Source organism: Arachis hypogaea, chromosome 4 (genome assembly GCF_003086295.3).
Source record: "Arachis hypogaea cultivar Tifrunner chromosome 4, arahy.Tifrunner.gnm2.J5K5, whole genome shotgun sequence".
NCBI lineage: Eukaryota > Viridiplantae > Streptophyta > Magnoliopsida > Fabales > Fabaceae > Arachis > Arachis hypogaea.
Window position 1 is genome coordinate 121,446,982 of NC_092039.1, and position 101,907 is coordinate 121,548,888.

Sequence of the window (101,907 nt, forward strand, 5' to 3'; positions counted from 1 at the left end):
ATCACAAAGACTAATCATTGTTTAAGCGAATTAATCCGCTAAATAATTATAATTAATTAATATATAATAAGCTGATAACATAACTTTAGTGGTAGTACTTGGTTTTGATTCCAAATATAAATTGGCAATATATTATTTAAAAGTTAATATTTTACTCTAAAGGATCTTATTTGAAAGTCTAAAAAAAGCTATTATGAATTAATGGATTTGAAAATACCATTAGTGATAAAAAAAAATGCATTTCAGCAGAATTACATAAATTTTACATTTATGGATCTTACGGATGATGAAATAGATTTATAAATTCAAATAATTTATCTAAGAACAAAGGTATAAGGTTGTGTTTGTTTATATGAATGAAATATTAAGATAATCATACAGAAATATAAAATTATGTTTGACAGATACGATATAAATAGAGATATTATATATTAGAGACATTAAATTAGTATTAGTGTATTTTATATCCATTCTGACAGAAAAAATACAAAAATATTAATAAAGAACACAATTTATTTTTTATTATTATTTTTGTTCATTTTTTAGAATTATATTTTTTATTATTATATTTTTCGTTTTAAATTTTTTGAATGAAAAAAATAAAAACAAATTAAATTTTCATAATTTGTTCTAATTTATTATAAAGTAAAATACAAAAACATAAAATTTTATATTTTATTTTTAGTATTTTATTTTATTCTGTTCTAAAAAACAAATGCAGTATAATATATAAGTTTTGTGAGAAAATGAACTTACACACTAAATATAATTTATAGCACAAGAATTTTCACACCACTTAATGCATTTATTTTGTGTATACAATTACATTTGATATTTAATTAGCTTATAAGTTAAATATGTATCTACTAAATATAATAATTAATTTAAATTGGATGATTGTTGAGATTTTAATTTTGCTTTATATATATAAATAAAATTTATTTTTTATAATGATATTGATTTGTATTTTTTTTAGTTTTTATTTTGATAATTAGAGAGAGATATAACAGACAAATTAATTAGAGAATATAACATTAATTTTAAAAAGCAAACTTTTGTATAAATAGAATAACCAATTATAAACATAGTTGATCTTCTAGCTGTTATGTATTTTTTAATTTATCTTTTTATATCTCTTTTTATTTTTATGCTAATTCTATCAACATCTCATTTTTAAAAATTTAATTTATTTTTTTTAACTTTTAAACTTAGTTATTAATAAAAGAATATAATAATTTTTTAAGTAAAGACAAATTTTTAAATAAAATTTAAATCGTTACAAATTAATTTTTGACATACTTGATTAACTAATACCGTAAAAAAATAACAAAAAAATCTATTAAATATAATTACAACTTACAACATATTTATATGTATCATTAATTATAATATTTGCATAAAATACTCTAAAGGATTAAAGATATATGGATTGTTTATTATTGTATATTTTTTGAAGACATATTCAATCAAATACAAAATATTTTATATGGTTTAGTGAAACCCATATTCCCGACCAACATCCAAGTGTTAGGTTATAAATATTTAAACGGAAAATTTCTGTATCTATGTATTTTTTATATGGTTGTTAACCAAATAATTTCCTTCGTACACGCATTTTTCACCCTTCACTCGTTTGTCATACACGTGCTACATATAACGTGCTGCAACCTAAAGTTTTGCTTAACGTAAATCTTCTGCTGCAACGTAAACCTCCTTCTACTCGCGTTCTTTCTTATTAATCTGCATTGCCTTCGTCGTTCTCCTCTGGTCGCGTTCATCTTCCCATTTCTTATTTCGATATAGTTACGTTGCATTTATCTTCTTCCTATTCTTCTTCGTTTTCTTCTTCGGTCTACACTTCTGAATCGAAACAATAAATGACTCAACTTCAAATTAGGAGAGAGATTTGGATTACTCTTCTGAAACGAATCAAATTGACAAAGTTTGAATTATTCAATTTTGAATCGAATTTGAATGGAATGCAATTGCTAATTTGAATTGAATTAAATGGACGGAGGTGTACTGAATTGAATTGAATTGATAATATGTAAATTGTAGGCAGAGTTATTTGAATTTGATTTTATATAATGGATTATGTTTCGTTCACTCAGTACTATACAATTGTTTCAGTGTGAGTACTGTATTCGGTTCACCATGAGTACTGTGTTCGGTTCACCATGAGTACTATGTTCGGTTCATTCTACAAAAAGATGTTTGAATTTGATTTTATATAATGGATTATGTTTCGTTCACTCGGTACTATACAATTGTATTGTGTTCAGTTCACCATGAGTACTGTGTTCGGTTCATTCTACACTATTCAAAACTCTTCTTCCTCACCTTCTACTTCTTCTTCACCAGAGAGAATGAGAAAAAGACAAAAAAATACAGCAGCAACAATAACAAAAGAATGACGATAAGGAGAAAACACGTGAAGAAGAAGGAACGCGAAAGCGGTTTGATTGTGATTTTAATAATGGATTATGTTTCGTTCACTCAATACTATACAATTGTATTGTGTTCGGTTCACCATGAGTACTATGTTCGGTTCATCATAAGTACTGTGTTCGGTTCACCATGAGTACTGTGTTCGGTTCATTCTGTACTATTCAAAATTCTTCTTCCTTACCTTCTACTGCTTCTTCACTAGAGAGAGAAGGAGGAAAAGACAAAAAATACAGCAGCAACAAGAACAAAAGAATGACGATAAGGAGAAAACACGTGAAGAAGAAGGAACGCGAAAAAGGAAGATAAGGAGGAACGCAAAGAAGAAGGTGAAGAAGAAGACGCTCCGTGCGTAAATAAGCGTGAGAAGCGTAGGAGAAGAAGAAAAAGCATGGAGAGAAGAAGCGTTGGGCAATAGCGATTTCGTGTGTGTTGGGCGCGTGTATTTCACGTTTCATTTAATGGTATTGAATTTTTTAAGTGTTAAGCCAACTTAATTACATGGTTACATAAATGTGTAGTATCCTTCATATTTAAATATGGATTAAATTACAAATTAATTAGAATTTGACTAAATAAAATCATTTATAAACTAATTACAAACATGTTATTTGAGTTGATTCATATCTTGTAATTAGTTATAAATAGGCCTTTGGATAATTTATGTAACATACTAATAATAGTTATACTACACATTCAATTAAGTTTTTTTTTTTTTTCCTTCCATTCTTCCTCCTTTATATTTCTAAAGTTGTTTTTTTTTTTATCATCGTAATCGGGTTACCATTATACCATCACATTTATTTTCTCCTCCTTTTTTTATTTGAATTTTTTCGATCTCCTCCTTTCTTTTCCTCCTCCTCCTCCATCATCGTTATTATTATCATCGTCGACTTCTTCTTATATGTATAACCGTTCAAATCCAGAATGCACCGAAATTATTTAATAATAACGACACACAAACTCAATTAAAAAACAAATACATAAGCAAAATTGAATCATGAAAAAACATATCCAAATTCATTAAGTGATTTTACATATTATGTATTTCTTCTTATTCATTGTTTGATTTTTTTTTCTTGTTTTTATTCATATTAAGAGGATAAAATAAGAAGAATTATGAAAACGTAAAACAAGAAGGAGAATATAAACAAGAAAAAGAAGAAGAAGAAGAAGAAGAAGAGGAGTTTTTTTATTCATGTTTCTACTTTTTCTTTTTGTTTGATTTTTTCTTCTATTTTTCATGGTTTTATTCCTCTTAAGAGAGTGAAACAAGAAGAATTATAAGATAATGAAATAAGAATGAGAAGATGAAGAAGAAAAGTATGAAAACGAAGAAGAAAAAGAAGCAACAGAAGATGAGGAATAAGAGTTTTGAATTGTGCAGAGTTTATCAGAAAAATAATATTGAAATACATCGAAATTACTTAACGATTGCGACACACAAACTCAGTTTGAAAACAAGCATACAAACAATATTGAATCATGAAAAAAAAATCCAAATTAATTTTGGATCAGACAACATCATCAATATGACTTAAATGACACCAAAACCACTATAATTACATTCAATGACATAATTACACAAAATCCAAGTGAACGAGACTAAATGCACCTCAATTAACTAAAAAATGCACCGAAATTATTTAATGATTGCGACACACAAACTCAATTTGAAAACAACATACAAAAATTACTGAATTATCAACAAAAATACATCCAAATCAAATTTGGATCATGTAACATCATCAATATGACAAAAATTCTACGATAATGATAACAATAACGACGATAAGTATAAGAAGACAATGATGACCGTAACAATGATGATCATGATGATGAAGATGATAGATGAGAATTAGGAAAAAGAAAGAGAAGAAGAAATTCCAATGAAAAAAGAAAGAGGAAGAGGAGAACGAGGAGGAGGTGGTGTTGGTGACAACAATAACGAAAGAGAAAAATAACTAAAAAGAAGGACGTGCAGCAGGGCGTACGAAGAAGAACGTGCAGCAGGGCGCACAAAGAAGAACGTGTGCGCGTGAGTGTAAATGACTTGATTGGACTTGATTGATTAAATGACTTGGATGTAGAGCTTTATTGTACTAATAATATACCATGAGATTTAAATAATAATGACTAGTGGTGTTTGTGATGCGGTTTGGATTAGTTTTGAGTAAAAAACTCATCTGATTCGAATACTAATTTTACTTGTGGTGCAATTTGGATCGGATGTTTTTTTAAAAAAATTCCGATCCAATTTCAAGCGATTTGGATTGGATTGGATTTGCGATCTTGGAAATTAAAATATATATATATATATACACATAACAAGTCTCAATATTAAATTCTAAATAACCAATAATGACATAACAAGATTCAACAATATTTTGGAAGATCGATAATAACATAACAATATAAATAAAATTCCAGATTAGTTAAAAAAATAATAATCTTATTTTGAATATAAAATATTTATTAAATAATAATACATGAATAATATAAAAAGATATAATAAATTGAATATATTATAAGTAATATTATAAATATGATAATAAAATAATAATATTATAGCACATTGTGCGGTTTGGATTAGATTTGATCGATTTTGAGTAGTAGATCAAAAATCCGATCCGATCTATACGGTTTGCAAAAAATAAAATCCAATCAAATATAAATTAATACGATTTTAATCCGTTTTCGATTTAAATTGAATTAGATGAATGATTTAATTTAGATTAGGTTAAATTTAAACACCCCTAATTAATAATGATCTCATTTTATATTGTCTCTTCTGTTTTATGCTATTATTTTTAGGTATTATACTCGCAATATATTTTAACATATGAAATTGAAATGATTAATAATATAGAATATTATACAATGCTGAAATAAAACACTTTCCTCCATTATTCTCTCCATTCACTCTCACAAACTCACTCACAAAGCTCAGAAGCTAAAACCATTCAATTTTCAAATCCTTTCTCAGCCCAAAATCTTCAAACCCTAAACCTAAAATCCTCCTTATTCCCCCCCCCCCCCCATCTATCTATTTTCCGATCACAACTCCCTTCCTCAATCCCCAAAACCCTAGAGTGGTTCGTTCGCAATGGACATCGAGCAAAAGCAATCGGAGCTGATCGACCAGTTCGTGAAGCAAGCCTCTTCTAATTCCCCTAACTCTCCGGCGATTGTTTCCGTCATCGTCGATGCCACCTCTCATCCTTCGCTCTTCGCCTTCTCCGAGATTCTCGCGCTCCCGAATGTCCTTCAGGTCCTTCTCTCTTTCTTACACACTTCCATTCTACATGTATATTTTGATTTTTTCCGGCTTTATTGCTTTTTGTTTCATATTAGTTACGTTTTATGGATTATTTTTAATTGTTCCCAAGGATGGTGGTTGATTGCAAAGGGAAGCTGAGAAGCGAAAGTTTATATTTTGGGTTGTTAGGTTTGCTGTTACATTTATTTGACTCTATTGTGTTTAGGGTGTTGTGAAAGAGTTCTAGAGTCATATGTTTTGCTTGAATTTAGTTGTCTTGAATGATTGTAGCATTGTCATGAACCCTTGAAGGAATAAGTAGGTTATGCAACTTATTTCATTCGGAAACCACCCCAATTTATCTTTGTTTTGCTATTTTCCCGTTAAATGTTAATTCCCATTCTTTTGAGTTATGTTAATCTCTTAATCGGATATGTAAGTGCAGATGACCGCACTGATCATGCCCCCTTCCCTTTAAATACAATAGCTCATTCTTCTATCATTTTTTTAACTCGTCGTTCTATTCTATGTTTTTTTTTTCTGGCAGCTTGAGGCCAGCGAGAATTCAGCATACCTTGACATGCTTCGCTTGTTTGCCCATGGAACGTGGAGTGACTACAAGAGTAAGCCCAAGGATTCACCTGTGTGATTGGCTGATTGCTTATAGATTCATAATCATATCCTGGTGATTTTGAAGTGCACTAGGTTCTGCATATTGTATCTTTCACATGATTTTCTATTTTGTGAACAATATCATGAGAAAAATATGAAAATCCACCTCTTTTCTCCTTTTGTGTGTGTGTGTGTGTGTGTATATATATATATATATATATATATATATATATATATATATGGTATTTTTATTCCCTAAAAGAACAAAGAATGCCGTAGAGTTGCTTATTAAGAAGGTTAAATGGTTTACAGGTAATGCTGATCGTCTTCCAAAGTTGACACCTGACCAGATCCTGAAGCTCAAGCAACTTACAGTTCTTACTCTGGCCGAGACATTCAAGGTTTTTCTCATTTAATCCAGTTATTGGTTACTCTTTTTTTTAATCATTTTTGCTTGAATTAGTGGTTCAGATAGATGATTGATCCATTATAGATTTTGACTTGGATATTGCCTATTTTCACATGGCTCTATTATTGGATCAAGTCTTGTTAGAGGTATCTGTGGTTTAGTTTGCTTTAACCGTTACATTTAAAAGGCCAGCTGGTCCAAACAATATCATTTTCGTTGTTTCAGATTGGATTGATTTAATAATTTTTTCCTTTCAAGATATAATTGATAGTAGTAATAATAACTCATTTAGTGGTAGTAACAGATTTTTTAATTGACTTGACACATAATCCGATATCATTACTCAATGTTATTATAAGTAAAAATACAATTTAATAACAAAAGGTTATATGTGTAGTTTTGATCAGTTTGAATTGAGTTGTATTGGTTTTGGGTCAATTTATTTTATATTGATACAAACAAATTGCTGATTAACTTAGTTGAGTTTATCATTTTAAATCCTGTTTCCTTTTTGTGAAACATGACCTGGTTAATCAAGATTCAAGCTTTCTTTGTTTGATTATTCTGCGAGTCATTGCACTTGGATTTTCACATTAAGCAATTACTTTTCATGACTAAATCTTTTTATGTATTTTATTTTTTTAGGTGCTGCCCTATGACCAACTGATGCAGGAGTTAGATGTGACAAATGTTCGTGAACTTGAAGATTTTCTAATAAATGAATGCATGTATGCGGTAGGCATCCTTTCCTTCAAGAGAATGTATTACCCCTCAAACATTAAAAATTAATGAAATATCCATCTAGACGATATCACACGAAATCTTCAGAGATCCAAGTAGATACCCTTAATGATATATCCCACTTGCACATAAGATCACTATTTTCTAGATATATAATGTATATTTTTATTTCTATGAAAATCAAATTAATAATTTGTGAGTTGGTAATAATACTTTGAGAACAAGTTATGTTTCTAAATTTTCTGCTGTCATCAGGGAATAGTCAGAGGAAAGCTTGATCAGTTACGACGATGTTTTGAGGTCTTAGCTCACCATCATTTGTTATTTTCTTAAAATTTGTCTTTTAAAGCCTTTTATCTTATTCTTTACGCACTCCATCAGGAAATTAGTTGATCTTTTTGTATGCTTTCAGGTTCAATTTGCAGCAGGGAGGGATTTGAGGCCTGGCCAACTGGGTAGTATGATACATACGCTCTCTAACTGGTAATTTGTCCTTTTCACTTGGGTTTGGGAGTTGAATTACCTGTGGTTATTTGTCTCATTAGTAAATCAATTATGTTTACCTGGAAAAAGAACATTTTAATTTCCTTATCCCATGGGAGCTCACAATTTCCATGCTTAACTACAGAAATTGAATTTTTGTCACTATGGTCCCTTCTTTAATCAACTTATGTTTCAGTCTATTTAGCATTAAATATTCAGTTGAGGTCAGTAACCTGGAGTTGCCTTGTTGTGTCTGTGTGTGTATATATATATATATATAGATTGGATTCTTAGATCTTTTCTTCATAATTCTGCTAGTTATATTTCTTTGCCTCTTTTATTTTCAACAGTCTAGCACTCTATATCTTATGCTCATTTTTAGAATGTGTTGTATGGAATCCCTTTCAAAATATAACAAAATTTATTCATGACTTCAAAACATAGGCTGTCTACATCAGAAAATCTGCTTGTATCAATCCAAGAGAAGATAAGATGGGCTGATAGTATGAGTGAAGTTGACAAGAAGCACAGGAAAGAGGTGGAAGAGAAGGTGGAAGAAGTGAAGAAGTCTCTTTTCAAGGTCGGTTGAATTTATTTTCATATGCTTGCATGTAACTTTTATCTTTTATAGAATTTCCTCTTTTGTGGCTTTACATGCCAAAATTGATGTGTCTACCCTTGCTTTATGCTCATTTGACCAAAGTAGGGATGGTTTTGTATAAGGGTGTTGTGCTGGTTATGGACAAGTTTTATTTTTACCTTTGTATAGCCGTGTATAATTGTGGTTCAAGCTGGGATTCTGATCTAGCACTATTTTCAAGATCCAATAAGTATGATGGAAACTGACAACTACGGGGAAATTTTGTGGCCTTTGAATATCTTCTTATGCAGTCTTCCCATTCATCCTGCCGTCATATGTCCTATCATTTCCTATGTCTAATATATTTGGTTTGGAGGTGTATTGAAGCCAATGAATTTGGTTACTTTCTTCTGTAATTGTAGGAGTGGAAGCCAAATCATATATGTTGGATTGGATTTAATACAATCTAGATTTTTTAAAAAATGTGGATGAGGCTCTAAATTGATATATTTTTTGGAGCCAAAACAGGATGGCCAAATTTTCAGGAAAAGAACCATATAAATGTGATGATTAATATAGTTTGATTGGCTTGATCAGTTCCAAACTTCTCTTAACGACTGTGTATACAGAGTCTGTTATATGGAACTGGGTTTTGGCTACAAAAAAGGATATCAGAGAAAACAATGTACAATTATGAAAGTATGAAGCAAAAATTATATTAGAAATATTAGATTGTAAAGGTAAATACTAAAGCTAAATTTCAAGGACAGTCAAGTTGCAAAAACAGCCCTTGATCCATAGTAACCATAGTTGCATTTCTTTAGCCATATAGAGCTGCTTTATGCAGCCTTCAACTTCAAGGTTTTCCCATATGAGGATTTGGAGTTTTATTGCATAAGATTGAACTATCAACATTATCTATGCAGTATGCACATATATAACTGCCCCATGTTTCTTTACTGTTGGGATATATTGGTCGACGAGTCTTACTTACTTCGTGGCAGAAGTTACACCCTGTAAGCAGGCCGACATCGACTTCCGAGGCCATGAGGAGATCTGCTCTGAATCTGGTGGAGTGATGGATTATGAAGAAGATCGAATCCGGCCAAAGAGGTAATACAAGACAATATTGTGTTTATCGAAGTCATTTTGTATAATTGTTTTATATAATTTGGTTGTGTTGAAACTCATGAAATCAACAGAAGCAATATCTTCATTCTCATTTGATATAAATATTTGGTGCATTGGATGTTCAAGTACTGTATTTATTTTAAGTGAGCTCTCCATTTTTCATTCTTAAGTCCTTAATTGAACGGTACAAGCATAATCCATCAACGGGGACCAACAATTAGATATAGTTATCATTGGATTGTAAAGGAAGCTAGATATAATTGTGTTATGAAGCATCTACTTCAAACTAGTTATTTTGTGTGCTTTAATTTATAGATAATTTTTTTAACTTTGTATCATGACCGATGGCTTGGAAATTTTGCAGGAGACGGCATCCAATATCATGAAGAGTGTAGCTAGATAAAGGGAGGTCATTTGACAAGTGTTTAAGTAGCTTGGCATCAATTCAGAAATATCAGCTTTTGAGGAAAACAAGTATATCTATTCAACTTGTCGATGACATAAAAAAGCCAAATAGGGACAGAAAAAATAGGGGGAAGTCGGTTAATTTAGTCAGGGTTGTATTTTGGGAACTCATATTCTTGAAAACCTTTGTTGATCTTAATTGAGTTGGCAAGAACAAGCTGAGATATGTTGGTGCGGCTTTTCCTTTTCTTTTTTCCCCCTCAACTAAATATTATACTGTTTTCTGCTGTGGTGAATATACATTTCAGAAGTTATATATATTCACATTGTGGCCTGATTTTCCGATGGCCTCAATGATGGTAAAAGGAGCTCGTGGTTCCCAATCTGAGAATCCTCCATCCTAAAGTATTTTAAGAATTATGAAAGAGAAAGTTAATGATCCTGCTCACCCAAAAAAAAAAAAAAAGGAACGAGTAGGGTTTGTTTCTTTTCTTCTTGCTTTACCAGTTAGTACTGAAGGCCTTTGTAAAGGAAAATTCGTAACTTTATATGAAGATTTAATCTAGTCAATAAATTTGCTTAATATTGAAAGGTCCAATGGAGTGTTTCTTCGGAATTTTATTTAAAATTGGTTTTCGGAAAATTAATGTTAAGATGTGTCTCCAACAGGAGTTTCTAGGTTTCAAAAATTTTGGCATCTGCGGTTTGAAAACCAAATTAATTATTGAACGGATAAAATTAGGAATTTAGAAGTTAAAAGATTAATTAGGTTGAATTTAATATAATAGAATAATATATTTGAAAATATTTTTATTTTATTATTTTAAACTGATTAAATTCTGAAACGAAATTGATTTAGTTGATTTATTAATTTGTCTTATTTTTCTGACGTTTTACTAATTTTTTAGCAATTAATTTTTATTTGTGGTGGCGACTCTCAATTAGTTCGACTAAATTCCCAATTTGATTCATGAGATTCATGAGATTACTTATTTTAGTCTTCAAAATTTAAAATTATTTATACTAATCCTCCAAATTTAAGTTCGGCGATAACTAGACAAATGAAGTGCTGAGATAACATCTTATCTACCACACTGATAATGAGTAAACGACGTCATTTATCTTTAGCGTCCAAACAAGTCAAAAATGTCATCCAAGTAGACAACTTTTTTAAACAAGTCAGAGGCTCTACTACTACCAGTGCTGTTTACTTGAATAACATTTTTAACTTGTTTGGGGTCAAAGATAAATGGCGTTGTTTACTCATCATCCAGTGTGGTAGAGAAGATATCATTTTAGTACTCTATTTGTTTAGTCATCGTCAGAAAAAACTGAAGAAATTTCAAGAATAAAAATAGGTAATCAGATGAATATCAGACACTAAAATAAAAATTTAGCCCAATTAGTTATCAAATTTGCTGATTCAATTCGGTTCTCAGAAATGAGAACTATAATGGTAACTATTTCCAGTTTTCCACCAGTTTCACATGGAGTTTTGGTTAATCTATTCGAGACTAAGTAATTTTATTTTATTTTATTTTTGTTGAACAAATAAAGATTAAATAAATAGTGACATAGTGTCCCGACTTAAGTTAGTTAAGTATATTTTCTTACCCAAAAAAGGTCGTTCCCGGCTTCCCGCCCTATAATAATAATAATAATAATAATAATAATAATAATAATAATAATAATAATAATAATAATAATAAAATAATAAAAGAAAATGATCCAACTTAAAATAAAAATTGAAAAGAAAGAAAAAATAAAAAAGAGAAAAAGAAAACAGAAATGGGATGAGATGAGAGGAGAAGGGGAATTTGAGAGAGGAGCAAGATGAGGGGAAGCGGCAGCAGCAAGAGCAATAGGAAGAAGAAGACGAAAGACAAGAGTGAGGAGGAATTGCAAGTTGAAGAGCTTTTACAAGCAGCACAGGACCAGCTCCTCCTCAACCTCTCCCTGAACTCTCACTTAGCTCGTCCTTCTTCTTCTCACAATCAAAACAATTTCGATCTCGATCTCGATCTAGAGCGTCGATTCCAGGCTCTCAAATCCAATTCTCCTGCTGTATCTGCACCTTCTCAGCGCCAACAACTTGGAGTTGGAGACGGAGACGAAGACGATCTCTCCGCCAGATTCGATGCTCTCAAGGCGAAATCAGCCTCAACATCAACAACTAATTTCGGATTCGATAGCAACAGCGCCGCCCTATACGAACAGGAAAGCGACGACGAAGACAAAGAGGAACAAGTTCGCAAACTGATCGAGTGGGCTATGGACGCCGCGCGTCTCGACGGCGCCACCAATCCTACAAACCCTAAGTAATTATATTTATTTAATTGTTTTTTCTTTTTAATTGGGATGATTATATTATGAATTTATGATTATCACACGGATGCATTAGATATTTTCTCGTGGTCCTGTTGGAAAGCAAAACAATGTGTATTATGTTAGCATTTCTTAATCATGCAGAACTGATAATAATTATGTCTTACTTTAATTTTTGTTTTAAGGATTAGGAACCAAATTGCAGTTGTGGAGAATGTTGGCTTGTACTTAAACTCTTAAAGATCCTCATATTGCTAAATGCTAATTAATAATATTGCCTGTGTGTGAATTCTCCATCCTATTAATGTACAGCATGTTAGACTTGTCTTATCTATGCTTCCTTGTTGTATAGCCTCACTTCAAAATTTAACTTGTTGAATGTTGTGTGTTACTTCAGAGTTGAGAGTTTTATTATATAATGTCTGCAAAAGAAATCATAACAATTAGGTATTGAAGATTTTAACTTCAGATAAATTAGTCTTTAAAAAAAAAAGTACTACTTTGGTCTTTTAAGATAACAAATGGTGGGTATATGATGTTCTTATATCAATTTATCAACTAAAACGTAATAGTGATACTTATATATACTGTTAATTATTTTGACATATCTATTTACGAAAAATAGTAATGTAAATAACAATTTTTGAAGTGAAATTTTACTTATTTTGATAGAATTTGTGAACTCAAAGATAATAAATACTTCAATGTTTAAAATTATATTGTTTTTCTTTTCATGTAATAGTAATAAAACATATAGCACTAAAATAACGAAATATAAGGACAATTCAGTTTTATTGTTTTTCGTCTCATGTGATAGTAATGAAATATATAGCACTAAAATAACGAAATATAAGGACAATTCAGTTTCATTTCGCATTATTTACACTGTTTGTTATCTTGGAGGACCTAATTGGTACTTTTTTTATCTTTTAAGGACAAATTAGTCCAAGATCAACATCTTCAAAGATTTAATTGTCATTATACTCAATCATAATTGTATACGAATTATTAAATATACATTTATGTCTAAATATATATTATTTTATATATTTTTAAGAGTTTAATTTTGATATATTGATAAAGTCGTGCAATTACAATAATTTTTTTGAATGACCATTCATATGGTCAATGTCAAAAGTAGTTATTTTTGCTAATATAAAATGCACGTATAATATGATTTTACACTTATAGTATATTAAAATTAAATTATATTTTTAATTAAAAATATTTTTTATATTAAATTCAATTACTAAAATTAGTCATTATATATTTATATATTTATGTAAAAAATACATGTGTTATTTAATTTATTTTTAATATGTATTTTATATTTTAAATATACTTTATATTAATGATTGATTTTAATAATTGATTTAATATATATTTAATATGATTAATTTTTAATATATATTTTATATATATATATATATATATATATATATATATATAGTTAATTTAGTGATGAATGTTTTGTACATATAAAATGATACTAAAAGTGACAAAAAATAGTTTTATAAGATAAGAATAATAAATAAATTTTTAAAGAATTGAAAAAGTAATAAAAATAATTATTTTTTTAAGAATTAACTACCAATTAATGGCTAAAAGATTTAAATGCTGATAAAAAAGTTTTTTAAAAAATATTATCGATGAAAAAAATTTTGATTAATAAATTTAACAAATGTGCTCATGACTTTGTCGAAGCTCATTTCTGATATACATAATGCTATAGTAGCTAACGAAAATACGAAATTGAATGATCTGACTATCTTTAAAAATAAATTATTGATCTGGGTACCAAAAATGAATTTTGCGTAAATTAATTAAAAATGTTATATTAGGAAGCTACCTTTAGAAGTAGCCAGATCGCCTAATTTCAGTGGTCATCTTAACATTGTGCAATTTATACTTTAAGAATGTGTCTTGGCAAATGGCACATTTGCCAAAATTTAAAATTATTTAAAAAAAAATTATTGATAATATTTTTTTAAAGATATTTTTTATTAGTGTATAAAATTTTCGAATATCAAATTAAGAGTTATTTTTTTTTTTCAATACTACAACACAATATGTAAAGTAACATAACAACACGTCTACGAACAAAGCCACCTCAAACAGCCTCGAAAATCAACTAGGAAGAACATGATAAAACATGCAGTTTGGTAATTTAAAAATTGAGTAATTATCCAAATCAGCTTTCAAATAATTTAAAAATAAATATTTTAATTGTCGAAAATAAATATTTTTTTATCGAGATAAATGTTCATTTTGAAGAAGAGTGAAAGAAAAAATTGGGTGTTCAACGAGATTGTCAGAAAAGAGGCGGTAGTCAACGAAAAAGAAAAAAATGGCAGTGGTGATGAATAAGGCAGTAGAACCGCAATCGAAGAAGTAGTTATGGAGAGGAGAAAAAAATGTGAGAAATGATGAAGAAGGAAAAGAGGAGGAAGAAGAAGAGGGTAGTATAGTAAATAAAGAACATGGTTAAGAAGATGAAAAAGAAAATTAGGGACACTTTTGTCCCCTCACACACTTAAATATCGTATATGTGGACATTTAATATCCATGTGTGTAAGTTAACGTGTCAAATTTAGCATTTTCTGTTAATTAGTCATGTCAGAAATTGGTTGGAGACTAACTTCAAAAAACTATAAGGATTGATATGTATATTAATTTTGTCAAGGAATGATTTAGATAATTACTCTTAAAAATTATAATCATATTGTTAAAAATATATTTTATTTTATAATTTATATATAATTATTATATTATATTATATTAATTGAATCTAAACCATTTAATTAGGCTGCATTTAGAAAGGATATTAAAATTGAGAGACTGAAACGGAGAGATAGAGATGAAGAGATACATACTAAATTAAGTCTTTGTATTATATTTAGTGTAAAATATATTAGATTGCATTATGTCTTAATATTATGTTTAGTTTAAGATAAATATAGAGATTGAGGAGTAAATTTGAAATTTGAAAATTAAATGAAAATATTTTTTAAAACAAATGTTTATTAAAATTTTAGTCTCCGTTCTAAAAAATTTCAATTTCCTGTGTCTTCATTTTCTGGAAGTACTGAAGGGACTAATCTTGTGTCCTAAGACTGAAATTTTAGTTTCAATTTCTAACTACTAAACACAATATTAAATCTCAGTTCCAGTCTCAAAAAACAAACGCTACTTTAAGAAATAGAAACATAATAAAATAAAAATTTTAGTAACAAGAAACTAAATTTTAAATATACTTCTCAATCTCCATATTTATCTTAAATTAAATCTAATATTAAGATATAACCCAGTTCAATATATTTTATACTAAACGCAAAGACTTAATTTAATTTTTGTCCCTCAATTTGAATTTTTTTCAATAATATCTTTAAAATCTATTATAAAAATTAAAAATATTATTTATACATTAAAATTAATTACTAAAATAAATTATTAATATATTTATATGTAAATATATATATAATTTAATTTATTTTTAATATATATTTTATATTACGACTAATTTAATTGATTAATTTTAATATACATACGTTTTTTTTTAAATCAAATAGATTGGACAATTTTCAATCTTAAGTATTATACTTATGTATTAAACACCTACGCAACATATTCACATATACAATATGAATATATATTATAGGTTCTTAAACAACAATACAACATCCAACTTTAATTAAAATTTGAACTCGAATACAACTTACAAACAATATATAGATATGTCATCTGCTGCAATAAAAAATGTTTTTTTTGGTCGGTAGATTGGACAACTCCCAATTCTAGGTACCTCGGTAGACTGGACAACTTTCAATCTTAAGTACATAATACATCCACACACTTCTTACATATATTATCATATTTTTTCTCAATTACTTTCTCTAGGATTTGTTGACCTTTGATGTGGGAAGATGGAGAGAGAGAGAAATGCCATTAGAGCCGAAGCTCATTGGCAATAAAAAACGTTTAGACAAAGCTTCAGGAATCGCTTGGCCCAACTCATAAGAGAAACTGTTGCAAGTCCAAAGCATTTCGCAGCCTAATTGAGAAGGCACGTTTTAAATGTTAAAACTGAATTCTTCACAGATCATGTATAATTTTAAAAGAACATTGTATAATTTATTTTTAATATATATTTAATATTGGTAATTAATTTTTTTACGTACAATCATCATGATTGATAGTTTTATTGCTTTGTTTGCTAAAATGTAGCACGTCTCATTTGAATTAACATTAAAGTACTATACTGTCGAGGGTCCAGACATCTGTAACGGTTGACCAAAGTCAAAATCAGCAAGCTAATATAAACCCCAAATGTTAATGCATTTCTAAAGAATACAGTGTCTTCTAGAGAATGGCCAATTATTAGAGGTAATAAATAAAATAGTAAGTTGTTTTTTTCTTTTTTCTTTTCTAAAAATGTAATATTCTTTATTATTTAGTAAAAAAATGTTTAAAAATAAGTATAGACAAACAAACAAAAAATAATAAACTTAATCAATGTTATAATTCACATTAAAAACGTTCTAACTTTTTAATAATGTCGTTGAATTTTATATTTTCGTAAATGAAATGATCGATGAAATTAGACTAATATATAGAAATAGCTATTCAAAAAGGAAGAAAAGTAATCAAGTTCATTCAGTTTTTTTATGTATATTTATTATTTAACTCTCAACCACCCATCAAGCTCCCTTCATATCGTTTCTTCAAACATTATGAAACCCTATAAACATTTACAGAAGGTAGATATTATTATTATTATATGTTTTAGATTTCTCCACTATCCAATCTCAGTCAATTTTGTGTAGTTAAAGGTGAAAAAAAAAAATCGGGAAAGAGAATCTATATCATCCCAGCCAGCTTTGGAAGATAAAGTTTTGGTGGTAGCAGTTTATTTGATAAATCAAAATAAAAGTAATTTCCAATAACTATATGTTAACAAAAAAGTAATATCTATTTATCTCTAATAATTTGATAAAAGTAAAATTATTTTTTCCCATTTGAAAAGGCTATGTGCACCCAAACATACAAACTCAGGAGACCAAAATCAAGCCTTCAAATAACATTCTTAATTTCTTTTTTCTTTTTATTTACTTAACACAAAATAAAGTACCCGTACTTTTAAAACTGGTTAGCAATATCTACATTTACTTTATTAAGTATATTTAGGAGCTGAGTACGTTCAATATAAAAAATGTTTAATAATAAAAAATATTAATAAAAAATTATTAAAATTTGTTTTTTTTAGTTTTATTTAATATACTTCATAATAAATAAATATTAAATAAAATAAATTTAAACTATATATTTAAATTAATTATTTTTTATTTTCATAGCATTATCGGTTAAATATATACGAAAAATACTTTTATTCTTCATTAGTTTATATAGAAGCTGCTAACATTAGTTATATATTTAATTCATTTATCAAGTGGTAGGACCGTTGGAGTCAACATGGATTAATAGTCAAATACTCAAATTAATTCTTAAAAGATGATTTTTATTCTTTAAATTTATTCTTAAAAAAATTTATCAATTAAATTAATTTTTTAAAAATTATAAATTAATCATTTTCGTTTTTTTCTTCAGTAACTTAAATATATATTTATCACTGATGATATAAAACGTTTATCTGCATCATATATGACACCTCGCATATTTAATTAGATGCTAAATAAATATATTTATAAAAAATATTTATCAATTTAGTATCGTTAGGTTATATTAGGATTAGAATTTAATCCTAAAGCAGATGAAAAATGGCAGGGCAGTAGAACCTGATAATATCCCGATTGAGGTTTGGAAGGGTCTTGGAGGAAAAGGCATCAACTGGTTAACCAAGCTTTTTAATGAGATTTTAAGGTCAAAGAAGATGCCTGATGAGTGGAGAAAGAGCACCTTGGTACCTATCTACAAGAATAAGGGGGATATACAAAATTGCGGAAATTATAGAGGGATTAAACTTATGAGTCATACTATGAAGTTATGGGAAAGGGTGATAGAACGGAGGTTGAGAAAAGAGACACAAGTAACAGAGAACCAATTTGGATTTATGCCAGGCAGATCTACCACTGAAGCGATATACCTATTAAGAAGGATGATGGAGAGGTATCGTAGTAATAAAAGGGATCTACACATGGTGTTTATTGATTTGGAAAAAGCGTATGATAGGGTACCAAGGGAGGTCTTATGGAAGGTTTTAGAAAAGAGGAGAGTAAGGATCGCATATATTCGGGCAATTAAAGACATGTATGATGGGGCCACAACTAGTGTGAAGACTCAAGGTGGTGTGACAGAGGAATTTCTTATTGGTATAGGATTACACCAGGGATCATCCTTAAGTCCATACCTTTTCACATTAGTCTTGGAAGTACTCACAGAGCACATCCAAGAGCCTGTGCCATGGTGCATGCTTTTTGCCGATGATATCGTCCTTATGGGAGAGTCAAGGGAAGACCTAAATAAGAAGTTGGAGTTATGGAGAGAAGCTCTAGAAGTGTATGGTCTGTGCATAAGCCGTAGCAAGACGGAATATATGGAATGTAAGTTCAGTCTGAGAAGGGAAAACTCCAATATAGAGGTGAAAATTGGAGAGAACACCTTACGAAAAGTTAAAAGTTTTAAGTATCTTGGGTGCATCATACAGGATAATGGAGAGATTGAACATGATGTAAATCATAGGATCCAAGCAGGTTGGTCAAAATGGCGGAGTGCATCTGGTTTTATATGCGACAAAAAAGTGCCTTTAAAACTTAAAGGTAAATTCTATCGCACCGCTATAAGACCGGCTATGCTGTATGGTACGGAGTGTTGGGCGGCTAAAGGAGAGCACGAACATAAGCTGAGTGTGGCAGAGATGAAGATGTTGAGATGGATGAGTGGTCACACGCGATTGGATAAAATAAGGAATGAAGATATAAGGGAGAGAGTTGGAGTAGCACCCATTGTGGAAAAGATGGTTGAATCGCGTCTCAGGTGGTTTGGACATGTGAGAAGAAGACCGATAGAACATCCAGTCAGGAGGGTGGATGAGATGGAAGATGGACAAAGGGCGAAAGGCAGAGGAAGACCTAAGAAGACCATCCATGAGGTGGTCAAACGAGATCTACATGTAAACGGTCTCTCTGTAGACATGATACATGACAGAGCACAATGGCGTCGTTTGATTCATGTAGCCGACCCCACTTAGTGGGATAAGGCTTTGTTGTTGTTGTTGTTGTTGTATATTAGGATTAGAATTTATATAATTAAAAAATAGACTAAATTGATAAATTTTCAAATATATTTATTCAATATCTAATTAAACATGCTAAATATCATATATATCATCAGTTAATATTTGATATTATCAATTATTAACAAAAATTATTAATAATGTAATAAAAAAAATCAATTTATAATTTTTAAAAAACTAATTTAATTAATAAATTTTTTTATAAATAAATTTTAAAAACTAATTCCACCATTAATTCAGCTGCACATATTCGTTTTTTGTAATGATTGAGGGTTGAAACTTGAAACTTGAAACTCAAAAGCTTGAAAGCCATCGATAACAATGAAACATGAAAAATGAGTAGGCTTTTTCTCAAGCCATCGATAGAAAATCTCACGGTTATGATGTCGATGGGTCCTTTTGTTTTGTTTTTAAAAAGAATAATAAATAAAATAAAATGGAGCAAGAATTCTTAATACGGTCCAGGGGGGTTTTGACCACGTGTTCATGATTATTAATTTTATTAAAATATTATATATTTTGCACTTTATATTGACTTGTCTTGGTATTAATAAATATAAATATAAATTATTGTCTGAATAGGATAGCCCTGTATGTATTTTTTTTATGGACTTAATTATTCTCTATTGATACTATAAAATAATATACTGCTCGATAATATTTGTGTTTGTAAAATATTAAAATACATAGCAATATATAAATAAACAAGTTTAGTGTTTAGTAAGAGTTTGATTATGAAAAAGTATGACATCATTTAATGGTTTAATTAATAAAATTTATCACGTATATATAAACGGACCGATATATAAAATGCTTGAGAGAATAAATGTTTAGAGAACTATATAAGTCTATAGGTAAGGCCCAATTTTCTCCTCAAGTCAACTTTGTTGACTAGTGTGTACGTGCGCAAATACACCGTAGATTAAAAATTATTAAGTTAGGCCATTTCGTCGAAATACCATATTTTACGTCGTTTTGAATAAATTTTGAACATTATCTTCATTTGACATTCGTTTGATATATTTAATCGTCTTTTAATAAAAAATAATTTTTTAATATATTTAAATATTATTATGTATTTTAACTAAAAAAAATATTAAAAATATTTAATAACATTAGTTTGTATTTTAATATCCATAAAAAGTATATTTTTTATAAATTTTTTTATATTATATATATATATATATATATATATATATATATATTATATCCTGATGTTTTATAAAAAATTAAAATTAATGTGTTTACATATTTTGTATTATGTCATATCTCATATAAATATAAAATATGTATATCCGTGTAACAACAATTAAAAAGGACATATTCGTGTATGTTATGATAAAGAGAAAAATAACCAATAAATTATAGTTAAAATGACATAGTCTCTTTATGTTTATTTTATTTTTGATAAAAAATAATAATAATAATTATAAAATAAAGATTTTTTATTGATAATTAAATATTTATCTAAAAAAATATATCATTTATTTTTATTAATTTTTTAAAATGAATTATACTCTTTTTTTTATCTCCTCTCTCTACAAAAATCTCTTTGTATTTAGGATAAACCACAAAAAATACATTCGAATAATTTTGTTGTTGAAAAAATACTCGAATTTTGTTATCAACAAAAATACCTTCAAATAATTTAAAAACCCGACAAAAATCTCCAACATTAAATATATATTCTAAAAAAATATTTAAAAATTAAATTTTGATGTAATTTTTTGCAAATATAATTTAAAAAATAAGATATTTCTATCTTTAAAATTTAATTTTTTTGACAAAAGATATAATTTTGTGTTTTTTTTTTTCAATAACCAATAATTTTACGGCGAGAAGAGAGTTTTTTTTATATATTTTAAAATTCTATCTCATATTGCGTGAGATAATTTTTTTTGTTTTTTTAATAAATTTAATTTTGATGTGAATAATGTCATTGTAAAGTATTTTTATATATATATTTGATTAAATAATGTCAATAGTCATCCAAAAATATAAAATTTATTTGATTTATATTTATATTTTTTATTTTTTTAAGATTTCATAAAAGAATAAAAATAATAACTAACTATAATAAATAATTAAATAGTATGTCTATTGTCTTTTATTTTTAATTGATCAATTAAATAGTATAGTCACTGTCTATCATTTTTAATTGATCATTGCAATTAGTATGTTCATTATTTATCTTTCACTCCTTTAAAATTATATGTAAAGAAAATTAATGATCAATTAAATTCGTATTTTTGAATAATGCCATTTTTCACATTATTTTTTCATTACATTTTGCATAAATTTAAAAAAAATAGACGGCATTATTAAAATATAAATGACGTTATTATCTTCTATAAATATTTTTTTTCCTTCTCAAACCAAACTGTACGCAATCCAATGCAACTCAAAGGGTTTAATCTTTTAATATTTTTTACTCGTAATCTAGTGATTTTTTTTTTCTTATTGTAAACCGCTATAGATTGGACCGATTTCTGCTGGATTGAGATTGTGTGCAGCTTATAACAGTTTACATAATTAAAGGAATGTCAATTTTTTTTTTTTTTTTTTTTTTTTGCTCTCACAGCACCAAATTACATTATTTCACCACTCACATTATTCTACTTGTGCCATGTACATAATGAAAAAATTCGAAATCTATAAAAAATACAAGAAGGAAGAAAATTATTTATACGAAATTTAAGAATGAGGGACAGTTTGACTATAGATATGGTGCAGTTTCCTACTTGTCGCAATTCACAAAAAGTCCTTTTACAAGAACAGCATAATTCGTGCAATAATAATGTTGAATCAAATAATATAAGGAATTATTATTAAACAACAATTATAGAAACATATATATCCCTCAAACTACTAGAAGGCCCCCAAGATTCAAAGATAGGAGGTTCAATTCAGACTATGCATGTTTCTTCCATTGTTCCTTAATTATCAAAAAACACTCGTGAAGTTGTGATTGACTTCAACAATAATGAATACAGTGATGGGGACCCTAGAGGAACACATACATGCAGCATGTAAACTTATTCAGAAACATGTTATTTTGTCTGGTTGCTTTTTGAGTTTTTTTTTTTCTTAATAATAAAATGAGTTAATTACTAATTCGATATCAAAAGTTTTTAATAATGACAAAAAAAATTCAAAAACATATTATCAACAAAATAAATTTTAAATGATTTAAAAATATGACAAAATAATTAATTAATATAATATTATTTATAAGTGACAAATTTTTTAACAAAAAATTTATCAATTTGATTCAAATTTTTGTGATAATATTTGATAAATATTTAGAAGATGTACAAAAAAATTAGAAAAAAATTTAATCTTTACATTTTTTTATTTTTTAAAATAATATAGGCATTCACAATAAATTAGTTTTTTGTTTAACCCACTTGATATAAAATTATCAAAATTTTAGAATAAAAAGATTTTATTTTTCTAATAATGTTTGTAAAAAATTATATCAAAATCTAATTTTTAATTTTTTTTTAAAATATATATTTTATTCTAGTTTATTTTGTTGTGTTTTAAATCTTTTAAAAATTTATTTGTCATTAATATTTTTTGGGATTATTTTTATTAATGATGTTAATTTTCGAGTACCATTTTACGTACTAGTTTACTCTAATAAAATTCTAAAATAAAAAATTAAATAGATTCTAAATTTTTCGATTTTGCAGATTCTAGTTTTCTATAAATGTTTTAAAGTGAATATTGTAATACCGGTCAAATAGTCAAACTGATTTGCATTCCCATTAGTCAAACTACTAATAGATTTTTTGGTGACTAAACTACTAATAGATTGATATAATAATGTTACGCGTTTAATTAAAGAAAAATAAAACAAAAAAGGGTTCAATAATCAGGAACAATTATCGTAGCTTCGTGACACTTTCACACTGCAAACAGTATGTGAATTGAAATTAAATATTCCATATTTATTTACGTTAGGCTTTCTATTTTCTTTTCAATGTCTTTCCTTAAAAGTGGAAAACAAAAAATCGTATCAAATCATTATTCAAATGGAAACAAGATGAGATAAGGAAAATAATTCAAAATCAATGAGAATGCGAGAATAAGTATTAGTCAATTATATGATTATGATTTTAATTTTGGGATATATATGCAATACAGATAAAAGTACCATAAAACAAAATAAGCAAGGACCCACATAATATGTATGTCATTTTTTTTGTTTTTAATTTTTGCATAAATTCTATTTTTTATTTGTCTAATACTAACTTTTTAAAAAAATAACAACAAAAACGTTTTTGATTCATGTTATGAAAATTCAACTAAATTTTTATGTTAGTTGATTGTCAAAAGTCTAATATAATTTTTTTTATCGAAATTTGAGACCGGTTATATACCACAGAAATAGTATAGACAAAATTATTAAATTTTAAATTTGTTGTTATTATAAAAATTTTGATATTATATGATAGATTTATTTTTTTAAAAAATTTAATTAGTTGATAAAAAGAGATATATAGATATATAATTATATTTCTAGAAATTAAAAAAATTATTTTTTGAAATATTTTTATTCTTTTATTTAGTGGTTAAACATTAGTCTTCTTCTTTTTTGTCAAATGCATGTAGCACATTTTTTTGATGTAAAAATTTAGCAAGAAGCAATAAAGTCACCAACTACTACAAGGTACAAAGTCGTCTAACGTACAAGTTGGAAAGTCAAATTGAGAGACTTGTGATGACTTCAATGTTTATTTCCTGAATTAACTAAACCATTAGCCTAATGAAGATATTTAAAACTATAAGCCAAGAAACTAATTAAAAGGAGCTTAGTAGAATTCTATTCTATTGTGTAAAAATTAAGGAATAACAATCATGTCATTTGCTTAAATAATGACACGTTATTTGTTTTCTTGATTTCACATTGCTAAATAAACTTTACATGTGACGCATCAATTTATATTCCTTAATTGGTTAATTGTTCACAATTTGCCACATATTTGTGTTTTTTACTATATATTATTATAATAAGGTGGGGATGACATAAGATCAGAGATGTGTGGCATATAGGACAATAACTTGTTATATAATATATGAATTTTCCATATGTAGGATGATCATTAATAATTCATTAGTGATTTTTTTTATTATACCTTTAAGGAGTAATTTATGAGTAAATTGCCACTATATTTATAAAGAAATAATGCTTTATTATTTTTAATAAATATTAAATAAAAAAGATTTGAGATATTTTAACCAATTTTTTATTATTTTTCAAATATAATTGTAATTTTAATTTTGATAATCTCAATAGAGCTATGACCTAATTATGTGAGACTTATCAAATTAAGTTGGATGATCGACAACAATATTTGTTAAACCTGCTGCAAGCAAATGGAGTCCCACATTTAATTAATATATATCTAGAACACTAAATAAAGTAATGTCAACGCTACTGCATATATAATGTTGAATCTGTAATAGTTAAGAGTTATTAAGATAACCCTTTCTGATATTATTTTATTTAATTATTAGAAAAAATAAACTCCAGAAGATATATCCTCTCATAAATCTTAAACAATTCAAGTAAATTAAAGAAGATATATACAAAGTGTTTTGTCTCTCTATTTTTTGAATAAATGAATAATAATGTGTTAGCATTATCATATTTTAAAGTCATATATAAAAAGAGAAACCACTCTTCTGCTTTGGTGAAGAATGGTAGAATAATATTTCAAATAAATTCTTAAAAAAATTTTTGTCAGATTTTTTATAAATTTTAGTTTTAAATCAGTTTTCATATCATCAAATTATTTGTTTATATGAAAGGATTGGTCTGAGAATTTAAAAAAAAATAAAAGTTATTTTGTTTTTATTAAATAATAATAAAAATTGGTTTGTATAATTTTTTGTTAAAATTTGATGTAAAAATTAATTTGCCTAAAAAAATAAAAAATTAATTTATTAACGACTAAAATTTATCAAAAATAAAATTATCTAATTACAAATTTCTTAAAAACTAATTTAAGATATTACTCAAAATTGTGTGTATCCTGTTCTGAACACAAAGTAAATAAAAGCAAGGGTAGTGACAAGGAAACCCTAGAAACAAAGATTGTAAGCATGAGAATAATCAACACTATTTTAATTTGTTAGAAATGTGAACAAATATATTAGTAGTATTATTGATTTATAAGCAAATTAATTAGCAACTGTAAACGCTCAAACCTTAGGAAAACATTCAACATATAAATCTTAAGGGTTAATGAAATAATGCATGTAACAATAATTTTAAATATTACTATATATGGTCCCTGGTGGAATGCAAGCACAAGTTCCCTTGCATCTTGATTTAGGTGACTGATCACTTATCAAGTGGACCACATCATACAAATAATAGTGACAGGCATACTATGAATGTGGCCATTTGGGTAAACCACCAAAATCCTTGAATTGTGAAGTCTTGATGCATGACAGTATCTTCTAAATTATTAATGACAAAATATTATTAAAATATTTAAGAAGTGATATAAGTATTTAAGTATTGAATATATTTTAAAAAATAAAATTAAAAATTATATTTTAAATTTGGTGATTCTACACCAGAAAGACATTATTTTAATTTGCGATATTTTTTATCAATGACAAAAATATATTTTTAATAAAAATTAAAAAATCTAAAAATTGAACTTTGATTTTTTTTATTTAGTTTCTAAATAGTTATTTAAATATATATACAAGTGATTTGTCAAATATTAAAAAAAGTAATTTTAAATTATTTTTGTTATACTTTAAAATATTTTAAAAATATTTTTATAAAACAAAATAAAAAAACTTTTATCAATGATTTTATAATTTGAAGAATTTTGAATGGTTTATTGTATATACATTTATATATTAACTATATAGACGACGGACATAATAAACATACAGTTGTCTACATCAAAACAATTCATTCAAATATTTTCGCTAAGAATATATTGAAGTTTTAAAATTAAGGAAAGAAAGTTTACACAAAAAAGAGATCGATCAATAATATATAATTCAAATTTTTATTTTGAGATATTTAAAGTTAATAGGTTATAGTGAAAATGACATATTTCTGTTGTTCAAAATTCAAATTGAACAAATCATGCACTCGTGACGACAAATAGCGAGTCCTCCGTAATTATTATTATTATTCAATGGGCCACTTCAAAAATAAATTGTGAACTTTCATAGGAAACAACGGGAAAATAATATGTTTAGAAATACAATAATTTCATTATCAAAATTCGGTGCCTATAAATATAAATAATAGAATATAGTTGTAATAATACTTCGTCTATAGCAAAGTTTATTACCTAATTTAACTCCAAAACACTTCACCACCACCATGGATTCCGATTATGAATTTCTAGAATCTGTTCAACAATACCTTCTTGGACATGATTCCAACAACACGGTTGACCTTTTTGACCATAATACCCTCCAATTTCCCTCTCACAACCCCTTACCAAACCCTAAATCCGATATACTTCAAGAACAAGAAAGAGATACAAATGAAAATGAACATGCGCCTCCAACATGGAAGCGTTATAGAGGCGTGAGGCGGCGGCCGTGGGGGAAGTTCGCCGCGGAGATAAGGGATCCGAAGAAGAACGGAGCTAGGGTTTGGCTTGGAACTTATGAGAAGGAAGAAGAAGCTGCTTTGGCATATGATAGAGCTGCTTTTAAATTGCGTGGTCAAAAAGCTAAGCTCAATTTTCCTAATCTTTTTGGCTCTGATTCTGAAAATGTATCCTTAGAAGTAATGGAGCCAATCATAAAGATCACAACTTGTAAGGAGAATTTCTCAGACTCTTCTTCATCATCATCATCATCACTTGCAGGGTCAAAGAGAAAGAGGAACTTAACTCATTTACTAAATCAACTAGCCAAAAATAAGAGCCAAGCCAAAGTTTATGTAGGAGGAAATTAAAATATTCCTGATCAATGGCTTAATGAATTGATGAGGATGATTAATATATTTCTATTTATATGTTTTTATATAATAATTTAAATTTTTGGGATAAATAATTTTATGATATAGTATAAGAGTTTAGATCATTGAAGTTTAAGAGTTTGAGCCGTATTACTTTTGATTTTTCTTGAATAAATATATAATTTTAATATAAAAGAAAAAAAATTTATGCACAATTCACATTTTAAGTCTAAAAATATTATTTTTGTTTTTTAGATTTGGTGTAATTATTGTTGGGAGGCCACTCAGATAAAGACGCTTAAAATATCTTTTTTTAAAGATATTTCTATGTTGTGTTTTAATTGGTTTCTGTATAATTTATTCGGTGTTCCTCATCACATATTATTAAATTCCTTAAAAGATTTTTTTTTCAAAACAATAAAAAATATTTAATTTGGACTAAAACAAAAAAGGTAATAGATTAACTTTTAGATTTTTTTAAAAGATTATTTACATAAAAAAATAGATCACATTCATCAAAATATATATATATATATAACAAGCTCTTAAAATTTTTATAAATAAAAAAATAATTAATTTTTATTCGTATAATATATAAAATAATTACTATATTATTATTATATTATAGATTAAAATTTATTAATTTAAATTTTGTTTTTATTTTTAATATAAGCATTATAAATAAATAAATTTTTTATAACAAGATGTAATGTAACAAAATATATATAATATTAATTAGTTTTTAAAAAATTCTGAAAAGATGGTATTTTCTAATGAAATGTTATTAAAAAATTAACATTATAAAAACTAATTTCAACTAATATGATATAATAGGTTATTAAATATATTTAATACAAAACATATTGAATATAAATTTTGTAACACCCTACCATACAGAGTCTTATGCTTAAGTCATAATTTAGAGATAGTAAAGTATTACGACTTCTAAAATAAAAGTTTAGTACGGATAATATTGTGAAAAAATGATTATAACTAGGAGCCTTTTTAAGAAAAAGGGGTAAACAAAAACCGTAACTCAAAAACGCAACACTCTGATCGATAATGTAACGAACAAAGATAAACCAGCATGAGATTATATATATACAAAAGAGTGTCAAAAACGGGAATATCAAAACTCAAAAGCCGGTTGCGAAGATAACCGGTCCGAGCATAGCAACATATATATGTACAAGTAAATAAAATAGGAAACCCCAAAGGGACACAAAACTGAGAACCTATTCTCCAAAATCTCCTATAAGAAAAGTCATCACATTTTGTATTATTCAATGGAGATAAAGTATCTAAGAGAAATCATAAAATCAAAACAAAGTCCCAAGAACAAAGCATCTTCGCTAATCCAGAAGTCTCCAGCATGCTTCAGCGAGAAACCTCACGTCCTGCATCTGAAAACCACAAAATCCGCATGGGTGAGAACCAGAGGTTCCCAGCATGGTAACAGCTTCCACATATATAATATATAACAATAGAGGAAAGTCGAAGGTAATCCTAGAACTCCCTCCAGATAAAATCAAAGTTTATAACCAAGCTAAACTATAAAGGGCATTTGACTAAAGATTCTTCAGTCTAACTAACACTTCCCTTTCCAATTCCTTCAGACCTCCCAACCACCAGCAGGAGTATAATGTAGCAAACACAGTTATATCAGACAAGAGATATACAAATAGGAACAAATAAGGCATTTAGACAAATAACAAATAATATGCAGTCAAATAAGTAATCTCAAACAATTCACATAGTATGCATATGATGAATGCCTGTCCCTAATGGCTGATGATATCATCTGTCGGTTATAGAGCCAACCCGACAAGTCCTGGTAGCTAACCATTGGACTGTCCCTCTGTCGTGTCTCTCCAACTCGAGTTATACTCAATATAAATTTGATCATAATCATGATCCATATCCATCACCCTCACTGGTGAATATTTATGGGGGTGAGCTCATCCGGGGCTTTCACAGTGCCCGGCCACCCTGACGACATAGGGTCAAAAGAGCTTCGAGTCTCATCCTGGAGCATGTGGTGGCTAGCCACTGCTTTCTCCTAGGGAAACTCTCATCTCCGATAGTGGAAGTGCCACATTCACAATTCATTCAACAGCATATATGCATCTATTCTTAGCCATAATCATGGCTCCGCCGTAACACGACAATAATCCAGCCATCCGGCTCACGGTTAAATTCATAACCAGCCATTCGGCTCACGGTTAAATCCATAACCAACAATTTTATTAACAATTACGGCCTTTCGGCACATGGCATAACAAGCACTTCCACCGCTATCCTCCGTCTCTCACATAATCATCTTTGATCCTCATTGATCATTCATTTTTTTCTTGCTTTACTCGCAAGTTACCACATCCCCTACTCTTTTTCTAATTGCTAGGCATATCATAATGATTTAAGACACAAGTGGTGAGATCGGAGGCTTAGAAGTATGAAATTTGGCTTTTAAAACTCAAAAATCAACTTTGGGATGAAAAATAGATCCACGCACACGCGTGATGGCCACAAAACTCATCGGCGCGTATGCGCCCTGCACGCGAATGCGTGGGTGTTCTTGCGCCCCAGGCACAAAACCGGCACAATCCTGGCACAACTTTCGGGAAAATAGCTGGGCATTGGGTGCAGCACATCGGCGCGCCCGCACACACCACGCGCACGCGTGGATGGCGCTTCCTAGAAGAACGGCGCGTACGCGCCAAGTGCGCCTACGTGCGGGGGGTTATTCTGCTAAAATTTTTCTAAGTTAAAAGCTGCAGAATTCACAGATTCAACCCCCAATCTTCTAACGGACATAACTTTCTCATTTTAAATCCTCTTTTGCCCGTTCTTCGAACGACATAGACATCTCGGATCCAATTTCATTTCTAAACAGAATTGGCACAAAACGAAGATCCGTAACCCAAGTTATATCCCGTCAAAGTATGCCCAAAAACCATGTTTTCATACAAAATCATAAAGTGCCATTTTCAAAACAAGTCAATTTTAACTCTTTTCAAAATCAATCAAAACATGCCAATTTCATCCCTTTTCTTTGAAATCAATTAAAACATATCAAAGTCAACATCAAGCCTCCTCAACTCACACGTTGACACTTTACCACAATACACAAAATCACTATCCCATTATTTTAACCCACTTTACACAAGTGGCTCAAACTCAAACACATTGACATATCATATACTCTTCCTCATGCCAATTTTTCAACAACACCATTTCCAGTCAACCATCATTATATGTAATCAATATCATAATCACCATCAACATGGTTTCACTCACAATTCAACCTTAATCAATCATCAAGCATATATCACAATATGCATATATCTCATACATCATACCATCAAGACATCAATAATCATCATCACATATATGACCACATCATATACATCAACCATTCAACAACACCAACAATTCAATGCCTATCTTAGGGCCTCTAGTCTAAGTATTTCCTATCACGTTACATATTAGATACGGAAAACCGAGACCATACCTTAGCCGATTTATCAAGCTCAACCGGAGCACTTTCAAACCACTTGTCCACAAGCCCTCTAGGTCTCAACACCTCCAAGCACAGATTTTTACCACCAAAAATCTCTTTTCAAACTTTTCAAGGTCTCAATCAAGCCCCAATATTCACATACACACAACCTAAGCCACAATCATCATACCTATACACAACATCTCAATATCCAAACATCATAGAACAACAATTTACACTAGGGTTGAGAATCTTACCACACCCAAGTTCCAAGGAGACAAGATTAACCTTCTCCTTCAAGAGTGTTGGGTCTTATAACATCAAAGAGTCTAAAATCTCAACATTTTTGCTCATGAAACTCGAAATCAAAGCCGGAAATTCGAAGAGAAAAACATGGCTTATCTCAAAATTGATTGTATGGGTTTTATAGAGCTCTTCACGGTGAACACATGGGCGTAAACGGTGCGGCAATCGGAGCTCTAGATCAAAAGTTATGGTAGTTTGAAGATCAACCAAGGGAGAGAACTTGAGAGTGTGTTCTTCCCTTCCCCTCCACCATTTCAGCATGTGTGTGTGTCTAATGAGGAGAGAGAGTGCTGAAAACTAGGGTTTTGATTTAGTTTAGTTGGGCCAAGGGCTCACTTTGGGTCCGGTTGGCTCGGTTTGGCCCGTTCGGTCCAATCTTGGTCCGAATTCTATAAAATTGGTACCGAAATTCTTGTCTCAACCTCCTCTATCATATTAAGCCATAAAAATAATATTTTTTATTTTCTAGAATAAATTCTCATTTATGGGTTAATTAGACGTTAATTAACCGGGTCTTACAAATTTTTGTTGAGTTTAAATTTTAAATAATTTTTAATTAAATTTCAAATATTTTTATTTTAAAGAATTAGAATATTTTAACATCATTTTTTTCGTATCTTTTTAATTGAGTCTTTGATTTTTTAAATTATAAACCTTATTTATAATTAAGAGTAATGTTTTAACACCACCAATTAATCACACATATAAAAATACAAGAACAATTCTATTGTCATAATTATAATCTAACTTTATAAGAAATACAATATAATGAAACTATATATAAGTAATATAACTAAAATTTATCTACATCTATAGTCACATTTCATAAATAATATAATTAAATTATATTTATGTTTATAATTAAAATATGAATAAAAATACAAAAAATTATCAGGATGGTTATTTTTTTCGTTCATAATTTTTTATTATTTCTGTTGTGAAAAGTTTAATTATTTTTTAAAAAAGTTAATTGAATAACACAAAAAAGTCTTATTAAGAGTAATTTATTTATATATAATTAAAAAATAATTGAATAATTATATATGGTAAAAAATTAATATTATTAAAAAATAAAAATAAAATTTATTTTAAAATTAAAAATAAAGTTTATTTAAAAATAAAATTAAAAATCATATTTTTTTTCTTTTTTCCAAAATTTATCTACGAGTAATTCTATAAATATTTTATGATGAATAAAAATATTAAACGCGTACTAAAATTTATTCTAATAAAATTTATTTTTATTCTACTAAACGTTAAATAAACTATTGAAAAGAATTTTGTTTCCTCCATTAGAGAAGAATGATAAACTTCCATACTTCTATTATGTTATGACAATAATTTGGCCTGTTATTTTTTAATAAAAATAAAAATAATAATAATAATAATAATAATAATAATAATAATAATAATAATAATAATAATAATAATAATAATAATAATAATAATAAACAAGTATATCACAGTAAAAAAAGAAGCACGTTATCAAATAATTTATCATCCGAATTATATATGAATCAAATTGATGATATGAGGGCTAACACTACAAAAATCGATAACAAGGTTAAAGACTTACAAAACCTTTCTTAAGATCATAGAAAAAAAAAGTTTATATTTATGTGATATATAAAACAATTATCATATTATTATTATTATTATTACATTTTATATATATATATATATATATATATATATATATATATATATATATATATATATGAGAAAAAAAGTCCAACTGTTTTAAAGTAAATTTTTTTTAATATTTGATTAAATGTTCTTGTATTTAGTACTTTTTTTGGCACTTCCTCTTAGTTAAAAATATAATCATTGTAATTTTTTAGTTATTATTGTTAGGAGTGTTTACAGATGGGATATGGCTGAAATTTCGATCCAATCCGCACTAAACTCATTAGATCAAATTCGATATTCGCACTTTTTATATTTGGTCAGATATCAAATATATCCATAAAATAAAAAATATTAAAAAATTTTATTTTTATAAAAAAAATCAATACTTTTTTTTGTTTACTTTTTCAAACATCTTTACTTCTATCTGATTAGAGTGTGAATCCGATTCGATCCAATCCGATCATCTTACAGATCATATCATATCCTTAAATTATAGATCAGATACGTATAAAATACTGTGGATTTATATGGATATGATATAATCTATGAACACCCCTAACTACTACTATAGGTTCATTATTGCAAAAGAATGCTTCTTTTATTATAAACCATTATTAGATCTTAATAACTATTAAAGAAACTTAATTGTCAACAAAGAGATAATACTTATTAGTCTCTGAAATTATGTTCGTATTACAATCCATAGTTGTAAAAACCGAACTGAATTGGCTGGTTCGATCGAAAAACTAGTGAATCGGACTAGAACTAGATCCTAGTCCAGTTCGGTTTACTCCTTGGACCGTTTAAGGAACCGATGAGAACCGGTACAAATCGGTCTAACCGAACTTGTCTGCTTGAAAAATTTTTTAAAATGTCTCCACAAGGTCTCGAACCAAGAACCTTTAAGTAAAAACAACCTTTACTTGCCACTTAGCCACTACACTTCTAAGTACTATATTTGACAAATACTAATTATATAGTATACATAAATATCTAATTTAATTTAATTTTTATTTTTTCTATTTTTAAAATTAATTATATTTAAATTATATACCATTATTAATATAAATATAAATTTTACTAAAAATTTATTATTTTACTTGATCTATTTTGTTGCTAGTATTGTGATTAAGGTTATTTGTTTTGATGTTAGTGTTAAAATCTACTCATATTATAGTTAGATGATAGGTTTTGTGAATTAATTATTTTTTATTGTGCCAAAATAAGATACTATTGTAGTATTAAAATTTTATAATTTTTTTATATTAGTTATTTTTAGAAGTTGAGACTTGATTCTTCATAAAGTGTTAGTGAAGATATGTATTTCAAATTTTAATTTTAAGTTTTTAACTATTTTATATTTTATATTTACTTGAGACCGGTTTTATCAGTTCAACCAGTGATTTATCGGTTGAACCAATAAACTAGTGAACCAGTAGTTTGACCGGTTCGATCACTGTTTTGGTTCTAACAACTATGTTTCAATCTAATTTAAAAAATTTCGATTTACTCAATTTAGTCTCTCAACTTAATAGTCATGACTCATATTGATTCTTAATCTTATTTTTGTCACTGTCTCACAAAATCGTTAACGAAATGCTGAGATGGACTAACGACGGCTATATTATACATTCTAGCGACTATTTGATGTGACAATTGAAATTTTTTTACCTTATTTTTTTCAACTAAACACTTAAAACCCTAATATGAGTCATGGATACCTAAGTTAAAAAATCAAACTAAGTAAATTGAAACTTTAAAAATCAGATTAAAGCTCGAATATAACTTCAAAACAGAACTTTAACTTATGTAGTGATTAATTTAAATGAGAATCAAATAAATCAAAATTCAACATAATTTTTATCAATGTTTTCAAATTCAAAATTTTTATACCAAAATTAACTAGGATTTTTTTAAATTAAAAATTTAATGAAATAGTGACTTTAATTATCTTAACCAATGTCTTAATTAATTACTTTTATGTCTTAAAAAAACTGTATATGAGAAGAAAATAATTAATTTGTCTACTTTAATAAATAGTTATTTTACTAAAATAAAAAAATTATTTTTTTAGAATTTTTTAAGAACTAATTAATATTATATATATTTTGTTACACTACATTTAGTTATAAAAATTTTATTTATTTCTAATGCTTATATTAAAAAAAATTAAATTAATAAATCTTAATCTATAATATAATAATAAGTAAATCTTAATCTATAATATAATAATAATATAGTAATTATTTTATATATTGTACGAATATAAATAAATTATTTTTTTATTCATAAAAATTTTAAGAGGTTTGAACTTGTTATATATATATATATATATATTTTTTTTTTGATAAATGTGATATATTTTTTTATGTAAATAATCTTTTAAAAAAATCTAATAGTTAATCTATTACCTTTTTGTTTTAGTCCAAATTAAATGTTTTTTATTGTTTTTGAAAAGAAAATTTTTTGAGGAATTTAATAATATGTGATGAGGAATACCGAATAAATTATATAGAAACCAATTAAAATACAATATTAAAACATCTTAAAAAAAAGACGTTTTAGACGTCTTTATTTGAGTGACCTCCTTATTGTTGATGATAATACAAGCAAAAGGTAACTGTCAACAATTAATTAATTATCCAGCCTCCCAATTGGTTCCAGAATTCTTTTATTTTCATATTATTTGAATAAGGAAAGAAATATCTAAGTATAATTTTTTAACAATTTAAAGATTTAATTAAAAAAGTTTAAATTATAAGAATCTAATTTAACACGAAATGAAAACACACATAATTTTCAGAATAATAAAAAATCTTAATTTTACTGGATAATAGAATGATGGAAGCTAGGGTGTAAAGGAAAGTAGGAAGAAACAATGCATATGCATGTAGGTAACATTTATGTAGCAGCACGTTGCCGTGTTTTTGTGGAATATATAATGAAGTTTTCATGATGATACTAATTGTTACCTCAACTCTTCTCTTATGCTTTGACCATAACTCTTGCTTCTCTATTCTCAATTCCCTTTATTTTGTGGCGGTTGAGTATTGGCTTTGAAATTACCCAAAAAATAATTTAACACTACTTATGGTTTGGATTGAGGATATTCCTAAGAACACAGCAATACAGCATGTAACTTGGTTATGGTTATTTCCTTCGGATCGTTTATTAGCAGCGTCCAATAATCTAATAGCTGGTGATGAATTGCCACGAAATCGTCTTGCGTCGGTTTAAAATTGCTGCTAGATCTTTAAGAATCGTCACAATCTATCAATTTTTGTATAGTCATGTTATTCATTATAAATCAATTTGTATCATTAGAATTTTTATGAAAAGTGTTGAAGTTAAAATGATCAAAGAGTTAAAGAGGCAAAATTTGAGTTAAATACAATGATTATCAATTTATTAGATTTTACTAAAAGCTAACATATTAAAAGTTTGAAGATTTTTCAAGAATATTCAAGAGAGTAGTATAACTACGCATGCTACAACATTTAAGAAATTTAAAATCAAATTGAATTGAAATTGAAAACTAAGCAACCTAAATTAAAAGATTATGAAAACTACGTAAATGCAAGTTGTGTTTCTAACACAAGTTGAAAGAAGACTCATGAAACCAATTCATAAAATAGTGGCCATTATAAAATTGATTTGTGGTTCATAAATTATTATTACCTTTTGTATTATGTATGTTTTATAAATAAAATGAATATGTTTTGAAATATTAAAAATTATCTTCTTATTATTCTGAATGTTGATGAGTTTGAGAAATTGAAAATATGATAGTATTATTTATGAGAATGAGTGATTTTAGAGCTAATTAAGTGTGGGTATTATACTTTTAAGTCATATTTCAATAATTTTCTTTTAAAAAAAATTGTGTATGTGTAACGTTGGATTTAAAACTGGACAAAAATAAAGGAAATAGATTTAAAATTGTGAGGTTTAATTACTTTAATTTTGGTGTAAATGTGGTGATAAATAATATATGTTTTGACATTATTATTATTTGATAAATTTATATTATGGGAGGACAAAACTCATATAGCTAGGTAGTTTCCATGTGAGTGGGCCAAACTCTTTTGCATATGATTCTTTATGCATTGTTCATACACCTTTTTCCAGCTTTGTAGCGTGGATTTTCATCATTCATCATTTTTGTGAGTGACGTTTACACCTGCTATAATAATGTTTCATTACTCAATTCCACGCGACCACGCCTATTTAATTAATAATATTTGTAACAACTTTTTTAATATATATAAGATGTTTATTTAAATGCAGACATGCTTGACACATCACTAAAACAAATTTATTAATAAAGTTAATTTGGTTATATAGAAAATATTTATAAGAATTTGAATCTTTGGTTGTGGTCAAATCACGTTTCCCTATCTCTTTTTTAATTTAAATGATAAATGATATCTTTATAAAGTTTTCCTTTGAACTTGAATAATGTATGTGAACAATGCAAACGTTCATTTATTTTTTATTTTTGTTTATAAAATTTCTAAATATTATATTTTATAAAATTATTTTTTTAATTTAAATTATTAAATAAATACCCATAACTAATTTTGTGCCGAATAGACCCTACTAATTATAGAGAATTCTGGATAAGTATGTAACCTATGTAATAATAGGATTAGTTAATTTAAGCACTACTAACATTTAAATAATTAATAAACTCCAACGATCTCATTGCTCCAACAACCTGAAAGAATATTAAGTAAAAGAAACAAGACTACGTACTTTGGGCGTTATTATTTTGATAAAAAAGATTTTTTTATTGAATTTTTTTTTTATTTTTTAATGTATTTGACAAATTTTTAATAGTAAAAATAAAAGCACTAGAAAAATTAAAAAAACATCTTTTTTGAGAAGCTGTAATTTATATCTTTTTTTAAAAGATATTTTTTTCTTAAAAAAAGATATTTTTCATATAATAAATAAATAAAAAGTACTTTTATATTGTTATATCCAAACATAATTGATAAATAAAAAGATTTTTTTACATAAAATACCCAAACATAAAATTCGTAAAATCTTTTAAAAAAAATAACTCGAAAAAAGATATTTTTTTAGAAGATCATCCAAACAAATCCTATATTCTTTTACTTTTTTTTGCCTTTCTTTTCTTCAAAATCCAAATACTTAAAATATTATATTATTCTTTAGTGTGTTTTAAAATTTATAAAGTATGTCTACAGCTTAATTGATTTGATGTGGCTGGCGCCCAAGCTACTGAAGACTCTACAACAAATAAAAAGTAAGCAACACTATATCCGGGTCAGCAAAATAGTAGAGTATTCTTTTTTTTTTTATAATTGTCCAAAAACATATAATTCAAACTTTTTTTTCTAAAATTAATAGTAAAATTTAAATTTATAATTTTTAAATAAGTATAAGAAAACTATATTATTTAAATTATAATTCATTGTCAATTAAGACCTGATTTAGTTATATGTATCTAGTTCGCTTTTATTATGATATGGTCATGTTACGGTTAAAAAACTTAAAAATTTATTGAATGCACCTAATTTTTGGTGTCAACAAGTCATTATTAATGGCTAATTTTTTTAAAAATAAAAAATGGTATATAATTCAATATCATGGATAATTGGTATATTTCTTTTTATATGAATTTTTTTAAAATTTAAATAACAAATCAGATTTTTCAATTTAAAAAATTGGAGGGTTAAATTTTTATACTGCACAAATTAGAGAGTCCAATTTGTGATGAGTTTTTTTTTTCGTTTTAAGTAAATCGGAGAATCCGATTAGTATGATTAAATTTTTTTTCAATACTACAATACAAATCTGATCCTCAGATTTGTATTTTTTAAAAAAAAATAAAAATTACAAATCTGATCATCAAATTTGTGATATCAACAAAAAAAAAATCATAAATCTAATCTTCATATTTATAATATCCATACAAACTAAAAACACATCAACTTTCTATCTTATTAAAAAATACCACTATCACCCTATATTAAAAATACAAAGCGCATTATTAATATCTTTAACTTATTTTATAAATTTATTTGTAAATGAGAATCTTATTTAATATTATTTTATATTTATGAATAAATCTTGGTTAGATATATCAGTTAAAAAAATCTATATAGTATCCCCAATTATTATTATTATTATTATTTCGGAGGGAGCGGAGGAGTGGGAATAATTTATTTCTAACACTTAGTTCTTAATGTTATTAAGGTGAGTAGGCACATTACAATAGAATTTGCTATATAGACATAAAATATATTTTAACACTTATAATAACATCATGTGTCTACCCATAGATCAAACTAATTTTTTGCTTGCCAAGTTAAAGAAGAGATTAAATAAATTCAAAAACATATTTAATTAGTTTATTGAACAAACCACACGTGATGGCCACAATCAATGTCGCTTCAAACTTCAACGCCACTCTAAGTTGCATCGAACCTTCAAAGAAATAACCATTCAATTTGAAAGAATATTTTAAGGGAATACCATCACGTTGGTCCATAAACAACTTTTGAAAAATAAATAATATTCTATAGCAATTTTTTATATTAAAAAAAAAATTCTGACTTACATATCTCGGTGCTATAAATACAACTCATAATAGTAAAAGGTTCACTCCACTAAGAGCAAAAAAAAATTGTAGCATTACCAAAAAACATGGCTTCCATCACCATTATGGATTCATCAGAATCTGCATACTTAGAATACATTCAACAATACCTTCTTGAGAATGATTCAATCATTTTTACTAATGATCTCAAAATGGATGACTCTAAATCATGTCAATCTGGTTCAAACCCTAATTGCGATAGCATTTTTTATACAACTTCTCATAGTGAGAGTAGTCCTACCGGTGCCTCGGCAGAGCGTGAAGTGCACGCGCCTCCAACATGGAAGCGTTATAGGGGTGTGAGGCGTAGGCCATGGGGGAAGTTTGCCGCTGAGATTAGGGATCCCAAAAAGAATGGGGCTAGGGTTTGGCTTGGAACTTATGAGACTGAAGAAAAAGCGGCTATAGCATATGATAAAGCGGCTTTCAAAATGCGCGGTCGAAAGGCCAAGTTGAATTTTCCTCATCTTATTGGCTCGGACGATAAACCTGTCTTATCGTCTGAGCCAATGAGAGCATCCGCTGTAAAACGGATCTCTCCAGAACCTTCTTTGCCATCCTCACCTTCATCGGAGGATGATTCGAACTCGCCGGGGTCAAAGAGGAGAAGGAACCTAGCGGATTTACTAAACAAGATAGCCAAGAATAGAAACCAAGCTAATAAGGTGGTTAAAATGGATCCAGAGGCAAATGTTGCTGATTATTGGTTGAATGATGAATTCAATATGATTCTAGTTTAAATTGAAACTTCATAGTGTTTTTTGCTTTTGATTCTTTTTCTTTTTTAGTTTTTTGCTGTTGGTGTTGATGATCAAGGTTTTTTGCATACCACTGATGAAATTCAAGTGGTTATGTTTGTCAATAGATTTTGGATCAATAAAACACAGCATGGTATGTTGTATCCTCAAGAACACATTTCTCTGATTAATTAAGCAAAGCAAATTTTTTTAGTATAAGATGCTCCATTTCTTTTTGTTGCAGAAGTTATTTAAATTTTATTATAACTTATCCAATACTAATGTAATAATATATAATAATACTCCATATATATGTGGAAGAATAATTTCATCACGATGTTAGGTGGATAAGCTTTTCATTCTTTACACTCTATGCGCCTCTTTTAATTTTATGAGAGCCTTCCTCATTTTTTTTATATTATTGTTTCCTTTTTCAATGATTGCCATATAGTAGCTTTTAATTCAATTATATAGTTACTATCATAGTTCTCACTATTATTCTTTACTATTTATCTTTTTTAATTAAACTAGCTACAATCAAGAAAGCTTGTGGAATTGTGCTAACAATTAAAAAGAAACCACAATACGAACTATATATAACTAATTAATATGTAAGCACAATATTAGTTTAAATTATTATAATTTTTTTACCAATGGATTAATCCTCAACATATTGATATAAGAGATGTTGTGAATATATATATATATATAGCAACAAAGAAAATAAAGAAAATAATAATGCCAACGTGATGACAATAGTTTAATTTTTACGGCCACTAGAGGTTAGAACCATTCAAAGGTTAAATAATTTATAGTGAATAATGTTTACATCAATAGTGATGTGGTGAAATGCAATAAATTTTAGTTTAAATCTTGATTTTATTTGTCACTATAATATAATATATATCCATTATTGTTCTCAAAATATTTATTTTAAACATAAACTATTTTGCCTGGTAACTTCGTAATCTATAGTAGTAATGTTTTAACTATAGTATATTAAATAGTCTAACTTCGTGATCTAATGAACAAAGTTCAACGAGTTTCAACTTTTAAATAAAGTTGAATTTTATTTTATTTTATTTTATTTATTTGATAATTAACCTCTCGAATTTTAAAATTTCTATTATATAATATTATGTTCACGCGTAACAATTATACTGCCGGAGCATTCTAATTCGAAAATCTGGCAGGTAATAATTAATCTCAACTCTTAAACTGTGTGATGGTAAAATCAATTTACATAAACAAATAATGTAACATATGAAATGGTTCCTTTTGAGCAGAAAAATAAAGAATATACATATATATAAAGAAAAGAGCACATGTACAAGTAGTGATGTTATGAATAATTTATGGGAAATTATAGCGTACAGAGCTTATTTTGGTACAGAGATAAAGAGATTCTCGTTTCTTTAACGGATAAATGACACATGGCAGTATTTTCCTTGTGAAGGAGCAACTGAGCCGAGGCTGTTTTAGGGGTGGGTGGCTTGTAATGTAATGGAGCTGCAACTGTACAAAGAATTAGGTGAGGCTTGATGGACTTGACAAAGGGCTCTTTGATATAAACAAAATATAAACAATGTTCTCATTAATATTAAAGAATACGGCGTTAAAATTAAGGAAAAGTATATGGAACCAACTAATAATCAGCCAAGAATGAAACAACATAATTAATTATAATTAGTTTTATTACATTTACCTGTTTCTTTGATTTTGACTCTAAACCTTAGGGATCAAAACAGTACTTATTCCTATTTTATACTTTAATATGTATTTTATGCAAGTAACTCATTTTTGTATGTTCACATAGCATCGTTGTATCTTTATTAATTTCTATTTTAAAAATTAAAACTTTATATATCTATGTTATCAACTACTAATATTTTTTTTAAATGTGAATTAATTTTTTAAGTATTTTTACTAGTAATTTTGTATAAAAAATTTCATGCTCTTATTTTAAGTTTAACATGGAAATAAATACTGTTTTAGTCCTTAAAGTTTAGGATTAAAATAAAAAATTGTCTTTAACCTTATTTTCTATTTAAAATCGTCCCTAACGTTTTATTTAGTATTAAAATCGTCATTCGAACAATTATACCGTTAAATCTCCATTACAACTCTATTCTTCTTCTTCTCACTCACATTTCCTTCAGAGAGAGAGAGAGAGAAGTCTCGCCCTTGCCGAGTCTTGCACTCGCCCTTGCTGCGCCTTGCGCTCACACCTCGCCCTCAATCTCGCAACGTCGCAACTTGCTCTCGCCTTCGCAGTCAAATGCGCGTTACTTTCTTTAATTATTCTTCAAGATGCTTGATTCGTGTGGCTGTTGATGACAACAATATTATCGACTCAAACTTGAAGTCGTGCACAAAACTGTTTTGTCAGGTTATGCCATTATCCACATTTGTGCTACGGTATTATTCAATCCCATTGGTATGGAGGACAAGTTTTCATAGTGGCGATGGATGCTTTATTCCTTGCAGAGACTCTAATTTGGAGACTCTTAATAAACGTAAGCTTAAAATCGGAAAGAAATATGAATCCATTATTTTACTATTGAAGGTGTGGCTCTCTTTGTGTCAATAAAGTTAGGAACGATTTTTATTTTGATCTTCAATTTTAAGAACTAAAACAATCAAAATAAAATTAATTTTGATTTTGAGTTATGAGTAGCTAATTTTTTCTTATCTTATTTTAATTGTGTTTAATTGATACACAATTACGTTAATCAATTCTTGTATTTTACTATTGTCTTTATTCTCTATAATTCTTGTCATTTACATTCGAATAATTTACATTTTTGTCTCTTTAATTCTTGTCATTTATATTCCGGTTATTTATATTTGTATTAAATTTCAGTTATTTACATTTCTATCATTTACATTCAAGTCATTTATTGTTTTCATTTACTTATTTCTTAAGTCATTTAAATTTCAGCTTATATTCCAATTGTTCATCATCCAAACTTAAATCGTCTAACTAGAATAATCAATTAATCATTACTTGCTTAATCCGTTAATCCTCGTGAGAACAATGTGATATATAAATAATTGAGTATATGAATAACCTGATAAATAGAATTAATTAAATTTTAACTGAAAATAACTTACACTCATAAAAATATTAAATATATAATATTATATATTAATATAAAATCACATAAAAATAGTTTTTTATTATTATTATTATTATTATTATTATTATTATTATTATTATTATTATTCCAGATAATATAGGATATGACCATGATTATTTAAGATTTTATAATTTATTTAACAATAGTTAAAGAAAAATAAATATTTTATTTAATATTTGGATCCTGAATCTAACCACTCAAAGAAAGTAATAAGACATTTACGGATAGAATGTTACATAATTTAAAATATAAAAGCCTTATATAACTGACCAGCCAAGCCAACCTTTTAACAAGTTATGGGTTAGCAGCTTTGATTGTTATAAAAAATAGCAGAAACACATGTCTCAAAATTAGTATACCAAAAAAAATATCTGTATATTAGCTCTGTACTGTAGTGTTACCCATAATTTATATATTAGTAGGAGAATAATCTTGTCATGAATTAATATTTAACTATATTATTAAAAACAAAAACATGCATGTGAAAGTGTTGTGTTTGCTTTTATTAATATATTGAAGAATGGAGTTGATCCGTTGATAGGCTCAACCGCTAAATATTTTTGTATTCTAACGATTTTTTATGAGAGCTTTTTGAACATCAGAATCTGCTCAACAAGATTTGATTCCTTTTGTTAATAAGAAATTTAGAACATTGAGACAATCTTGAATTGTTATATATATATATATATATATATATATATATACTACTGATTTTGGCCACATCGTAAAGACAAGAACTACAACATTTTCGATAGAAAATTTATTAAGGGCATGTGCCATCATAAATAGTTTTGCTTTTATTTTTGGTTATAAAAAAAATTAACAATGTCACTTTATTTTTATTTCCTTTAGCATCACGATTATTTTACAATAAATAAATAAATATTTTATTATTTTGTCCCGAAAATGTTAAAAGCAAGATATTAAATAGAATAACCGAGATGATGAGATTCATAATAAATATATAAACAGTAAAATATTTTTTTTTCATTTAAAGTACATTTCTTTTTAGAAAAACCAAACGGATTCTAAATCCCTCAACTTGTGATTGTTGCTTTAAAGTACATTAAAAAAAACAGATTTTAAATATCCCTCAACTTATGCTTTTAATCTCTACTATAATTTTGGTAAAATTTTTACTATAATTAATTAAACTAAACTTAAAATACCAATTTCAAGAATAAAGACAAATAAAAGATCAAATAAACTCTAAAAGAGTTATTCCAACTAGAAATTAATAATACAAACAAGAAACTAAGTTAAGTTAGTCTTTAATAATTAGCTTATTAGTTCGTTTAAATAAGTGTTGAAAATTCAAATTCTACCTTTTATATGTAGTAACCTATTGACAAATGACAAATTCTTAAATGGAACTCTAATCTATTACTTAGCTAGTTCTTAACCTGCCGGATTGTGGGATATTATGAGAAATAAGAAAAAAAAAAAGAAATACAAACAAGAACAAATATCTTATAGTTTTTTCATCTAATCTCTCTTGTATTCTTTCAACTCATAACACTTTTTTTCTAGAACTTAACTAATTCAAATGATTTGTATTGTGTTTTATAGAAAGATTAAACAAAAAAACCATAAAATACTCAAAGACTAAACTAGTACATTATAGGACATTGTTTTATCTAACTTAGATAAGAGAAAAACATAGATCTGCATTGTATGCTTTAATTTGTGAGGTAAAAAGATGAAATTGCTACAAGAATGATGAATAGCATGCTTGAAAGATTTCTCTTTTTTTCGATAAAATGCTGATGATTCTTGTCTACACAGAAGAATATATTTTCAAAGTTGTATTCTACACTCTTTAGATATGAAGTATGCTTGTTACTACTCATGTGTGATTTTAATAGAGATAACACGTACCAAAACCAAAAATTGAACAGGAATGTAAATAGTGAAGTTCATAAGTTAGTTATAGCAATTACTTGATGTATAAGTTAGTATAATATTGTCTAACAGATTGAGTAATTTTACTAGCTAGTGTATAAAAATTAACTCTGGTATCACTCATGAAGACAACAAGTAATATCATAAATTCATAATAGATAAGTATTATTCAGTAAATTTACCATTTTCTTTTCTTTGCGCAATCTATTAAATTTCCTCATTCAAGAGTCATCAAGATAGTCACTACTAAGATTCAAGTTCTCAAAATTCAATTAAAAAAATCAAAAATCAAAAAATAAAGTATCACTGCTATTTAAACTATAATCGACTTTTTGCTTATAATTCTTTATCTTCTTTCCTTTTTTGATCACATTTCGGCCGTTGATAGTCCCTCGGAAGCATAGTTAGCAAAACCGGACCGGACCTAACACCGGTCCGGTCCAAACTTCTAACCGCTTAAGGTAGAGAATCGAAACGAACCGATCAAATCCGTACTAGATCGGCGAAAACCGGTCAAACCCAGTGAGCATCGGTTAGACCGAACCGCTCGGTCGCAATTAAAGGAGAACCTACGGCGCACCAGCGTTCCGCAACTCCGCATGACCACCAGGCTGCAATGCTTCTTGTTATTATATGTACAAATTATAATACATATAGGATGTTTTAGTTTACTTATATTCAATTTATTTTCAATTTATTTTCATTTTAATGTCACTCATTTTTAAATAATTTATATTTTATTTAACTATTCTTTTATATTTAATATAAATTAAAAATATAAATAAATAAATTTTATTAATCACAATTTATTTATTTTTTCATGATTATACGATATCTATTAATATTATTTTTTCAACAAATATTTATAGTATATAATAATAGCCTATTATTAATAGGTATAGACTCACATACATTTATCTTCATATGAAGTTGATAATTGAAAATCGTTAAATGATAATTTAGTCAAACTTGTCAAATCATCTAACGATTCTTAAATATCAACTTCACATGAAAACAACTGTACGGGAACAATGATCCAGTGACCTAATAGCTTGACTAGTGACCGGGTTAACCGGTTCGACCAGTAACCCACCGGTTGAACCAGTAACCCAGTAACCCAGTAGCTTGACCGATTTGATCACCGGTTCGGTTTTGATAACTATGCTCGGAAGAATATGCTATGTTCATGTAATCATTCTACAATTATAGGAAAGAGTAACTCAAAACTCTAATTGAGACTGAGGTTATGTTACTTACTCATGAACACGATAAAGTGATTTAGACAGACTGAATTGAATTTCATTCTGTGACTTAATTGATTCTACAACTAATTACCCCTTTGTTAGCTATCAGTATCATCTTTAACTGCTTTGATTTACAAATTAATTATCTCTAACAAACTATTATTAACTTGTTGGACTAAACCAATCAAGTCACACATTCAAGTAAATTATGCTCTATCTGAATATATCCTATCTATAGGTGATTTGAAATAATCTTGATTTTATTAAGCTTGGTGAAGTTGGAATATATATTACACAGTTTCATAGCATAAAGAAGAATTTTGGAATTACAATGGTGAAGTCTCTTGGGCCACGAATCATATGAATTCTTATTTGCACAGGGGCAAATCTAGAATTAGGTAAAGACACATCACAAGAACTATTGTTCATAGATAAAGACACATCACAAGAACTATTGTTCATAAAGAAATTAATACCACATTGAAGAAGAACTCATGATTATTGTTGATAGCGAAATAAATTGTGAGAAATTTATTGAAGGAAAGTATGAAACATGTTGAGTCCAGAGGTTTCTATGGAGACAAGCAAGAAACTTGAGTAGTATCTTTCAAAAGGTGAGTATTGAAGCGAGGACTGAGGAGGCAGTTCAAAGAAAAAAAAAATGAGAACAATTTGCTGAGACAAATGGTAGAAAATGGGCTCAATGGGAAGCATGAGAATTGTGGATTGTGGTAGATAAAGATTGCACCAGCGCAGATGTAGGTGAGTGGCACAAGAGTTTTTTTGAGAAGAGAGACGCACAAAATGAATGGCGAATAGATGCTTGATTTAATAAAGTTTTAGGCATTATGTGTATGATCTGTTTTAGTTCATTTTGCATGTAGGCATTTATTGTATTTCTTGGTTGTTAAGGTTTGGAGATGTATTTGTTGTGCTTGACAAAAACTTGTAATTTGTAGTTGCCTTTTGATGACAATGTTAAAACTTAAAGCAGATGGAATGTAAATCTAAGGCCTTGCTCTCCAGTTAGGTGGAGACTAGTACGAAAAAAAAAAGTAGCTATTGATATTTCATAACGAAATTCTAGCATTAAAATTGTGTTCAATAGTTTCCACATTTTTAAGTTGTAAAAACAAGACTATATATGTTGTGACAGAAAAGAGAGTTCATTATTCTGTTGTAAAAAATGATTGACACAACATTTGAAACACACCAAAATTAAAGAGTTCAATTAGGATTTGAGTTATGAGTTAAGATGGCTAGAGTGTAGATCATTTTCACTTTAGGAAGAAGAGAGGAGAAAGAACGTAACGGAAATCCTATTGTCTCCGAAAATTTAATCGTCCATAACTTTTAATTCGGAGCTCCAATTGACGAGTCATTTATGGTCACGCGTTTGTCTCGAAATTCTCTACAAAACTCATTGAACAATTTGATAAGAATCTAGCAATTTCTCACTCGGCCACTCTTTTCTAATTTCAAAATTTAAGATTTTAATTTTGAGAGATTATGTGGTTTTGATGTTCTAGGGTCGAATTAGCTCGTGGATAGTGTTCGACTTTGCCCATTTGAGTCGTGGATAACGGTAAGAAAATCCTAACCCTTCTGAATTGGTGATTTAGTGAGTTCAATGTTGATTATTGTGATATTGTATGAATTAAATTGTGTATCTTGTTGAGTTGAAGTTAAATTGGTGGATATTAGAAGCTTGGAATTGAATCCTAGGAGCTGAAAATTCAATTGGTGAGGAGTTAGAGCTTTGGAACTTGAGAAAAGGTGGATAATTGAGGCGTTCTGGGCTCAGAGAGAAATCGGCCAATGTATGGTTTTGGTTTCTCGTAGTTAATATTTAATGTCACGTGAAAATTTAGGCTAGAAGACCTTAAAATAGGAATGAACTAAATGAATTATTGATGGATTGTGTATATGATATATGATATGTGTATAAAGGATGAATGAATTTGTATGAGTTGGCATATGATTCTGATGAATATAAATTAATGATGACTGTTGATGTGTTGAGGATTGATAGTAGGTTTGTGAAATTGAATTGAATGAATTGATTGAGACATACGTAGTTTGATTTTATAAAATATTTAATATTGAACTGGTTTGATTTTAAAATTATTTGATACTAGGAATGATTTGAATGACCGATAGGTGTTTGGTTTGGTGGTTGGGACCCTTGAAGGGTGGCGAAAGTCCAAGTTTTAAAGGAGATGCTAGCGAAAATTTTATGAAAATAGAAGGCTTTGTTTGAAGTGGTTATTTGGAACGATTTGAATTTTTAAGGATTTTATAACTTTATTTTGAGTTATTAAAAGAATGCTCATATTTTGAGTATGCTTTATTTAAAAAATAATGAATTGTGTTTTGAGTATGAATTGTTGATGAATGATATGGGAGGTGTGATAATAAGGAACAAAGGATGATGAAAATTGATTTTTAAGTCTAATTGTCGAAATTATTAAGTTTGAGTTTTATTGAGAAAAGTGTTATATTTGAATTTGATTTATCAAGTTAATGAGATATGTGTAGCCGGGTAAGAAGCAGTGACGTTGTCTACTTACTCCGGAAAAAAGATGAGAAAGAAGAATGATGAGAGTTGAGTTTAATTATGAAGTGCTGAATGCCGAGATTATATGGATGATCTTGATTTAAAATTGTTTTGTGGGGAACGTGGTTATTTACCGCCCACTATATTTGATATGAAATTATTTTGTGGGGATTGTGGTTATTTACTGCCCACGTGTGTGCTGTTTTTCAATTGAAAATGTCTGTGTGAATCGAGGTGGTTTACCGCGCGCAGATGGTGGGGATCGAGGTGGTTTACCGCTCACCAGTTTTCAAGAGGACGATGTTCGGATTAGCTACCGGACATGTCAAGTTGACTATATAACTGACAGATGAGACTCATCGACCATAGGATAGGCATACATCATATGCACATGTATGTTTTGTTTGATTGGGCATTAATTGGCTTGCCTATGTGATTATTTTGCTTACTTGCTATATTTGCTACCTGCTATATCTATATCCTAATTGTGTTTACTTTGTCTGTATTGCTTGCCTATGCACCGGACTTTTGGAGGAATGGAGGAAACAGAAAGTGAGGGTTTGGATCACAATTAGATTAGAGGAGACAGAAAGTGAATTGTAGAATTATAGTTAGATTGAGACTTGGATACTTTAGAGAGTTTTACCAAATTTATGGTTTAGTTTATTCCTTTAAGTTTATATCTGAGTGTCGAAGTTTTAGGATTGTCTCTGACTTTTCCGAGACCTTTTACATTAGCTATGTGGGCACCTTTATCATACTGAGAACCCCCGGTTCTCATTCTATACATATTGTTGCTTTTCAGATGTAGGTCAGGAGGTACCTCATTGAGCATTCTAGAGACTCTATGAAAGCGAAGAACCCTGAAGACTTAGGGTTTGTATTTTATTTATGTTTATATATGTATATAGATTCTCCATCTTGTATTTTATACTTGTCCCTCTTAGAGGTTGACTTGGAGAAATAGGTTGTCAGTTTTATGAGTCTGGGATATTTTGGGTTATATATATATATACTCTGGTCGGCCTTTGCTTCACAGGTCGAGTTCGGAGCTTGATATTTTTAATTTGGAATTCTAATCTATGTTTATGGTCCTTTATCCTTCCTTTTGATCTTGCTTATCCGTCTACGCTTATCTTTCGTGAGCGACGCAATTTCTGTTTCGATTTTGCTTAACTTCTTTTTCAAAGCTCCTAGTTATAACTTCTTTCAACTATATCTATGTATGTATTTTATTTTTAGAGGTCGTAGCGCCTCACCATCCTTGATTTACGTCCTAAGCATAAAACTCTGTGTGGTAGGGTATTACAAATTGGATTATGTTTTGAATCGAATCAAGTGGCTGAGGTGTGCGAATCTAATTAATGTAGTTCATTAATAGTTTATGATTCTGTAATTGAATAATTTCGGTATAAAACTAAGAAATTTATGTATTATTGTTAACAAATTTCGGTGTTATTTATTTTTATAAGTTCTACATAATTCAAACTCTTCCTCTTTCTTCTCATCTTCTGTTGCTTCTTCTTCTTCTTCTTTTTCATATTTTTTATGATCAACATCTTCTTTTTTCTTATTCATCTTTTTTTTATTGTTTTACCTTCTCATATTTTTTCTTGTTTTATTTTTTTAACAAGAATAAAAATAAGAAAAATCAAACAAAAAAGAAAAAAATACATAATGCTGTAAAATTATAAGAAAGAGGATGAACCTATATTCATTCAACTAAATAAGATTGCAATACATTAAAAACATATTCATTCAAATCTAATATGAGAAGTAATGTTGCTAAAAGAAAAAATAAAAGCAACAGAAAAAAAAGAAAGAACAAAAAGAAGAAAAAGAAGAAGAAAAATACAGCATTAGAAAATATTTTTGTGTTTTTTTAGCAAAATTTTGGTGTAAAAACTAAAAAAATTATGTGTTATTATAAAAAATTTTGGTGTTATTTATTCTGATAAATTCTGCATAATTCAAAACTCTCATTCTTTCTCTTCTTTCTCCTCATCTTCTGTTGCTTCTTCTTCTTTTTCATCTTTTTCATCATCATTATCTTCTTTTTTTCTTATTCATCTTTTACTTTTTATTTTACCTTCTCATATTTGGATTTGGATCTTCTAAAGTTTGAATTTTACTTTAGAGAGTAAAGTATGATCTTCTACCCTTGAATAATTTTTCTTTCATATTTATTCTTGGTCCCACCTATGAAATAAATGGTGAGAGATCACACTTTACTCTCTAAAGTAAAATTCAAACTTTAGAGGATCTAAATCCCTCATATTTCTTCTTGTTTTACTATCTTAACAAGAATAAAAACAAGAAAAAATCAAACAAAGAAGAAGAAGAAACATGTAATATTACAAAATTACTAGAAAGATGATGAACCTATATTCATTCAACTAAATAAGATTGCAATACATTACAAACATGTTCACTTAGGTCTAATATGAGAAACAATGCTCTTAGAAAAAGAAAATAAGAGTAAGAGTAAAAAGAAAGAAAGAAGACAAATGCAACATTAAAGAAGGCATTTTTGTGCATTTATAGCAAAATTTTGGTCTAAAAACTAAGAAATTTATGTGTTATTATTAAAAAATTTTGGTGTTATTTATTCTAATAAGTTCTGCATAATTTAAAATTTTTCCTCTTCCTTCTCTTAATCTTCTGCTGTTTTTTCTTCTTCTTTTTTATCATTTTCATCATCATTTTTTTTATTCATCTTTTTTTTATTTTACCTTCTCATGTTTTTTTTGTTTTATTCTTTTAACAAGAATAAAAATAAAGTAAAATCAAATAAAGAAGAAGAAAAAACACATAACACTGAAAAATTACTAAGAAGAGGATGAACTTATATTCATTCAACTAAATAAGATCATAATACATTACAAACATGTTCATTCAAGTCTAATATGAGAAGCAATACTCTTAAAAAAAGAAATAAGAGCAACAGAAAATAGAAAGAAGAAGAAAAAGAAGAAAAAAATGCAGCATTGAAAAAGATATTTTTGTACTTTTGTAGCAAATTTTGGTATAAAAATAAAGAAATTTATGACTTATTGTTAAGAAATTTCGGTGTTATTTGTTCTGATAAGTTTTGCGTACTTCAAAACTCTTCATCTTTTTTCTCTTCATCTTCTGCTGCTTCTTCTTTTTTATTTTATTTTTTCATAATTCTTTTTGTTTTACACTCTTAAAATGAATAAAACTAAAAAAAAGAGATAAAAAATAAATGCTACAAAATTATTAAAAAAAGGAGAAAAAAATGTAACAACAACGCAATAAAATAATAACGATGGGGAGAAAATATGCGAAGAAGAAGACAAATGCAAAAAAGAATGAAGAAGGAAGAATACGGAGAAAAAGAAAGAATGCGAAGAAGAAGAAAGATGTTCACATTAGGTGCTAGGGAGTTAGAGCGTGTATTCACGCTCTCACTAATAAAACTAATTTTTTTTTTATTTGGACCAATTTAATTAGATACTTAAATTTAATTATAAAAAAATTTAGATGTGTAGCAAAATTGATTTATTATATATTATTTATAGTAATTATATTTTATGGTTTGCCAACAAAATTGTGAAATTTTGTGGTAAATATATATTAGAGTAATTACCCAAATTAGTTCCCAAGAATTTTAAAATCAGACATTTTAGTCCTTAAGAAAAATTAATACACAGATCAATTCTCAATGTTTTACTCTGGCAGATAAATCAGTTCCCAGTTCATTTTTCGACAAAGTAATTACTCAGATCAGTCCCCAAGAATTTAAAAAACGGACATTTTAGTCCCCAAAAAAATTAATGTACAAATCAATCCCCAAAATTTCTCTCCGTTAGACATAACAGTCCTGCGTTCAAAAATAAAATAAAATAAAATAATTATTATTATTAATTGTATAATAATATTATACTATAATTTTTTATATTTTTGGACAAAAATAATAATAAATTTATTCATTAAATTCTTTTATATATATATATATAATCACTCAATAATAATAATAATAATAATAATAATAATAATAATAATAATAATAATAATCAATAAAATTATTAGAGATTATTCTACAAAAAATTCAAGGTTATAACTATTTGATATTTTTGTATTTAATATAATCAAAAGATGTCCTATATAAAAAAATGTTTGTATTAAAACACATGTATTAAGAAAAATATTTTAATTTGGATTTATATTAAATACATGTTTCTTTTAATACAAATATATTTTTTAAAATAAGACATCTTTTGATTATATTAAATACAAAAATATCAAATAATTTTAAACATATATTATTATTATTATTATTATTATTGAGTGAGTATATATATATATAAGAATCTAATGAATAAATTTATTATTATTTTTATCCAAAAAATATAAAAAATTAGTACAATATAATAATAATAATAATAATAATTATTATTATTATTATTATTATTATTATTATTATTATTATTATATTTTATTTTATTTTTTAACGGAGGACTGTTATGTCTAACAGAGAGAAACTTTGGGAATTGATTTGTACATTAATTTTTTTTAGGGACTAAAATGTCCGTTTTTAAAATTTTTGGGGACTGATCTGGATAATTACTTTGTCAAAAAATGAACTGAGAACTAATTTGTCTGTCGGAGTAAAACATTAGGGATTGATCTGTATATTAATTTTTCTTAGGAATTAAAATGTCTGATTTAAAAATTTTTGGGGACTGATTTGGATAATTACTCTATATATTAATGAATTATTAACACTTACAATTATTTCAAAAGTTAATTATACAACAGCAAAATGTGATCGAGAATGGTTATATGGTAGAGAAATTTATTTTTTATTAATTTAAAAATTTTATTTTTTTTAAAAAGTCAAACACATCCATTTCAAATGATATTTTTTAGAATATTTTAATAAGTAGATTATAATTTTTTTATTATATTATATAAAAAATTAATAAATAAAAACGCAGCTTGTTAGTGCTTCAGGAGTTCAGGTAAATTAATATCAGATTTGGTGATATATAGAATAAAGTAATCATTAAATTTTTGAAGATGTTGATTTGGAATTAATTAATTTAAAAAAAAATATCAATTAGATCTTATAAAATAGTAAATAATAAATATTTATGTCTTTTTATTAATAAATAGTACAAAATGAAACAAAAATATTTATATATTTTATTATTTATAATGATATAGTTTTGGATAATAAAATATTTATTATTTTTTAAATTTTCATATATTTTTTATTAACTATTTTTTATTTATTACGAATTTTATTAAAACAAGTGAAATTGCGTTCTAAAAGTTATTATTTATATGACTATTTTTATAAGAATTATTCTTTACATATAAGCGTTTTTTCATACAAGTCTTTATAAATTATTTATATTCACGCGCTTCGTATTGCATGTTCGTTATCGTCGTTATCAACACCACCATTTCCTCCTCCTCCTCTTCTTCTTTCTTTTTTCATTGAAATTTCTTCTCCTCTAGGGGTGTTCATGGATCGAATCGTATCCGCAGATCCGCGGTATTTATCCGCATCCGATCCGATAATTGCAGATACGATACGATCCGATTCACAGACTGATCCGATCCGCACCTGTTAAAAATTGAATCGCGGATTTCTGTATCCGCGGATCCGATCCACACCTGTTAAGAATCGGATCGCGGATTTCTGTGCTATATCTGCGGATCCGCAGATCTGCACAAAATAATTATATGTGTGTGTGTTAGTATTTTAGTGCTTGTTGTCTTCACTTATTATTGGAAGTGTTTGATGGAATGTTTGTTATTATATTTACTTATTTGTTAGTTTGTATATTTTAGTTAGTAGTTGTTAAACTTGTTATTTATATATTGTATTATTTTATTTTCGTTATTTAGGAAAAATTTGATTAAAATTATTTTAGGAACAAATAGGTTTAAAAGTGTTAAAAAAATATTTTTTATTGAATTTTTTACATAAAAATATAATTAAAAAGTGAGCTTAATCATGCGGATATATCCGCAATCCGATCTGATCCAATCCTCAAAATGTGCGGATCAGATCGGATCCGACACTAAAAAATGCAGATATTGTATCTGATCCGATCTGCGAACACTCCTATTCTCCTCTTTTCTTTTTCTCTTTCTCCTCCATCATCAGTTATCTAGTTGTTAAAGATAATGAATAATTCAGATTCAGATTGTCAATTGAAGCAGAATGAAATTGATTATTGTTTTGAATCCAATCAAGTGGCTGAGGTGTAGTTTAATTAAGAAGAAAAAAATGTAGCATTAGAGGAAATATTCTTCTGTATTTGTAGCAAATTTGGATATAACACAAAGATATTTGGGTGTATTTTTATTCTGATAAGTTATGTATAATTCAAAACTTTTCCTCTTCCTCCTTCTTATCTTCTGCTATTTTTTTTCTTATTCATCTTTTTTTTTTGTTTTACATTCTCAAGTTTTTTCTTATTTTACTCTCTTAACAAGAATAAAAACAAAAAAAATCAAACAAAGAAGAAGAAGAAATACATAATGCTGCAAAATTATTTGGAAGAGAATGAACTTACATTCATTTAACTAAAAGAAAGAAAGAAATAAGAAAAAAAAGAGAAGAAAAAATGTAGTATTAGAGGAAATATTTTTCTGTATTTGCAGCAAATTTTGGTGTAACACGAAGATATTTAGGTGCATTTTTAAAAATTTTGGGTGTATTTTTATTCTGATAAGTTCTGCATAATTCAATACTCTTCCTTTTCTTCCTTCTTATCTTCTGCTGCTTCTTCTTTTTCATCATCATCATCTTCTTCTTTTTTCTTATTCATCCTTTTCTTTTTGTTTTACCTTCTCAAGTTTCTTCTTGTTTTACTCTCTTAACAAGAATAAAAACAAAAAAATCAAACAAAAAAGAAGAAGAAACACATAATGCTGCAAAATTACTTGGAAGAGGATGAACTTACATTCATTTAACTAAAAGAAAGAAAGAAATAAGAAAAAAAAGAAGAAAAAAATACAGTATTAGAGGAAATATTTTTCTGTATTTGCAGCAAATTTGGGTGTATTTTTATTCTGATAAGTTCTGTATAATTCAAAACTCTTCCTCTTCTTCCTTCTTATCTTCTGCTACTTCTTCTTCTTCATCTTCTTATTTCATATTCTCATAATTCTCCTTAGGAGGAAAAAATCAATCAAAAAAGAAAAAAAATACAAAATGTTGCAAAAATCCGTAGAAAGAGAAGGAAGGAGAAAAAATGCAACAACAATAGTAGTAAAAGAACGACGATGAAGATGAAACACGTGAAGAAAAATAAGGAGAAACACAAAAAAGAAGGAAGAGGGGGAGGAGGAGGAACGCGAAGCGCGCTATAGAAACCATTGAGTAGCGCGCATGTTGACATGCTCGCATGGGTGAGTGTTCTTTTTGTTAGGTTTGGCTCAATTAGTATGACTTGCAAACTAAAATGACTTGTATATGTAGCACTTCTCTCTTTTTTTTTTTAACTAAAGATAAGAGACTCGAACTAGTAACATCTTAATTGAATATGGAGAGACTAGGCTCAGGATTCGGTGGTCCCAGAACCTTTGGACCACTTAATGGTCCCATTAGAAAACATGTTTTTAGAGTTTTTTTAACAATTGCTACATAGTCCTTGAACTAATTTTAATTATAAATTAACCCCATATATTTTATTTAATTATAAAAATTGTTTTTTATTGTATAAATTATTATTTTATCAATTATCTATTATATTTATTAATAATCAAATACAAAAACAACAACCAATTATATCCTCTATTGATCCTAATAAGTTTTTGGTCATTCCAATCGATTAAAATATTAAATTTGATCTCGTGACGTTCGTCCATGACTTTCAAATCGTGTTTCCTTGAAATTCAATCAATTGGTTTATCAAAACAATCGATTGAATTGTAACTCAATCGATTAAATTACAGTGTATCACAAAACAATCGATTGAAAGTTATAAGGTAGAATGATTTTCACTTAAACCAATCGATTGTTTATACTTTCCAATCGAATAAATGCCCAAAAATAATCTATTGTTTTTGTTACTCAATCGATTGAATTCACGAAAACAACATGAATTTGCCAAATACAATCGATTGGAAAGTGATGACATTGAAGTTTTAGCCAAATTCAATCGATTGGTAATGTAATCCAATCGATTGGATGGTGATGAAGTTGAATTTTTTGCCAACTTCAATCGATTGGTAATGCTACCCAATCGATTGAAATGTGTCCTGCGCCTATTTCAATCTTGTTATCTTTTTAGAAATTATCTTATTATTCATCTATCTTATCTTTAAAATTCTATCTTCAATTTTTGCTGTTTTATTTTGATGTAGATAAACTAATCTTATCTTTTCTTTAATATTAACATTATAAATTGGTGAATAATCCATCATTAATTATTCAATCCCACCATTAAAATTGTGTATCATTTTCTTTGATTATAAAAAATTTAATTATTTTTCTTTGGAACATCCATCTACTTAATATCCAATTTTTTTAATTTTTTATTCTTCATCGTTAATCACCGTTGCAGTAATCAGCAAAGGTCCAATCAAGTTTTTCATTGTAGTGTTCAAAAAATAAAACATCGTTTTGATTACAAAATCGATGTCAGTTGAATAGAATCTCTAATTTTGTAATTATTTGTTTCGATACTTTATTCGTGAAATTGATTGTGTAAGGAAAAAATATTTTTTTATCTTTTATTAATTCACAAAAATTGAAAAATACTAAAAAGAAAATAGATGTTATTATTTTTTATTATTAATTAATTAGCTAGTAATCAGAGATGGACCTAGAGGGGGCAAGTAGTGGCCTGTTCACCCAAAATTTTAAGAAACTATACTTATCTATAACAATTTATATTAGAAATACAGAGGGTTTGGTGTCGAATATTTTTTTTCTATTTTACCCCTATGTTTATAATCTAAAACAACATACTCAATCACGTACTCACGTTCTGTAAATTTTGCATTAACTCATGACAGAATAATGTAACTGCTCGTTAAGATATCCTTATTGGATGTAAATTATTGTTACAAATATTTTTATTAAGATATGTTTTGAAGGAATAAAAGTAGAATAGTTCAATAAGGATTAATTTAAAAAAAAATAAATTTACACAAATAAATTTTCTCTTCAAATTATTAACGTACTTTTCTAATATACTCTAAGTACCTACACAATATATAATATCAAGTAGCGTTCAAATTTAAGTTCCAATATTGTTATTAATGAGAGAGATTTATTAATTTTTAAAAAAATTTACGCACAATAAGTAGTTTATTTTATGAGAAGAAAATCAATTGTATTCTCTCATAATATTTCAACGTATATGTACACATATATAGAAAAATTGTTTACTATTCTAGGCCCTATCTTTTAGCTACTGACCCTATAATTTAGTATTCTAATTTATAGCTTCCATATTTACAAAAAAAGAGATCCCTAAAAATAAGTTATAGAATTTCTATAATTAAGTATAAGAAATCTCAACACTCCCCTTCAAGTTGGTGCATAGATATCACACATGCCCAACTTGCTTAAGAATTTTGAAAAAACTTGACTTGAAACTGCTTTTGTAAGGATATCTGCCAGTTGATCTTCTGATCGAATCTTAGGTAACTCCAGAATCTTCTCATCTAGTTTCTCCTTAATGAAAAATCTATCTATTTCCACATGCTTCGTACGATCATGTTGGACTGGATTATGAGCAATATCACATGCAGCCTTGTTGTCACAATACAATTGAATTGGTTGCTTGGGGGGAAAACCCAAATCCATCAAGAGGAGTCTTAGCCATAGTGTTTCACATAGTCCAAGTGCCATTCCTCTAAATTCAGCCTCTGCACTTGAACGTGCTACAACATTCTGCTTCTTGCTTCTCCAGGAAACAAGATTACCTCCTACAAAGGTGAAATAACCAGAAGTTGAACGTCGATCATCTATTGCCCCAGCCCAATCAGCATCTGTATATGCATCCACATTTTGACAGTCTGCATTTTTAGTGAACAAGATTCCTTTTCCTGGAGAAGATTTCAGATATCTCAGAATACGTACCACTGCATTCATATGTTGTTCACCAGGATTATGCATAAACTGGCTCACAACACTCAATGCATATGCAAGATCTGGCCTTGTGTGTGCCAAGTACATTAACCTTCCAACCAATCTCTGGTATCGCCCTTTATCGACTGGCACTTGATTTGATTCAACTGATAACTTCAATCCTTCTTCCATTGGTGTATCAGCTGGCTGACAGGCTGACATGCCAGTTTCTTGTAACAAGTCTAAAGTATATTTTCTTTGAGATAGAAAAATACCTTTGATGGACCTAGACACTTCGATGCCAAGGAAGAATTTTAAAGGACCGAGGTCTTTCATTTCAAATTCTTTAAACAAGTAACTTTGTAATGCCTTTCTTTCTTCAGGATCATTTCCCGTTACTACCATGTCATCTACGTAAACAATAAGTGCAGTTATCTTACCATGTTGTTTCTTCAAGAACAAAGTATGATCTGTATTGCTTTGATTGTAGCCGAAAGCCTTCATGGATTTGGTGAATCTTCCAAACCATGCCCTTGGAGATTGCTTAAGCCCATACAATGACTTTTTTAATCTGCACACCTTTTGAGTGTGTTTTTCTGGTATCATGCATCCTGGTGGAAGGTCCATGTAGACTACTTCAGACAACTCTCCATGTAGAAAGGCATTCTTCACATCAAACTGTTGTAATGGCCAGTTCAAATTAGAAGCTAAAGACAACAAGACTCGAATTGTGTTGATTTTGGCTACAGGTGCAAATGTTTCTGTATAATCAATTCCATAGACCTGAGTGTACCCTTTAGCCACTAGTCTTGCTTTAAAGCGTTCGACTGTACCATCTGCTTTGTACTTTACTGTATAAACCCATCTGCATCCGACTGTTTTCTTCCCGGGAGGACAATCAACAAGCTCCCAAGTCTCATTTTTTTGCAAGGATTCCATCTCCTCATTCATAGCTGCCTTCCATCTCGGGTCGGCTAAGGCTTCCTGCACACTGTTAGGAATAGATACAGTAGATAATTGATTTACAAATGATCGATTTGATTCAGACAAGCGGTGGTTAGACACATAATGACTCATAGGATATTTGACCTTACTAGAAATCTCAGGTTCATATGTGGGTTTAGGAATTCCTCTGGTGTGACGTGGTGGTAGTTGTTTTCTAGGTGGTTCAGTCATATCAGGAGCATCCTCAGCTAACGAATGGTTGTTTGGTGTATTGGTTTCTTGTGGTTCGAGGGATTCAGATGTCGATGATGGACTTGATACTTCCCTTTCTAGGTGCTCACCATTACCCAAGTTCAACTCATCCATATCTCGAGCATTAAGTTCAGCAACCTCCTCTCTAGTAGAGGGTTCTACTTCTTTAGATATTTGAAGATCTAAAGTCAGAACTTCCTCTTGGTACTCCCCCTGAAGTTCAGGCTGAAGGGAAAAATACATTGTGTCTTCATGAAAGACGACATCCAATGTAATAAACATTCTTTGTGTTGGAGGATGATAACATCGATACCCTTTCTGGTAAGTAGCATATCCCACAAAAATACATTGCAATGCACGAGGACTCAATTTGTTGCGCTGGTGTTTATGGAGATGTACAAATGCTACACAACCAAAGATATGAGGAGGTAAGTTTGTTGTGGTAGCAGCTTCAGTAAAAGCTTCAGTAAGAGTTTGGTATGGTGTCTTGAAATCAATGGTACTGGAGGGAATTCGATTAATTAAATATGCTGCAGATGTAAGTGCTTCACCCCAATAACACAATGGCATATGAGCCTCTATCAATAGTGCACGAACAACTTCCAATAGGTGACGGTTTTTTCTCTCAGCCACCCCATTTTGTTGGGGTGTTTCAGGACAAGTAGTTTGATGAATGATTCCTTGTGCTTCCAAATACTGTTGAAAACTAGAACTCAAATATTCACCTCCATTGTCACTTCGTAGAACCTTAACCTTTGCATCGTATTGAGTACAAATCATTTTGTGAAATTTTTGGAATAACATATTTACCTCACTTTTGGATTTCATCAAACACACCCAAGTCATTCTTGTACAATCATCAATAAAAGTGACATACCAGCGTGCTCCACCTAAGGTAACTACTTTGGATGGACCCCAAACATCAGAATGTATAACCATAAAAGGAATTAAACTTTTATTCAAACTTGAAGGAAATGAAGCACGATGGCTTTTTGCATATTCACAAGTATCACAACGGAAACTAGAAATATCAAATTTTGCAAATAAGCTAGGAAATAATTTTTTAAGATAACCAAATGAGGCATGTCCCAAACGTCGATGCCATAACCAGATATCAGATTTTCTTTTTGTTGCTTCATCGTTGTCCATTGTCAATGCTTGACACAGTTGATTCAAACTCTTTGACTCCATGTCTAAGTAATATAGATTCCCTCTCTTAACACCACAACCAATCGTCTGCCTTGTTTGGATGTCCTTAAACACACAAAATTCAGGCCAAAAAATTACAACACAAAATAAAGCAGAGGTGATTTGAGATACTGACAAAAGGTTATAATCCAAGGATGGAACAACTAAAACAGAATCCAAATTCAAAGTATCAGTAAGAGACAAGGATCCTTCTCCTATAACAGGAGCTGAGGTACCATTAGCAGTAGAGACAAATTTTTTTGAGGAAGGTTTAAGGGATGGAACCTGTCTAGAATCAAAGGTCATGTGATCCGAAGCACCAGAGTCAATTATCCATGTACTATTAGAAACAGGTGCGTAAATATTTAAAACTTTACCTCCATTACCTGCTGTTGCTACCAAAGCCGAGCCTTTTTTTCTCAATATCTTGTTCTGCCTTTGATTCTACAACTGCAGAAGTGGAGTTCTTGTGTGAATTCTTCTTTCGTGGATCACGATTATGATCCCACCAATCCGGATATCCCACAAGTTCAAAACAGCGACTTTTGGTATGGCCAGATTGATCACAATGGGCGCATCTATAAGTGGATTTGTTAGCACTAGCAGTAGATTTAAAATGATTGGAACCTGTTCGATCTTGCTGATTGGGATACCAATTGGATTTGTGTTGAGTGGATCGGTTCCGGCTAACAAGGGCTGAAGCTTCAGGCTTCTCAGGTTCTCCTTTCATTGTTGCAAGCCGCACAGACTCACGACGAACCAGTGAGTAGCATTCTTCTAATTCAGGGATTGGATCTTTTCTCAAAATATCACCACGAATATGATCGAACTCACAATCCAAACCAGCAAGAAAGATATGCACTCTTTGTCTCTCAATGGATTTGCGATACAGTTCTACATCTTTCTCACATTCCATACTCACCTTATTGCGATGATCCAACTCACCAAAAATTTCGATTAATTCACCATAATAGATAGAAAGCGTTCTGCCATCTTGTTTGGCAGAGAAAGCCCTCTGATTCAAGGTGAAAACTTGCAGTTCATCGGCCCCATCATAGAAAGCTTTTGATAAAGCCTTCCAAATTTCACGAGCAGTAGGAAGACGGATATATCGCTTCATGATTTCTGGAGACATGGACATCAATAGCCATCTCTTGACTCTTTGGTTGTCTGTGTACCACTTGTCGTAACTTGCATCTTTTTCAGTCGGTGGTGCTGTTTTACCACGAATAAAGGAGAGTTTCTCCTTCTCAGCAATATGCATCTCCATCATCTGGCACCAAACATCATAGTTCGTTTCATTAAGAACAATTCCAGCATTGAAAGATGAATTTTCAGATTGAATAATGATGGGAGCAGTCTTAGTGCCAGAGGGTTCAGAGGGGTCAGACTCTGACTTGCCCATTGTACTAGACGTAACCTGGGCTCCTGATACCAAGTTTATTTTATGAGAAGAAAATCAATTGTATTCTCTCATAATATTTCAACGTATATGTACACATATATAGAAAAATTGTTTACTATTCTAGGCCCTATCTTTTAGCTACTGACCCTATAATTTAGTATTCTAATTTATAGCTTCCATATTTACAAAAAAAGAGATCCCTAAAAATAAGTTATAGAATTTCTATAATTAAGTATAAGAAATCTCAACATAAGTTTTGTATCAATATATCATGATTCATTTTAAAAATAATATTTATTCATCTAAGTTATAGAATGTCTTGAAAAATCATATTTAAATAATTTTTTTATTTTTTAACTATTTTATATTTTTAGATTGAAAACTTTGTATTTTTTTATTCAAGCTTTATTTTTATATTTTATTTTAATTGTCTTATTCAAAACTATTAATATGAATTTTTATTTTGTAGTATAAATAAAAAGATGAGATTTTTTTAATAAATTAAATTATTGATAAACTTACTTATTATAAAAGAAGTTAAGTATATTTCTTGATTATAAGAATACATATAATTCACTTTTGAATGTAATCAAAATAAATATAAATCTATTCAATTTTTTAAAGTTTACATTAATTATTAAAATTATAACATAATGAATGTACTCTTATACAAATTTATTCTTATTTTTGTGCTTTATTTTAATTTTGTTAAACAAAAAAGTTTAAATATTATTTACTTTTAATTGAGTAGCATTACCAATGGATTGAAGTTGGCAAAAAATTTAACTTCATCACCATCCAATCGATTGGATTACGTTACCAATCGATTGAATTTGGCTAAAACTTCAATATCATCACTTTCCAATCGATTGTATTTGGCAAATTCATGTTGTTTTCGTGAATTCAATCGATTGAGTAACAAAAACAATAGATTATTTTTTGGCATTCATTCGATTGAAAAGTATAAACAATCGATTGGTTTAAGTGAAAACCATTTTACCTTACAATTTTTAATCGATTGTTTTGTGATACACTGTAATTCAATCGATTGAGTTACAAGTCAATCGATTATTTTGATAAACCAATCGATTGAATTTCAAGAAAACACGATTTGGAAGCCATGGACGAACGTCACGAGATCAAATTTAATATTTTAATTGATTGGAATGACCAAAAACTTATTAGGATTAATAGAGGATATAATTGGTTGTTGTTTTTGTATTTGATTATTAATAAATATAATAGATAATTGATAAAATAATAATTTATAAAATAAAAAACAGTTTTTATAATTAAATAAAATATATGTGGTTAATTTGTAATTAAAATTAGTTTAAGAACTATGTAGCAATTGTTAAAAAAACTCTAAAAACATGTTTTCTAATGAAACCATTAAGTGATCCAAATGTTTTGGGACTACCGAGAGACTATATGTAGCACTTCTCTTTTTATAAATAGATATGTACGAATAATTAACAGTATATATAAATATCATTATTAAGTTTTTAGTTTTAGTTTTAGTTGATATCTATACCAATATATAATGGGGATACGAAATTTTGGTATCCAATTCTTTCTTCCTATTTTACCCCTGTTCTCTCTTTATTAGAAACTGGCTTTATCCCACGACACGACATAACTTAAAAACTAATTTCGATAAAAAAAACTGTTACTACATACTCAATTTTTTTATTTTATTCACTTTCAATAAAAAAATTATTAACACGTACTCAATTTAAATACCGATTCATTTTCAATAACAAAATAATAGACGTCATAGTAACATAATTAATTGGTATTCTATAACAAAATTAATTAAATTAATATACACTCGTATGCTTATTATTTAACTTAAAAAAATTACATATTACAAAGCAATCCTTAATAAAAAAATATAAAAAGTTACTAGAATTTAATGTCCAATTTTTTTTAGACTTCGTATATCCTTACATAATCTATTTCATAAAATAAATTTAGTGGACAAAATAATAATTTTTTTAATATTTCATCTTTATCATATAATATATAAATAATTAAAAAATTAAAATAAACAATGTATTCATAAAACTAATAATAACAAATAGAATAAAGAGAAAAAAAATTAACATATCGCTTATTTTTTATCATGTATATTTTTAAATTTAAGTGATTAAATATATTTTACAAAGTAATAACTCTGAAATGAAAATAAATTTACTGTTCTAAATTATAAAAGGAAGTATTGAGTACTCTTTAACTAAAATTTTTATTATAAAAATTTATTAAAAAAATATATTTATGTTTCAAATTAATGTAGATGCTTGAGATAAAATATTAAAAATAAAAAAATATGCATTTGCATTCTTATATTAAAAAAATAAAGTCATTTTATATATAAAAATACTACGTTATAAGATAATTACAAAAAGTTGTCAAATATAATAATTTTATTATCAAAATAGTATTTATATATTGTGTTAAATTAATGTAACATAATGATTTTTAATATACTTTAATTTAATTTTTTTAGTTTTTATTTTAGTTTATATTTTCATATTTTAAAAATTTGGTAATAATATATAATTTTATAATTTTAAAATAAAATCAGGAGAAATCTGACCTAAATACAAACATAATAATAGAAGAAGAATACAAAAATATTGATATTTCATCTCATGTATTTAAATGCATGGCATAAATAAAAATTAATCCTTCTTACTATAAAATTATTGTCCATTTAAAAATTTAACAAATGCCAAAATTTGATCACAGTAAAATGGGTCATAATTTTATAAAAAATCTAAATACTATATTAAATATTACAAACAGTGATTGGATAAATAATTTTCAAATTTTAAAATTAAAAATATAGATAATGCTTTACATATTTATTTGAGTTATTGAATCAATTTTTATTGAATAACTATTTTAAATATCAATTATAAAAAAATGCTATTATATCAGTTAATGATAATAATCATGAGACACGTAACATTATTTATTATTAAAAAATATATTAATTTAATAATATTAAATATATAATAAATTTCTAATGTGAAATGATAACATATAAACACATTAAATCTTAATATAAAAGATTAACAATCTTTTAAGATAATCTACAACATATTAAGTTTGTATTTTTTTTTATCAGCGTAGGTCAAGATAATCTTAATATACTAATTCAACGTCTCAATCAATTTCTTATAATGAACCATTTACAAACAATGCTAAAAGTCATGCAAATATGAATAGTTAGTACTCACTTACTTTACTTATATTTTTAATATTTTATCTTCATTGCATAATATTCATTTAAAATATTTTTTGTATTGAATAAATTAAGAGGTTTAATATTGTACACTACTATATAAAATGCCTAATGTCAAACAAAATTATGAATTCTATAATAAAAAAATTAAAATAAATAATTAACAAATACTATAAATTTTAAATAGGCAATATATTCATAAGACTAATAATAACAGTAACTTTGTAATAAAATTTTGATAACAACATATATCTTTTAAAATTAAATAGTAAAATTAGAAAAGATCTATCTTAAACACAAAACAACAACTATTAAAAAATAGTACAAAAATATGTCTTATTTTATCTCATGTATTTATTAATGTATTGTACAAATTATATGGATCCTTTTTATTATAGAATTTTTATCCAACTAAAAATTTAATAGATAGCAAAATTTGGTCATGGCAAAATGTGTTCTAATTTTTTAAAAAATATCAAAATACTATATTAAATATTACAAGTCAATAGGTAACTAAATTAAAAATTCTCAAATTAAAAACATAGATAACATTGTATGTATTTTTATGAGTTATCGGATAAATTTTTATTAAATAACTAATTTAAGTACAAATTAAAAAAATGCTACTACAAATATTATTTAATGACAATAACTGTAATACACATAACATCATTTAGTGATGAAAAATAAATCTTAATTAAATTAAAGTAACTAAATAATAAGCCCTTGATTATAAAAAAACTTATCAAATTGAAATTTAATAATGTATGGAATAACACATAAACACAAAAAAAAAACAAAATAAAGTACGATGAATAAACTATTTTTTAAAAATATTTTCGCAATTTTAGCAGACAAAATCCTCGTCATATCGTTATTTTGTTATAATAAATTTAAAAAATTAAGTTAAAAATATTATAAATTAATAGACGACATTCAAAACTTTTAAAGAAATACAATAGAAGCATTATCATTTTGAAAATACTTTTGTATATTTTAGAATAGTTGAGAATAAAGATTTACTCTATCGAATATTTCACCTCATATATTACCTATAATTTTAAACTATGACCATTTTATATTACCTCTCTGTGTGGTTTTATAATTTAATATTTTAAAGTGTCTTATAGTAATTTTAGTTTCAACAAAATATGATATAAATAAGATCACGTCAATATTAAAATAAAAAATCTAATAAATTTAAAAAGTAAATAATATATTAACAAAAAAAAATAAAATTAATTTCTTAAAAATAATAGAAAAGTGGCTGAACAGGCACGTTAGTGCCTGTTGAGCCGCTAGTATTAATAAAAAGACATAATATATCTATCATTTATTATCTTAAAAGAGTAAATTAATATACTAAAAAATTATAACTCAAATGACATAATCTCTCATACTCACGTAAGAGATCTCATCTCGAGTTCGAATTTTCCTTTTTGACAGAAAAAAAACTAAATTAATACTTTTATTTTTTTGGACACTAATTAATTCAAAATCTTTCCTATCACTTTCCTCAAATATAAATTTAGCATTTTCTTTTGGTAAAGTTTATAAATTTTGTTACTTTTTTGTGTTGTGTCCCATCCCATGCTGCTAAAGCGGTGGTGAAGATTGAAGAAGCAGTAAAGGCGAGCATAGAATCTGCGACCAAATCGTTAAAAAATCACGAGCAGTTAGGGTTTGTTCTTCTTCCACTTATTCTTTTTCCCAAGTTTCGCTGTTTCCGTGCACGCACCTTATTTGATTTCTTTTTTTGAAATTTGATTGTGACCCCTCTAAATTAACTTATTCCCGTCGTGGCCCCTTTATTAGTAGTGTAGTTCTTGTTTTCCTCTGATGGAGGATGGAGAGTGTCTGAAAGTCTGAAACTGCCGTGGTTTTCATAAAAAGCAAATTTGATTATCACTGTTTCTTAATGTTTCTCAGAATCAATTATCATTGCTTCCACCAAAGACTCTCCACAATGTTCTGCATGCTTAGCACATGCACCAGAACACTATGCTATTCCTCTTCATCACCCCTATCATCATCACAATCTTCTTCAATGGTGAAAAAGGTGTGCTCATTGGTGTGTGATTCTTACCACAATCAAGGCCATGTGAGGGTTTCATCTCCAAGGCTCAACCTTGTTGATATTGACCCTGATTCACTGACCCATGAACAAGCCTTAACCATAGTTGCGTCACTTGCTTCTGATGCTGGTTCAATGGTGGCCTTGAGTTTTTTCAATTGGGCAACTATGCACTCGAAATTTCGAAACTTTATGCGGTTTTACATAGTTTGTGCAACATCAGTCATTGGGAATGGGAACACTGAGAAGGCCCATGAAGTGTTGCAGTGTATGGTTAAGAATTTTGCTGAGATTGGGAAGGTGAAGGATGCTGTGGAGATGGTTATTGAGATGCATAATCAGGGTTTGGTACCAAGTACCAGGACTTTGAATTGTGTGATTAAAGTTACTTGTGAAATGGGGTTTGTTGAATATGCAGAGTACCTGTTTGAGGAAATGTGTGTGAGAGGGGTTCACCCTAATTCTGCTAGTTATAGATTGATGGTCATTGCCTATTGCAGGATTGGCAAAATTTTGGAGGCGGATAGGTGGTTGCATGCCATGCTTGAGAGGGGATTCATGGTTGATAATGCGACATTTACATTGCTGATCAGTAAGTTCTGCGAAAAGGGTGTTTCAAACAGGGCGATGTGGTATTTTAGGAAGTTGAGTGACATGGGTTTGAAGCCTAATTTGATTAATTATACATGCATGATTGAAGGTTTGTGTAAAAGGGGCAGCATCAAGCAAGCCTTTGAAATGTTGGAGGAAATGGTGGGTAAAGGTTGGAAACCTAATGTGTATACGCATACGGCATTGATTGATGGTCTTTGCAAGAAAGGATGGACTGAGAAAGCCTTCAGGTTATTTCTTAAGCTTGTTCGAAGCGAAAATCACAAGCCAAATGTCCATACATACACTGCCATGATAAGTGGGTATTGCAAAGATGAGAAACTGAACCGGGCAGAAATGCTACTGAACCGAATGAGAGAGCAGGGTTTAGTCCCGAACACCAACACATACACAGCTCTCATTGATGGACACTGCAAAGCAGGAAACTTTGAAAGAGCATATGAGTTGTTGAATCTAATGAATAATGAGGGTTTTAGTCCCAATATCTGTACATATAATGCCATTGTTGATGGCCTTTGTAAAAAGGGAAGGGTAAAAGAAGCTTACAAAATTCTTAGGAGTGGCTTTCATAATGGTTTGGAAGCTGATAAAGTCACCTATACTATTCTCATATCTGAACATTGCAATCAGGCTGAAATCAAGCAAGCATTGGTGTTATTTAATAAGATGGTCAAGATTGGTATTCAACCTGACATTCATTCATACACTACATTGATTGCGGTCTTGTGCAGGGAAAAGAGAATGAGAGAAAGTGAGATGTTTTTCGAGGAAGCTTTAAAAGTTGGACTCATCCCTACGAAGAAGACTTATACATCTATGATATGTGGTTATTGCCGCGAAGGAAATTTGAACTTGGCTATGAGGTTTTTCCATAGGATGAGCGACAGTGGTTGTGTTCCAGATTCCATTACTTATGGTGCTATTGTAAGTGGGCTATGCAAACAATCGAGGTTGGACGAGGCTCATGGATTATATGACTCCATGTTAGAAAAGGGACTTGTGCCATGTGAAGTTACCCGGGTATCACTGGCTTATGAATATTGCAAGATAGATGACGGTTTCTCTGCTATGGCTGTTCTTGAAAAGCTGGAGAAGAAACTCTGGATCAGAACAGCTAATACCCTTGTCCGGAAGCTTTGTAGTGAGAAGAAAGTAGGCCTTGCAGCACTGTTATTTCACAAGCTACTGGACATAGATCTTCAAGTCAATCGGGTAACATTAGCAGCATTTATGACTGCATGCTATGAAAGCAATAAGTATGCTCTTGTTTCTGAATTCTCTGCAAGGATATACAAGGAAAACCGATTAGCAATCAATGTCACTAAATGACGAAATTTGCTACTTGCTTTCTGAGGCTGGTTGTTCTCAATCTCAATCTGTAAATAGATTAAATTTTGGAGTTGAAGAAGTATACTTGTTTGAAGTGATGCGAGATTTGCGGCATCTTTAACTTCAACTCTACGAATTAATGTGCTGATGTGAGCAATAACTGGGTTCAGTAAAAGGCACCAATTTTGTTACCTTGGACTCGGGTAACCATACTTTTGAGATCTTAAATTTGTGCAGTTCATCTAAAAAAATTTAAGATTTATCGATTTTTATGATTTCATGGTAATCTGTCATTAGTTTTTCCTTCCCTTCTGTATTTATTTGTTTCCATTAAAAAGACAGTAGATACTATAGGAAGTATTAATGTTGGACATGAACTTTTACTATAACAGATGCATAGAGGAAATGTTATCTGCGGTTCAGGTAAAATTGGAATGGATAATTGTATATTTTTCTTCCCATGAAACTCAAATTTATATACCATTATCATCTACACCTATCTTAACTTAAATTTGCATGTCCCAAATTCCAATTGAATCATAGGGAATCGGACATTTTTTCCCTCCTTAATGTTCTCCCTTATGTTTCTCAGAACCAATGTTTATTGCTTCTACCATACACTCTCCACAGTGTTCTGCATGATTGCACATGCATCATAACACAATGCTATTCTTCTTCATCACCACAACCCACCCTATCACCATCACAACCTTCTTTAACGGTGAAAAAGTTTTGTTCATTGTTGTGTGACACTGTGATTCTTACTACATTCAAGCTCATGTGAGGGTTTTGCCTCCAAGGCTAAACCTTGTCAATATTCACCCTGATTCACTGACCCATGAACAAGGCCTAATCATAGTTGCATCACTTGCTTCTGATGCTGGTTCAATGGTGGCCTTGAGATTCTTCAATTGGGCATACAACCATGAAGTGCATTTTTATTAAGAAGAATGAAAATATTTGTGCGGTTTATCATTTTATGCTATAGTTAATTGTAGTTAAAATTTCCAGACTATACATCTACTTGACTACTTCCATGACCATGATGATGAAATGATTTGGATGTGTTTTGTCCTTTCTTGTATTAACTTGATGCAAAAATTTCTGTGCATACCTCTATAGATGGATCGTTGGAGTGGAATTTTGAGAGTTCAATTGCATTCCAAAAGCAAGGCATTCCATAGAGTTGGTGCTTCTCTCTGCCTTTCACCAGAAACCAGAACTCTTACTGTAAGTCCCTTGAAGTTGATCCCTGAAACTTTTACAAAACATCAGAGATTTAGTGTCAAATAATCATAACTGGATCATTTCTTACTATAATTGTTGCAGCATTTCGGTTCTATGCCTAAACTTCCAGCATCTCGCTTGGCATTTTCTTTCATACAACTTTAGGAAGCTTTAGCTATGGACTTATAACTGTATACTGTAGTTATTTTTTCCAGTGGGGTACTTTCTTTCTTCCGTAAGCTTCTTTGTGTTATGATCTGAACTCTGGTTGAATTTTTTGTGAACTGAGAGGTTAATATATAAAGTTTTCCACTATATAAAATAGGAATAATAACAGTACAATATTATACCCTCTAATTCATTAGTTACTGTTTCAATCTAGCCTTTTTGCACCAGGCATTATGTCTTATTATTTGGCACAGGTACCCGAAGCAAATGCTATATTTTTCTGTGGTGATAGAGTTGAAGGGACCGGTAACCAAGTGATTGAGAGGCTATCCGATCTGCAGAAGCTATCTGAAATTATTGTGTCTAAATTTGGTTCTTCCATCAATGCTTGGGTTATTCAGGCTTCTGCTTTCAATGGACCTTTTGCCGTCTATAAGGACTTCATACCATCCGTGAATCAATATGGAGAGCCAAGGTCGTATCAACCAACAGGATTCCCGGCGTCTACTTCAACCGTCTCACTCTTATCTAATTGCCTTGAAGAAGTATGCACTTTCCTTTCCCTTTTCTATGTTTTGGGAGTTGAAGCAGAAAAATATTTTTGTATTGCATATTTGCATTGCATCTCGTTGTTTACCACCTTTTATGCGTTAATGGATATGCATCCTTAGCATGCAATCATGCATTTGTAACTTCTAGGTGCTGTTTTGATGTTGAAAGCTTCTCGTATTTTCATATTTCTTTATCATGCAGGTAAGGAAAGTTGTTTCGGGAACGCGAGGAGATACACAATCTGGCTGCACCCCACGCTCCTCTGTCTCTCGACCCAAGACATTCATCCTTGGATTCAGCAAAGGTGGAACTGTAGTTAACCAGATAGTTACCGAGCTTGGCTCCACAGAAATTGCATCCGATGCGAATTCACCCTGCTCTGGACAACCTGAGGAGACTTGTGTAGTACCTAAAGCAAAGGAAAGCTTACTGAATAGCATCACTGAGATTCATTATGTTGATGTTGGTTTGAACTCTACTGGGGCATACTTAACTAACCATCATGTATTTGAGAGAATCACCAGAAGGCTCATACAAGGAGCGCCTCAACTCCGGTTTATCCTTCATGGAACTCCCAGACAGTGGGGCAACAAACAACGAGATTGGATCAGGAATGAAAAAGACGAAATGCTCCGCCTGCTTGAATCTGAAGCACATAAGAGTGAGGGGAAATTGAAAGTGCACTCAAGGTATTACTTTGCTGATAAGCCTCCTGATTTGCAGATGCACTTTGAAATAATTGAAAGTTTAGATGTGAGTTGATACTTCACTCTTGATAGGTCCAAAAGAAAAATTGTCTTCATTATCAGGAAGATATAATATTCTGCTGCAAACAATGCTGTAAAAAAGAAAAGTGAGTGTAACTAATGTTGTCTTCATCATCAGGAAGGTTATAATCTCCTCTTGCCAAAGCTAGAAGCTGGTTGAATTCTCAAATTCACTAGATGTATCACAAGTGACAAAAAAACGTAAATATGTAAATTTGATAGTATTCTATTATAGTACTATTCTACTAATAAAAGAAGAGTCACTTTGTAAGCTATGTTGAGTTTTTAATCATGGAATCAAACTTGGGGTCTGAAGGGTTTATAGCTGATGAGGACTATGGCGATGGCGACGCTGACATGGATGATCCAGGTAACGATGATTAAAGTTAATACATAGTTAGATAGCTGTATAGTTGAGTATACACATAACAAGTTCTTGTTCTGTATATTCCAACGGGTATAGTAATTTTCATCACCAAAATGCAAGAAAGTCCATCCTCGAATATTGTTATACCAACTTGTATTTTATGATGATAATTGATATTGGTAGCTTCTAATCGTTTTCATAAAAGTAATACAAAATCAATATAATATTGGAGATCAGAGAAAACCAATGTTGGAGAAAGAAAGAAATGAAGGAATGACATCATGATCTATGACAAGGTGAACTCATGCACTACGTTTAAATTAATGTTTAATTGGATACCGTACTGTTTTAGTCATTAACATCAAAATTAAATTTTTATTTTTTAGAATATTTATTTTTGTTTTAAATATTTTATTTTATTCTATTTTAATCTTTTTATTAAAATTTAAAATTTTCTTTTAAAAAATAATATATTATTATTATTATTATTATTATTATTATTATTATTATTATTATTATTATTCCACTATCAAATCATTACCATTACTGCTACGGCTACCATAATTTCTCTTTTGGCTGTTTTCTTTCAATATGAGCAAGTATGTAAACTATATATGTTAAACTATAACCTTGGATCAATAAAAAATGAATTAAGGTGTGTTTGGAAGTTGGAACCTAATGAAATTGAAATTAATTTGATTTCAAAAGATTTTTTTGTTTGAAATGGATAAAAAAAAATTTAATTAATTTGTAAATCTCACGGACTTACATTATAATAAACTCAAATCTCTATTTTTCATATAATTTAGTTAGAACTGAAATGATTTGGTTTGTTAAAAATATAAAAGATTATTTTTATCCTTTAGGTATTAATATAAAATTAAAATCATATAATTATATTAATTTTTAAATCAAATTAATTTTTATTTTATATGATTAAGTTAAAACATAATAATTAATTTTTAATTTAATTTATTTCAAATCAAATCAAATAAAACTAAAAAATATTTTGTTTCATACACACCATTAATGATAAATCATTTATCCACCAACAATGCTAGGAACCAACTTTATATGAGTCAAGAATCAGCCAACTGGTAAACCAGAGGCACCGGTGATTTTAACCGGATGTTGCTACTAATAGGCACACAGATGTTTCTTTTTCTTGTAAATTGGATGGTTTTCGATATGATTTCTATGTTTCATGTGTTAGGCATTAATAAAACATAATTAATTATATGGAACCAACTAATGAATGATCAAAGCATTGTTCCGTGATTCTCTCCTATTACTAGCGTATCTTCCCTCATGTTTTGAACGTGGTCAACAATAATTTAAAAAACAAATTAAATTATAAATTAATAAAACTAATTATAATTAATTATGTTGTTCCATTCTTGGCTGATTATTAGTTGGTTCCATATACTTTTCCTTTTATCCACGCATCAAATTCTAGTCTCCATGGATGCTACTCCACCTTCCTAACCTCCTTTAAATGATTTATCACTAATGGTGTGTATGGAACAAATTTTTACTAACTAACAAAAATTTGAATGAACACCAAAGCCCTTCAACTCATTCCATTTAAATTTGTTTTTCATATGTTAAAAAATTTATTCAAATTTTTGTTAGTAAGTAAAAATTTATCCTTCTTTTTTTCAGTATGGAATTTTGTTCAAACATATAAATACATGAGAAGTACTGATATATACTTTAAAAAAGATCAGGTAAAATTCTAAGTAATAACGATAATATAAGAGAAATTTTTTATATTGGTATGAAGCTTTTAGCCTAGATCCATGTTTCTGATATTAGATTGGCGTTCCTTTGCCAATTGCCATGTTGATAAAATTGATATGAATTTAAAATTGATGTTAAGATTTAAGAGTATGACAATTGCCATATTGATAAAATTGATGCTAAGAGTGTGACGATAATAACTGAAACCAACTTTCAAAAAAAAAAAAGAATAAAAAAAAAGAAAAACCAAAAAACAAAACAACTGAACTGAGAATTTTGCAAAGCGGTAAGATGTGTTTAATTTTTGTTTGAAAGTAGACATGTCATAGGAGCTGAGTTTAGTTTGGATGAATATTATAGCATATAAATAAGGGCTTTATTATTGGCAAAGTTGTATTTGATTTGTGTTTTTATTTTTTATATTTATTTTAAGTATTGTCTATTTTTTTGGACTTTATGAAGGAAAAAATGAAAACAAGAAGTAAAAATAGAAAATAGAATTTTATTGTTTTTACTGTTTATTAGCTGTAATTAATTAAGAGACTCAAATTAATTCTGGGTTGGGATTGGAGTTGCTGAAAGTAATTAGTGGGTAGTGACCTTAAATTTAATGTTCTTCTGTAATTCTAATTTGGTGTCCTCTGCCAATCTTTCAAAAGATTCCCTTCTCTAGTATCTTTTTTTCTTCCAACAAACTTCTCCAACCCCAGGAGGGGTTTCTGCCTCTCTATGCGTTTAAGAAATTCTAATACTTGAAATACTTATTCTTGTAAACTTTGTAAATAAGAGAATTAGGTGTAGTTACCAGTCGTCATCCTTGTTTTCCTAGCATAGCTAAATTGAAACTTACAAGTCTTTGAAGTTTATGTCTCCGTGATTTTTCGGTTTGTAAATAATGTTTCAAGCCTCCAACTCATCCAGTGTATCCTTTTTTCCTCATTCTTTTGTTCCCACCAGAATTGTATAATGAGCAATGTTAGGGGGCTAGCAATTTTTGTGATTATTAGCCATCAATTAGCCATCAATGATAATTTGATGGTGCGAGATTGGTGTAAGATTTCATTCAATAGCTCACCTTTCTCTGCTGGTTACATGCTGGCCAAAATTCAATAAAACTGCTGCCCCCTAGACTTTTCCTTATATAATTATTCTCTGAATTTCTCTCACAAGGGTCTCTAGTAACTTGAAGCAACTTAGAGTGTAAGTAGAAATTGCCGTAGCTATAGCCTTAATAAGCATTTCTCTTCTACTAGCCGAAATCAACATCAATTACTTCATCCAATACTCCTCCGACCTTCCTTCCCAATTCTTTAGTTTTGCAATGTTTAGATAGCTCCCATAATTAGATCCAAATTGGCGCACAAGCAAACTCTTCATCAATGGCAACCTCCTGTTTCCACCTTTTCAAATTAAGATTGTAATTTTTGAAAAGTCACGGGGCTCCTTTCTTAATTCTAAAAACATCTATCTCGTTTCAAAGAAAAATTGAAAGAGGTTACCACCATGACCTTGCACTTTCAGCCCTATTGGGTGACCTCAAATAGCTGTCAATGCTGATTCCATGGTACCAACACTGAATGTCTTATCCGTCAGCAGTCTTCCCATCAATCTCTTAGAACACCTCTTTAAATCAATTTGTATGTCTCCATCATCAAAACCAATCACTTCCTCCTCTATTTCCAAACCTTTTGCATGTTGTCTTCTGGTGTTACCACTAGAGTTAGCCATGTCAATGTCAAAAACCTGTTAACTCACAATCGAAAAAAGCTCACACTCACTCGGATTTGTGAAAATTAAGATTACTCTACTAAAACCCTAGCAGAACAAGAAAAACTCATAAGGGTCACAAGTTTCAATTGAGTAAACAAACTTAATTATTCTACTACTCTTAATATTGATTAAAAAAAAATCATATTTACCTTTCAAGTATTAATAATATAAAATTATATCATTATATTAATTTTTAAATCAAATCAATTTTTATTTTATATGATTAATTTAAACATAATAATTAGGACAATTTACGTTTTTAAATTGTTTCAACTCCAAATTTACGCAAATGCAGTGTTTCAAAAATGGTTACGCAATTACGTTGTTTCACTATATTATATAAACCGCTATTGGCAGTAGCGGTTTATAATTGCACAGAAACCGCTAGAGCCTGCAGCGGATTCTGTTCAAAAAGTGCAGCATGGAAACCGCGGCAGCCCATCGCGGTTTATGTTTGAGAGAAGTTGGTCATAAACCGCTTCTGCCAGCAGCGGTTTATGTGCGTGGGGATATGTGCGTAAACCGCTAGAGGCTATAGCGGTTTACGTCAAGTATGCATGACTATATAAACCGCTGAGCCAGCCGCGGATTATGCAATTGGAGGTTGGGAGTAGGGATGGCAGTGGGGCGGGTAGGGGCGGGTTTTTCCCCTACCCGACCCTGCCCCGCCCTCCTTGTACCCCACTACTACCTGCCCCGCTCCTACCCGCGGGTAGTAGGCTACTCTACCCTAACCCGCCCCGCCCCTACCCGCCCCGCCCCTACCCGCCCCTATAAAAAGTAAATATTTTAAATTTTACACATTCATATATAAATCAAGATACAAACTTAAAATTCATAACTGAATTAAAATACAAACATAAGATTCATACAATGTCAAATAACTTAAAATTAAAAAAGAGTTCATAGAATGTCAAATAACTAAATTAAAATATAAACATAAAGAAATTACATCATTAAAATATAAAAAAGTCTTCAATCCTTATTCTTGATCACTTTCCACATCTTCATCATCATTAAAGTTTTGAAGATCAAGATTCAAACCTAAAAATCAAAAGAGATAGCAATTAATATATTAATTATTATGATGTAAAAAATTAACATAAATGAATATTAAGTAATATATCACCTTTATTCCCTAAAGCTGCCCACAACCAACTTTGGCCACACATCAAAGCTTCAATTATGCTTTCTTTGAGCTTTCTGCGATGAGGAGAGATTACACGACCACTTGTACTAAAAGCAGATTCAGAAGCAACAGTGGATACTGGAATGGCATATATATCCTTGGCTATTTTTGCCAAAACTTTAAATTTCATTTGATTGTTCTTCCACCATTTCAAAACATTAAAGTTAGGATCATTTGGAGGATGAATTTCCTCCTCAAGATAATGATCAAACTCAACATTTACACACCCCTTGTCATTTTTCTTCTTTTAAGATACACCATATAATCATCACCCCCAAATATGCTTGTATTTCCACTTTCATCAACTTCCTTTGTACCAACATGTGACACTTCAGAATTTATTTTTTGATTGTATTCATTAACCAACTCATTACACAATTGATGAATTCTATCAACTTGCTTGGAACATTCTATTGGATCTGGATACATTTTTTCAAATTGAAACTCAACTCCAACCATCTTGTACCTAGGATCTAAAACAGCAGCAACACCCATAATGCCATGAATCTCATCCCAATATTTCTCAAATTTCTTCTTCATGCTAGATGCCATATTAGCAATTAAAGAATTACTAGAAAGTTGCCATTTATCCAATGATACTTTTATTTTACAAACCAATGTAAAGTAAAGATTGGCCGTCGGAAATTTAGAACCAGAAAACAGCTGAGTAACATCATAAAACAACTTCAATCTATCACATATTTCCTTGGCAAGTTCCCACTCCTCATTACTTGGCACAGTTTTATATTGGAGTTCTTTCTGCCTTAACCTAGGAAAGACAGATTTATATAACAATGCAGTTTCTAACATCAAATAAGTTGAGTTCCACCTAGTCGGACAATCAAGAACCAATTTCTTAGTAAATGGAATCGCTGTTTTAGCACACCAACTCACAAAAGTTTCGTTCCTTTTCTGCGTTGCAGTCCAATACATTACACTACTACGAATCTTTTCAATACTTTCCTTCACTATACTCAAACCATCCTTGACAATCAAATTTAATATATGAGCACAACAACGCATATGCAACAATTTACCCCCCAACATCAAGAATGAAGAATCTAGACGCCCCAACAGTTCATCTATCATAGCATCATTAGTGAAACAATTATCCAATGTAATAGTAGATAGTTTTCTATCAACGTTCCATTCTAACAATATTTTCATCAATGTTTGAGTAAGAACTTCACTTGTATGGGGACAAAGAACATAACAAAAGCTGAAAAATAAAACAAACATGCATGCATTTTAGATTGACGAAGCTCAACGTACAAAGACAACACAATGTATAAAAGTTTACGAAATTTTTGAAGTACCTCAATAGGCGCATTTGCAACTTCCACGAACTATCGATATAGTGAGCTGTGACAACCATGTAACCCTTTTCTTGATTGGAAGTCCACATGTCACTAGTTATCGCAACTCTACTATCATTTTCATCTAGTTGAAGAGTTAGCTTCAGCTTCTCATCCCCAAACATCTTCAAGATGTCTTTCCTAATCGTGTTGCGACTAGGCATTTTAAATGTAGGTTGCATTGATGCAAACGCTCGCCTCAGTCCATGGTGGTCCACACTACTCAAAGGATACTCATGCAGGACAATCATTTCGGCGACACACTTTCTTGTCTTTGAAGGGTCAAACACAAAGCCATCCTCGTTTACTTTTGCACTTGTGCTTGTTTTGCTAGAGATTCAACAATTGATGATTGCCTTGAGGTCGCCACTTTTATTCTCTTACAATATCGGTCCACATGATTTCTCAGTGACTTGGTACCATTCTTCGGATTTGCATTAAGCACACTCTTACAAAATTTGCATTTTGCCTTCCATTCACCTTCAACTTTTAAACGATCAAAATACTCCCAATAAGCACTCTTAACATTAGCCTTATTGTCACCTTCAACAGGAGTTGATCCTTCTGGATTTGAGGCATTATTATCCGTTGCTTGTGGAGTTTCCAAAGTTGGATTAATATTACTCTCAACTTCAATTTCATTATCGGTCGGAGCAACATTATTGCTTTGTGTATCTTCTCTAGGAGTGCTAGCCATAAAATATGTTCCTTTAGAAAACACAAATGCCACTAATCAGTGGCAGCATTTAGAAAACCATACCGGGATAAGCATGCAATGCTTCAAGTGCAGCAGCTTTGCTCAAAGGATCCACACCGAGCATGATCGCATGGCCACCGGTAAGCCCATCTTGTTTGTAAACAATAGCATACTCAGCTAAAACATTAAAAATCAAGGATGAATATGTTTGTTATCAAATTGAAAGTTCAATTAATATCAATAATACAAGAAGAATATATGGTTATAATGCAGGGTGAATCAAGGATGAATTCATCAAGGCTGTGTTTGGTAACTAAAATAGGACACAAATATAAAGATTCAGAGATAGAAAAAATGTCTTCCCTTTGTATTCAATTTTTAGTACAGAAAATAAAGGAAGTTTAAGATCTCAATTTTCTCCAAACAGTGTTTATTCTTTTGAACAGTTAATCCTGTGACAAAATCGGCCCCATAAACTAAAATTGTTCCTGCAAATGAACATACATGTGATGCTAGACCTGAACAGAAACATAGTTACATAACCTCACTAAGATATGACAATATTAATGCACTCAAGCTTTAAGATATGGCAGCAGAGAGAGCATGAGATAGAGAAAGGGGCAACTTACCAGTTACTAGAGGAGGAAGACGGCGACAAAGAGGGTAGCACAGAGGTTCGGTAGCGCAGGACGGCAGCGCAGTGACACAGCGAGGGGTTCACTATTCAGCAGATGAAGACTCGGCGAGGGGCTCAGAGGATGGTAGCGTCGCGGCGGTGAGAGGCTCGGCGGGAGAGGAAGAGGGTTGCGGCTGAAGAGGAAGAGGAAGTGAGCGACGGGCTCCGAGGAAGGTGGCGTCGCGGCGGTGATTGGCTCGGCGGGAGAGGAAAAGAGTTGCGGCTGAAGAGGAAGAGGAAGTGGGCGAGGGGCTCGGAGGAAGGTAGCGTCACGGCGGTGATTGGCTCAGCGGGAGAGGAAGAGGGTTGCGGCTGAAGAGGAAGAGGTGACGGGTGACCTTTCTCTGTTAGGGTTGGGGGAATGGGGGCACAAAGCCTCAAACCTGAAGGAGACAAAGAGTGAAGCTGTTAGGGTTGCGGCTGTGAGAATTGAGAAAGAGAAACCCTAAAATTGAAATTGTGTATATATACTATGCACTCCGGGGCGGGTAGGGGCGGGTTTACCCTGACCCCGACCCCGCCCCGCCCCGCTCAACCACCCGCACCGACCAAAGCCCGCCCCGACCGGGTCGGGGCGGGGCGGGTACCCGCGGGTTCGGGTACTCCTGCCACCCCTAGTTGGGAGAGGAAATTCTAGAGAGAGGTCAGAGCAAGTTGAGAGGGGGTCCGAGGTATTTGAGCTGCGACTTCCGGCGGGATATCATGGCAGAAGACAGAAGGAGCATGTACCGACTGAACGGTGTTGCGCATGTTGCCGGTTCCATTGGTGACGAGGTTAGTTAATTATTTTGGTATTTTTTTAGGCTTAGCAATTTTTTAGCTAGAAAAAATGATATGAACGCAAGCATATACGGATTTTATAGATTAGTCCGTTTTAGTTTTAAAAATAGTATGAAGGTTAGAATATAAAGAATTTTTTTTGGAATTTTATTGTTTAAGATTTGTAATACTTTTATAATTGTGGGTGTTATCTAATAAGTTAAGTTTGTTGTCATTTGTGCTATTGTAGTAAGTATTTTACAAATTAATTTTGCTGGTTTATTGACTACTTATTTATAGGTTTTAGGGATTAATTTGTTTACCGGTCAAAAATTTGTTGACATTTTTAAGATATGTGTTATTATTAGATAGGGAATTTTGTTATGGATTGGAGAATTTAATTGTATCCTGCATTTATTGTGCTATTTTTTGCAGCCCACTAGGTGTATATACAGTGTGAGACGGCAACAGAATATGCTCATGCATGATAGGATCATCCCGTATTTAGAGAGGGCTGGATTGTACCATTTGGCCAGGCTAAACAGCCATTGGTTCTGGTTGGATGAGCCATTGGTTAGTGCGTTCGTTGAGAGGTGGCGTCCTGAGACGCACACGTTCCACATGCCTTTTGGAGAGTGCACAGTGACATTGCAGGACGTGGCTTTTCAGCTTGGGTTGCCTGTCGATGGGGAGGCTGTGAGTGGTTGCCTTGGTGAGTTTGATACATACATTGAGGGTGGTCGACCAGCCTGGGAGTGGTTTCAGGACCTATTCGGTGAGCTGCCACCACCGAATAAGGTCAAGCAGATGATGGTGCACTTTATATGGTTCCACGAGAGGTTTAGTGTGCTACCACCAAATGCGAACGAGGAGACAGTTCGCATCTACGCACGTGCCTACATCATGATGCTTTTATCTACTCAGTTATTTGGGGACAAAAGTGCGAACCGGGTACATATACGGTGGTTGCCATTTGTGGCGAACCTTGATGAGATGGGGCGATATAGTTGGGGTTCGGCTGCGTTGGCTTGGTTGTATGGATGTCTGTGTCGGGTAGCAAACAGAAATGTGACTAACCTTGCGGGTCCCCTCCAGTTGCTACAGAGTTGGATATTCTGGCGTTTTCCCTCGTTGAGGCCGTCCGGGTTTGATTATTTCTCTTTTCCACTGGCATCCAGGTATGAGTTATGTTTTTTTCATAGGTTAAAAAATTTATGTTGTGTTTTTCAAGTTTGTGTCTCATCTGCTTTACAATTAAGTGGTCTGCTTACTTACCTCCGAACGATGGGAAAGAACAGAGGGTCATAAGTTATAGGCTTGCATTGGATCGCTTGACCGCTCGTGATGTAAGTATTATACTTGTTATGGTTAAGTTTTAGGGTTGCTCTCGAGTCGTGACTATATATATACTTGTTATGGCAATATCTGATGTACTTTGATTTTTCAGATTGTATGGGAGCCCTACTCCGCGCTTGATGTACTTGCTGTGGTCCATCCGGAGATACTTACAGAGGAGCATTCTCGCATCTGGCGAGCAGTCACTTCTTTGATATACTTTGCTATCATCGAGTGGCATCAGGTTGATAGGATTTTCCCACAGCTTGATGGAGTGCAGCATATCCCCGAGGACGCTTTGAACATAGACTGGCTGCATGCTAAGGATGGAAGGGGAGGAGATAGGTGGTTCCCCCATTACTATCGGGACTGGCATTTACACTGGGGGAGCAGACTTGATGCATTCATTTCCATTGAGCGTGTGGCAGATCCGGGTCCATCAGCGGATTACTTAGATTGGTGGTACCACGAGGCTCATAGGTTCCTTAGCCCAGGGGTTGCATTCACGGATCCCAGGGGCACTGAGATACCTGAGGAGGCATTACAGAGAGGTTCGTCACAGGTCCCACGCAGATCACAACTTCCTCATATGCCAGATAACCGCCGTGTTGAGAGACGCCGTCGTGTTGGTACTCGTGAGTCCGGTCGAGAGTGGCGATGGATATATGATATGCTGCACGAGGATGACGCAGGAAGGGAGGCTGCTGATGTGGTCGGTCACCGTGTTCGCCGGTCTAGTGCCAGACGGCGGGGTCATGAGGGTGCTACCCAGTTCGGTGATGGAGTTAGTGGGACCACGGGGACTGAGACTGCAGGCGATATATTCACTCAGTCTTTTACACCTACGATGACTATGGATGTAGATGATCAGATGGGCAGTGCACACTTTTATTCAGATTTTACTGCGGTGTTGAGGGATGATCCTGGCCCGTCCCATGTGCAGGTTGATGCCCCGCCTTACCAGCCTTCAGCACCAGATGTGCTGTTCGATACCACAGCTTACCATCCACATATGACAGAGATGCAGCCCCAGGCACCTGACTTTCAGGGACAGTATACAGTGGATCTTAACCAGCATGTAGGTAGTCCTTTCGATACTTGGTTCACCATGGGAGGCACACCTCAGTCTGCGTATGGGATAGCCCCTCCTGTTGATGATGCTGTTTAGGTGGCTGGCCGACCTACTAGAGTCAGGCGTCCCACGCGATGTGGGACGGGATCTCATCTGCTTGATCCTTTTGAGGATGCAGCCCGGGATGATAGTGATGATTAGTCTATTATGTTGTATTTTGTGTTTCTTGGATATGTTATTTATGAACTCATTATGTACTTTATGTTTAATTTTTATGGTTGGTAGTTATTTTGGCGTATTATTTACTACTGTATCGTTACTGATTGCTTATATAACGGAACTAAACCATGATAGATAAACGAAAGTGATATACAAATATCTCAGAAAAGATTAACTAATAAACTGAACATAACTAAAATTTATAACTGAAACAAAGGGATACAAAGGGATTCATTTGTAGAAACAAACACTAAACAGATAACTAAGAACATGACACGTAAATGACTACAAAAGATATAAACCTTGAAACATCTAGATGTCGCTAGTAGAACCTCGCTGAGGGCAACCCCTTCGGGTGTGACCGAGCTGCCTGCACAACCCACAACGCTTCGGTCGGCTGGTGTCAGCTTCGTCCATGGTGTTTCGGATGCGGGTGGACCGAGGTCGTCCTTCTCTTGCTCGTCTCATATTCGGGTCGGGTATCACGATCGGACCGTCATATGGGGGCCAAAGCCCCTCTGGTATACATGGTGCAAAAGACATCTGATACACCTTAAACACCTCAGACATGATGTACACTTCATCAACATATGTTGCCCAATCTAGCCGTGACTGCGCACAACATGCGATGGCATGGCAACACGGGTAGTGCAGTGCCTGGAAGTTACCACAGTCACAAGTACGATCCCTTAGGGAAACCCGGTAGCTACCAAGCGAGAATCTGCCTGTGGGGGTAGTCTCAGCCACGGTATAATCAAGTAGATGCCTATCGAAAACAGTCACAGTGAAGCACCTCACATCCTTCAAGTTACGCTCAATTTCCCTCATAAGTGCCTGCGAATACCTGTGACCGGATCCTAACTGTGCCTCTGCCGTCTGCCCCCGGACAACGAACAACTCAGCAAGGCGAAGATAGGTGGACTTAACCAAGGACGTGACTGGTAGATTTCTTGTGCCCTTCAAAACAGAGTTCACACACTCAGAAATGTTGGTCGTCATGTGACCATATCGTCTGCCCCCATCCTTTTGCTGTGTCCACATCTCATAATCCATCCTGTTTGCCCAATCATACATGGCTGGATTCTCTGACCTTATTATATCAAACCAATAGTCAAATTCTGCTTCTATCTTCGCATAAGCGGCGTTTACCAGCCACCTTCTGACATCCTTCCCCTTGAAGGTAAGGGCAAAATTTGCAGCAACATGCTGAATGCAAAATGCCCTATAAGCATGCGGAGGTCGCCAACCACTATCTGGTGACTCAAGCGCAGCCTTGATGCCGTTGTGTTTGTCGGAGATGACAAGAATACCTTCCTGTGGAGTAACATGTCTTCTAAGATTGGACAGAAAATATGACCAAGACTCAGCATTTTCCCCCTCCACTAGTGCAAACGCAACAGGCAAAATATTCGAATTCCCATCCTGAGCAATCGCGAACAACAAGGTCCCTCCATACTTACCATAGAGGTGTGTCCCATCGATATTGACGAGTGGCTTACAGTGGCAGAATGCCTCAACACATGGAGGGAATGTCCAAAACATGCGATGAAAGTAGACTCCATCTTCATAAACCTGGTCACCCACTATAACCGGGGAGGTCTTCAGCAGGGCAATGGAACCGTCCATGGTGGATGTCACCCCAAAGATCCATTGGGGCAGATCCGCATATGACTCCTCCCAATCGCCGTAGATCTGTGCTACTGCCTTTTGCTTTGCCAACCACACTTTCCGATAACTTGGCTTGAAACCATATGTTGCCTCTATTGCCTCTTGCAACACCTTAATCGATACCGACACATCAGCTCTAACCAATGGAAAGATTCTTGCACAAATCACATGATAATCAAGCTGCCTATGGTCGCTTGATGAGCGGATATTTTATACGCTTTTTGGGGGTAATTTCATGTAGATTTTAGTATGTTTTAATTAGTTTTTAGTAGAATATTATTAGTTTTTAGGAAAAAATCATATTTCTAGACTTTACTATGAGTTTGTGTGTTTTTCTGTGATTTCAGGTATTTTCTGGCTGAAATTGAGGGAGTTGAGCAAAAATCTGAGTTAGGCTGAAAAAGGACTGCTGATGCTGTTGGATCCTGACCTCCCTGCACTCGGAATAGATTTTTTGGAGCTACAGGAGTCCAATTGGCGCGCTCTCAACGGCGTTGGAAAGTAGACATTCAGGGCTTTCCAGCAATATATAATAGTCCATACTTTGCGCGAAGATAGACGATGTAACTTGGCGTTGAACGCCAAGTACATGCTGCTGTCTGGAGTTAAACGCCATAAACACGTCATGATCCGGAGTTGAACGCCCAAAACACGTTATAACTTGGAGTTCAACTCCAAGAAAGGCCTTAACTCGTGGATAGCTTTAGTCTCAGCCCCAGGACACACCAAGTGGGCCCCAGAAGTGGATTTCTGCACAAATTATCTTAGTTTACTCATATTCTGTAAACCTAGGTTACTAGTTTACTATTTAAACAACTTTTAGAGATTTATCTTGTACCTGATGATATTTTCAGATCTGAATTACATACTTTTTGGCAGCATGAGTCTCTAAACTCCATTGTTGGGGGTGAGGAGCTCTGCAGCGTCTCGGTCTAAGATGTTTATTCGTGCTTAATTATGAAAGAGGTGATGATCCGTGACACTCATCACCTCCCTCAAGCCATGAACGTGTGCCTGACAAACACCTCCGTTCTACATCAGACTGAATGAGCTTCTCTTAGATTCCTTAATCAGAATCTCCGTGGTATAAGCTAGAATTGATGGCGGCCACTCTTGAGGATCCGGAAGGTCTAAACCTTGTCTGTGGTATTCCGAGTAGGATTCAAGGATTGAATGGCTGTGACACGCTTCAAACTCGCGATTGCTGGGCGTGATGACAAACGCAAAAGGATCAATGGATCCTATTCCAACATGATCGAGAACCAACAGCTGATTAGTCGTGCTGTGACAGAGCATCTGGAATGTTTTCACTGAGAAGATGGGAAGTAGCCACTGACAATGGTGACACCCTACATACAGCTTGCCGTAGACGTGCTTTACAAACAATTGAGTTGAATATTACATTGCAGAAATTCAGAGGACAAGGCATCTCCAAAACTCCAACATATTTCCCATTACTGCACAACAAGTAACGATTTTATTCTCTTTTATTTTTCCAATCTAATAATTCCAACTGATAATTTTGATTGACATCCTGACTAAGAATAATAAAATAAATATAGCTTGCTTCAAACCAACAATCTCCGTGGGATTCGACCCTTATACACGTAAGGTATTACTTGGACGACCCAGTGCACTTGCTGGTTAGTTGTGCGGATTGCAAAAAGTGTTATTGCAATTTCGTGCACCAAGTTTTTGGCGCCGTTGTCGGGGATTGTTCGAGTTTGAACAAACTAAAGGTTTATTTTATTTCTTAGATTAGGAATAATTTATTTTTGTTGCTACAGAGTCATTAAATCTTTAGTCCTTTATTCCCTTTTCAAAAAGAATTTTTCAAAAATTATTATTTTTATCCATCAATTTTCAATTTTTTTTGTGAGTTCAGTGTCTTGTTCTAAGTTTGGTGTTAATTGCATATTTTATATTTTTCTTTAAATTTTCGAACTTGTGTTCTTTGTTCTTCATTGATCTTCAAGTTGTTCTTGTTTATTTTTCTTGTTTGATCTTGAGTTTTTCTTGTTTTGTGTCTTTTCTTGTCTTTCTTGTGCTTTTTCAAAACATTAAATTTCAAAAAAATTTATACTTTTATCCATAAATATAATACATTCTTAAAATCAACATTGAAGTTACTGCCCAATTGGCTGGAGCATTAGGAGTTGTTCTTCATAATTGGGTATCTTCTTTAAAATCTTTTTCAAAAATAATTTTTCTTGATTGAATCTTGTGCCAAACTCTAAGTTTGGTGTTTTATTGTTAAGTTTTCTTAAATTTTCGAAAATTTGTCTTGGTTTTCTAAAAATTTTAAGTTTGGTGTTCTTTCTTTTGTTCTTGGTGTTCTTGTGAATCTTCAAGGTGTTCTGGAGTTTTTCTTGTGTTTTGATCTTAAAATTTTTAAGTTTGGTGTTCCTTGGTGTTTTTCCTCCAAAATTTTCGAAAATAAGGAGCATTAGATCTAAAAATTTTAAGTCTTGTGTCTTTTGTGTGTTTTTCTCTTTCATCATAAAATTCAAAATTCAAAAAAAAAATCTTTTCTAACTAATTTTGAACTACATTTTCGAAAATTTTTTATAAAAATTCAGATTTCAATTTCAAAATATTTTCAATTTCTTTTATTTATTTCGTTTTTATTTTATTTTATAAAAATTAATTTTTATAAAATAAATAATATCAACATACATATCATCTCCTTTATTCCATCATGGAATTAAGTGGGAATGAACAGTCCAGGAGGACTCTGGGGTCATATGCTAACCCCACTACTGCTTCATATGGGAGTAGTATCTGTATACCCTCCATTGGAGTTAGTAGCTTTGAGTTGAATCCTCAGCTCATTATCATGGTGCAGCAAAACTGCCAGTATTCTGGTCTTCCACATGAAGAACCTACAAAGTTTCTGGCACAATTTTTACAAATTGCTGACACAGTGCATGATAAGGAAGTAGATCAGGATGTCTACAGATTATTACTGTCTCCATTTGCTGTAAAAGATCAAGCTAAGAGGTGGTTAAATAACCAGCCTAAGAATAGCATAAAAACATGGAAATAGCTGTCAGAAAAATTCCTGAATCACTATTTTCCTCCAAAACGGATGACACAACTAAGGCTAAGCATCCAAGGCTTCAAACACGGAGATAATGAATCCCTTTATGATGCCTGGGAGAGATACAGAGAGATGTTAAGAAAATGCCCCTCTGAAATATTTTCAGAGTGGGTGCAATTAGACATCTTCTACTATGGGCTTACAGAAAAAGCTCAGATTTCTCTAGACCACTCAGCTGGTGGATCTATTCATATGAGAAAAACAATTGAAGAAGCTCAAGAGCTTATTGATACAGTTGCCAGAAATCAGCATCTGTACCTAAGCAGTGAATCTTCCATGAAAGAAGAAGCTAAAACAGTAACTGCTGAACTCAGTCCTGTAGATCAGGCTAATGAATTCAATCAGCAATTAGACTTTCTAACTCAGCAGCTAGCCAAATTCAAGGAGATACTACAGGAAACAAGAATGGCTAATAGGAATATGGAAGTACAGTTAAGGCAAACAGAAAAGCAACTGTCAAAACAAATAGCAGAAGAATGCCAAGCAGTTCAATTAAGAAGTGGAAAAACATTAAATACCTCACTTCAAAGCAGTAAGAAGCCAAGAAATAAACAGATGGCTACTCAAAATCCCTCTGAGGATAATCAGAGCCCAGAGAGGAATAATGCGGGCACTGAACGCCCAGACCATGCTCATTCCTGGCGTTCAACGCCAGAAACAAGCATGAATCCGGCGTTGAACGCCCAAAGGGAGCATAGTTCTGGCGTTCAGACGCCAGTAACAAATGAGGAGTTGGCGTTTAACGCCACTCCAGCTTCCCCCCTAGCATTCAAACGCCAGTGGGAAATCAGTCACATACAAGTGCTGATAGCAACCCTTCTAAAAAGGCTTCCCAACCCACTTCTGTAGGTAATAAACCTGCAGCAACTAAGGTTGAGGAATATAAAGCCAAAATGCCTTATCCTCAAAAACTCCGCCAAGCGGAACAGGATAAGCAATTTGCTCGCTTTGCAGACTATCTCAGAACTCTTGAAATAAAGATTCCGTTTGCAGAAGCACTTGAGCAAATACCTTCCTATGCTAAGTTCATGAAAGAGATCTTAAGTCATAAGAAGGATTGAAGGGAGACTGAAAAAGTTTTCCTCACTGAAGAATGCAGTGCAGTCATTCTGAAAAGCTTACCTGAGAAGCTTAAAGATCCCGGGAGCTTTATGATACCATGCACATTAGAGGGTACTTGTACCAAGCAAGCTTTATGTGATCTTGGGGCAAGTATCAACCTAATACCTGCATCTACTATCAGAAAGCTTGGTTTGACTGAAGAAATCAAACCAACCAGGATATGTCTTCAACTTGCTGATGGCTCCATTAAATACCCATCAGGAGTGATTGAAGACATGATTGTCAAGGTTGGGCCATTTGCCTTTCCTACTAACTTTGTGGTGCTGGAAATGGAGGAGCACAAGAGTGCAACTCTCATTCTAGGAAGACCTTTCCTAGCAACTAGCCGAACCCTCATTGATGTCCAAAAAGGGGAAGTAACCTTGAGAGTCAATGAGGAGGAGTTTAAGTTGAATGTTGTCAAAGCCATGCAACATCCAGACACCCCAAATGACTGCAGGAGTGTTGATATTATTGACTCTCTGGTAAGAGAGGTCAATATGGCTGAGAGTCTCGAATCAGAGCTAGAGGACATATTTAAAGATGTTCAGCCTGATTTGGAGGAATTAGAGAAAATAATAGAACCTCTGAAAATTCCTCAAGAAGAGGAGAAACCTCCAAAACCCGAACTCAAACCATTACCACCATCCCTGAAATATGCATTTCTGGGAGAAGGTGATACCTTCCCTGTAATCATAAGCTCTACCTTAGAGCCACAGGAAGAGGAAGCACTAATTCAAGTGCTAAGGACACACAAGACAGCTCTTGGGTGGTCCATCAGTGATCTCAAGGGCATTAGCCCAGCCAGATGCATGCACAAGATCTTACTGGAGGATGACGCCAAGCCAGTGGTTCAACCACAAAGGCGGCTGAATCCAGCCATGAAAGAAGTGGTGCAGAAAGAGGTCACTAAATTACTAGAGGTTGGGATTATTTATCCTATTTCTGACAGCCCCTGGGTGAGCCCTGTCCAAGTTGTCCCTAAGAAAGGTGGCATGACAGTGGTTTATAATGAAAAAAATGAACTGGTTCCTACAAGAACAGTTACAGGGTGGCGTATGTGTATTGATTATAGAAGGCTCAATACAGCCACCAGAAAGGATCATTTCCTTTACCATTCATAGACCAGATGCTAGAAAGACTAGCAGGTCATGAATACTACTGCTTCCTGGATGGATATTCAGGTTATAATCAAATTGCAGTAGATCCAAAAGATCAAGAGAAAACGGCATTCACATGTCCATCTGGAGTATTTGCATACAGAAGGATGCCATTTGGTCTGTGCAATGCATCTGCAACCTTTCAGAGGTGCATGCTCTATATTTTCTCTGATATGGTGGAAAAATTTCTGGAAGTCTTCATGGATGACTTTTCAGTATTTGGAGACTCATTCAGCTCCTGTCTTGACCATCTAGCACTTGTTCTAAAGAGATGCCAAGAGACTAACCTGGTTTTAAATTGGGAAAAATGTCACTTTATGGTGACTGAAGGAATTGTCCTTGGGCACAAAATCCCGAACAAGGGAATAGAGGTGGATCAAGCTAAGGTAGAGGTAATTGAAAAATTACCACCACCTGCCAATGTTAAGGCAATCAGAAGCTTTCTGGGGCATGCATGATTCTATAGGAGGTTTATAAAGGATTTTTCAAAAATCGCCAAACCTCTGAGCAACCTGCTAGCTGCTGACACGCCATTTATCTTTGATAAAGAGTGTCTGCAGGCATTTGAGACTCTGAAAGCTAAATTGGTTACAGCACCAATCATCTCTGCACCAGACTGGACATTACCATTTGAATTGATGTGTGATGCCAGTGACCATGCCATTGGTGCAGTGTTGGGACAAAGGCATGACAAGCTTCTGCACGTCATTTACTATGCCAGCCGTGTTCTAAATGACGCACAGAAGAATTACACAACCACAGAAAAAAAGCTACTTGCAGTGGTTTACGCCATTGACAAATTCAGATCCTATTTAGTAGGATCAAAAGTGATTGTGTACACTGATCATGCTGCTCTTAAATATCTACTCACAAAGCAGGATTCAAAACCCAGACTCATCAGATGGGTGTTGCTTCTGCAAGAGTTTGATATAGAAATAAGAGACAGAAAAAGGGACAGAGAATCAAGTAGCAGATCACCTGTCCCGAATAGAACCAGTAGAAGGGGCGTCCCTCCCTCTCACTGAGATCTCTGAAACTTTTCCGGATGAGCAACTCTTTGCCATCCAGGAAGTGCCATGGTTTGCAGACATTGCAAACTACAAGGCAGTGAGATTCATACCCAAAGAGTACAGTAGGCTGCAATCAAAGAAATTGATCACAAATGCAAAGTACTATCTTTGGGATGAACCATATCTCTTCAAGAGATGTGCAGACGGAGTAATCCGTAGATGTGTGCCTAAGGAAGAAGCGCAGAAAATTCTATGGCACTGCCATGGATCACAGTATGGAGGACATTTTGGAAGTGAGCGAACAGCCACAAGAGTCCTCCAATGTGGCTTCTACTAGCCTACTCTCTATAAAGATTCCCGAGCGTTTGTACTTAATTGTGACAGTTGCCAAAGATCTGGCAATCTGCCTCACAGTTATGCCATGCCTCAACAAGGGATCTTGGAGATTGAGTTGTTTGATGTATGGGGTATTGACTTCATGGGACCTTTCCCACCATCATACTCAAACACTTATATTCTAGTGGCAGTGGATTATGTATCCAAATGGGTGGAGGCTATTGCAACACCCACTAATGACACTAAAACGGTGTTAAAATTCCTCTAGAAACACAACTTCAGCAGATTTGGTACCCCTAGAGTATTAATCAGTGATGGAGGCACTCATTTCTATAATAAACAGCTTTACTCTACTTTGGTTCATTATGGAGTTAGCCACAGGGTAGCCACTCCATACCATCCACAGACCAATGGGCAAGCTGAAGTCTTAAATAGAGAACTCAAAAGAATCCTGGAATGGACTGTAATTAACCGTAGAAGGGATTGGGCAAGAAGCTTGGATGATGCTCTGTGGGCATATAGAACAGCATTCAAGACCCCTATAGGGACCTCTCCATACCAGCTTGTGTATGGAAAGGCATGTCACTTGCCAGTGGAACTGGAACACAAAGCCTACTGGGCAACTAGATTCCTAAATCTTGATGCCAAGTTAGCTGGAGAAAAACGCTTACTCCAGTTAAATGAGCTAGAGGAATTTAGACTCAATGCTTTCGAAAATGCAAAAATATACAAAGAGAAAGCAAAAAGATGGCATGATATGAAATTGTCATCCAGAGTCTTTGAGCCGGGGCAGAAAGTTCTGCTATTCAATTCTAGGCTCAAATTATTCCCCGGGAAATTAAAATCCCGGTGGAGAGGTCCATATGTGATTACAAGTGTATCACCATATGGATACGTAGAGCTTCAAGATAATGATTCTAACAAAAAGTTCATTGTTAATGGACAAAGAATTAAACATTATCTTGAAAGCAATTTTGAGCAAGAATGCTCAAAACTGAGACTTGATTAGAGCTCAGTAATAGTCCAGCTAAAGACAATAAAGAAGCGCTTGCTGGGAGGCAACCCAGCCATTTACAAAGTTTATTTACTAATTAAATAAATTTCCTTTTCTTTACAGGTATATGTCAGAGTATCTTCAAAAGGTAAAATAGCAATTGATTGAATTCACAGAGTTACAGGAAATTTGGAAAGCTTACTGGCATCAAAAAGCCAGTAAGAAACGTTTTGGGCGTTGAACGCCCAAAAGAAGCACCCACTGGGCGTTCAACGCTAGTAAGGGTAGCCATCTAGGCGTTAAACGCCAGAAAGGAGCATCTTCTGGGCGTTGAACGCCAGAAAGAAGCACCTTCTGGGCGTTTAACGCCAGAACCACAGCATCCTGGGCGTTTAGAAAAATGCCCAGTGACAAAGGAATTCCTGGCGTTCAACGCCAGAAAGAAGCAGCAGCTGGGAGTTGAACGCCCAGGAGAAGCAACATTTGGGCGTTAAACACCCAAAACATGCAGCGTTTGGGCGTTTAACGCCAGGATGGTGGGGAGGAGGTACAATTCGTTTTTCTTTACAAATTTTCTAATTTTTTATGTTTCAATTCATGATTTCTTGCATAAACATGTTTCAAATTGTCATCCCCCAAATCAAATTAGTTTTCTAAAAATCCTAATTTCTAAAACCTTTTTTTTAAAATATGGCTTCATACATAAACATAAACTTTTTTTCAATCCAATCCAACTCTTTTTCCAATTTCTTTTCAAACTTCATTATCTTTTAAAATCTTTTTCAAATTATATATTTCAAATTTATTTTTAAAAATCATTCATATCTTTTTAAATTATATCCTTTTCTTATCATGTTTATCTTTTATAAATCATATCTTTTATCTTATATCTTTTTCTTATTTTTGAATTACCCACCCCCTCCCTTTATAACCACTTTCGGCGCCCCTCTCATCATCCACCATTCCACACTTGCTCTCCTCCTATTCCTCTTCTCTCTTTTCTTTTGCTTGAGGACAAGCAAACCTCTAAGTTTGGTGTGCTTATCCGTGATCACAAAAACATTCTCACTCTGATCATGGCCCCTAAAGGAAAACAACCCAACCCAAGAGGTAAGAAAGAGAATATTCCAAAGCCACTTTGGAATCAAGGGAAGTTCTTAACTAAAGAACACTCAGACCACTACTACAAAATAATGAGTCACAAATCAGTGATCCCGGAAGTTAAATTTGACCTGAAGGAAGATGAATATCCGGAGATCCAAGAGCAAATTCGAAACAGGAACTGGGAAATCCTAGCCAATCCTGAAACGAAAGTGGGAAGGAACATGGTTCAGGAGTTCTATGCTAATCTATGGCAGACAGACAGGCAAAGAATAATTGGAGCTGCTCTCTATGACCATCGGATCTTAGTCAGAGGAAAGATTGTTCATATCCATCCTGACAAAATCAGGGAGATCTTTAAGCTCCCTCAACTGAAAGATGACCCAGACTCCTTTAATAGGAGAATGATGAGGGTAAATAAAGGTCTGGACAAGATTCTAGAGGATATATGCATCCCCGAAGCCAGGTGAACCACCAGCACGACTGGCATCCCAAATCAACTCAAAAGAGAAGATCTCAAACCAATAGCCAGAGGCTGGCTGGATTTCATTGGGCGTTCCATATTGCCCACCAGCAACCGTTCTGAAGTTACCATTAAAAGAGCAGTGATGATTCACTGCATCATGTTGGGAAAAGAAGTAGAAGTTCATCAACTGATCTCGTGTGAACTATACAAAATAGCAAACAAGAATTCCAAGGACGCCAGATTGGCCTATCCAAGCTTAATTTTTATGCTCTGCAGAGATGCCGGAATGAAGATGGGAATAACAGAGTATATCTCAGTTGAAAGGCCAATCACTAGAATATCAATGGACAGACAACAGCTGCAGGATGATCCAATCAAGAGGAGGGCACAAGAAGTCATCCCAGAACTTCCTCAATTCGAATATTGGGAACATCTTGAAGCATCTATTTCCAAATTGCAAGAAGCTATGAACCAAATAAAGGAAGAACAGAACAATCAAAGTAGCATGCTTTGCAAAGTGCTTAAGGAACAGGAAGAGCAAGGGCGCGATCTAAGGGAGCTGAAGCACCAGAAATTAATCCTTGAAAAGCACCCCACAGACTAGAGGAACATCTACTTCTCAAAACACAGGTTGTTGAGTTCTAATTTTAGCTTTAACTCTGTGATAGTGTTATTATAGAAATTTACCTCAGAAGATATATAGTAGTAGTAGTAGTAATTAGCATATCTATTCTGGTTTTATTTTCAATTAAGTTATAATTTATTTTTCTCATCATCATCAGACATGAATAAAGTAGTAGATTTTTAGAATAAAGAAGTAATTTATATTTTTCGAGTTCTTAATAATAAAAATTATAATTAATTACATGTGGTGGCAATACTTTTTGTTCTCTGAATGAATGCTTGAACAGTACATAATTTTTATCTTGAATTTTATGAATATTGGCTCTTGAAAGAATGAGGAACACGAAAAATATTATTGATAATCTGAAAAATCATGAAATTGATTCTTGAAGCAAGAAAAAGCAGTGAAAAAAAAAATTTACAAGAAATCATTGGATCAAGAAAAGGAATAAGAGCCAACAGCCCTTAAAATCAAAAGGCAAGGGTGAAAAGGATCCAAGGCTTTGAGCATCAATGGATAGGAGGGCCTAAGGAAATAGTTCCAGGCCTAAGCGGCTAAATCAAGCTGTCCCTAACCATGTGCTTGTAGCATGCAGGTCCAAGTTAAAAACTTGAGACTGAGTGGTTAAAGTCGTGATCCAAGGAAAAAAGAGTGTGCTTAAGAGCTCTGGACACCTCTAACTAGGGACTTTAGCAAAGCTGAGTCACAATCTGAAAAGGTTCACCCAGTCATGTGTCTGTGGCATTTATGTATCCGGTGGTAATACTGAAAAACAAAGTGCTTAGGGCCACGGCTAAGACTCATAAAGTAACTGTGTTCAAGAATCAACATACTACACTAGGAGAATCAATAATACTTTCTGAATTCTGAGTCCTATGGATGCCAATCATTCTGAATTTCAAAGGATAGAGGGGGATGCCAAAACTATTCAGAAACAAAAAGCTACAAGCCCCGCTCATCTAATAAGAATTTGAGCTTCATTTAAAACTCTAAGATATTATTACTTCTTAAATTCTTTTTCATCCTATTTTATTTATCTAGTTGCTTGAGGACAAGCAACAGTTTAAGTTTGGTGTTGTGATGAGCGGATATTTTATACGCTTTTTGAGGGTAATTTCATGTAGATTTTAGTATGTTTTAATTAGTTTTTAGTAGAATATTATTAGTTTTTAGGAAAAAATCATATTTCTGGACTTTACTATGAGTTTGTGTGTTTTTCTGTGATTTCAGGTATTTTCTGGCTGAAATTGAGGGAGTTGAGCAAAAATCTGAGTTAGGCTGAAAAAGGACTGCTGATGCTGTTGGATCCTGACCTCCCTGCACTCGGAATGGATTTTTTGGAGTTACAGGAGTCCAATTGGCGCTCTCTCAACGGCGTTGGAAAGTAGACATCCAGGGCTTTCCAGCAATATATAATAGTCCATACTTTGCGCGAAGATAGACGACGTAACTTGGCGTTGAACGCCAAGTACATGCTGCTGTCTGGAGTTAAACGCCAGAAACACGTCATGATCCGGAGTTGAACGCCCAAAACACGTTATAACTTGGAGTTCAACTCCAAGAAAGGCCTTAACTCGTGGATAGCTTTAGTCTCAGCCCCAGCACACACCAAGTGGGCCCCAGAAGTGGATTTCTGCACCAATTATCTTAGTTTACTCATATTCTGTAAACCTAGGTTACTAGTTTACTATTTAAACAACTTTTAGAGATTTATCTTGTACCTGATGACATTTTCAGATCTGAATTACATACTTTTTGGCAGCATGAGTCTCTAAACTCCATTGTTGGGGGTGAGGAGCTCTGCAGCGTCTCGATGAATTAATGCAATTGTTTCTATTTCACTTAAACGTGTGTATGGTCCGATCTAAGATGTTTATTCGTGCTTAATTATGAAAGAGGTGATGATCCGTGACACTCATCACCTCCCTCAAGCCATGAACGTGTGCCTGACAAACACCTCCGTTCTACATCAGACTGAATGAGCTTCTCTTAGATTCCTTAATCAGAATCTCCGCGGTATAAGCTAGAATTGATGGCGGCCACTCTTGAGGATCCGGAAGGTCTAAACCTTGTTTGTGGTATTCCGAGTAGGATTCAAGGATTGAATGGCTGTGACGCGCTTCAAACTCGCGATTGCTGGGCGTGATGACAAACGCAAAAGGATCAATGGATCCTATTCCAACATGATCGAGAACCAACAGCTGATTAGCCGTGCTGTGACAGAGCATCTGGAACGTTTTCACTGAGAGGATGGGAAGTAGCCACTAACAATGGTGACACCCTACATACAGCTTGCCTTAGATGTGCTTTACAAACAATTAAGTTGAATATTACATTGCAGAAATTCAGAGGACAAGGCATCTCCAAAACTCCAACATATTTCCCATTACTGCACAATAAGTAACGATTTTATTCTCTTTTATTTTTCCAATCTAATAATTCCAACTGATAATTTTGATTGACATCCTGACTAAGAATAATAAAATAAATATAGCTTGCTTCAAACCAACAATCTCCGTGGGATTCGACCCTTACTCACGTAAGGTATTACTTGGACGACCCAGTGCACTTGCTGGTTAGTTGTGCGGATTGCAAAAAGTGTTATTGCAATTTCGTGCACCATCGCTCGAAATCGATGTGGCCATACACGTGTGTGGTCCGTTGTACCTCCTAACTTCCCATGTGCTCTTCCTTTTTCGCATGACTATCTGGATCAACCACGTGCATCTGTTACCGAACTCCTTGCATCTCCCTTGGTATTTTAGACTGTCTGACTCCATAACCTTGTACTCAACTCCACACCGGCTGTAATCTTTCACGCTCAGCACAGCTTCCTCCTTACTCTAGAACGATTGGCCAATCTGAAATTCAGTCAAACCTGTCCCATCATGCATACCCTGTCCATGGAATGTTGCCTCAACATTCTGGTGTTGACCGATGGCCTCCAAGTTCAAAGACGACAGGTGCGGAGGGTACTCTTGTGTTCCAGAACTGGAACCTCCATGGGCTGCACCTATTGGTATATCATCTTCACTGTCCCCACCAATATCGAGCGGCTCCTCATCGGAATCATCATCACAAAGCACATTCTCAACTCGATCCGGTCCAACCTCAAGCTCAACCTCAGCACGTTCTGGCTCGGGAGGTAGAACTACCGCTGCTACCACAGGCAGTGATGTCGATGCACCGCCCCATGTGGTCGACTGAGGACCTGGTGCCGATGTCCCAGAGCTATCCACACGATCTTCCAACTTCGCAAACATCTCAGGTATCCTCACCTCCGGAAAACTACGCTTGCAGTGAAACAAGACCTGCAGGTCTTCATCCGACCCTATCACAAAGGTCTCAAACCACACACCGGTTGACACAACGGTAATGGGAATCTTGTAAAATAACTTTTTAACCTGCTTCGTACCACAGGTACCGAGCTTCTGTAGTATGCTGAGCTTAATCTCTGCCAATGTACTTGAAGATCGAATAAAAATACTAACCGGTTCTCTATCTGTGAATTTCACACCGTGGCGTTTGCTCTTTTGAATTTTTCCAGAACAATGGACCAGAGCCACAAAACTATCCTCCCCATCCATTTGTGAATAACACTCTACCTCTCCACATTTGGCTCCTCCATGGTTTATATAGGGAACCCAATGACACAGAATACACGTAAACCGCTATGGCCACCAGCGGTTTACGCACGCATTTCAACAAACATAAACCGCTGCTGGCAGCAGCGATTTATGAAGAACCATAAATAAACAGAATCCGCTGCATGCTCTAGCGGTTTTTCTGCAACTATAAACCGCTACTGCCAGTAACGGTTTATATAATATAGTGAAACAACGTAATTGCGTAACTATTTTTGAAACAATGCATTTGCGTAAATTTGAGGTTGAAACAATTTAAAAACGTAAATTGTCCTAATAATTAATTTTTAATTTAATTCATTTTAAATCAAATCAAATAAAACCAAAAATATTTTGTTCAATACACACCATCATTAGTGATAAATCATTTATCCACACATCAAGTTCTCTCATCTCCATGGATGTTGGTCCACCTTACTAACCTCCTTTAAAACCACCCATAATTATTCGAGGACACCTTAGCAAGGCCTTCAACTCATTCCATTCAAATTTGTTTTTCATATGTTAAAAATTTATTCAATAATTTTTTGTTAGTAAGTAAAATTTATCTTTCTTTTTTTCTATATGTTATATTGTAGTGAAATTTATTCAAATATATAAATACATGAGAAGTACTGATATATACTTTAAAAAAGATCAGGTAAAATTCTAAGTAATAACGATAACATAAGAGAAATTTTTTATATTGGTATGAAGCTTTTAGCCTAGATCCATGTTTCTAATATTAGATTGGCGCTCCTTTGCCAATGGCCATGTTGATAAAATTGCTATGAATTTAAAATTGATGTTAAGATTTAAGAGTGTGACATATACAATTGCCATGTTGATAAAATTGATGCCAAGAGTGTGACGATAATAACTGAAACTAACTTTCAAAAAATAAAAGAGGAATAAGAAAAGGAAAACCAAAAAACAAAACAACTGAAATAAGAAATTCGCAAAGCAGTAACATGCAAATAGTATTGTTGATGCTTCCGTTCTACTACCAAGTTTTGTTGTGGGACACAGGATTGATAATACAAGTTCTTTGTTACATTTAAAAGGTATTGATACTTCCGTTTTACTACCGAGTTTTGTTGTAATTGCTCAACACAACTGAATTGGTGGAGAGAACCTTTAGATTTTAAAAAATCAGTAAGAGATAATTCAGATGCATTGTCAGATTGAATATTTTTAATCACAGCCAAACTGAGTGTGAATCATGGCAAAAAATTCTTTAATGATGACAGTAGCATTAGATTTGGCTTTCAACAAATAAATTCAGGTATATCGACTATGATCTACTAAAGTGAGAAAATATCGCTCCCCAAATGCGTAGTAACATGATAAGGACCCCAAGTGTCGCAGTGCATCAATGAGAAGTATTTGAACTCCTGATTTTTATTGGAAACAAAAGGCAACCGATTTTGCTTAGACAAAGGGCATATGTCACACAGTGAATTTTTATTAGAAGCTGAAAAATTACAATTCAAAGGAAAATATTGCAAAATAAGAAAAGAAAGGTGGTCTAATCTATGATGCCACAATTTTGCACTTATTGCATTACAAGAATCAGAAATGGTTAACGTATTGTCACAATCAGCATTATTACATGTTGGTTCATTAATATTGACACCCTTAATCATAGAAACTGGTGTGTGTGTGTGTAAACATACAATTCGTATTTCAATTCACCTTTTCCAATTATTTTGGAGTTCAAGTGGTCCTGAATCATAAAACGAACATCAAAAAGAAGAATATAAAAATGATGCTTTAATAACAAGGAACTCACTGAAATCAGATTAATTTTGAATAAAAACACATATAAAATTTCAGTGACCGTGAGAGTTTGGAATAAGAAAACAGAACCAGAAGCAAGCACAAATATGCAAGTATGATTAGGGAGAACTACAAACTTATTTGCAAACTAAATTAAAAATTTAAAGTTGTCCAAAATATAAGTCATATGGCAATTAAGTAGCACCAAAATCTAAGATCTATGATTTAACTTCAAATATAGAAATTAAAATAGCAGAAAAAAAATTTACCTTCCCCTGCGCTTGAAGCTTTAGCACTTTATACAAAATAGTGCTAGTAATAATAATAATATATTATACAAAATAGTGCTAGCACTTTATATATATTTACGTTGATTATATTTTTTTATGTCTTATTTAATTTAAGGTTTAATTATTCTGTTGGTTCTTATAATTTTTTGAAATTTTTAATTAGGTCTTTGTACTTTTTTTTTTAATTGAGTTCTTGCATCCAATTTTTTTAATTGGATCCTTGCACTTTTTTTTCTTTTATTTGGGTTTCTATACCAATTTTTTTTAGTTAGATCCTTATAAAATTAAGCCAATTACTGTTAAAAGAGACCTAATTGAAAAAAATTTAGTGCAGAAACCTAATAAAAAAATATAAAAATCTAATTAAAAATTTCACAAAATTATAAAACCAACAGAATAATTAATCCTTAA

The 101,907-nt window shown here is 31.3% G+C and overlaps 8 protein-coding genes across 12 annotated transcripts in view; 6 read left to right on the plus strand and 2 right to left on the minus strand.

The window, feature by feature from the left end:
• LOC112797693 (leucine carboxyl methyltransferase 1 homolog) overlaps positions 1-168 on the minus strand; it is a 5,515-nt gene extending 5,347 nt beyond the window's left edge. Inside the window, exon 1 of the mRNA XM_025840753.3 lies at positions 1-168. This exon is cut by the window's left edge and continues 204 nt beyond it. The gene's annotated coding sequence lies outside the window, so the exon portion shown is untranslated.
• Positions 169-5,295: 5,127 nt separating this feature from the next.
• On the plus strand, positions 5,296-10,430 carry LOC112797694 (COP9 signalosome complex subunit 7). 4 transcript variants are annotated; one of them, XM_025840754.3, is made up of 9 exons: positions 5,296-5,716; positions 6,252-6,327; positions 6,629-6,717; positions 7,371-7,460; positions 7,722-7,766; positions 7,879-7,949; positions 8,394-8,529; positions 9,554-9,642; positions 10,025-10,430. In XM_025840754.3, exons 1-9 carry the CDS (start codon positions 5,552-5,554, stop codon positions 10,044-10,046), a joined length of 783 nt encoding a protein of 260 aa, XP_025696539.1. In that variant the 5' UTR covers positions 5,296-5,551; the 3' UTR covers positions 10,047-10,430. The 4 variants fall into 4 exon arrangements, 3 of the variants coding, with proteins under 3 accessions (XP_025696539.1, XP_025696540.1, XP_025696541.1); XM_025840755.3 differs by having other exon boundaries at positions 5,305-5,716; positions 9,534-9,642; XR_011881494.1 differs by having other exon boundaries at positions 5,313-5,716; positions 9,456-9,642.
• A 1,326-nt stretch (positions 10,431-11,756) lies between these two features.
• Positions 11,757-12,689, plus strand: LOC112797696 (uncharacterized). The gene has a single exon (XM_025840759.3). The coding sequence runs from the start codon at positions 11,899-11,901 to the stop codon at positions 12,385-12,387; it is 489 nt and encodes a 162-aa protein (XP_025696544.1). The 5' UTR covers positions 11,757-11,898; the 3' UTR covers positions 12,388-12,689.
• A 14,273-nt stretch (positions 12,690-26,962) lies between these two features.
• On the plus strand, positions 26,963-27,693 carry LOC112797697 (uncharacterized). Its single transcript, XM_025840760.3, has one exon. The coding sequence runs from the start codon at positions 27,003-27,005 to the stop codon at positions 27,585-27,587; it is 585 nt and encodes a 194-aa protein (XP_025696545.1). The 5' UTR covers positions 26,963-27,002; the 3' UTR covers positions 27,588-27,693.
• An 11,950-nt stretch (positions 27,694-39,643) lies between these two features.
• LOC112797698 (uncharacterized) lies at positions 39,644-40,608 on the plus strand. Its single transcript, XM_025840761.3, has one exon. It carries the CDS (start codon positions 39,700-39,702, stop codon positions 40,390-40,392), a length of 693 nt encoding a protein of 230 aa, XP_025696546.1. The 5' UTR covers positions 39,644-39,699; the 3' UTR covers positions 40,393-40,608.
• A 20,814-nt stretch (positions 40,609-61,422) lies between these two features.
• Positions 61,423-63,136, minus strand: LOC140184499 (uncharacterized). Its single transcript, XM_072236160.1, has 2 exons — positions 62,067-63,136; positions 61,423-61,746 (listed from the first exon to the last, which is right to left on the minus strand). Exons 1-2 carry the CDS (start codon positions 63,083-63,085, stop codon positions 61,686-61,688), a joined length of 1,080 nt encoding a protein of 359 aa, XP_072092261.1. The 5' UTR covers positions 63,086-63,136; the 3' UTR covers positions 61,423-61,685.
• A 4,738-nt stretch (positions 63,137-67,874) lies between these two features.
• On the plus strand, positions 67,875-73,339 carry LOC112797700 (uncharacterized). Of its 2 annotated transcripts, none has more exons than XM_025840767.3 (4): positions 67,875-68,016; positions 71,473-71,580; positions 72,000-72,290; positions 72,499-73,339. In XM_025840767.3, the coding sequence occupies exons 2-4, from the start codon at positions 71,473-71,475 to the stop codon at positions 73,057-73,059; spliced, it is 960 nt and encodes a 319-aa protein (XP_025696552.1). In that variant the 5' UTR covers positions 67,875-68,016; the 3' UTR covers positions 73,060-73,339. The 2 variants fall into 2 exon arrangements, with proteins under 2 accessions (XP_025696552.1, XP_025696553.1); XM_025840768.3 differs by having other exon boundaries at positions 67,884-68,010.
• LOC140172930 (uncharacterized) lies at positions 68,302-73,130 on the plus strand. The gene is made up of 4 exons (XM_025840769.3): positions 68,302-70,553; positions 71,473-71,580; positions 72,000-72,290; positions 72,499-73,130. Exon 1 carries the CDS (start codon positions 68,302-68,304, stop codon positions 70,348-70,350), a length of 2,049 nt encoding a protein of 682 aa, XP_025696554.2. The 3' UTR covers positions 70,351-70,553; positions 71,473-71,580; positions 72,000-72,290; positions 72,499-73,130.
• Positions 73,340-101,907: the final 28,568 nt, after the last annotated feature.

What these genes read in the sequence shown, in the direction of transcription:
- LOC112797694 (XM_025840754.3), top strand. Translation starts at nt 5,552, where the DNA reads ATGGACATCGAGCAAAAGCAATCGGAGCTGATCGACCAGTTCGTGAAG. An exon ending in CGCTCCCGAATGTCCTTCAG is followed by an intron (nt 5,717 to 6,251) that starts GTCCTTCTCTCT and finishes TTTTTCTGGCAG; the next exon opens with CTTGAGGCCAGCGAGAATTC. An exon ending in AGTTACGACGATGTTTTGAG is followed by an intron (nt 7,767 to 7,878) that starts GTCTTAGCTCAC and finishes GTATGCTTTCAG; the next exon opens with GTTCAATTTGCAGCAGGGAG.
- LOC112797696 (XM_025840759.3), top strand. Translation starts at nt 11,899, where the DNA reads ATGAGGGGAAGCGGCAGCAGCAAGAGCAATAGGAAGAAGAAGACGAAA.
- LOC112797697 (XM_025840760.3), top strand. Translation starts at nt 27,003, where the DNA reads ATGGATTCCGATTATGAATTTCTAGAATCTGTTCAACAATACCTTCTT.
- LOC112797698 (XM_025840761.3), top strand. Translation starts at nt 39,700, where the DNA reads ATGGCTTCCATCACCATTATGGATTCATCAGAATCTGCATACTTAGAA.
- LOC140184499 (XM_072236160.1), bottom strand. Translation starts at nt 63,085, where the DNA reads ATGGGCAAGTCAGAGTCTGACCCCTCTGAACCCTCTGGCACTAAGACT. An exon ending in GGCTTTGGTAGCAACAGCAG is followed by an intron (nt 61,747 to 62,066) that starts GTAATGGAGGTA and finishes TGTGTGTTTAAG; the next exon opens with GACATCCAAACAAGGCAGAC.
- LOC140172930 (XM_025840769.3), top strand. Translation starts at nt 68,302, where the DNA reads ATGTTCTGCATGCTTAGCACATGCACCAGAACACTATGCTATTCCTCT.
- LOC112797700 (XM_025840767.3), top strand. Translation starts at nt 71,473, where the DNA reads ATGGATCGTTGGAGTGGAATTTTGAGAGTTCAATTGCATTCCAAAAGC. An exon ending in CAGAAACCAGAACTCTTACT is followed by an intron (nt 71,581 to 71,999) that starts GTAAGTCCCTTG and finishes TATTTGGCACAG; the next exon opens with GTACCCGAAGCAAATGCTAT. An exon ending in TATCTAATTGCCTTGAAGAA is followed by an intron (nt 72,291 to 72,498) that starts GTATGCACTTTC and finishes TTTATCATGCAG; the next exon opens with GTAAGGAAAGTTGTTTCGGG.